A 144,179-nucleotide genomic window follows, 5' to 3' on the forward strand; every position below is an offset into this window, starting at 1 on the left:
TGCAGTGTGTCCAGATGGTTGATGAAGGTGATGAAATGCAGCATATTGAGCAGCAGCCTTTACGAGGACCCCCCCCCCCTCCGCACCAAAGGGAAGTGGGGGGGGTGAAGAGGGGATTTTGATGATTTGGATCAAATTATGAGGTGCAGGTTTCCAAGGGACGTTCTGGGGGCTGCCTGAAGGATGGCCAGGTCAGACCAGAATCCATTGTATACTTCAGTCATCTTGACATCATGATGTCTCATCTTTTTCAAAAAAAGAATCAATCCAATTGGACATGTTACAATCTATCTCTGAAGTGGGACTTGAAAGCATACATTCTGGTCCAGAGGAAGGGACACTACCACTGTACCACAATAATCTCTGAAGCATGTCCCTTTATAGGGGTGCAAAGACTAGTTTCTAGTCAACCTGTTCCGAGCCATTAGGCACACTTCTGGACCAGGTGGGATTTGAACTGGGGCCTCATCTGGCTTAGAGGCAGGGACACTACCACTGTGTCACAAGAGGCCTATATGTGCTCAAGTGATATACTAATCATCTATAAATACAATTAATATACAATAAATAGACCATCCAAGTGATTTATTGTACTTCTTTCAATCAAATTTATTGTTGCTCAGGATGCATTCTCCTCTAGAATGGGGAGGCCAAATGAAGATTAGGTGACTGCTTTGTGGAATACCTCAGTTCAGTCAGTAAGTACAGCGCTTCAATTTGTTTGAATCCGGTGCCACAGTCTGTCGCTGACTTCTCTGTCCTTGGCCTATTCCAGAGAATCTCAAAATGCAAGCATGAGGAACACCAACTCATCTTTCAGCTCAGGAATGTTCACCCTGAATTCAACATGTCAGACCCCAACATCAGCCTCTGTTTTATTTTGTGCTCTTTCTTACTGGCTTGTTTTTCTTCTTTCGTTTCTTTTACATGGCACTCAGACAGCTACTGTCCAATCAGCCATTCACACGTCATCTAGCGGCCATTTTTCTTTCCTTCTTCACCTATCGCCCTGCCCTCTTACCCACATGCCTACCCACTCAGTACCTCTTCAAAACAACATCAGAAATTACTGAAGCAGCTGAGCAGGTTTGGCAGCATCTGTGGAGAGTAATCAGAGTTAACATTTTGGGGTGAGTGACCCTTCCTCAGAACCCTTTTCTTAAAATAATTTGTTCAAAATCATTAATTTACTCAGTTCTGACCAACAGGATGCAAGCCTGAAATTTTACAGTTACCCTCGGCAGAAGCTGCCTGACCTGCTGAGTATTTCCAGCATTTTCTACCCTCATGAAGCCCAGAGAGATGTTGCTCTAAGACCAGGAAAGGCTTGGAAATTATCTTAAGGATGGCAAGAAAATAAAATTGGCAAAAAATAGTTGCCAGAATGAGCTGTAAATCGGAGATCAATTTATCAGAAAAGCTGTGGTATTGAAACTGGACCAGATGAATATATTCCCAATGTATTGGATTCTAATTTGGTGAAAAGACATCAAGTTTTAATGTTATTGCTGGAACTGCCAACATAAACTGCTAACCAGGCAAGTCAGTGATTTTTGGTGTCTGTAAATTTGATGGTGCTCTCTATTTTCAGAAAGCTAATCAGCAAATCTGATAAAAAGGGACGACAATAGTGTTAGTGCTTACAAAGCAATTTTATAATACATTAAATTGACAATTATATGATAAGCTATTTTTAAAAAATCTATTGAATTGATCTATTGAGATTAGAAAAACTATAAAATGGAGTTTTATGTAATAACTCAATAAAACATATCAACTTGATTGAATATGTTGAGTAGTTTCACACAATAAATCTTACTACTGGAACCATTGGTACTCAAGTGACCACAAGTTTAAAAAAAAACATTTTTATTAACTCAATACTAAATCATCCCCACTTTCACCATTGTAATCTTTCACGGTGGAAATAAATCTGTAAAATTAAAACAAGTTTAAAGAAAGTGTATAAATCATCTGTGCTATAGAGAGAAAGCACAATACAATATATAAAAAAAAAAATCAAAAAGCTAAATTTCTGTACTTTGCTCAAGATTAATATAATAAGTGTCGAGTTAATTTATAGGAAACACCCATAGCTTCTGAAACAATTTCCTAGTAAGTTTCACAGGTATTGCATTTTGTGATTATTCCACTTTGCGAATGTTCTGTCCTTGATATTTAATGTAGACTATGAGCATTATTATTCCTGTGACAATAGACACACTGCCACACACAAGATAGGCGATCCCCAGGAATGGGTTCCTACCACCCATCCAGGATATGGTGCTGAAAGTCACTCGTTTCTGTCCGTTGAAACTTAAAACTGGATAATCTGAACGTAAAATTAAGGAGTAATAGAATAAATGGCTTCTAGCAGTTAAGAGTGAGACATTACTATTAAAAATGTATTCATTCATCATCATTCATGTTAGTCATCCATTTAATAAATAAGGAGTCAGACAGTCAGATACATTGTCAGTTTCCTTGTTCCATACACCTCTAGAGTCATAGAGATGTACAGCATGGAAAAAGACCCTTCGGTCCAATCATTTCATGCCGACCAGATATCCCAACCCAATCTAGTCCCACCTGCCAGCACCCGGCCTATATCCTTCCAAACCCTTCCTATTCATATATCCATCCAAATGCCTCTTAAATGTTGCAATTGTACCAGCCTCCACCACTTCCTCTGGCAGCTCATTCCATACATGTTCAACACTGTGAAAAAGTTGCCCCTTAGGTCTCTTTTATATATATCTTTCCCCTCTCACCCTAAACCTATGCCCTCTAGTTCTGGACTTCCCAACCCCAGGGAAAGGACTTTGCCTATTTATCCTATCCATGCCCCTCAATTTTGACAACCTCTATAAGGTCACCCCTCAGCCTCCAATGCTCCAGGGAAAACAGCCCCAGCCTGTTCAGCCTCTGCCTATAGCTCAAATCCTCCAACCCTGGCAACATCCTTGTAAATCTTTTCTGAACCCTTTCAGGTTTCACATCTTTCCAATAGGAAGACCAGAATTGCAGGCAATATTCCAACAATGGCTTAACCAATGTCCTGTACAGCTGCAACATGACCTCCAAACTCCTGTACTCAATACTCTGACCAATAAAGGAAAGCATACCAAATGCTGCCTTCACTATCCTATCTACCAGCGACTCCACTTTCAAAGAGCTATGAACCTGCACTCCAAGGTCTCTTTGTTCACCAACACTCCCTAGAACTTTACCATGAAGTGTATACGTCCTGCTAAGATTTGCTTTCCCAAAATGCATCACCTTGCATTTATCTGAATTAAACTCCATCTGCCACTTCTCAGCCCATTGGCCCATCTGGTCTAGATGAGGTGGCATGGTGGCTCAGTGGTTAGCACTGCTGCCTCACAGCACCAGAGACCTGGGTTCAATTCCCGCCTTGGGCAACTGTCTGTCTGGAGTTTGCACATTCGCCCAGTCACTGCATGGGTTTGCTCTGGTTTCCTCCCACAGTCCAAAAATGTGCAGGTTAGGTGAATGGGCCATGTTAAATTGCCCATAGTGCTATGTGGATTAGTCAGCAGTCAGTCAATGTAGGGGGGTGGGTTGCTCTTCGGAGGGTCGGTGTGGACTTTTTGGGCTGAAGGGCCTGTTTCCACACTGTAGGGAATCTAATCATTATGTTGTAATCAGAGGTAACCTTCTTCGCTGTCCACTACACCTCCAATTTTGGTGTCATCTGCAAACTTACTAACTATACCTGTTACGTTCACATCCAAATCATTTACATGAATGACAATAAGTAGAGGACCCAGCATTGATCCTAGTCTGGTATCTCTCCTTCCTAACCAACTATGCTTACTTCGTCAAACTAGCCTTTTTTAATCCAAACCCACCACCAAATCACCCAATTAAACAACTGAATAACATTTAACAAGCACTGCCCACCAGAGACACAACAGCAATAACAAAAAGGAGGGTGGGCAAAGAGGGATGGGTTAAATCAAAATGGTGTTAGAAGGGGTGAGAATGCACAAAAAGACTTTAATACATGCTCCAATGAGCATCAACTACACTCTAAAATCTCTGAAGTATGTCTTAGTGTATTCTTAAAGGAACCATCCTTTACAACACTGTCAATGGGAAGTGAGTATCACTGGTCCCTCCCCAAATGCCCTTTATATGATAGTGATTGAAGAAGGGGTGACTTACAGACTATAACCTGTAAAGGAGTGATACAACCACTGCTGTCAAATGGGTGGTGCCAGAAGTTTGACCCACAAAATGATGAAAGAATGTCAAGTCCATGTTAGAATGATATGGGGGCTCTCAGGGGAACTCAGAAGACAGGAAGCAAGCCTATTGTAGTCAACTAATTTAATTTATTGGTGCTCAAAGTGCTGGCAGGTCTGCATCTGTTATCCATCTCCAGTTTCCCAAATGGCTAAGTTTCTTTCAAGAGTATGAATTAAGAGTCAGTCACTCATATCATATCAGACTTAAGTCACAAGTAAGCTAGCTTCGAGGCTCTCATGGTGCAATGATAACCTTTGAGCCAAGAGACCCAGGGTCGAGAGTGTGTTGCTGGAAAAGCACAGCAGGTCAGGCAGCACCCGAGGAGCAAGAAAATCGATGTTTCAGGCCGGAGCCCTTGTCACTCCTGATGAAGGGCTCCGGCACAAAACGTCGACTCTCCTGCTCCTCAGATGCTGCCTGACCGGCTGTGCTTTTCCAGCACCACACTCTCGACTCTGATCTCCAGCATCTGCAGACCTCACTTTCTCCCACGAGACCCAGGTTCAAGTTCTGGCTGCTCTATGAAGTGTGGAATAACGTCTGTACTCGTTGATTAGGAAAATATCTATGAAGATGGATTATACAGAGATAACAGATTCCCATTGTTTCAAACCTTTTTTTTAAAAAAATACACAATAAAAAAAAGTCAACAGTTTAAATTAGTTACATTTCATAGTATAATTCCACAAATTAAAATCAGTTTTAGTTTGTCACAATGGATTGGAATCCCAGGATTTTGGTGATCTCAACCACTGCTTCCCAAGGAAATTGGCTTGGGTGGAAATCTGGTACAATAAAGTAAGAGTACTGAAAGGCTCTCTTGGGGAAAATGACAAACCTCAAATGGTTATTTCAGAAAAATACATTTCTCCTCAGCATTGTAAAGCAGGAAGGCATGAAACCCTAATCCCACATCTTCACAATGCTGCTCTATTCTTATCAATGCATTTGTAGCCTTGTAACACACACCATGCATCAGCGATTGCATTCTCAACACCATTCCCTCCAGTCTCTTGTTGAAAATGTCTTCCATCGGTTCACTGGTTCAGTGTGAGAAACTTGCACTGCCCTGTGGTACTTTCAAATCTAAAGTGTGTGTTTCTGGCTTTTTATTCCTCACTGAATAACTTTCACAGATCAAAGCATGGAACCAGAGAACAGAACAGAAAGTAAAATGTCAGCTGCTGCAGAGCCTAGTCTCGAGAGTCGACAGATTATGGGTGGGGGGGGGGGAAATGATGAAACTTACTGAAATAAAGATGCTGGAAATCTGAAATAAATAACAAGAGCTGGAAAAACTCAGCAAATCTGGCAGCATCCATAGAGAGAGACAGACAGAGATAACATTTCAAATCCAGTATGCCTCTTCTTCAGAACAGAGATATATTGAAATACTGGAAGAGATTGCGTTGAATAGGAGTTAGAATTTGATTTTAATAGGTTAAGGACAAGAGACAAAGAAGGGATTGAGGAATATACAGGGAAGAAAGGGCAGCAGCACTAACTGTTCTTTCCTACAAGAGTGAATTAGAATTAGAATCCCTACAGTGTCGAAATAGGCCCTTTGGCCCAACATGTCCACACCGACCCTCTGAAGAGTAACCCACACTACGGGCAATTTAGCATGGCCAATTCACCTAACCTGCACAATTTTGGATTGTGGGAGGAAACCGGAGCACCTGGAGGAAACCCACGTAGACACTGGGAGAATGTGCAAACTCCACACAGACAGGCACCCAAGGCTGAAATCAAACCCTGGTCCCTGGCAGTGTGAGGCAACAGTGTTAACCACTTAGCTACCGTGCCGCCCTGGATTCCACAGGGATTGCTTCATTTTGGAGTTTGGAAGGAAAATGTTAGAATGACCGAAAGATTTTAAACCAAGGAGAATCCTTTTTAGAATTAGACAGCTGAATAATTACATAGAACTTGCAGCAGCCATTCAGCCCAACTAATCAATACTGGGATATATGCTCTACATTAGCCTCCTCCCAACATTCCTTATCAAAAGTTCATCTTTCAATACCCTTATATGCATAATGAGATTCCTCCTAAAGCCATGGTGTCCAACTCAGACTGCGAATACTGGTTGATGGCAGAGCCTCTGACAGTCAATCTCACGGAGTGTTATTTCCAAAACCACTTGTATGTTGATCGTCACGTTACTGCATGACCTCTTCTGGAAGCCACATGGCTAGAGAGAAAATGAGTGTCTTTAACAGGCTTTGCCAGCTTGTTGTATTGTGCTTCAGTTTGGTCTAGATGGACTTGCATTGCAGGTTTTACGCTGACAGTGCAAACAAACAAATAAGGAATATACTAGGAATCAATGCCTGAAGCCCACATATTCCTTGCATTGCAGGTTTTACGCTGACAGTGCAAACAAACAAATAAGGAATATACTAGGAATCAATGCCTGAAGCCCACATATTCCAGTACTATAAACAAAGGAGATTATTAGCCCATCACATCCATGTGGTATCTCTGCAATAGCAGCTCAGCTAGTTCCATGACTGCTGTTCCAACACCACTTAAGAAGCTTGACACCAACCAGAACAGAGCAGTCTGCTTGATTTGCGCCAAACCCACAAACATTAACTCTCTCCACTGCTACTCGGTAGCAACAGTGTGTACTAGCTTCAAAATCCACTGCAGAAATTCACCAAGATTTGTAATCTCTCAGTCACTACATCTCGAAGGATAAGGGCAGCAGTTGACTTGGAAATATAACACTGTTCCTTCAGCATCACTGGGTCAAAATCTTAGAACTCCCTCCCCAACAGCATTGAGAGTATACCTACAGCAAGTGGATTGCAGCAGTTCAAGGTGGCCAGTCACTACCACCTTCAAGACCAACTAGGGGCGGGCAAAAATGCTGGCCCAGCCAATAATGCCAACATCCCCAGAAGTGAATAAAAGAAAAGTTGATTTTTAGGTTTATGTAAGATTTATCCACTGAAAATAAACTTTGTATTCTTTAGTTTCTTCAGGGTAGATTCTCAGTTGGAAACTACAGTCTTAAAGACATTGGATACCATTCAACCCAATTAATGCTTGATGTAATGAATTCCACATCCTGACCACTCTCGGAATAAATAAATTTTCTCTTTAATTCCTAACTGCATTTGCAAGGGAATGATCATAGTTCTGATCAGTGGTTCTCAAGTCCCCCAGGCCTGGAAATATTGAAGTAATTTGTCTCCAGGTATCATTAGAGAGAGTGAAAAGTTTAATAGGAGGTGTACCTGGTGTGGAAAATGATACATTTCCAGTTTAAAGGAAAACAAAATCAAAAAGCACCAACCCAATCAACTGAAACTGAGTACTATTTTCCTCAGGATGGACTTTAAAAACATTAGAAGTAGTTTAAAAAGTCAGGAAAATGTACAGTGCTGACAATGTCAGCAGCTGGGGAAAATTTGACTATTACAACTTTCTCCAATTCAATTTCACACAGTCAAATGGTTGCTTCCTCATTTGAGTGATATGAGCAGACAGCCACAATGGTTGTGAAAGCAGAGCCCCAATGCATGTGGTGCAGTGCAACCACAGAACTAAACAACTTAACTTGAATATGACCCAGTTCATTTACTTATTTTCTTTTGGTCATATTGCCTCATGAAAAAATGCAAGGATACTGTAACTTATCTCTACCAAATACTTTCCTGGCTGCAGCCCACCATCAATACGACGATAGAGTTTGCGAAATGTGGGCAAGGCTGCCGTCCTCATCCAAACAATAAAGTCTTCATTGATGAAGCCATTGTTTTCTGGGTTTGTGTCCAGCTCATAGGCTGGCCTGGGCCAGTTGTGAGGTTTTACAGTTCCTGTAATGAAGTGAATTGGGCTCAATGAGGAAAAGGAGAAAGAAAGTCCCTTATTTAAAAAGACAGATGAAATAAATATTACCCAACATTGGTCCCAAAGTGACATTGGTCCTTAGCAATTAAGTGATTTCCTCATCTGACCAATTTAGCACGATCACTGACAATGCAGTGACGCAACTGTTATAATCAGGACTTTAATCAAATAGAATTTTCATTAGAGTGCAAAAAACAGAGGTTAAGTGCCATGTTGGAAAGATATATAGAACTTGAGGGCCACCTGACATCCCAAATTGTGCTACAGCAGGTGAACTGTCGTCAACTTTGTAATGGAGGAAACAACAGGCCAGCTGGCTACGTGGGAACTGTGGTACCATCCAGGGGGAACAATCAATTGGCAACTGACATTTCCTCCAGAGGTATTGACACTTCCCTGACCTACACGGACAAGCTTTTGCCTGGATTATACATGGAACAATAGTCAAACTATAAACACCTTTTCAGTTGGACAGCTTGATCACCTTCCCTTTCTTTGTTTAAATTAGGTTCTGAGGATGTAATTTAGGAAGATTGGGATATCAAAGTCCTTCCCATTCCAACCCAATCCCAGCCCCTATGTGCCCCCTCTGCCCATCTTCTTGTAAGCTGAATCGGTGAGTGCCAGGGTGAGGATTTGAGGCGATGTTGGGACTGCTTTCCTATTACTGGCAGGCAGCCAAGTGAACAATGTGAAGGCCCATTAAGACCTTTCTATTGAGGCCAAATGGCACCGTGCACCCCCAGCCCCTGGTGGTGTTCTGTTGGGTGTCAGGTTCTCCACCTGAGGCAGCCTCCTGGTGGCAGACCAGGGAGTCAGTGCTCTAACCAGACCCAGGGGGCCTCCCTGCCTGGTTGGGGTCCAGTTCCTTTGCACCAGGCCATCCTGTGGAGGAGCTGTCCACTTCCACAATGACAGTCTGGCTGCTACGGCCAGTTATTATTTTAAAACATGAAAATGTTGGAAAGGGCACCTCCATTCTGAAGCTACATGATCCTCACTTCCCTGTATCCTGCTGTTCAGTACCCAGGCCTCCTCTGAGCCCTCCATCTTTAATAATTTGAAGGTTAGCCTACCCTTTCTCATTGATTTGACAATTTGTAAGGGGGTGGGGGGGGGGTGTTGGGGAAATCATGAGGGACAGCTTTGCTCATCTTCTGACTCCCTTTTCCCTTTCAGCTAAATGGGAGGGTCAGGGACCCACGGGGAAAGTCCAAATTGTGGTGGCCCCTTTGAATGTCCGAAAACTTTTCTGACATCACCATTAATCCGTCAAATGACTTGGTCAGAACAAGATTTGATCAAGACCAGTCGGTCAGCAGAAACACTTAGTGAAAGCAATCAATTCACCTTCAAATGCCTGCTTTAGATCAGTTCCGTTGTCTAACTTGGGGTTATTGAATTTGACATTGTAGTCAGTCCACCAAGAAATTCCTTTGCTGTTCAGAGGCACCTTGGAGATCTCACTGTTGTTTACCTTATACAGCACAAAGGAATCTGTGAGAAAGAAATACATTGACAAATATATTTTCCACTTAGCAAAGAACAGTTGACAGTAGTTACTTAAATAATGGGGGGGGGGGGTATAGTATATGTGCTTTTTTTAATAAAGTCATTCATAGCATGAGGGCTTCACTGGCTAGGCCAGCATTTATTGCCCATCGCTAATTGCCCTGAGGATGGTTAACAGTCAATCACATTACTGTGGGTCTTTTTTTAATTGAATTGAAGTTCCATCTGCCATGGCAGGATTCCTACCTGGGTACCCAGATCATTACCTGGATTAACAGTTCAGCCATAACGCCACTAGGCCATTGCCTCCCCTATTAGATTAAATGAGAAGCAATGTCATGAGAGTTTTGTTTAATATATTGAATAGATGCTGGTCTTTAATGATGTTGCCTTCAGGTTCGCTTGAATACTGATCTAGTCTGCTCTATGCCCTGTCTTCCCTCTGTTCCATTAGTCTTTTCTTCATTCAACCACAGGATGTGGATATTGCTGGCTAGGCCAGTATTTATTGCCCATCCTTAAGTGCCAAGAGGGCAATTAAGAGTCAGCCATATTGCTGTGGGTCTGGAGTCACACCAGACCAGGTAAAGGCAATAGTTTCCTTCCCTCAAGGACATTAGTGAACCAAATTAGTGAACCGTTTTTCTGACAGTTTCACAGTCATCATCAGATTCTTAATTCCAGATCTTTACTGAGTTCAAATTCCACCATCTGCCGCGGCAGGATTTGAACTCAGGTACCTTGAATGTTAGCTGTCTCTGGATTAATACTGTAGCAATAATACCATAAGGGCACTGCCTCACCCTGAGCAGGCATGACTGATGATCACAACATGCAGACTCATGGATTTTCTTCTGAGACAGCTTCCCATCGCTATCCATCTCTCTTTCGACCCTCAAAAACCTCCTCGGAGAGTCTGCTGTTGAAACAGTGCTCTCAATCTCCCCTCCTCCTCCCACCCTAACCCAGAAACACTGTCATATAGATTGCTGCTTCTAACAAAGCAGCCTTCGTGAAAAATAATAAATTAACTATTTTTCCAATCTGAAATACCTCTGACAAGTTCTGGTCAAACTTCCATAATTAACCATGCCCACTATCACAAGATATTAATTCATAAAAAAGAGAAATTTAGAGAATTTGCTTTTAAAACAAAGACAAAGACAGAGTGGAAGATCAGAATATTTTGCCAGAATTACTGGTTGAAGCAGAATCCATAATAACTTTATAAAAGGATCTAATGTTTGATAATTACAAACCAAAAGCAATAAAATTGTTTTCATGGGAGCAACTGGTTGAATGGCCTGTGCTACAAAATCCTGTGATTTTAAACAAAAACAAGCATTTAAAAATTAAGGCTTTACAGAAGTACGTAGACACCGAATGATCTGCAGTCTCCTAAATGATATACGTGTATAAACCGATGGGGTTGAAAATTTCAACTGCATAAAAAGCAACAATCACAATATATTGTGTTAATCTCAATTGAATTGTACAGTGAGTGAATATGTGCATATGTGAACTGACCATTAAACATGCTGTTTGCGATGGCTCCACATGGAGCAATAGGCCTGTTCTGTTCATCCCGACGAAATGGAAAACAGTATTCAGAAGGTTCCTGCAGAAAGATTGAGCAGGGAACAAAAAAAAAAGCATTGACAGTCAGTTTTGCAGATTTGCATTGTTCTGGTGAGAGATTTATTAATAAGTGTTTGTTTTCATTTGTTTTTAATGCACCTGTGAGATACTGAGCTCTTCGAAAAGGGCATGCACAGGGCTTTTGACTTCTGCTTTTAGTTTTCTTGAACTGTTGGGTTGGGAACACAATTGAAAGTTCGGTATTTCTATAACAGTGTAGTGACAAAGGTAATATTCCGATGGCATAGAAGGGAGTTGGAGTCAGAAGTTATATCAACTGTTTTCCCTATCTTGGGTGAAGGTACAAAACTCACTAACAAGAAGAGACTAGAAGGCACCATCTTCCGACCCATCACTACTTTCTTCAGATTGTTCTTGATCGTCAGGAAACTAGAAAAGTGAGAGCTATCGTAGTCTCAGAGAACCATAGACTGCTCTTATTAGACAAAGGCAATAGGTGAAGAGTTTAGTCTGAAGGTCACCACATCTCAGGCAAGGTCTTTATAGTGACTTCAGCTGGTACAGAAACTGAACCTATACAGTTAGCATCACTCTGCATCACAAACCAAGTGAGAACGAACTGACTCCCATCATAGAAATCCAGAAATAAACAATGGCAATAGGATGGGAAACACCAGCTTTAGTAAAAGTGAATGCCATTCTGCCAGGAGAAAGTGAGGTCTGCAGATGCTGGAGATCAAAGTTGAAACTTTATTGCTGGAACAGAACAGCAGGTCAGGCAGCATCCAGGGAACAGGAGATTCGACGTTTCGGGCACAGGCCCTTCTTCAGGAATGAGCAGAGAGTGTTCAGCAGGAGAAGATAAAAGGCACCAAGCTTGCGCTTTGATTTATTATTGTCACGTACCAAGATACAATAACAAGTATTGAAAATCATATCTTAAGTACATCAAGGGTAATACAACAGAATGCAGAATATAGTATTACAACCATATAAAGAGGGTGCAGTAAAAGATCAACTCTGGGAAAAAGCTGTTCTTGAATCTGTTGGTATGTGTTTTCAAACATTTGTATCTTCTGCCTGACGGAAGAGAGGGGGAGAGATTATAACAGGGCAAGGAGGGGTCTTTGATTACATTGGCTGCTTTCCCAAGGTAGCAGGATGTGTAGCTGGAGTCAATGGATGGAAGGCTGGTTTTGTGATGGACTGGGCTGCGTTCACAACTCTAATTTCTTGCTGGTCTTGGGCAGAGTAGTTGCCATACCAAGCTGCTATGCATCCAGATATAGCTGCACCATAGAAAGCATCCTAAAAATTGGTTAGTGTCATTGTGGACATGTCGAATTTCCTTAACCTCCTGAGGGAGTAGAGGTGATGGTGCGCTTTCTTGACTGAAGTGAATGGACCAGTTGGTGATATTTACTCTGGAGGAACTTGAAGTTCTCGACCACCTCTACCTCATCACCAGTGATTCAGACAGGGGTATGTCCTCCATTCTGCTCCTTGACCAGTGCCTTCATTTTGCTGACATTGAGGGAGTGATGGTTGTCTTTACACATCATGACACTAAGCTCTCTTTCCAATACTCTGTCGCATTGTTGTTTGAGATTCGACCCACTACAGTAGTGTCTTCAGCAAATTTGTCAATGGATTTTGAGCTGAATTTAGCCACACAGTCATGAGTGTATAAGTAGTAAGGGGCTGAGTACGTAGCCTTGCAGGGCACAGTGTTGAGTTTACTGTGAAGGAAGTGTTGTTGCCCATCCTTACTGATTGTGGTCACCACATCAGGAAGTTGAGGATCCAGTTGCAGAGGGTGGAGCAGAGCCCTAGGTCTCGGAGTTTGGAGACTGGTTTGGTTAGAAGTATGGTGTTGAAGGTGGAGCTAAAGCCAATAAATAGGAGTCTAATGTAGGTGTCCTTGTTATCCAGATGTTTCAGGGATGAGTAGAGGGCCAGGAAGATGGCATCTGCCATCAACCAAAGAGTTATCCAGTTAATCCCACTCCCTTTCCTCATTGCCTTTTGTAAGTTATAATTGAATTAGTTTCCTCCATCCTTTTAGGGAGTATATTTGAAATCATAACTCAATGTGTTAAAAAGAACCTCATCTTTCTCAGAAAGGTAAGAGTTTGGCCCTTTGGCCCAAACTAGTGCATGCCAACCAAAATGTCCATGCTAACCCCATTTCCCTGCACTTGGCCCATATCCTTCTAATCCTTTCCTATCCATGAATTTATCCAAATGCCTTTTATATGTTGTTAATGCACCCACCTCGACAACTTCCACTGGCAGCTAATTCCATATGCATGCCACCCTCTGTATAAAAAAAACAAGCTCTTCTTTCTTTTGTGTTTTTCCCAGATTATGAAGGTGAACTTCTGGAACTCTGCATTTGACATAGCTATATTTTCTTAATTTTCCAATACCTTATTCATTTTGACATATTACTTGTAATGTTCTGAGTAAGACTAAAGTTTCGGACAATAATGTCATACAGCACAGAAACAGACCCTTCGGTCCAACTCGTCCATGCTGACCAAGTTTCCCAAACTAAACTAGTCCCATTTGCCTGCATATAGCCCATATTCCTTTGAACTTTTGCTATTCATGTATCTGTTCAAATGTCTTAAATGTCATATCTGTACCTGCATTTACCACTTTCTCTGGTAATTAATTCCACAAACATATCAGCCTCTGTATGAAAATGTTGCTCCTCAGGTTTCTTAAATTTCTCCCCTCTCACCTTAGACCTTTGCCCTCTAGTTTTAAACTCCCCTATCCAAGAGGAAACACTTTTGCTATTCACCTTATCTATGCCCCTTATCATTTTATAAACCTCTTATAAAGTCACGCCTCAATCACCTATGCAGCAGGGAAAAGTATCCCAGCCTATCCAGACTCTTCCTCTAACTCAAACTCCCCAGTCCCGGCAATATCCTTGTAAATCTTTTCTGAATCCTCTCCAATTTAATAGTATTCTTCCCACAGCAAGTTAAGGATCAGTGCTCAAAATACCCAGTGTTGGTGGGTAGGTTCACCCCAGAAAGCCATCAAAACATTGCGGGAAAATTCAGTTGTTGGGGTGACCAATGGGAGAAATGTTGCTACCCTCCTTCACAAATAGAATGGACAGAATCTCCCATAAGCTGCACCTCCAATCACACACTGCTTCTCTCCCATATTAGCTAATTGGCTCCATAATGAACGTGGGTGAGAACCAGCACGCGATTGGGGGAGCAGCAACCAATTAGAAAAGTAAATGGTGTCAGTGAGACAATCTCAGGGGAGCCCAAGTTGCCTTTTGTTATGGGTTATGGCTTTTGCTGGGAGCCGTCTTCCATGTATGTTAATGTGATGATGTGGTGGGGGGGACAAAAGGAACACCCTCTGGTTTGGGAATGAGGTGGCTGTGGGAGGGAAAAATGGGAGGGAAAAATGGATGAAAAAAAAGGATGAAAAAAGATGGAGGTGGGCTCCTATAAGAGGAGGGAAGATGGAGGCTTCGAGGCAATATCTGTGGGGGAGAGAGAATGAGAGCGAGAGAAAATGAACAACTCTAAACCTGTCAACAAAAGTAATACTCAGCAAACTCAGCTTGGAAAATTTGAAATCATGAAGGTCATTAATTCATTGCAAGTGAATCTCTAGTTTAAGGCTGCATAAATTAAGGAGCTATTTTTATACATGAAAATACTAGGTGAATTGCTACTTTGAGATCTGAGATGTAGTAATACAAAAGGGCTGTAGGTGCCTGGTTAAAATGTTCCATCTTTGAGAAAATGCATGAGATGTCATCAGCCCACAGACAATTTTAGGGTAATGGTCTTTGTAGACAGTAATGTGTCTCAATTATTTTGGAAAAAAACTTTTGTTGTCAACTTTTGCTGGTTGTCTTGACCCGATTTAGATTCTATGCCATCGAGGAAATTAATGTTTGTTGTCTATAATGGAGCATTGAGGATATTGATTTTTTTTTTCTAATTCTATTTCTATGTGATTCTAAATATACCAACACATATACAGATGACATTGTTACTATGTGGACTGGATCACCTCAAAGGAATTAATGATTGGAAATGCAGCACTCAAGTTATCTTGCAACTCATTCAAGAATATCTGGGGATTTTAAAAAATGTTCTGAAATTAGACAATAAATCACTCCGGATCTGTTCAGAGAAAGGTCAGGTAAAGAAAAATCATCAGTCCTAATGAAAGCCACTTGAAATAATATAATCATTATAAAAAGAACAGCTTCTTCCCCACTGTTATTAGACTTCTGAATGGACCTCTCAAATTTTAAATATAATGTTGATCTTGTTTCTTGTGCACCTTCTTTGCAGCGGTAACTTTGTATTCCTCGCTCTGTTCAATCACCCTATGATCTGCCTGTTCTGCACGCAAAACATAACTTTTCACTGTACTTAGGTACGTGACAATAATAAATCAAATCACTTCTTTAATCGATGATGACTAGTCATGTACTTCCTGCATATTTTCTTCTTGTTAAGTTATATTTTCACACAACTTACGTTTGGCTTCAAGTTCAAAGGGCTGTGCTTACCTTTCTGTGTAGAATGCAAGTAGAATATTGAAAATATTTAGAATTATTTCAATTGTCAATCCATCCGGTTTTGACTTTTACCTTTAAATATTCCAAATCCCCATTCAGCTGATCATCATCTCGGGAGACTCCATATTTCCGATGATTCTGATAGAAGTTCACCAATTCATAATACATGAAAACAGGTCCCTGAAGAGAAAAACAACATGTGCCACTTGTATCTACTCTTGTACAAACCTTTCATATTAGGATGACATTGTGATGTTAATGGAAGTTACATTCTCAGCAATTAGGAGTAATGTCATCAATTACAGGTAGAACATTGCCATGCTTGAATTGTTCTGCCAGTTTGTAGTGTACCCAGGTACCCTGTCTTCAGACAAGTTTGATCCTGGCCAGATGCTCTATCTATATAACATAGACTTTTACAGTGGGGTTGCTGGAGTTGGTCAGTCTATGAGGACCGCCCAGGTCATCAGCAAAATCCATCACAGACTGAACATATTATCCATTGTAAACAGTGCAAAGAATTCTCTATGTAAAGTAAATACTACGTTTACATCATTTCCACTAGGTATATTTATCGAATGACATTTTTCTTTGCCTGACTGATACTCCTTTTGGGAAGTTCAGACTGGGGGTCCTCATTAGGATATCAGTACTTCCAGGAATGTGGAATACAGAAACCATGAAAAACTATTGCTCCAAATTTTAAATCACAGCAGCTTCTCGGAACTTGAAGTGCCCTTTTCTGACCGCTTGCCTGTACAGGTCTCCTAATGCAGGCTGCTAAACAACAAACCTTTATTTGATGAGCTCTTTCCCCAACAGAAGATGCATTCCAAACTCCCCTCACTTCAGAAATATCATACCCAGCAGGAGAGGAGACCTTCTCCATTGATGTGAAATGCAGGCTTCCTGAGGGTGTTCGGGTATCTACTTGTCACAAATAGCGAAGTATTAATGATTTCTAATAATTTCGGTTCTTTAAAAATGTTTACTCTCATTTAGTAGATCATTGAAGAAGAAAGATGGATATAAAATTCCATCATTAATGTGGATTGGCCATGGCAAAAATAGCTGAAAATGTGTTGCTGGAAAAGCGCAGCAGGTCAGGCAGCATCCAAACGTCAATTCTCCTGTTCCTTGGACCTGCTACGCTTTTCCAGCAACACATTTTCAGCTCTGATCTCCAGCATCTGCAGTCCTCACTTTCTCCCCATGGTAAAAATAGCCAAATACTCTCTGGGGTTGCGCAGATTAGGTGGGTTAGCCATGGTAAAAATCTCATGTAGAGTTACAGTGTTGGGTGGGGGTGGGGTTGGAGTGCAGAAGGAGGATTTAGGTGGGATGCTCTTTGGAGGGTAGGTGCACACTTGATGGGCCATATGGCCTCTTTCTGCACTATAGGAATTCTATGATTCTACAGGCTTTGAGGCAGGCGAACTATGAAGAGCAAGTTATGCTGTTTGTTAAAAAAATGGTAATTAGATCATTTGCCCTTGTATCAGCTCATTTTTCTCATCTGGGCAATGCCTTACATTAGGCTATAGTCCCAAAGGCTTCATCAAATCCTGATATATCACCAAAGACATTGTTCTTCAACAGTGAAATTCAGTATGTATTGTGGAGAGGGCGGGGGGTGGGGGGGGGGGGGGGGGGGGGGGGGGGGGGAGAAAGGTGGGGATAGAACAGTATAGCAGAGAGGGAGGTCATTCAGCCCAGCACCAGTTCTTTTCATGCAGCAATCCAGGTAATTGCTCTCATCTGGTACCACTAATTTTTTTTTTACAGCAAATCTTCCTTTTTTTATTCATTCAGGGGTTGTGAATATCATTAGCTTGGCCAGCATTTATTGCCCATCCCTCAACCAGAGTGCTGGAGTCACATGTAGGCAAGGCTAGGTAAGGATAATAGTTTTTCTTTCGATGTCAGTGTTGCTATTAATATGCTTTGCTTGTAAATATTCAAATTAGCCAGAAGGGTGTTTTCCTGGTGGTGCAAATGTTTCCTTCTCTCAAGGACATTAGTGAACCAGATGGGTTTTGCTGACAAATCACAACGTTTTCATTATCATCATTACACTCTTAATTCTGGATTTTTAAAAATTGAATTCAAATTCCACCATCTGCCATTTACCACAAGAAACGGGAACAGGGGTAGGCCAGTCGCCTTCCAATAGATTCATGGCTGATCTGACATTCCTCATGTCCACTTTCCCGCCTTTTCCCCATAACGCTTGATGCCCCGACTGATCAAGCATCCATCAATCATTGTCTTAAATATACACTAGGACTCTGTCCCACAGCTCTCTGTCGCAAGGTGTTCCAAAGACTCAACCTTCAGAGAAGAAATTTCTCCTCATCTCAGTCATAAATTGGTGCCCCCTTTTTCTTAGACAATGCCCTCTGATCCTAGATTCTCCCAAGAGGCGAAACATCCTCTCAGTATTTAAGCTGTCAAGCCCCTTAATCTATTTCAAGAAGATCTCCTCTCATTCTGCTAAACTCCAATGAGTAAAGTCCCAACCTGTTTAACCTTTGTTCATAAGCCAATCCCTCCATAACCTTCTCTGAACTGCCTCCAATGAAATGTTATCTTTCCTTAAATAAGGGGACCAAAACTGCTCACAGTCTCCAGAAATGGTCTCACCAGCACCTTGCACATTTAAATAATTTGTGAAGAAGATCTTTTAACTGTTTGAATGGTGGTTGATAAATTAAAAGCTTATAATAGAGCCACACCTTGTGCTTGCATATGCAGCTTCTAGCGTCAGATCCTGGCTACATTTTCTAAAGCACAGAATACAACTGTAACACCTCTCATGCCAAGATTAGAGTGATGCTGGTAAAGCATAGCAGGTTAGGCAGCATCCGAGGAGCAGGAGAAGAATCGATATTTCGGGCATAAGCCATTCATCAGGAATCATCAGCTCTCACGCCACCCAGTTTTAATCAGCTAGCTCAGGATCAAAGTGTTAACTGCATAAATTAAAGGCATAGAATTGTGAGCACACACTTCTTGACAAGAGGGTAGTGAATGGGGTAAGGAGCTAACCTCAAATAAATCAAAACTGAGGAAAGAACGATTTCCAGTCTCACTCTCCAAATGGCTGTTTGAAGTATCCATCTTGAAAATCATCTTGGTTTGTATGATTTGCAGTGGCTTCCAAATAGTTTGTATTCCAATTACTGCATTATGATGGTGTAGTGGCAGTGTCCTTATCTCTGAGATGGAAATTCTGGATTCAAGTCCCACCTGATGGCCATGGAAGGCACATTATAACGTGACCAAACAGGTTAATTATCAAGATGTATATCCTACCAATACATCTATGGTGGTTGAAGTGGGAGAGTATCCTGGTCAGCCAGACTGTGTGGGAACTGCAGCTTAACAACTGTCCCATAGTAAACAACCCAATTGTAGGTTTTTGCTATGAGCAAGCATCAACTACATTCTGAGGGACTGTGGCACATCTGTTCTAATTACAAAGTCACTTCTCTGCACATCTGTACTTAAGCATTCCTAGCTTCAATGATGGTTTGATTTTGTTAATGAACATCTATTTCATACACAACTCCTTTCAATTACTTCTTTTGTAAATACTATAAATTCAGAGAAATCTCTGAAACAAAATAAGGGTAAAATTGTTACATCTGAACCAAATACTGAACTGTCAATTAGGCATGAACTACTTGATAGGCAGCACTAATAATATTCTTACCGGCAAAATCTCGTCCACCTTGAATTCAATGTTGCACTTGCAATCCTTGGTATCATTCTTGGTACAATGGTGGCATGAACTATTTGGGCTTCTGCCTGTATATTCAAGCTGGTAAAAAAGAATCTGATGTAAAACAAATACTCAGAGCACATGCAAACAATCCATCCAAACTGTGGCTAGCTATTTGATTATGCAGAATGAAGGATTTGTGTCAAAAACATCTACTTGGTTTTCTACAGAAAGAGTCCAGCTTTAGTTTTCTCGCCCATTGTAGATGTGAAAGAAAGTTTCTATAATCCCTGTATCGTCTTCATGTGAGTTATCGCATTTGCAGTCTCTCTAACCCAACAGCTTTGAGAGAAATCATCATCTGGACCGGTTTGTGCTCCTCCAGCCAGCAAAGATTTTATGAAATGGTAACTCAAATATTGTTCCATTTTCAGCACCAAGTACTTGTATTGAGATCCCAATCTATGTGCAACAACCTATATTTGCATAGTGACTTAATGTAAAATACCATTGTGTTGATCATCAAACACAGAATGTAAAAGGAACTTGTCTCGCGAGTCTCCTAGTTATTGACTTCTCAATTGAAGGGAACAGATGCCTCCTACCAACTTTATCCTGGCCCCTCAATTTTGCACTCATTTAATTAAATCTTCTCTCAGCCTTTTCTATTCCAAAGACAACACCAGTCTCTTCAATCTTCCTTCATGAATAAAATTCTTCATTCCTGCCAACACCCTTAATTTTCTCTGCAACGTCTTTAATGTGAAAACATTCTGCAATATAGTAATAACTGTACGTACACCAGCCATGGCCTAATTAATGTTTAATACAGCTCCAGCAGAAACACCCAACTCTTAGATTCTCTGCTTCAGCTGATACAGCAATGTACATGTATGCCTTTTACCACTATACTGTACTGTGATGCTACTTTCTCTGGTGTGCACTCCAAGACCCTATATTCTCAATATCCAAGTATTTATTATGTATTCCCTTGCCTCACTGACTTTCTCAAAATGTATTGCTCACACTTTATAGAACAGAATTTCATTTGTCATTTTCTTGTCCAACCAATCAATCCAGATTGAGCTAGTTCTTCCTGCAGACTACAGTTTTCTTCCTCTATCAAACACACAACTTTTCAAAATCATCTTTAAAAAGGTATTTATCATTTCCTCTACGGTCAACTCGAAAATTGTTGATAAAATACCAAGAAAAGCAATATAGGCCCCAGGTCTCTTTGGGCCTCCACTAGATTATCACCATTTCAAATGTAACCTGTCTAGCCTTATAGTTCCAAAGTGGATGAACAACACATGTTGAAATCAAATTTGCCAGAGTTTTACAAACTCACTTAAATCAGTATCTTTAATTTTATGCTTTCAACAATTGTTTACAACATTGACTATATTCACTTAAATTGATAAATTTGCAAAGTAGCTTTTTATCCCAGCACTTCAGTCACTAATCAATTAGTGACTTGTAGAATCCCTAAAATGGATTTTAATGAGAGTTCACTAGTTACATTTCATCAATCATAGCGCACATTATCCCTGCTTTCTTCTCCTGCTCTTTGCTAAAATTAACCATAACTTCAGAGGCCTTAACTTTAGCTTAAAGTCTTTTATTGAGTGCCTCCATGAAGTCTGACTAAACAACAACCAATGGCATTCTCAATCACCTTTACAAAATTTAAATCAGGTCAGTCAGGAATAGCATATCTTCTAAAAACTGTCATTGATTAACTGAAAAGTTTTAAAACACTCACATACCCGCTCCATTAAACATTCACTCCATCCCCCCATCACAGTTGTGCACTGGCAGCAGTGTACATGATCCACGGCAGGACTTCCCAAACTGGGTCACAACCCTAGTGGGTTGCCAGCTGTCTTGGGGTTGCAAGTTCTGTGACAGCAATGGCACCAACCAAATGCTTACAGCTATGTGCCCTCTTTAAATCCGTACATGTTTTTAATAGTGGGTGTGGTCTAATCTGCTGATCCTGTGAAAAAGTAGGTGCTTTCTATTGAAAATCTTCATTAATTCCACTGTCACAGGTCCCTCACCAAGCACCCCACCCCTTTCAACCGCTACAAGTCTGGAGTACAGCAATTTTCAACACAGAAAGGGTGTCACAACGAGGAAAGAAGTTTGGGAAGTGTGTGATCCACAAAATGCACTGCAGCAATTCACCCAGGCTCCTTTGATATGATCTTCCAAGTTGGTGACTTCTACCATCTGGAAGAGCAAGGGTAGCAGGCGCTTGAGATCACCAACATCTGCAGGTTCCTCTCCAAGCTACACATTATCCTAACTTGTGAGCTATATTGTTGTTCGTTCACTGTTCGTAGCACAAAATCCAGATCTACCTTCCTAATAGCACTCTCAATGTCTCTCTATGACAAGGATTGCAGCAGTTCAAGGCAGCACCTCATCACCACTTTATCAAATATAGTTTACGATTACATTAACACAGAATCTAGTAAATTTCTGAAAACAAAATATTAAATTAACTGGTTTATAATTCTCATCACTCTTAAAATGGAATAGTCACATACACTATTATTCAATCCCAAATTAAATTCTGAACCAACCTCCAAAGACTTTGCAGATGCTTTAACTAAAATCTTTCAATGTTGTCATTTACAATCCTGGGGTGGAGTCTGCTCCATCTCGTGTGATTATTATCTTTTGGCTATTGCCATATGCAGAGTACTAATCATACTGAACCAACATGTAATTGTAAAGCTCAGAACGTAGATGTGACATGTGATTCCATGTTTGGACAGCACTTGTCAGACAATCCCAAGTGTACTGTAAATTATACTAACAACTGATTTAAGCTCAGTCAGGTGCGCAGTGTGTCTCAGTTACACTGAATAGAAAAGTTATATATTTATAGACCAGTTCTTAGCAGATAAAAGCAACATGCACAGGCATTGTGCTTTTTTTGAACTAAACAAAAATCTGGGGGTAAAATTCTCTATGGAAATGTCTTAAGCGATCAGAGTTGACTTGCCAACAAATCCCATTAAGTATAAACTTTTCCCACTAAAGTACAAACTTATTCCTCCTTTCACATTTTGGCATTCTTGTGTCTGGTCTGGGGAGTGCGAAATAAAAAGCTTTGAGAGCAGTCTTCTGTTTTAAAACAATAATCAAGTTCTACACCACCAACAAATCGCAGATCATGAATTTCATGACTTCGGTTAATTTTAGTGAGCTCCTCTCCCTAATTTGATTTTCATTTCTTGAGATTTCCAGCATGTTCACTTCTTCCTGTACTATAAATACTGGCACAAAAATAATTCTTTAGGCACATCCACTGACAATACCATTTACCAGTTCCATGAAGGCCCACATTGCTTCAGACAATTCTTTTTATCCAAATTTGATGTTGATTTTGATACTGCATACAAGTTTCATTTCATGTGCATTTTGTAGCTCTTGCCAGCTATTTTGTTACCCTCAAAGGGTTCTTTGAATGCTCTGTGTTTGCCAGGTTTGCACTGCTTTTACAGTTGTTTTATTTTATTGTTGTATTACCTCTTTAGTAGTCTATGGAATTCTTGTCAAGTTAAATTTTTGCCTGCAGGGTATAGAGATTGTTTGTAATATGACATTAAATTTTTTTGACCATTACCAACTGATCTTCTTGGATACTGGATTGGCTGAATGGCAGGAAGCAGAGGGTGATGTGACTGGAAGCCTGTGTCTAGTAGGGTTACGCAAGGAGCAGTCTTGGGGCTCTTGTTGTTTGTTGTGTTACAACACGGTGTAAACCCCTCTGCTAATTTAAAACCAGCAACACAAAAGATTTATCCTGTGCAGTAAGCTGAAAAAATTCGATAGGCCAAGAACTAGTTAAAGTACAAATTAACAACTTTATTTCTTGAAGTATAACAGAGAATAATTAACTAACAACTATTTACAATTCCTTCCTCTAACCTATCTTTTACTTTCCCGTCTACAATATTAGTCCAATGAAACCCCCCAATTAAGATTTACAAAACAAAACTTCTTATCTCAAAACCAGCCAGCTTTCAGTTTTCTCTGAATTCCTGTCTTCTTCTTGTGGATTTTGCTTCAGAGGTTACTGATCAACAAAGGGACCTTTTCAGCGAACTATTTCTCAGGCAGTCTTTTTACATGCTAGTGGCTTGACAGATCTCCTCTCAACTGCTCAATTTTCTCTGGTCTTATACCCCCAAAGCATCAGATTGTGTTCATTGGTTTTTAAGATTGTGAATATACTAAATTCAAACTTGATTGGAGTTTGGTATTTTTTGGGGTATGACTTAAACTGATTGGCCTAATTCAAATCGGTTTTGTTGTTTTCAGGCAACCAGCTAATCAAGTTGTTCGACAAAATGTTACACTTTTTTTTTCCAGAGTACTTGGTTCTGTCAGGTAGTTCTGCTGTTTTTAACTCTTAAAGGTATAGTACACCCACATCTCCATAATACCTCCCCCCTTAAGAAAAGAAATGAACCATTATAGTGAAAAGATAGCTTCATTTTTTCTGTACTTTTTAAACACATTATCCTAACATACAGATAACTTTAATACAAGTTCACCTTAACTTGTTCTCATATATTTGCATATATAACATTAAATAAAGACAAATCTCACCTAAACTCTCAGTTAAATCCGCAGTAATGCATCTGCAATTACATTCTTCCGACCCACAACATATTAGACTTTTAATTTAAAAATCATATAAGACTCCAATGAAATAGTCTTGTGTTCTTATCTTTAAAGCGTTCTAAGAAAGTAAGTGAATTGGTGATCAGCGTACACAACCATCTACGACACGTTCCTGACATACATATTAAAATGTAGTAAGGCCAATACCAGATTCAATAGTTCTTTTTTGATTGTGGAGTATTTCCCCTGGTGAACTTTGATCTTCTTCGAAAAGTAACCAACTGGCAGTTTAATCCCATTCTCATCTTCCTGTAGGAGTAAAGCTCCAACTCCTATGTCACTAGCATCGATGGTGACTTCAAAAGGTTTTGAAAAGTTTGGTGGTTAATATGGCTTTCAAATGGTCGAGTGCCTCTTGGCATGGTTCTGTCCACCGAAGCATTCTTCTTCAGCAAATCGGTAAATGGTACCACTACACTGCTGAAGTTTGGAACAAATTTCTGATAGAATCCACAGAGTCATAAGGATCAAAGCACCTCTTTGTTCGAGGTTGGTCGTGGAAATTCCACGATGGTCTTCGTCTTTGTGTTCCGTGGGGTCAACCTTCCATGACCGATGTTATGTCCCAAGAATGTCAGCTCAGCTTTCGCAAGTTCTGTTTTATTAAGTTTATCATCAGTTTTGTTTCTCGTAGTAGGTTCAAAGAGCTCTGCCAACTGTACAATGTGATCTTTCAAAGACTTACTAAAGATCACTACATCGTCCAAAGAGACTGCACAGTTGGTGAACCCAGCCACAACTCTGGTCATGAGTCTTTGGAATGTGGTGGGTGCATTCTTCGTTTCAAAGGACATCACTTTAAATTGATATAGCCCATTTGGGGTTACAAACGCAGAAATTTCTTTCACCGTCTCTGAATAAAGGTGCCTGCCAAAAACCACGCATTAAGTCCAACTTGGTGGTGTAACTGGCTTGTCTGACTTTCTTGATATAATCCTCCAATCTAGGAAATGGATAGTAGTCCGATTTCGTAATGGCATTGACCTTCTGATAATCCACGTCGAATTCTTGAGTCCCGTCCATTTTGGGAACGAAGACGATCAGCGAACACCACTCGTTCTGGCTTGGTTTGACGATGTCCCCATTGAGCATGGCCTCCACCTCCATCTGGACCGGTCTGGCTTTGAAAGGATTAAGCCAATAGGAGTGTTGTTTTATCGGAGCAATATTCCCTACGTCTACTTCATATACAATAGCATTAGTCCTCCCCATCTGATTCTTACAGATGTTCTCATAGTGCAGTAACAAGTCTTTCAACTGTGTTCTGTGCTCCTGAGACTCTAGCTTACTAATCTATCCAGAGGTGACTTCCTACAGATAGGTCACGTGTTACCCGTAACACTTCCCGTCTGTACACTATCAGCAACACAATCTGGTGTACTTTGGCCCATTTCTCATCTGCACTAACCTGCCGAGGTCTCTATTTTCTTCTTAGGATTCCAGCTTTCAGATAATAACCCTCCGGAATATTCTCTGCCTCCTTTTCAGAGTACGCATCCACATATATATCTTTTATTGTCTTGTCTTGTTGTTGCAAGTCCATTAGCCTTTCAGGACTAAACACTTCTGTCTGACCCTTTGCCTGTTCAGGTTTTTCCTGCACCATTACATCAAACAGGGTGTCCACTAACTGAACGTCAACTCCTTCATCTTTACTTTTCTCTTTGTGTTGTGACTTATGATAGTGGGATCTGGTTACCACACAGTCTGGGAAAATACCAGGATATTTCTGTTTTAACTCCTCAGTTTCTTGGTCTTCCTTGGGCTTCTCCACAACAAGGGGTGTCACTCCCACCTTGGATCCTGCCAAATCATTCCCAAGAATAAACGGAATTCCTGAAACTGACACTCTGTCAATCAATCCCACTGTAACTTCCCCAGTCTTAAGTTGGCACTTCAACCTGATCTTACATAGAGGAACGCTAAATTTCTGTCTACCTATCCCACAAATTGCCACACTCCCAGGTAACAAGTCAGAAAGAGTGCATATTTGCTCATCCCTTACTATCAGTGACTGGTTAGATCCTGTCTCTCTGAAAATTATAACTTCTTGTCCTTCTCCCCCTGTTCTTTCTGAGTAAAGTTTACCCACAGAGGTGAATTCTTTGTAGAGATCAGGTATTAACTCCATACCCAGCCCCTGCCTAGGCTGTGCACTCTGCTGTAGTTCCTTGGCGCTTCTTTACTACCTTCACTAATGCCATTGGGTTAGCTTCTTTTACCACATCTTTTCCCACTGTGCCTTTCTTTAATGACCAGCACTGTGACTTTATGTGCTCCACTTTAACACAGTGGAAACACCTGAGGCCTTTCACCTCCTTTCCACCCTCTTGGACTTCTTTTTTATCCTTCGGTAAATTCTTACCAGTGCTCTCTACTTTTGGTTTTATAGTGTAGGATCTCCCCCTCTCCCAACTTCTATCTCTCACAGGATCAAATTCTGACCGGAAGCTTGTCTTATGCACCAACATGCACTCATTTGGTAATTCTGCTGCCCTTCTCACTTCCTGAACTTTCTGTTCCTCAATGTGCATTCTTCCCATTTCTGGAAGTAAGCTTTTAAACTCCTCCAGCAGAATAATTTCTCTTAGAGCCTCAAAAGGTCTTATCTATTTTCAAAGCATGCATCCATCAATCAAAATGACTATGTTTACTTCTTTCAAACTCAATGTAAGTCTTACCTGGTTCCTTCTTGGTGTTTCTGAACTGCTGTCTATATGCTTCTGGTACCAATTAATAAGCATTAAAAATAGCCTGTTTAACCTCTACATAATCTCTTGACACATCAACTGACAGTACGGCAAATACCTCACCAGCTCTGCCTACTAGTTTAGTCTGAACTAGCATTACCCATAAATCTTCGGACCACTCCATCTGCCTAGCCAATTTTTCCAAGTGAAATAAAGAAGGCTTCAACATCTTTCTCATCAAAATGTGGCAGGGTTTTTGCATAATTGTACATATCACTACCTTCTCTTTTAATCTCCATTCTGTTACCTTGACTTTGCTGACTAAGTTGCAACTTCTCAAATTCAAATTCTCTCTCTTTTTGCTCAGCTAAGAACTCCCCCCCCCTTCTCTATTTTCTAACTCCATTCTCCTGAATTGTAATTTTCTATCTCTACTGCACTTGTCTATTTCTCAGACACATCTAAGTGTTTGAGTAATTCCCTGACAATTTCATCTTTTCTTTTGTCCTTGGTTAAACCCAAATCTAACTTACTTGCTAATTCTAAAAGTATGGCCTTTTCCTTTCCTTCTAGACTTTCTTGGCACATTTGAGAAAGATCTTCAAATCCCAGAATCTCTTCAGCAATTTTAAAGAGCCATTTCTCTCACTTTCAATTTAATTAACCACAAGTCACCGAAATTAAATAAACTGTCTCACCTACGTTTTATTTAAAGTGTTCAAATGTGCTGGGATTTTTCATACCCCCAAATCTATTCAAATCTGTCTAAACCAGTTCAAATCTCAACCATGATCCCCTAGTCTGTTATGACGCAGGGTAAACCCCTCTGCTAATTTAAAACCAGCAACACAGAAAAGATTTATCCTGTGCAGTAATTTATGAAAATTCACGAACTAGTTAAAATACAAATTAACAACTTTATTTCTTAAAGTATAACAGAGAATAATTAACTAACAACTATTTACCAATTCTTTCCTCTAACCTATCTTTTACTTTACCTTCTACAACACTAGTCTGATAAATCCCACCCCCCCAACCGATTAAGATTTACAAAACAAAACTTCTTATCTCAAAACCATCCACCTTTCAGTTTTCTCTGAATTCCTGTCTACTTTTCTTCTTCTTGCGGGTTCTGCTTCAGAGGTTACTGATCGATAAAGGTACCTTTTGAGAGAGCTATTTTCTGGGCAGTCTTTTCACATGCTGGTTGCTTGACAGTTCTCCTCTCAACTGTTCAATTTTCCCCAGTCTTATACCGCCAAAGCATTGGATTGTGTCATTGGCATTTCAGATTGTGAATATACTAAATTCAAACTGGATTGAAGTTTGGTATTTTTCGGGGTATGACTTACACTGATTGGCCTAATTCGAATCTGTTTTGGCATTTCCAGGCAACCAGCTAATCAAGTTGTTCAATGAAATGTTACATGATATTTCTTTTCAGAATACTTGGTTCTGTTGCTTTTAACTCTCTTAAGATACAGTACATCCACATCTTCATAACAGTTGTACATGTGAATGACTTAGACTTGAATGCAGGAATTAGATCAGAAAGTCAGTGAAAATTGGTGAAGTGGTAAATAGTGAGCAGAACAGCCTTAGATTACAGGAGGATATAGATGGGCTGGTCAAATGGACTGATTAGTGCCAAATGGAATTTAATCTGGAGAAGCGCAAGATGATGCACTTAAACAGGACAGGGAATACATGATGAACAGTCGCACCCTGGGAGGCACCAAGGATCAGAGGGCCTTGGAGTACAAGTGACAGGACAGGTTAAGTAGTTCTGAAGGCAAATGGGATATTTGCATTTATTTGTTGAGTCATAGAGTTTGAGAGGGGGCAGGTTATGTTGGAAGTGTAAAAAACGCTAGTTAGGTCACAGCAAAAGTATTGAATGTAATTCTGGATTCACATTATAGGTAGGATGTGATTACACTGATACAGAGGTGATTTACCAGGATATTGCCTGGGCTGGAGAGTTTTAGTTGTAAAGAGTAATTGGATAGACTGGATTGTTTTCCTTACAGCAGAGGAGACTGCAGGAGTGGGGGCGCAGGGGTGGGGTATGACTGCAATGTACAAAATTATGATGGGTACAGACTGGCTAGACAGGAAGCAACTTTTCCCCTTTGTGGACCATGACACAGTTTTAACATAAAGAGCAGGAGATTTATAGCGGATGAGAAGATAATTTTATTGGGAATCTGGAACTCAATGCACGTAAAAGAGTGTTAGAGGTACAAAGCCTCATAAGATGCAAATTTTTAGATGTAAATGAGCCAAGTGCAGGAAAATGGGATTAGAATAGTTCGATGGCTATTTCTGACTGGTGCAGGGTCAATGGGCCAAAGGGCCTTGTTCTGTGCTGCAGGCCTCTGTGACCCTGTCAACTTACACATTAAAATATTTTCCCAATTTACAATGGGTAGTCCTTTACTCTTTGTATTGAAGTTATCCTTGCCTATATATAGAACATATGGCACTGTTTTGCATTCCTCCCATCTAGCCACATCAACAGAAACAACTTGCTTTAGTTTATCATCCTGAAAAGTAGCACAGGTTAAAACTGACAACAGACCAAAGATGATTTGAATGGGAATAAAGAAGGCATGCTTAGTAAGATTACAGATGACACCAAAGATAGGTGGTGTAGTGGACAGTGAAGAAGGTTGAAAAATGTCTTGCTGGAAAAGCGCAGCAGGTCAGCCAGCATCCAAGGAGCAGGAGAATCGACGTTTCGGGCATAAGCCCTTCTTCAGGAATGAGGAGGGTGTGCCAAGCAGGCTAAGATAAAAGCGGAATGTTTCAGAGAACACCTCTGGGACACCTGCACCAACCAACCCAACCGCCCCGTGGCTGAACACTTTAACTCCCCCTCCCACTCCGCCAAGGACATGAGGTCCTTGGCCTCCTCCATCGCCAGACCATAGCAACACGACGCCTGGAGGAAGAGCGCCTCATCTTCCGCTTAGGAACCCTCCAACCACAAGGGATGAATGCAGATTTCTCCAGCTTCCTCATTTCCCCTCCCCCCACCTTTTCTCAGTCCCAACCCTCGGACTCAGCACCGCCTTCTTGACCTGCAATCTTCTTCCCGACCTCTCCGCCCCCAACCCCTCTCCGGCCTACCACCCTCACCTTAACCTCCTTCCACCTATCGCATTCCCAACGCCCCTCCACCAAGTCCCTCCTCCCTACCTTTTATCTTAGCCTGCTTGGCACACCCTCCTCATTCCTGAAGAAGGGCTTATGCCCGAAACGTCAATTCTCCTGCTCCTTGGATGCTGCCTGACCTGCTGCGCTTTTCCAGCAACACATTTTTCAGCTCTGATCTCCAGGATCCGCAGTCCTCACTTTCTCCTAGTGAAGAAGGTTGTCCAAGATTACAAAGAGATCTTGATCAATGGGTTAATGGGCTGTGGAGTGGCAAACGGGGTTTAGTTTTGATAAATGTGAGGTATTACATATTGGTAAAATAAACAAGGGCAGGGCTTATACAATTAATAATAGGGCCCTAGGTAGTGCTGTAGAACAGAGAGACCTAGGGGTTCAGGTATGTAATTATTTGAAGTTTGCATCACAGATAGACAGGATGGTTGAGAAGGCATTTAGCATGCTTGCCTTTATTGCTCAGACCTTTGAGTATAGGAGTTGTGACTCCACAACCAGTTACAAGTGGAGTTCCACAGGGATCAGTTCTGGGTCCTCTGCTGTTTGTAATTTTTATTAATGACTTGGAAGAGGGAGTCGAAGGGTGAGTGGTAAATTTGCAGATGATACGAAGATTGGTGGAGTTGTGAGGAGGGCTGTTGTCGGCTGCAAAGAGACTTAGATATGATGCAGAGCTGGGCTGAGGAGTGGCAGATGGAGTTCAACTATGTCAAGTGTGAGGTTGTCCATTTTGGAAGGACAAATAAGAATGCGGAATACAGGGTTAACGGTAGGGTTCTTAGTAAGGTGGAGGAGCAGAGGGATCTTGGGGTCTATGTTCATAGCTCTTTGAAGGTTGCCACTTAGGTGCATAGAGCTTGTAAGAAGGCCTATGATGTATTAGCGTTCATTAGCCGAGGGATTGAATTCAAGAGTCGTGAAATGATGTTGCAGCTGTACAGGACCTTGGTTAGACCACATTTGGAGTACTGTGTGCAGTTCTGGTCGCCTCACTTTAGGAAAGATATGGAAGCTTTGGAGAGGGTGCAGAGGAGATTTACCAGGATGTTGCCTGGAATGGAGAATAGGTCGTACGAGGATAGGTTGAGAGTGCTAGGCCTTTTCTCATTGGAACGGCGAAGGATGAGGGGTGACTTGATAGAGGTTTATAAAATGATCAGAGGAATAGATAGAGTAGACAGTCAGAAACTTTTTCCCCGGGTACAGAGTGTTACAAGGGGACATAAATTTAAGGTGAAGGGTGGAAGGTATAGGGGGGATGTCAGGGGTAGGTTCTTTACCCAGAGAGTGGTGGGGGCATGGAATGCGCTGCCTGTGGGAGTGGCAGAGTCAGAATCATTGGCGACCTTTAAGCGGCAATTGGATAGGTACATGGATGGGTGCGTAAGCTAGGATAAATGTTCGGCACAACATCCTGGGCCAAAGGGCCTGTTCTGTGCTGTATTATTTTATGTTCTATGTTCTATATCATGTTGAGTTTGTACAGGATATTGGTGAGACTTCTTCTAGAGTGCTGGGTGTAGTTTTGTTCGCCTTGCTATAGGAAGGATTTTATTAAACTGAAGAGGGTTCAGAAAAGATTTACCAGGATGTTGCTAAGAATAGAGGGTTTGAGGTATAAAAGTAGACTGATAAGACTGGGACATTTTTCACTAGAGCATAGGAAGTTGAGGCGTGACCTTCTAGAGGTTTATAAGATCATGAAGGGCATAGATAAGTTGCATACCAAGGGCCTTTTCCCTAAGATTGGGGAGTTCAAAAGTAGGGGCATATTTTCAAAGTGAGAGAAGAAAGATTTAAAAAGGACATAAGGGGCAACTCTTTTGTTTTACACAGAGAGTAATTCATGTGTGGAATGAACTGCCAGAGAAAGTGATGGGATACAATTACAGTCACAAACTTTAAGAAACATTTGGATAAGTTAATGAATAGGAACTGTTTGGAGGGATATGGGCCAAGCTCAGGCTGTGGGACTAGTTTCGTTTGGGAACATGATTGGCATGGACTGGTTGGACCAAAGGGCCTGTTTCCATGCTGTATGACTCTATGAAGATATTAGACAAGTGATGAAAACTTTGTCAAAGAGGTATATATTTAAGGAGTCTGTTAAAAGGTAGAAAAAGAGATGGAGGGAAATGGAGAGGATCAAGTAAAGAATTCTGAAGCTTTGAACCCAGAAGCTGAAAATACAGACACCAATAGTGAGGTGAAGGACAATGTACAAGACACTGGAATTGAAGGAACATTGTTCCAGGAGGGTGGTGGACTGGAGTTGGGAATAAAGAAGCTGTGCATGAACCTGAACCCAAGGATGATCTTTTAAAAAAAGAATCTAAGGACATGGTAAGCCAGGAGCCAATGTGGTCAGTAAGAACAGCAGAATAGGAGAACAGGACATCGTGAAAATCTGAGTAGTAGAGCTTTTAGCATAGTAGCCAATAATTTTTGACAGCTACAATGCATTCCATTAATCAAGTGCCTGAGTTCAATATTTCCTTCATTCACATTTTCCAAAAGACACTGGATAACAATCTGTAGTGGGAAGAGTAACTGATTTCTTTGTCAGAGTTGAGTGTGTGTTGCTGGAAAAGCACAGCAGGTCATGCAGCATCCGAGGAAACTTCCTGATGAAGGGCTCCAGCCCGAAATGTTGATTTTCCTGCTTCTCAGATGCTGCCTGACCTGCTGTGCTTTTCCAGCAACATACTCTCAACTCTGATCTCCAGCATCTGCAGACCTCACTCCCTCCTGATTTCTTTGTCACCCTCTACACCCAGTATAGAGAGATATGAGACACCTACAATGCACCAGCTGCTGCCTTGGCTAAGACTTATCGACTTAATACAGACCAATGGTCAAATTGAAGAGGCATTTCTGCTCTGAGAGATTTACAGCAGCTTGACACAGAACTTACCCAAAATGCCACAGGGAAAATCAGCTGAAGTTTTGTTTTGTAATAGATGAGAGTCAAGTGAATCTTAAAATATCAGGTGAAGACAAACAAGTGAGGAGATACAAAATCTGTACAGACGGTCAGGACACACTGACTCACCAGCACTCCTTAAAAAAAAGAATGACAATTTCTGTTGACACTACACAAACCTGTCATGTTATAAAGCCCCCAGTCTAGAATGGAGCCAAATCAGTATATCATGCACGTTTTAGAATAAAAGTTTGTTTTTACTGCACAAATAGCACATGAATAATTAAACCTATGGTCTAGTTATAATTGAATATACATCAATGTACTTGTACTAGCTGCTCCCCAGTAAGCAATGTCACAGAAAGTTACGATTATTGCAACAAATTGTTCCATCCCTCCCATTGCTTATTCTCAGGGAGCACCTAAACAATCTAAACTACTCTTGAGGTCAAGTATTGACCAATTCTTTGCATTGTTGGAAATTGTCTCCAAACTGTTGAGGATGTATACTTGCGATACTTTTGAACACTGTTTGCAATAACTGCCATCTCATATAACGTGCTACATTTAGCCCCACAATACTGTTCTGTATTTGTGAAACCTTATTTACTGTCCTGTTTTGACACCATCACATTCTTAAATTGTTATGATCGCTCTACCTTACTTAGTTTGTACAGTTTTGGATTACTTGTTAGGGGAGAAAGTGAGGACTGCAGATGTTGGAGATCAGAGCTGAAAATGTGTTGCTGGAAAAGCACAGCAGGTCAGGCAGCATCCAAGGAGCAGGAGAATCGATGTTTCGGGGTTCTGAAGAAGAGTTCATGCCCGAAATGTCGATTCTCCTGCTCCTTGGATGCTGCCTGACCTGATGTGCTTTTCCAGCAACACATTTTCAGATCTGGATTACTTGTTACTTTGGTTAGACCCTCGGCATGCGACTCTCATGCCTATCATGTTAATCCAGTGATTTGGTTTGTTTCCAACATCATATTTTTAAATTTTTTGTGATTATCTCTCAGCCTCAATTAATAAGATTATAGGTCATCCTTCACTTGCTATTCTGTTTTTGACACTTTACTCACACTGTCTGACACTTTTGATCACCTGCAGAGACTTATTATACTGCCCATCAACACCTCACTCACACCATTTGAACGATCTATCTCTGTCTGTCTATTAATTCTGTGCCTGTGGGCTTTTCTTCACTTCACCTGACAATGCAGCAGTGCTCTGAAAGCTTGTGATTTCAAATAAACCTGTTGGACTATAACCTGGTGTTGTGTAACTTCTGACCTTGTCCACCCCTGTCTAACACAAGCACCTCCATATCCCATCCCATATAAAGATAGACATCTGGAGTGCAAAGGTGCTCAAAATCTTTTAGGTAATGGGAATTTATTTGCAAAACTCACTCATCATCTGCTGGGAACAGCAAAATGATTTGTGGGTATCAGGGATTAAGAATTTAAAGGCAGCTTCATGGAAATATGCACCTCAATAAAACAATTTGTACTCTTGATTGCTTTTATTCATTCAAGGGATGTGGGTGTCACTGGCTAGGGCAACATTTATTGCCCATCTCTAGTTGCCCTTGAGAAGGTGATAGTGAGCTTGTTTTTGTTTGAAACATGAAAGTAATTCTTTCAGTTAGGTACTCAAGTTTCTCTTTAGAACATAATTGGTCTGTACAGAGACTGTAACCAAATCCAAAAGGCAACGTTAAGTCTATATTAAATGTGTAGAAATGACGAGTTATTGGAAAAGCCTGTCCAGAATTGGGGTCCATCCTGGAGAATGGATTTGCAGACTCCCTACCCTGTCATCTCACAATGAATAAGCTTGGGGACTAAGGAAGCAAACAGAGTTCAGTGTGGGGTCACATGCTCAGTACATGTACACCGGTTGATGTAGCAACTACTTAGAAGTTGGACAATAAGTTGGAGAGGATACATCAGGCCGTCTACACATTCCCAAAGGGGCTTTGAAGAAGGAAGGTACAGGATTGTAGGAGGAAGAGCTGGGCGCTTTAACCACCAATTTCGCTCACCTCAATCTCGATGACATTGTTGGAGGTGAAGTAGAGCCCGAGGCCGATTGCAATGAATACCAAGCCCAGCAGGAAGAATGTGGGGAGGACATAGCCAGCCGATAGGAAGGGCTGCCAGGCCGGCAGTCTTTGCTGCGTGAAGGCGGTGTTGTCAGGTTTGTTCTTCAACACTGCCTCGTCTCTCTGGCGGGACATCTCCAAAACTGTTTTCTAGGAACAAAAATAAAGCAAAAGTTAAACTTGAACATTGCCCTATTTGATTCTTTTTGTTTTGAAAATAAAATCCATTGGATAAGGGAACTTCCTGGTAACCCACCGAGCTGACAGACAGGAAACACATTCTCCTTCCGATTGTTCTTTGATCCCGTGTCTTCACCTATATCAGGCAGGGACAGAGCACTCCACCCAATTCCCTGGGCTGTCACTTATCCAACCTGTTCTACAGCCCGGCTCGAAGATAATCATTGGCAGAGATTTGCTTTCACATTCACGATTATCATTTGTTGTTTTTAAAAGCGGCAAATTAATCTTTAAAATGCCAGGATACTACCGCTGTTTGTAACTAATCTGCCTGCAATAAACGGCAATTAATTTTAGGTGTTGGGATTTTCTTACATCAACTATAAACCAGTTAATTTCAAATCAGTTTTCCGCCCTATGACCAGGGAAAGCTTTAAAGCTTTTTATGTGAAATATCCACTGTTTTACCGAATATGTCGAAAGCCAACATATCAAAAACAGAAAGAACTGCGGATATTGGAAATCTGAAACAAACAGAAGTGCTGAGGAAGGGCTACTGGACCCGAAATGTTCACTCTGATTTCTCCCCACAGACCTGCTGAAATTTACCAACAATTTCTGGTTTTGTTTTTAGTATTAATGATATATTTTGTCCTTTGAACATTCAATGAAGCCAAACCAAAATATGTCATGAAAATGGGAAATCCCAATCCTGGTGAACAGGATGAGCACTTCACCGATTAACAATGGTTGTGTTTATCAGTCTGACATCAGGGATAAAATATTTCTTCTGAGGCTGTTCTTGCTTTTTTTTTTGAGGGCTACTTTTGCTTTTCAGGGTTTACTTTTCTCCCATTCTCGTTAACTCCTTCATTAGGTGATGCAGTCACCCAGCAACAACATTTGTTGTGTTGACATGGACTCACATAGAAGCAGAATTAGAAGAATTTGTTAGTTATTAATAACTCTCCATTTAACCTAAAACACAACACTCAAGAAAAACATTAATCTCATGAATGCTACAGCTTTTTTAAATTAATTGTCATAGAGTCATAGAGATGAACAGCAAGGAAACAGACCCTTTGGTCCAACCCGTCCATGCCGACCAGATATCCCAACCCAATCTAGTCCCACCTGCCAGCACCCGGCCCATATCCCACCAAACCCCTCCTATTCATATACCCATCCATATGCCTTTTTAAATGTAGCAATTTTACCAGCCTCCACCATTTCTTCTGGCAGCTCATTCCACACACTTACCACCTTTTGCGTGAAAACATTGCCCCTTAGGTCTCTTCCATATCTTTCCCCTCTTACCCTAAACCTATGTCCTCTAGTTCTGGACTCCCCTACCCCAGGGAAAAGACTTTGCCTATTTATCTTATCCATGCCCCTCATGATTTTATAAACCTCTATAAGGTCACCCCTCAGCCTCCGATGCTCCAGGGAAAACAGCCCCAGCCTGTTCAGCTCTCCCAATAGCTCAACTCCTCCAACCCTGGCAACATCCTTGTAAATCTTTTCTGAACCCTTTCAAATTTCATAACATCCTTCTGACGGGAAGGAGACCAGAATTGCACGCAATATTCCAACAGTGGCCTAACCAGTGTCCTGCACAGATGCAACATGACCTCCCAACTCCTGTACCCAATGCTCTGACCAATAAAAGAAAGCATACCAAATGCCTTCTTCACTATCCTATCTACCTGTGACTCCACCTTCAAGGAGCTATGAACCTGCACTCCAAGGTCTTTTTGTTCAGCAACACTCTCTAGGACCTTACCATTAAGTGTATAAGTCCTGCTAAGATTTGCTTTCCCAAAATGCAGCACCTCGCATTTATCTGAATTAAACTCCATCTGCCACTTCTCAGCCCATTGGGACATCTGATCAAGGTCCCGTTGTAATCTGAGGTAGCCTTCTTCGCTGTCCACTACACCTCCAATTTAGTTGTCATCTGCAAATTTACTAACTATACCTCTTATGCTTACATTGAAATCATTGATATAAATGACGAAAAGTAGTGGACCCAGCACTGATCCTTGTGGCACTCCACTGGTCACAGGCCTCCAGTCTGAAAAACAACCCTCCACCACCACCCTTTGCCTTCTACTTTGAGCCAGTTCTGTATCCAAATGGCTAGTTCTCCCTGTATTCCGTGAGATCTAACCTTGCTAACCAATGTCCCATGGGAAACCTTGTTGAACGCCTTACTGAAGTCCATGTAGATCACATCTACCGCTCTGCCCTCATCAATCCTCTTTGTTAAAAAAACTCAGTCAAGTTTGCGAGACATGATTTTCCATGCACAAAGCTATTTGACTATCCCTAATCAGTCCTTGCCTTTCCATATACATACATCCTGTCTCTCAGGATTCCCTCCAGCAACTTGCCCACTACCGACGTCAGGCTCACTAGTCTATAGTTCCCTGGCTTGTCCTTACCACCTTTCTTAAACAGTGGCACCATATTAGCCAACCTCCAGTCTTCTGGCACTTCACCTGTGACTATCAATAATACAAATACCTTAGAACTGAGGGCCCCGCAATCACTTCCCTAGCCTCCCATAGAGTTCTAGGGTACACCTGATCAGGTCCTGGGAATTTGTGCAAGATTACAGACATATGTTAGCAACAATCTTTTTCCAAGATAACACGAACACATGACTGCACACAAGAAACAATCACTCTCAACAGATTTCCTGCAGACTGGTGAAGTCACAGCTAATGCATTTTCACCACATATAAAACAAATCTTAAAAAATTACTGCATTTTTAACTGTATCTCAAATTTCAATTGTAGAGTTAAATTTAATAATTGGCCCAGTGTTCACGATAATAACATCCAATACATTTCCCACTGTATAATAACTTTGTTTTTTTTGCAACCTTAAACTAGAAACAACACATTTATTGGCAAGGAATTAATTATCTCACTGATTTCAAAATTTCCCAACTCCCACGAAGCTAATGTTTCTCCATTTGGTTTTAAAACTGTTTTCTCCCCAAATGCTCTTGTGGTCTCTTTATGTTTCCCCCTCCTTTATTCCTCCATCTCCTTCTCTGTTCCTCTCTACTGCAGACTGCTTCTTACCTCTTTCCCTTTGAAACCTCCTTCTCTTCCCTACTGGAAAATAATCCTCCTGCTTCCACCCTCTCAGCAGATGGCAATCCCAGCTCCATTTACTTATCAGCAGCAAGGTTGAACGAGAACGTGCCTGTGAGCTCCTCACTAACCTTATCCATTCTACCGCAACGGGAGTGGGGTGGGGTGACTTTTCTCTGATTAGTTTCACAGTGATGGTTTTATCTTAGATGTTTTGGGGGCTTTCAGGGTAAATTTGGGGCTGCCACATGTAATTTGAATGCAGATATATATAAACGTTTTGATTAAGTTATAATATTTCCATTATGGATGAAACTAGAACTAGGAACCCTAAATATAATTATGTTAGGGGATTCATAAGAAAAACCTTTACCTAGAGAGTGGCTGGTATGAAGATCTCACCACCACAATGAGTAGTCAAGACAAATATCATAAATGCATTTAAGGGGATGCTGGAAAAGCACATGAGTGTTGAAAATATTAACAATTTAAATGTATACATAATCTTAAACATGATAAAGTATCCCAAAGTATTTCACAGGTGCAATATTTGGCATTGAGACACATTTGGCAATATGAGGACAAATGGTCAAAAACCTGATCAAATGTTTTAAAGAGAATCTTAAAGGAAGAGAAGGTTTTGCTCAATCTGACTCCAAGCATGAAATATAAACGTACACTGTAAATGGTTAAGTTGTTATGTTTCCGCTTGTAGATGAAATTAGAACTGAGGGCCATAAATGGATAGTCTCCAATCAATCCAATAGCAAATTTATAAGCAATTTCTTTACCCAGAATGATTGGACTGTGGACTTCACCCCATAGCGATAGCTAACACAGATGGATTTAAAGGGAAGCTGAAAACCATAAAACATAAACCATAGAAGAAGCTCATTTGGCTCATGCCATCTAAAAAAAGAGCTCTGCAACCTTTGCCTCTCTTGGTCTGGGTCCTGTAGGTCACCTCAAATGCAAAATTTCCAAGTGCTTCATAAATGTTTCTGCCTTGACCACATACTTGCAGACAGTGTTTGAGATACCTGACACCTACTGAGCAAAAAAAAACTCAATTTCCAATATTCTTTTCACCAACTACTTTGAAGTTATGCTCCTTAGTTATTGACCTCGCTGCTAATGGAAGTAGGTCCTTCTGCACTCTTTTGGTTTTTCTCACAGTACGTGAGATGGACACAATGCTGTTTGATCATCCACAGTAACCATCATTTTTTGAATTTGGTGTCTTGTCCAGGTTGGGGCTGGCACAGATTCACATGGGTTTGTGTGCAATAAAGATATGGTTTCTGGAAATAGGTCTTACATGAGTTCATTTGCAACCACTGCATAATCAATCAGATTACGTGAATCAATAAGCGTTTTTGCTGATGTGATAGGTGATGAAACAGGGTGCATGGGAGGAAGTTGCTTTAGTACTAAACTAAAAAATATGTTGCTGGAAAAGCGTAGCAGGTCAGGCAGCATCCAAGGAGCAGGAGAATCGACGTTTCGGGCATAAGCCCTTCTTCAGGAAAGGGCTTATACCCGAAACGTCGATTCTCCTGCTCCTTGGATGCTGCCTGACCTGCTGCGCTTTTCCAGCAACACATTTTTCAGCTCTGATCTCCAGCATCTGCAGTCCCCACTTTCTCTTAGTACTGAACTAGGCTAAATTAGAACTTGTGGATGTACAAATGAATCTAAGTGTTTTTGTAAACCAGTCAGTGAAAGTAGGCAGGCAAGTGTAGCAAGCAATTAGGAAGGCAAATGGAATATTGGCCTTTTATTACAAGAGGATTTGAGTTCAGAACTAGGGATATCGTACTGCAGTTATATGGAGAGTTTTTGAGCTCTCACCTAGAGCAGTTTGGTCTCCCTCCCTAAGAAAGGATATGCTCGCCATAGCAGGAATGCAGCAGAGGCTCACTTGGCTGATACCAGGGATTGAAACGTGTGGTGCTGGAAAAGCACAGCAGGTCAGGCAGCATCTGAGGAGCAGGAGAATCAACTTTTCGGGCATAAGCTATTCATCAGGAATGTAGAGAGGGGAAAGGAGGCTGAGAGATAAATAGGAAGGGGGGTGGGACTGGGTGGATGGTAGCTGGGAAGGTAATAGATGCAGGTGGGGGGTAATGGTGATAGGTCGGATCGGAGGGTGGAGCGGCTGGGTGGGTAGGTGGGGTGGTGGGTTTGTTTGGTGCGTGTGTCCCAGAGATGTTCTCTGAAATGTTCCATGAGTTGGTGTCCTGTGTCCCCAATGTAAAGGAGACCACATTGACCCCACTGCCCCTTGGCCAACCACTTCAACTCCCCCTCCCACTCCGTCAAGGACATGCAACCCCTGGGCCTCCTCCACTGTCAAATCCTAGTCACCTGATGCCTGGAGGAAGAATGCCTCATCTTATGCCTTGGAACCATCCAACAATATGGCATCAACGTCAATTTCACTAGTTTCCTCATCTCCTCTCCCCCCACTTCATCCCAGATCTAACTCTCCAACTCGGCACCATCCTCTTGAACTGTCCTACCTGTCCATCTTCATTCCCACCTATCTGCACCACCCTCCACTCTGATCTATCACCTTCCCAGCTACCTTCCCCCCACATTCCTGATGAAGGGCTTATGGTTGAATTGTTGACTCTCCTGCTCTAAGGATGCTGCCTGACTTGCTGTGCTTTTCCAGCACCACACTTTTTGACTCTGATCTCCAGCATCTACAGTCCCCACTTTCTCCTGATACCAAGGATGGCAGGACTGTCTTATGAGAAGAGATTGGTTTGACTGGGCATGAATCCACAAGAATTTAGAAAGGTGAACAGGATCTGATTGAAACATATAAAATTCTAACAGGGCTAAATAGATTAGATGCAGGAAGGATGTTTTCCCTGATTGAGGATTCTAGAACCAGGGGACAGTATCAGTTTAAAAATATGCCCCTTAGTTTTGAACTCACCCACCCGAGGGAAAAGGCACTTGCTAGTCAACTTATCTATGTCCCTAATCTCCAGCATCTGCAGTCCCCACTTTCTCCTTATCTATGTCCCTCATGATTTTATAAGTCTCTATAAGATCAACCTTCATCCTTCTATGCTCCAGTGAAAAATGTCCCAGCCCTATTTTTATATCTCAAACATTCAATTACTGGCACATCCTGGTAATTTTTTTCTGAACCCTCTCCAATTTAATATATTTCCTATAGCAGGGCGACCAGAACATAGTATACCAGAAGAGGCCTTACCAATGTACTGTACAACATCAGCATGGCTTCTCAACTCCGATACTCAAAGGTCTGAGCAATGAAGGCAAGTGTACTAACATCTTCTTAACCACCCTGTCTACCTGTGACACAAATTTCAAAGAACTACGTATCTGAACCCCTCAGTCTGTCTATAACACTACTACTTAATTGTGTAAGTCCTACCCTGTTTGTTTTACCAAAAGGCAATACCTCACATGTATCCAAATTAAGATCCATCTGCAACTCTTAAGCCTATTGACCCAATTGATCAAGATCTTTTTGTGATCTTAGGTAAAATTCTTCACAATCAACTGTACCTGCAATTGTGGTGTCATCTGCGAATTACTAATTAGTCTACCATGTGGAACCTTGTCAAAAGCTTTATTAAATGAGGCAGCACGGTGGCTCAGTGGTTAGCACTGCAGCCTCACAGCGCCAGGGACCTGGGTTCAATTCCTGCCTCGGGCAACTGTCTGTGTGGAGTTTGCAGATTCTCTCTGTGTCTGCGTGGGTTTCCTCGAGGTGCTCTGGTTTCCTCCCACAGTCCAAAGATGTGCAGGTCAGGTGAACTGGCCATGCTAAATTGCCCGTAGTGTTAGGTGCTTTAGTCAAGGGGGAATGGGTCTGGACGGGTTGCTCTTTGGAGGGTCGGTGTGGACTTGTTGGGCTGAAGGGCCTGTTTCTACACTGAAGGGAATCTAATCTAAACTCCATGTGTACATTGTCTACCACTCTACCATCAATCTTTTTGGTTACTTCCTGAAAAAGTTTGTGAGTCATGATTTCCCTCGCACAAAACCATGTTGATTATCTCTAATCAGTCCTTGCCTCTTCAAATGCACATAAATCCTATCTTTCAGAATCACCTCCAACAACATACTGATATCAGGTTCACAGGTCTATACTTCCCAGCTTCTCCTTACCACCTTTCTTAAATAAGGGCACAACATTAGCCACCCTCCAGCTCTCTGGCATCTTACTCATGGTTAGGGATGAGACAAATATTTCTGTGAGGGGCCCCACAATTTCTTCTGTAACTTCCCACAACGTCCTGGGATGCACTTGATCAGGACCCAGAGATTTATCCATCTTTATATTTTCTCCTGAGATTGTGACCCATGTTCTGGACCTCCCAGTCATTGGAAACATTTTTATGATGTTTACTCTGTCTTGTTCTGTTAGAAGTTTCTAGGTTCCTATGAGAGTCCTCCCTCATTTTTCTGAATGGCAATGAAAATAAATCTAACCATCCCAGTCTCTGTTCATACATCAGTCCTGCCACCTCTGGAATCATGTCACAAACCTTTGTTGCACACCCTCCACAGCCGGATCATCCTTCTTTAGATAAGGAGACCAAGTGTCACCAAGTCCCTTTATGATTGCAGCAAAATATTCCTGCTCCTTTCCTCAAATCCTCTCAGTGTAAAGGTCAACATACCATTTGTCTTCTCTACCACCTGCTGCACCTGCATGCTTAGACCATGAGATATTGAAGCAGAATTTGGCCACCTAGCCCAATGAGTCTGTTCCACGATTCAACCATGGCTGATATATTTCTCAATCCCACACTCTGCATTCATCTAGTAACTCTTGATCACATTACTAATCAAGAGTCTATCTCTGTTTTAATGATATTCAATGATTTGGCTTCAACAGACTCCCAGGCAGTGAGTTTCAGAAATTTCCCACCTCTGGGAGAAGAAATTCCTCTTCATCAGTTCTAAAGGGTTGTCCTTTCAACTAAAAGCTGTGCCGTCAGATCATTGTCTTTCCTACTAGTGGACACATCTTTTCCACATTCACTCTATCCCAGCCTCTCAGTATTCTGTAAGTTTCAATGAGATTCCCTCTCATCCTCTAAACTCCATCAAGTACAGACCCAGAGTTCTCAACTGCCCCTTTTATGACAAGCCCTTCATTCCTGGTATAGTGATTAAATGAGGTCAGCTAGGTGGATCTCATAGAATTGTGAGTTCCCTGATTGGGGAATTTAATCTTGTCCAATCAGGGAGTCCTGGCTGATGGATATAAACAGGAGAGTCAGGGATTCTGTTCTCTATAGGAGCTGGCTCTGAACTAGCTGGGTCAGCGTCATGTACTATGAGTGTGTAAATAAAGGGTGACTTGTTAACAGGATACCAGCCTTTGTGGAGTTACTTCACCCGGGATCATTCCTGTGAACCTCGTCTGGACCATTCCAAGGTCGAAGGATTCCTTTGATGCAGGGTTCAAAACTACTCACAATATTTCAATATTTTCAATGACAGGAAACCCTAGTCTCGTTGCACCTCCCCATTCCTAAATTATCGCCATTCAGATAATAATCTGCCTTCCTGTTTTTGCTACAAAAATAGGTATCTTCACTTTTATTCACAGTATATGAGATACACAATTTAGGATTGAGATGAAGAAAAAAATATTTATTCCAAGGTTGACAAACCTATGGAATTTTCAGCTACAGAAGGCAGTGAGGCCAAGTTGCTGAATACATTCAAGAAAGACAAGTTTTTTTTATTTAAAGGGATTAAAGGGGCCTGGGGAATATGGTTTGAGATAGAGAATTAGCCATGATCATGTTGAATGGTGGAGCAAGTTTGAAGGACTGAATGGCCTACTCCTGCTCCCAATTTCTTTGGAGTTGGGCCAGATAGAGTCATAGAGTCATACAGCATGGAACCAGATCCTTTGGTCCAACCAGTCCATGCCAATCATAATCCCAAACTAAACTAATCCCACCTATCTGCTCTTTGCCCATATCCCTCCAACAAATTTGTTATAAATTTGTTCTAATTGTGCTCACATCAACCACTGCCTCAGGAAGTTCATTCCACACATGAACCACCCTCTGTGTAAACAAATTGCCCCCCATGTCTTTTTAAAATCTTTCTCCCCTCACTTTAAAATGTGGCCCCTAGTCTTTAAATCCTTCATCCCAGGGAAAAGACAACTGCCATTAATTCTATCTTTAACTCTCACTACTTTAAAACGTCTACAAGGTCATCTCTCAATCTCTCCAATCTAATGACAAATTCCCAACCTATTCAGCCTTTCTTTATAACTCAAATCTTCCATACTAGCAACATCCTGGTAAATCGCTTCTGAACATCTCCAGCTTAATAATACCCTTCCTATAACTGAGCAATCAGAACTGAACAAGTATTGAGTGTTTGTGCTGGTGATTTCTTTTTTGTAAATTCAATTCACTACCACAGAAAGCAGTCAAGGTCAAAACATAGTACAATTTCAAGAAGGAATTGGATATAGCACTTAGGGCTAACGGGTTCAAATACTTATACACTTAATAGTAAGGTCCTGGGGAATGTTGCTGAACAAAGAGACCTTGGAGTGCAGTTTCATAGTTTCTTGAAAGTAGAGTTGCAGGTAGATGGGATAGTGAAGAAGGTATTTATTATGCTTTCCTTTATTGGTCAGAGCATTGAGTACAGGAGTTGGGGGGTCATATTACGGCTGCACAAGACATTGGTTGGTCACTTTTGGAATATTGTGTACAATTCTGGTCTCCCTCCTATAGGAAGGATGCTGTGAAACTTGAAAGGGTTCAGAAAAGATTCACAAGGATGTGGGCATGGTTGGAGAGTTTGAGCTATAAGGACAGGTTGAATAGGCTAGGCTGTTTTCCCTTCAGCATCGGAGGCTCAGGGGTGACCTTACAGAGGTTTATAAAATAATGAAGGGTATGAATAGGATAAATAAACAAAGTCTTTTCCCTGGAGTGGGGGAGTCCAGAACTAGAGGTCATAGGTTTAAGGTGAGAGGGGAAAGATTTAAAAGGGACACAAAGGGCAACTTTTTCATGCAGAGGGTGGTGCGTGTATGGAATTAGCTGTCAGAGGAAGTGGTAGAGGTTGGAACAATTACAACATTTAAAAGGCATCTGGATGGGTATATGAATAGGAAGGGTTTAGAGAGATATGGGCCAAATGCTGGCAAGTGGGACTAGATTAATTTAGGATATCTCATTGGCATGGATGAGTTGGACCAAAGGGTCTGTTTCCATGCTGCATATCTCAATGACTCTATGATATGGGGAAAAGTAGGAACAGCATGTTGGATTGGATGATCCACCTATGATTATACTTAATGGTACATCAGCTTGAAGGACTGAATAGGTTGCTGCACTTGTCTATGGAGATGGCCCATATGCTGTGAATTTTTCTTTTCAATTCAATTTTCCAGGGAATTAAAGAAACAATTGAAATTGAATGCACATCAGAGAACCTGATCTGCAAGCAGTTGAGTGACCTTGGCTGGGCCTGCATTTATTGCCCGTCCCTAGTTGTCCTTAAGAAGGTGGTAGTGAGCTGCCTTCTTGAAATGCTGCAGTCCACGTGCTGTAATTTACTCACAATGCCCTCAGAATGTTGACCCAGTGACAGTGAAGGAGTGCTGATATATTTCCAAGTCAGGATGGTGAGTGGTTTGGAGGAGAGCTTGCAGATGATAGTGTTCTCATGCATCAGCAGCCCTTGTCCTTATAGATGAAAGTAGTCCTGGATGTGGAAGGTGCTAAGGATCTTTGTTGAATTTTTCCAGTGCATCTTGCAGATTGTACATAAAGTCCTTCCATTAAGTGTTGGTTCTGGAGGCAGGGAATGTTTATGACTGTGAAGCCAATCAATTAGTTTACTACTGGATGGTGTCAAACTCCATGAGTGTTATGCACTCATCCAGGCAAGTGGGGAGAATTCCATCAGACTCCTGACTTATGCCTTTGTATGGAGTTGAGGTCAGCTATGATTGTGTAAATTGGCAGAGCAGGCTAGAGAAACTGAATTGCCCACTCCTGTTCCTACTTCTTATGTTCTTGTACATGGAGGAAAGGCTATGGGAAGTCAGAATATGAGTTACATACTGCAGGATTCCTAGCCTCTGATTTGTTCTTGTGGCCACTGTATTTATATGGCAAGTCCAGTTGTGTCAATGGTAAACCCCGGGATATTGATGATTCAGTGATGGTAATGCCATTAAATGCCAAGGGGTGGTGTTAGATTGTCTCTTAGTGGAGATGGCCATTGCCTGGCATTTATTTGATACAGATGTTATTTTCCACTTGTCAGCCCAAACCTTGATATTATCCAGATTCTGGATCAGTGGTGCTGGAAGAGCACAGCAATTCAGGCAGCATCCGAAAAGCTTCGAAATCGACGTTTCGGGCAAAAGCCCTTCATCAGGAATAAAGGCAGAGAGCCTGAAGCGTGGAGAGATAAGCTAGAGGAGAGTGGGGGTGGGGATAGAGTAGCATAGAGTACAATTGGTCAGTGGGGGAGGAGATGAAGGTGATAGGTCAGGGAGGAGAGGGTGGAGTGGATAGGTGGAAAAGGAGCTGGGCAGGTCGGACAAGTCCGGACAAGTCAAGGGGATCGTGTTGCTGGAGGTTAGAAACTAGGATGAGGTGGGGGAAGGGGAAATGAGGAAGCTGTTGAAATCCATATTGATGCCGTGGGGTTGAAGTGTTCCCAGGCGGAAGATGAGGTGTTCTTCTTCCATGCGTCTGGTGGTGAGGGAGCGGTGGTGGAGGAGGCCCAGCACCTCCATATCCTCGGCAGAGTGGGAGGGGGAGTTGAAATGTTGAGCCACGGGGTGGTTTGGTTGATTGGTGCGGGTGTCTCGGAGATGTTCCCTAAAGCGCTCTGCTAGGAGGCGCCCAGTCTCCCCAATGTAGAGGAGACCGCATCGGGAGCAACGGATACAATAAATGATATGAGTGGATGTGCAGGTAAAACTTTGATGGATAAGACCTTCTTGCATTTGGACGTGGACTGCTTCAGTGTCGGAGGAGCAATGAATGTATTGCGCAAACATCCCCACTTCTGATCTTCTGAGGGAGGGAAGGTGAAGCAGCTGAAGACGGTTTGGCCTAGGACAGGTAGTACAATGAAAGGTACCCCTTTTGTGGTGCAGTGGTAGTGTCCCTAACCTTGGACTGGGAGGTCTAGGTTCAATTACCATCTGCTCCAGAGCTGTGTAATTACATCTCTAAACAGATTGATTAGAAAAATATGTTAAATAAAAAGAAGCATTAAGTTGGGGCCCTCTTGTGGCACAGTGGTAATGTTCCTACTTCTTTAACTGGGAGGCCTAGGTTCAAGTACTCCTACTCCAGATGAATGTAGTAACATCTCTGAACAGGTTGATTAGAAAGTATCTTAGTGCAGTAAGGGAAAGTTCTAGCTTGGTGTTGTGCCACTTTCCTGGTCACTGGGTCTCCATTTGCACAGACAGCTGGTTCATTTAGAACAAAGCCATGATGTACCACCGTATGTAATGACGTAACCCTTGCGTGACGACCTGAGTCCTCTCAACTGAACTTGCTGGTTCCCCCACCCCCCCACGGGAGAGGGATCTGTCAATCAAAATGATGGACGTCGTGAGGCACCAGTCACCGACGGAAACCGGGAGCACTTGCCCAATCGGGATAGGTGAAGGGCGGAGGCTTCCGCAAACCAAGATAGGTTGGTTCGGCGTTAGGCGATCAATCGATTGTATTGGGGTTTGTGTTTAATTTATATTTTTTAAAATAATTTCCCCCCCTCAGAGCCTTACTGTTTTTTTCCCCGGCAAACAATTGCGGTTGACTGTGGATCGGGGTTTTTAAATTTTATTTTGGGAGGGGGTTAGTGGCGGTGAGGCGGGGGGGGGAGGGGAGAGGAGAGGAGGGGGTTGGTGTTGATTCGGTTGTCGGGGCTGGAGGAGGTGGGGGTGGGGAGGGTGGGGGGGGGTAAGGTTGTTGTTGTGGCGGTGAGTGCGGCGGGCGCCCCCGGGGGAGGCAGCGCCGGCACCTGCGGTGATGATGATGCTGTCGGCGGCAGCGGCAGCAGCAGCAGCGGCGGCGAAGAAGAATAACAATGAGGAGAGGCCGAGCTCCGGCCCCGAGGGTCTGGAGGCGCCCGCGGAGGGAGGTGGAGGTGGAGGTGGAGGAGGCCTGGCCTTGGCAGCAGCGGCGGCCGCCGCCGAGCGGACCCCGAAGAAGAAAGAGCGAGCGTCTCCCCACAGCAGCAGCAGCAACGAGGGCACCATGGAGGGAGGCACGGCAGAGACCCCGGACGGCCGGAGGACCAGCAAACGCAAGCGAGCTAAAGTAAGGCTCCAGGGAGGGAGAGTTAGAGAGAGAGAGAGAGACCCCCAACTTTAAAAAAATACACATGCTGTGGGGCATGAGGACGTCTCCTCATTGTCATTCTGTGGGTGCAGGGGTTAGGGTGTTACCCGCCCTAAGGTTGGGATCCATTCCTTTGTGTTTGTTGTAAACGTGTATTATTATTATTATTATTTATTATTTATTATTCAATTATTATTATTATTCAATTATTTTCCATGCAGTGTGTCTCCTTTTTGCTCTTGGAAGGAATGCTTGGGGGTTTACGAACAGCAGTTGTGCTGGGGACTTGCCCTTCTCTTTGTTTGAGCTTCCACATCTGAAACTGGCATTTCAAGGGTGTCTCTCTCTGGTTCACGCTTTGTCCTGTCGGTCTGATGCATATGTTAAACAATAAAAAGAGGTTAATTTGAAGGAATATTGTCAGAAGAAGAACTTTAGGGAATCCCTTTTTGTGCATAGGAAAAACAGACAACATTGACATATTACCCTTTTTAAATCAGTTTTCACACTAGGATTGACAGTGTTTGTTTCCCTACAAATCTGGTTGGATTTTTTTCCCATTATAGTTTCAACAGATGTTCAAATAAGTTTTTTTTTGGCATGGATGACAGACTACATCTTTGATTTGTTCCTATTTATGTTCTTCAGGTAAATTGTGGGATGATAGCTACCCAGTGTTTTATGTTAGGAGTTGAGTATTCAATGTCTTTGTTCTGTGCTCCGGATTGATGGTATTGCAATTTGCAGAGCAGGGACAATTACTTAATGCTAATATTTGCTTCTATATTCCTGTTATCACATTTACTTTTCAGTAGATGCTAAGATTAGTTCAAATAAGCTTGCCAAATCCTAGCATAGAAGAATCAGGTTTTGGAATGCCAGACCACTATAAAAATTCATTACATAGCATTTTGTGTATCTCTCCTCTGGGCTAATACATGGTTCCAGGTTTTACATATTGTGCAAATATTTACATGTGGATTCTTTTAGAATTTTTTGTGACCTAGTTTTGCATTAATTAAGATGTTCTGTCTGAAATGTATCTCAATACTGTGAAATGCTAATGGAATCCTTGGGTTTACCTGCACATGTGAATCTTGATGAGTTCTAAATTTTTGTCAGTTAATGAGTCAATGGAAATTGTGAAGTCTGTTTGATAAAATCAGTGTTGTGGCATTTTTTATCTCCCATTGTATGAAATGATTATGGAGCCTCTTGCTGAGTTAGTTGTCGATAGTCACAGGTGAAGTGCCGGAAGACTGGAAGTTGGCAAACGTGGTGCCACAGTTTAAGAAGGGTGGTAAGGACAAGCCAGGGAACTATAGACCAGTGAGCCTGACCTCGGTGGTGGGCAAGTTGTTGGAGGAAATCCTGAGGGACAGGATGTACATGTATTTGGAAAGGCAAGGACTGATTCGGGATAGTCAACATGGCTTTTGTGCGTGGGAAGGAACAAAGCAGATTGATGAGGGCAGAGCAATAGATGTGATCTATATGGACTTCAGTAAGGCGTTCGACAAGGTTCCCCATGGGAGACTGATTAGCAAGGTTAGATCTCATGGGATACAGGGAGAACTAGCCATTTGGATACAGAACTGGCTCAAAGGTAGAAGAAGAGGCTGGTGTTGGAGGGTTGTTTTTCAGGCTGGAGGCCTGTGACCAGTTCAGTGCCACAAGGATCGGTGCTTGGTCTATTACTTTTTCTCATTTACATAAATGATTTGGATACGAGTATAAGAGGTACAGTTAGTAAGTTTGCAGATGACACCAAAATTGGAGGTGTAGTGGACAGCGAAGAAGGTTACCTCAGATTACAACAGAACCTGGACCAGATGGGCCAATCGGCTGAGAAGTGGCAGATGGAGTTTAGTGTGCTGCATATTGGGAAAGCAAATCTTAGCATGACTTCTACACTTAATGGTAAGATCCTAGGGAGTGTTGCTGAACAAAGGGACCTTGGAGTGCTGGTTCATAGCTCCTTGAAAGTGGAGTCGCAGGTAAATAGGATAGTGAAGAATGCGTTTGGTATGCTTTCCTTTATTGGTCAGAGTATTGAGTACAGGAGTTGGGAGATCATGTTGCGGCTGTACAGGACATTGGTTAGGCCACTGTTGGAATATTGCGTACAATTCTGGTCTCTTTCTATCAGAAAGATATTGTGAAACGTGAAAGGGTTCAGAAAAGATTTACAAAGATGTTGCCAGGGTTGAAGGATCTGAGCTACAGGAAGAGACTGAACAGGCTGGGGCTGTTTTCCCTGGAGCATCGGAAGCTGAGGGGTGACCTTATAGAGGTTTACAAAATTATGAGGGGCATGGATAGGATAAATAGGCAAAGTCTTTTCCCTGGGGTTGGGGAGTCCAGAACTAGAGGGCATAGGTTTAGGGTGAGAGGGGAAAGATATAAAAGAGATCTAAGGAACAACTTTTTCACGCAGGGGGTGGTACGTGTATGGAATGAGTTGTCAGAGGAAGTGGTGGAGACTGGTACAATTGCAACATTTAAGAAGCATTTGGATGAGTATATGAATAGGAAGGGTTTGAAGGGATATGGGCCGGGTGCTGGCAGGTGGGACTAGATTGGGTTGGGATATCTGGTTGGCATGGACGGGTTGGATCGAAGGGTCTGTTTCCATGCTGTACATCTCTATGACCAAGGGTTTGATTCCATGTATGTTTGTGTTTCTCAGTGTGCTGTCTACCTAAAAATTTGTTTAAAAAGATTTTCTGTTACTCAGAAATTGGTGATCGACCTAGATATAATAACCTATTCCACAATTTGTAAGATGTAGAATGCTGAAAAACGTTTTCACATTGTTGTAGGATTCTTGCTATGTATGCTGCATGATTCATGCTCTTGACATGGATCCCATTCCAACTCCTCACCCTCTGTTAGATAGAACTGGACAAACCCCAGAAGCTAGATTCTCATATTGAAATGAAAGCATAATTTAAAAGAAATCTTTTTGTCTAGATTTCCTATAGATAAAGTTGCAGATGACCCATCAATATAACAGGGTGTCTGTACCAGCATAATTTTGAGCCAGTGCAAAGTTGCATGCTAAATTGTCTTGAGCCATGTTTCCAAAATGGTAACACTGTTGAATGTTGATCCAGTCATCCTGTATATACAGAAAACCTCGGTTATCCAAATTTTGGATTAGCTGGACAAGATCTCAAGGTCCCTTTAAAACGTTATCCGAGCGAAATATTCCTTGCCTGTCTTTCAGATAATCAAGCTTGTTCTGTATATGCTTTATACTTTTCAACTGATGTGTTATAGAATTTTAGTTGCATCAGAAAACTAATTTCCCTTCACAATAATATTGCACCATCTTTTAAAAATCAAAAGAAGAGGGTTGCTTTGTCATGGTGCCTAGTAATGGCAAGTGGAACAGAATTACTGTCACAGTTCTTCACATGTGTGGTTTGAAAAATTAGAATATGATTTGTGTTTACACTTTCACACCTGTTAATTTACATGAAAGCAAAATACTGTGGATGCTGGAATTTTGAAATAAATTCAGGAAGTGCTGGAAAATCTCAACTGATTTAGCAGCATCTGTGGAGAGAAAAACAGTTGTTTCGAAGCAGTCATATCAGACTTGAAATGTCAACTGTTTCTTTCTTCACAGATGTTATCAGACCTGAATTGCTTCAGCACTTTCTGCTTGTAATAAAAGCAAATACTGCATATGCTGGAAATTTGAGACTAACACAGAAAATGTCTGAGAAAATCAGTTATCAAGTCATAGAGATGTACAGCATGGAAACAGACCTTTCAGTCCATCTCGTCCATGCAGATCAGATATCCTAACCTAATCTAGTCTCACCAGCAGTTGGCCTATATCCTTCTAAACCCTTTCTATTCATATACCCATCCAGATGCTTCTTAAATATTGTATTTGTACCAGCCTCCATCACTTCCTCTGGCAGCTTATTTCATAAATGCACCACTCTCTGCTTGAAAAAGTTGCCCCTTAGGTGTCTCTCAAATTTGTCCCCCCTCACTCTAAACCTATGCTCTAAACCTAGTTGTAGACTATCACCACCCCAGGGAAAAGACCATCTGGCAGCATCTGTTGAAACAGAAACTTGATGTGGAGATGCCAGTGTTGGGGTAGTCAAAGTTAAGAATCACACAACACCAGGTTATAGTCCAACAGGTTTATTTGGAAGCGCTAGCTTTCGGAGTGCTGCTCTTTCACTAGCTACCTGACGAAGGAACAGCGCTCTGAAAGCTAGTACTTCCAAATAAAGGTGTTGAACTATAACCTGGTGTTGTGTGATTCTGTTTCTGTCTCTGTTCATTCAAATTATTTATGTCAGAACCAAACACTTACTTTTCTGAGCTTAGATTTCTCTGAAGAAACATTTGGAACTATTTCAAACAAGGGTGCCGTAATAGCAGATAGGGGACGAAACCTCGCATGGGTGGAACATCTTGCTGTACATGTCAGACTTTTTGTTGTATTCTTCAACTCCATTTGTTATAATGCAGTAGCTTATTGGCAGTGCAGTGCTAGATTGGTGTGCTGAGGGCAGTGGAGTATCTGAGCTCTGAATGATGGAATCAACAAGTAATTAGGAATTGAATGTAGAATGCAGGATCAGTATACATTGACAAATTGGACAAAAATTAGTGGAATGGTAAATAATGAAGAGGATGGCCTTAGATTATAGCAGGATATAGATGGGTTGATCAGTGTCAAATGGAGTTCAATCCAGATAAGCATGAGGTGATAGGTTTGGATAGGGCAAGCAAGGCAAGGGAATACATGAACAGACGGACTCTGGGAGACATTGAGGATCAGAGTGACCTTGTTGTGCATATCCACCAGTCCCTGAAGGTAGCTGGATGGATAGATGAAGGTATGTGGGTTACTTGTCTTTATTAGCCAAGGCATAGAGTTTAAGAACAAGGAGGTTATGCTGGAATTGTTTAAACCATTGATTAGGCCACAGCTAAAGTATTGTCAGTAGTTCAGGAATCCATATTAAAGAAGGTGTATAAGATTATGACTGCATATACAGAAAGAAATGCTCCACCTTGGTGGAGGAATCAGTGATGAGGGGAATGGATTTAAAGTGAGGGGGCAGGAAGTTTAGAGGGAATGTGAGGAAAGGCTTTTCACCCCCTGAGGGTGATGAGAATTGGGAATACTGGGGGAATTTCATAGACAAATAGACAATGAGTTTCTAAAGGTAGCAGATAGCATTGTGGGAGACAAGTGACAGTAGCATAAATTGACAGCAAGCTCTTGAGACAGAAGCTATTGGTTTAACATTGTGGAAGCAAATATGTTGTTGTCATAAATACTTAACATATCAATCTTTTTGCCAACATTTCAAGTGAGTGAGTTCTGATTTAGTCTGAAAAGATTATAGAAATGGGTTAAAGTGTAGCTTCCAAAAATAATTGAATCAACCTTTGCTGACCTTTCGGGAAGAAGCAGAGGCGTGGAATTATTTAAATACTCTTTCAAAGTGCTGACATTAGCATAAAAGCCAAGTGGTCTCCCTCTACATTATATAATTTGGTGATCTGTGCTGATAGTGCAAAATCGTAGATTCACTTTCAAAATTAAAATATTATGTGGAGTATTTTTGTGATGGCAGCTTCCCAATCCTTTGTGTCATAGAACACTGGTACAGGAATTAAAAATACATGGTTTATATATTTTTTTAACATGATCACTGCCAAAGTGTGAGAGATTTGACCTGCTGCTAAGGACATTTTTTTTCTCTTGCAATGTTCATTTTATAGGTTGAGTACAGAGAGATGGATGAAAGCCTGGCAAACCTATCAGAAGATGAATATTATTCAGAAGAGGAACGCAATGCAAAAGCTGAAAAAGAAAAGAAGCAGGTGCCACCACCGCAGCCACCTCCACCTGAGGAGGAAATTGAAAGTGATCCAGAAGAACCATCTGGTAAGTGACATTTACTCAGATTGCTGTCTATCTTGTTGGATGGGGAGAGATAATGGAACCCCCAGGAAGCTGAAAGGTGTTCAATAAGCACTGAATGTAAAATTCTCCATTATTTGAAGCTATGCAAAATAACAAAACCCAGATTTTACTTTTAGAATCTGTTAAAATTCCACGTATAAAAGCTAATTTCTACTATCTTAATTGCTCTGCTCTAGAATGCAGTGCGAGTCAGAATTGCAAATTAAAATGTGTATTAGACCACAGTGAATTTGGTGTCACTCAATTGATAGTTGGAGTTATTAGAAACGCACATATCTGCCTCCAGCTGTCTTATCTGTTCACTGTCAAGATGTGTGAGACAGCTTCCATCTTGCTCCTTGCAAAGTTTAATGATGTATCCTCTGCACACAATCTGGGTTGTATAAGTGTGCAGTTCTTTCGGGAAACTACCCCCAATTTCCCCCAAAGGTTAGACTTGAATCTTCGAAGACACATAACTATATTTGTTTGGCCTTTTAAATTTTTTTTGAATATCTTAAAACATCTAGCCAGCAACCAATCTTATTGAATTGTAGACCTGGCAGGAGGCGCTGAATGACCCACTCTAACCCTAAATAATATGTTCATACGATCTTTCCTTTCGACACTGTCTTCCTTAATTGTCTCTGTCTGTTTGCAATTGGCATGTGACAGAACTCCTTCTCAGTATATAGGAAGGAAAGCTTGTAGAAGTTTGAGCTGTTGTTCTCCAGAAAATTCCTTTTGACTTTGTAGGGATGGTTATTTGATGTCTATGACAGTATCTGCCTCTTTGAATCTGATACTTAATCTTTGTGTTGAGTCCTCAATTCAGTCATGGACAGACTACTTGGTAATTAACTCTTGATTAAAAGTTCCCTGTCCTGGAACTTGGCCCACAGATTTCTGCTGAGCTAAGAGATCTGTTATTTTCTAATAATTCCCCTTTTGCAACCTTCAGTTGATTTGTGTATCTATTTCCTCCCCTTTGCTTGGTTTTTGTCAACAGTAACTTTACTGGCAGGTTACCTTCTGAATTTTCTGTCACTAAAAATTAATGTCCACAGTGAAGGCTTGTAAAATCTATAACCTATAAAAGTGAGAAAATAAGTGCCTGGTTATGATTTCATTTTGTAATTCAGTTTTAAGGTTAAAATATCCATGCTAATCTTGCTCTACCTTTGTTGACTGTCATAATATCCTGATATAATTAGTGTTTTACATTTGAGTGTCCTATGTTATGTATACCATGTAAACTGTTGATGGGAGGGAGGATTGAATGTGCCTGAAAAGTAAACAATTTTGAGGTGCTGAGAAAGTTAGAGCAGAGCATGGTCAGTGAGACTTGATTTCAATAAGAAGTATGGGGTGTAGAAAGATTACGTAGCACAACACATTTCGTTACTTGTAAATGGAAGAAGCTGGATTAGAAGAGTATGATTATGGATATACATAGACACAATAAAAGTTGAGAGCTAAAAGCAAGTGCATGACTGCAGATCTAATGACAGGTGACTTCTGGTATCCTGTTTAAGATTGTGATCATTTTACTGGAGATGCTTTCCCAGATGTGGGGTAGTATTCAAGTAAACTATAGTTGGGAAAGTAAGTTTGTGAGAGGAAACGGTGATAAAAGGGAGAATGGCATGAAAAAAAATAAAGCAGGCTTCTTTTAGGCAGGATAGAAATTGAGATGTGGGAATTCCATTTGAGAATAGAGGAAAGTGTAGGTAAGTGCTGATTTTAAACCTTGACATTGGCAGGAAATTTGTTGCTGCTAATGATGGAAAAAGAATACTCACACAGTGTACAACTTTCTAATGAGAATTTTCAAAAAAAGTATGTGTATTTTAGAAACCATATAAAATGTTGAGGAGTTCATCCAGCTGTAGTATGGTAACTCATCAATACAGTGAAAGCATGAGTCAAACTTCAGAAGTATGCATTAATATTAAGTGATGAAGATTTGATGCACTTGAGGCCCATGTTTGCACCTTATTTTGTTGACATAAGGTTTCAGTTTCCCTCTATCCATTTCTTTGCTTACTCCTTGTGTTGCTGGGGTGCAATTTAACAGGCACTGACAACCGCACATAACAGGCTGCAGTGGTTCAAGAAGGCAGCTCACTACCACCTTCTCAAGGGCAACTAGGGACTGGCTGTAAATGCTGGTTAGTCAGCGACACCCACATCCCACAAAATGAATAAATAAAAAAAACTTGGTTTAAAAGGCATTCTTCATTTGTAAGCCTATTTTGCAAACGTCAGCAGGCTGCTTAAGTGTCGAGGGTACGATTACATTGCCTCATCTTGACAATACCTAATGATTGCATGTGGCTACATTTCATTGGGAATGTCATAGGATAATAGCTAGCAGTGAAAGCGATGGTTGAATTTTCCTGTCTCCCTTTCCTCAGTTCTGAACCCGGAGGAATGTTGAGGCCAATTCTAGTGCTGCTACTGTTACTTCAGTTGATACCAACCAAGTTAGAAGGACAGACCAGACCAGATATTAATATTTTGGTGCTTCCTGATTTGTATTGTTTCAGGTCCACACTCCAGTGTGGAGTAATGACATCCATTTTGTTTATTGTGATAATTAAATATCTATTAATATCTTTATTTAAATATCTATAGAATGTATATTCTAATTTAGTTTATATAGGTCCAATAAATTTAGAATTATGTACATTTGGTATAGAAAGTTTTTTAAGAAACCAATTCATTTTATTCTGCAACCCGTTTCTCTAAATCTTGTGCCTAATTATCCAATTAAGTTTTAATTTTAAATTATACAGCTCTTCTTTAAATACTATATTAGAGGACTTTTGATGCAACAGTCAGTAAAGAAATTCAGACAGAGTAATTATACAGTTAACCCAAGTTGGATTGGATTGGGTATGATCATTTACCAGCTTCCAATAATATGGTATTTAAATCACCTATTTTGGGAGGAGTGGAAGGTACTGTTTGTAGAAAAGGGGACGTAACATAATTAGTGTTTTGGAAGGCTTACAAGGGATATTGTCATGGAAAATTTCCTGATGCAGGGAGACGCAGCTGATAATAGCCAAACTTATAGTGGCTTGAGGTAACTGCCCTGGCAACCCTTTCAGTGCTTTTATTGTTGTATTTGTCTGCCAGGGACTAAATATCTATAAGCAAATATATTCATGTTAAATTTTAAAATATTGTTTTAATACGAGACCGCGGAAATTAGGGAAACTAGTAGTGTGCGCATGCGTGTGAATGTTTTTACGTTCGTTCCCGCAGTGCATTGGAGCAACATCAATCTGGCAGGGTCGATCGCAGGTATGTATTTTTTAAATTACTTTTCAAATTTCTTTTCTGTGCGCTGGTTTAATTTTAATTTTGTGATTAATTTTTTATGTTGCAGGTAGTGTTTGTGAGGAAGGAAGGTGTTGACTGACTTTGGGTTGTGGGATCTGAAACTTCTCCAGCTAAAGTTTGAATCTGTGGGTGGGAACCTGGTGATCAGGGTCTAATCTTTGGTGGTTGTTTAGGAAAGTTTCCAGGAGCAGAGGTGCAGATCAACACATGGAAGGGATTCTTGGATGTGTTGTTAGGGTGAGAAGTCAAGTCCATGGGAGGAACTGACAACTCTGATGTGATGTTACGATGACAGGTGACAGTTTGGTTTTAATTGGAAGCTCTCAAGATTTATCTCGTGTTTCTTCATGGCCCTAGGTTAAAAGTTTTATTGCACTAATTTTGTGAGTTCATTCTTATCAGGTGTAGAGGGTGCTGCTTTCCAGAGTCGCCTACCTCACGATCGCATGACCTCACAGGAAGCAGCCTGTTTCCCAGACATTATCAGTGGTCCTGCACAGACCCAGAAGGTGTTTCTATACATCAGAAACCGCACAGTAAGTTTCTGTATTAAAAACATAATTCCTTAAATCATTGCTGCATATTCTTTTTGTGGAGGAAGGGAAAGAGGAACCTGTGTGTTTTTGTCTTTTTAAAATGACAGCAATGTATTTCACATTAAAAGTCTTAACAGTTACTGGGAGGATACTTCTGACAGTTTGTCTACTTTAGATTCCGTACAGTGTGGATATAGGCCTTTCGGCCCAACAATCCGCACTGACCCTCCGAAGAGCAACCCACCCAGACCCATTCCCCTACATTTACCCCTGACTAATGCAATTTAACATGACCAATTCACCTAACTTGCACATCTTTGGATTGTGGGAGAATGTGCAAACTCCACACAAGACAGGGTGGGAATTGAACCCAGGCCCCTGGTGCTGTGAGGCAGCAGTGCTAACCACTGAGCCACAGTGCTGTTTTGCCTTTAGTTGCTGCAGTAAGGTTCTGGGTTCCTGGATTGGAAACAAAAGCAAAACACATGCACTAGATAACCAAAGTTAGAAACTTTGAAGCTATCGTCTTACTAACTGTTTAAATAAATGCAGCATGGGAGGCAGAGCACTGATTTATTTGCTTTTTTACATTTTCCATGTATTTCTTACATGTCTCCCTCCTTTATCAATTGCAGCAAGTATACTTTTCATCCATCTAGAAATGAGCAGAGTGTACTCTGACATTTTGTGGACTTACTCCATTAATAGCTGCTAATTATTAAGTAGATAGATCTGTTAGAAGACATTTCCATCCATTTTTGACATTTTCTACTCAGTTCTGGTATTAATGCTTCAAAGAATTTGTACTTGGTGAGTTTTGAGAAGATTTGTAGCTCTGTTTGAGGTTCAAGATGTAGGTTTGCTCGCTGAGCTGGGAGGTTTAGTTTCCAACATTTCGTTACCATACGAGGTGACACCATCAGTGAGCCTCTGGATGGAGCACTGGTGGTATGGCCCGCTTTTTATTTGTGTGCTTAGGCTACCTTGGGTTGGAGATGTCATTTCCTGTGGTGATACCATTTCCTGTTTCTCGGGGAGGTGGTAAATAGGATCCAAGTCAATGTATTTGTTGATAGAATTGACTTGGGTCCCATTTACCATCACCTGAGAAAAACTGGAAATGACATCACCAACCCAAGGAAGCCTAAACACATAATAAAAAGCAGGCCATACCACCAGTGCTTCATCTGGAGGCTCACTGTTGATGTTACCTAGTATGGTGATGAAATGTCTGAAACCGAACCTTCCAGCTCAGCCAGCAAACCTACATCCAGAATTAGTACTTCTGAAATGATAACGTGGTCAAGTTTGCAACTGACTGATGAGTGGGTGACTCTTTCATAATCCCTTGGGGAAAGTATTCCCATCAGTGAGTAAAGATAAAGTCACTGTGGTCTCATTAGAGAGAGATGATTGGTGGTAGTTTAACCTCAGGATCATCATGCCTCAGGCAAGGGGAGAGGTTGAGAAGGAGAATTATTTGTGGTAACTCAGCCGGTGTGGAAATTGAACCCTTGCTGTTGGCATCAGTCTGCATTGCTAAGCAGTTGTCCAGCTATCTGAGAGAATAAATGTCAATGGATTTGAAGCAGAGGGTGTCCTTCTAAAGAAGAACTCAAAATAATTCTGGGGCATACCTGAGTATTGTAAAACAGTATAAAGATATATCAGTATGAAAACAGGAAGTGCTGGAGAAACTCCGGTCTTTAGAGTCCACAATACTTTGCTTTTACTATAGTATATCAATTTAATCAAGTTTGTAATGTATATCTTGTGTAGCATGAATGAGTGTTGACAGATGAGAAATGTTCTGCATGTAAGTCTTCAGCATATTTTAGTTACGTTACTTAAGAATCAAGAATTTAGTTAAGTTTAGGTAATGTTTGCAGTATCAGTTTAAGGTACTTTCATATCAATAAATCTAATTTTGGCTTTGCCTGTAAGTTCTGGTCTTGCAAGTATATTGGTCAGGAAAAATATTATGGGCATCTTGTAGCACATCTGTTGTGTAGCCTGTGGTTAGAAAATGTGGTTGTTTATCTAATGGCACATGTAACCTTGAGGAGTGAATAGGTTAAAGCTTCAGCTTACTGGAAGTGCAAGTATAGCTCTTGATTTGGGCTGATGCTGTGAGTACTGGTAAATTGTTGCAGGAAAAGCTGAATTTTGATCAATTACAAAGCATTGTTAGTTAATTAATTGTACTCTTGATGTCATACTATAAAATACTGTATGTTATAAAATGTCATGCAGTTTTCTTCAGTTGTATTTAATGTTACAGCAAACAAATCCCAAAACTAGCCTGTTTCTTCAGTTTATTACAAAGTACTTACAACAAAGAAGCACAATTGACTCTGTCACCAGAGCTGGTTGCAACAGCAATTTGGCCTACGCTTGTTCCTGTTTCTTTATGTTCTTAAATAAACAGATTAGTTGAGATTTTTTTGTTCACCTTCAAAAGAAAGTGACATCCAAATGGATTGAGGTCTGAATCCAGTGGTACAAGACCTGTTTGAAAAACTGAAACCAAGTTTGGCATTTCTGTGGATGACTGTATCAGCATTCTGTTTCTGTGAGTATCTCAACCTCCTGCGATGGCAAATTGAATTTCTCAGCTCATTACTGTGCTGATGAAGTTTAGTCCTTCATCTGTTACTTGTGAATTTTCAAGCAACAATAAAATCTACTTGAATTGTCTTTTGCCCCGGTTAATTTCCTCACAACTTAGGTGTACCCTTTGTCTGCTATAACTTGGGCATGGCATATGTCTGTAAGAGAAGCTGCATTGAATGACGTTAGCAAATCGCTCAGTTGCAGTCAGAACTATTTCTTGCACAGTCTGTACAGCTCTGGAAATGTCAATAGGGAATGTCAGATTCTGATGCATGGTAAGTAGGAATCATAACCTTTGTCATTGTTTGCCTTTTAAAGAGCTAATAGTACTGGTGTCATCTTTGCAGTTCCCAAGGTTCTGCCATATAGTTTACAAGAATGCAAAATCTCCAAACCTGATGTCACAATGGAAAAAAAAGTCAAATAGCTGTTTTAGATTGAAAGGTTTTTCAACGGGTTGTGCACCTTAATATTCAACGTTAAGAAAAATCTTTTGTGGCATGGTGAACTCTGCAGTACATATTTGTTGTTGGATTAGTCTAACCTTATCTCAAGATAATGATTGATAGGTAGAGGGAATTAAACCATGTTGAAAGTGAAAGCTGGATATTTAAGATATATTTGCACAAGACTCCTTTATTACAAAAACAAAGATTAAGCTTTCTGTTGCCTTTATCTCAACTTCTTTCTACCTTTCTGTCTGCTTTTAATCAATTCTCTGAATGGGTCAGGTGGAGAAGGAAGGAAGGAAGGTAGGCAGCTAAGCAGCATTGTTCTCTTGGGCACCTTGCCATGGTATTGGATACCTGGCCAGAAAACGCTGTCATCCAGTTGTTGTTGTTATGTAGCGCATATTGCATTAGTGAAGATCTTCAGCCAACTAAAGAAAGCTATGACCATCGGCTATAGTTATTGGAAACCGTGGAATTGTTTTGTATAAGAATGTATGAACTGCTGATGCGTAAAGACCAGGACTGATCTGGTTTGCAATGCTGGCAGTTGCATGATTCAGCAATAATTGTGCTGACTAATCAAAGCAATCAGTCTCTACCAATTAGCTGCTATAGAACAGAAATTTCATTTGAATTTCATGCAGTGGATGGAAGTCTAGATAGAGTGTAAGAAGTTTAAAATTCTGTAAGAGTAATTTGCTACTTGCTGGCTCATGACATCATTCTTGTTTCTGGGAGTCCAAGGTTGAGTGTCATATTGGGACAATAAACAGTCATTAACAGGGTCTTTATAACATGATTTCAAACCCTAAATGGCTATGTCAAGATTCATTTATGTTATGGAAGTAAATTTAGCAAGTTTTAGATTTTCATTGTACTTCAGTTGGGGGTACTCAGGGCAGGGTTGCAGTTTTGCTTTTTTTTTGTTTTGGTTAATGGTGGAGAGGCACAAGTTGACCAGCAGTGTTTGGAGAATTAGATACTGCGCTGTTGATCCATCACAACAAATTGTTGAATTTTGTTCAAACCAGTAATAGCCATCAGTGTTCATTCTGGGCTCTGGGCATCAACACTACAATTTTATGTAAGTGATTCGGAGATGGATAGGAAAGTGAGTTGTGAAGAGCACATAAGGATCCTACAAAGGGATATAAATAGGATCAGTGAGTGGGCAAAGATCTGGCAAATGGAGTGTAATGTGGGAAAGAGTGAAATTTTCCTTTTACAATAAGAATGAAAAAAAATCTAAATATTAAGAGATTGCAGAATGCTGAGATGCAGAGAGATCTGAGTGCCCTAAACCATGAATCACGGAAGGTTTAGTATGCCATTACAGCAGATGGTCAGGAAGGCTAATCAAATGTTATGTTGTATTGTGAGGAAAATTGAATGCTGGAGTAGGGAGGTTATGCTTCAGTTATAAATGACATTGGTAAGACTGCTTCTAGAGTATTGTCTGTAATACTGGTCACCATACTTAGAGAAGGATGTTAACGTGTTGGAAGCAGTTCAGAAGTTCAGTGGACTAATACTTTGAACAGGTAGATTGCATTTTGAGGCAAGGCTAGGCAGGCTAGTTCTGCATCCCTTGTGATTAGAAGAGCAGAAGTGACTTAGTTGAAATAAATGAGATCTTGAGGTGACTTGACCAAGTGGGTGTGGAAAATATGTTTCCTCTTGTGGGTGAATTTAGAACTAGGGGTCATAGTTTAAAAATTAAGGGATTTCTGATAAAGGGGAAAAGAAATTCATCTGAAGTTTGAATGTCTTTGGAAATGCCTTCTTTATAAGGCAGAATATTTAAATATTTTTAAGGCAGAGACACAGTTTTATTTTTAACCAAGGTAATAAAAGATTATTGGTGCATGCAGGAATGTAGAGTTAGTGTTAAGGTCATTGAATGGTGGAAGGGCTGAGTGGCCTACTCTTCTTCCTTGTTCGTATGTTTTTATTAATTCTCTGTAATTGCAATCATATAATTGGTGCATAAAATGTTAATTTATTTGCTCCTTCAACCTGGAAAGCATTGCTTGAGGGGTTTGAATTCCTGTTCTGGAATGTTGCTAACAGCTCCCACCACCATTACCAACCAACTAACTCCTTTCAAAAATCTGAATGCTTTGGAAATCTCTCCCCATTAATAGTTTGTGGTGGGAAAATGGCTGAATGCATTAATGACCCGATTTTTGTGTGAGAAATATTGGTGAGGACAACAATATTCACCATTATTATGCACATTATTAAACACCAAGTCCTGGAATATGGACAGGCATAGTTAATTGGAGGAATCTGGATTTTTCTCGGAGTTACTCTGCTCCTTTACTATAATCAGTACCTCATGAATAAATTTGATTTGATCTGTTGTCTCATGTACAGTTAAAAGCTTTGTTTGCGAGCAGTAAAGGAAGACCGTAGTAAGCAAGGATATATGGATCATATGGTGAAAAATAGAATATGTGCTAGGTAAGATCAACATAACAGGATCAGCATTATTTAAAGTTAGAAAGTCCATTCATCAGTCTAATAATGGCAGGAAAAAATCTGTTCTTAAACCTGTTGGTGCATGTGTTCAAGCTCCTGTATCTTCTGCCTAATGGAAGAAGTTGTCGGAGAGCATTACCGGGGTGGAATGGGTCTCTGATGATGGGAACCTTTCCACGGCAACAAGCCTTGTAAGTGGAGTCTGTGGATGGGAGGTTGGCTTACGTGGTAGTCTGGGGTGTGCACACAACCTTCTGCATTTTCATACGGTCCTGGGCAGAGCAGTTGCCATATCAAGCTATTATGTACTCGGACAGCATGCTGTCTGTGGTGCATCTATGAAAGATAGTGAAGCTACTTATGGACATTCCAAATTTCCTGAGCTGCCTGATGAAGAAGAGGGGTTGTTGTACCTTCTTGACGGTCAAATCTGCATGGGAAATCAGGACAGGTTGTTGGTTATCGTCACTCCTAAGAGCTTAACGCTCTCAGCCACCACTCCATTGATGTAGATAGGGTATGTGTTCTTCCCCTTTCTTTCTGAAGTCGATGATCAATTCTTTTGTTTTGCTGACATTGAGAGAGAAGTTGTTATCGCTGCATCACGCCACTAAGCCCTCTATCCCCCTTCTGTATTCTGACTTATATTTGTTTGATATCTGTCCTATCACAATAGTGTCATCAGCAAACATGTAGATGGTGTTTGTTTGGAATTTGACAACGCAGTTGAGTGTACAGGAATGCAGTAGGGGGCTGAGAACGCATTCTTGGGTGGGGACTGCAGTGTTGTGTGTTAGTATGCAAAAGGTGCAGAATAAACTCAACTTTGAAATCAACATGAAGTTGTGGTTAATTCACTGTTAAGTACAATGAAACAAGTTGTGTGTGGTCAGTCGTTATTGCTGCCAAACAGCCCCTGTGTCCTTGCAAGCTTAACTTTGTAAGTGAAGAGTTTCAGTCCTTCAAAAATTTAGTAAGCATACAAAGTTTTGTTTTACTTTCACTGTCCCTTTTTCTTCTCAACCCTATCCTTCATTCCTTCTTTTTAATTACATTTAGGTAATGTATTAAAGTGAAATAATATTCCCAAAATAACTTCTTATAGATACACGATGTCCTTTCCAGGGTATCAGAATCTGAATTAAATAAACCTCTGGATGAAAGCCTGCAAAAATTCTTTGAGTAGCTGTTGGCATTATCCTCTTAACAAATGAGCACACATTTTTAAAGTTAATTTGAAATGCAATTATTCATTGCTTTTCTTTCCATTGTAAACAGTTGCAGCTCTGGCTGGATAACCCTAAAGTGCAGTTAACCTTTGAGGTAACTCATCAGCAGCTGGAGTCTCCATATAACAGTAAGTGAGGTTACTATAAGTGAGCTTGCGGGAACTTTTTCCTGAATTTGGAGTAATGTCCAAATAGGTATTAATCTTTGACTAAAGAAAATGCATTTTTAGAATGTGAAATGGTTTGAGAAATACTTCTTAACAAACTGTAAATATAGAAGAAAAATACTTATTTTCAGTTGTGTGTTAGATTGTCTAGGGTGCAATTTGAGCTGAAAATTTCCAGAAAAATAATCATGTTTGAAATCAATGTATAATGCTTTCCAGGATTATTTTTAAATCAAGCATATAGTTTATCTGCTTGATTGTACTGTTTGTCTTGCTGCACATTGTTAATTTCTCTTTGTCTCAGGTGATGCTGTACTGGTTCACAGGATACACAGCTACTTGGAACGCCATGGGTTAATTAACTTTGGTATCTACAAACGGGTGAAACCACTTCCAAGTGAGTACTATTGCTTGGATTTTAATATAGTGCAATAGTGTCAATAACAATTAGAATTAAATGATACTGATGCGCACTTTCAAGGAGATATAGTTAGTCTCGTTAATAAACTTGCATTTGTATGGTACCTTTTTTAATATAATAAAACTTCACAGGAAAAGACCTTTTGCCAAATAGTTTGACATCATGCCAAAGGAAGAGATGTTAGAACAAGTGGTCACAGAGGTAGATTTTGAAGGATGTCTTCGGGGGGAGAGGAGAGTGAGAAGTGAAGAGATTTGTGTAGGGAATTCTACAGACCAGAAGGCATGGCTCCTGTTGGCTATTCAGAGTTGCAAAAGATGTCAGAGTTGGAAGAACACCAACCTCTCTAACTGTTGTAGAGTTGATAGAGGTTATAGGTGTGGGGGAAAAGACCTGGATAAACATTGAGTCATGGAGATGTACAGCACGGAAACTGACCCTTCGGTCCAACTCGTCCATGCCAAGCAGATATCCTAAATTAATCTAGTCCCATTTGCCAGTACTTGGCCCATGTCCCTCTAAACACTTCCTATCCATATACCCATCCAGATGCCTTTTAAATATTGTAATTGTCCCAGCCTCCATCATTTCCTCTGGCAGCTCATTCCATGCACGTGCCACCCTCTGCATGAAAACATTGCCCCTCAGGTCCCTTTATAAATCGTTCCCGTCTCATCTTAAACCTATGCCCTCTAGTTCTGGACTCCCCCACCCCATGGAAAAGACATTGTCTATTTACCCTATTCATGCCCCTCATGATTTTATAAACCTCTGTCACCTCTCAGCCTCCAACGCTCCACGGAAAGCACCCCCAGTCTATTCAGCCTCTCCCTCTAGTAGAAACCCTCCAACGCTGGCAACATCTTTGTAAATCTTTTCTGAACGTAAATGGAAGAATTCTAACTAGCAAGACCCAATGTAGATCTGTAAGCAGAAGAGTGGGGTAAATAGGACTTGTTATGAGTTAGGTGAGTTTTGGGTGAGTTCAGTTTAATGGAGGGGGAATATTGGAATAGTAGAGTTTGGGGTGTCAAATACATAGAATTTCAGCAGTGCATGCATTGAAATAGGGTCAAGTAAAATTTCAGAGGTGGAAGTACGTCATCTTTGTAATGGTGGAATTATGGGGTCCACAGCACAATTCTGGATCAAATTCTGGAACCAGACTAATCAGAGGGGGCCATGGAATTGGTTGCAAGGAAAAGAGTTCTTGGCCATCTAAAAAGAAAACTACCAGAAATACTCCAAATGTATTAGAATACCTAATTAAGTGTGGGCAGTTTCGTAATTTAAATAATCTTGGGCTGTGCTGTTGATCTGTGTTTCCTTTGTTTAGTAATTGGAAAAACCTTATGATTCATAGCAAAGAAGACGGGGAAGGTGATAATTATTGGTGCTGGAGTGTCGGGTCTGGCAGCAGCTCGCCAACTGCAAAGCTTTGGAATGGATGTCACTGTACTGGAGGCGCGAGTAAGTTGGTTTTTGTTTTGTTCACAAATGCCAAAGATCTAGCAAGAGAAGTTTGTAAAATGTAAGTCTCCCATTTGGCAATGTGCAAAACAGGAAATAGGTTGGTATTTCATTCATAAAAATCAAACTCTCAATTGACTATCTGACTTTCATTGCAAAGTCAAATTTCAGGACACAAATGAATTCTAAAAATAGTGCATGTTTGTATTTTTAATAAGAAACAAATCATCCTGGTGCCATTGAACATGACACCATTCTTTTGAAGTAGTTAATATTTGGGTGAAGTGGGCAAGTATTTTGTAGGTCAGGTGTTTCCATTTCTTGAAATCAAATGGAAGAAAAGCTTTACTTTAGCAGGTAGCTTTATTGACAGAGATGCACTGCTGATGTAATTCCTGTCCATTGGGGGAGAGAGTTTTTGTTTTTGTCTGCAGGATAATATTTGAAACAAGGAAAGAATGTATTCTTAACATATTTTCTGGATTTTTGGCGGTAAGTACCTAAGCTGTTGAAGACCTGAGTTCATCAGAAGTGTAAACAATACTTAGTACAATAGGACAACACCAAAGTACTATGATTTTGGAAATGTCAAATTCAAGCAAGCTGCTACAAATATTGAGGTCAGGTAGCAAGTGTGGAAAGGGATAACTACAACTAATGGATGGAATTAATGACTTAACATCCATTCCCCCTCACACATTCCTCACACACACGCACCCACCACACACCCCACATACATGTGGTTCCATGCAGTAGGGGAGGCACTGGCTGGGTGGTATTACCACTAGACTATTAATCCAGAAACATAAGGAATATTTGGTTTGGGGGTGGGGGGGGGTTCGACACCTGCCAAGTCAGATGGTGGAATTTGGATGTAATCTGAAATTACGATTCTACTGATGACCATGAAACCCTTGTCCATTTGTTTGACTAATCTGATTTACTGATGTCTGTAAGGGCAGGAAATCTGCCATCTTCACCTGGGCTAGTGAACAGGTGTCTCCAGATCCACAATGTGGACAACTGCCCTCTGAAATGGCCTGGTAAGCCACTCAGTTCAAAGGCAACTAGGGACAGGCAATAAATGCTGGCCAGCAGCAATGACCACATCCCACGAGTAAATAAAAAAAGTAGTGGAATTTAATGAAGTGATACGTTGAATGGTGAGGACCCTGCCAGATTAAAAATATCTGCTTTCTGCCCTCACCTGAATAGGTTTGGTGGGGGGGCAGGGTGCTCATGGATAGCATTCCTGCCCAAGTACTAATTGAGGCCCATGAAATATGCAGTAATACTCACTTAGGGGTCACATCCCAGCACTGCTGTTATTCACCCACCAGCAGGGTTCAGTCACCACGTGAGATGCCTGATAAACAGACGCTGCTGAACTTCCTTGCAGACTGCGTGGGTGTTTAATGGTACCAAATCTCTTGTCTGCTTAAAAACCAACCTTGACCCTTGTCTCTAAAAACTCCCCACTAACACTTGCCTGTGAGCTGTAGTCTCTTGTTGCGCCTAGGCCTCCGATAGCTGCATAGCTGGCACATGTTACTGATAGACCTTCCTCAGTAGAGGTGATGCAAAACTCCCATGAGCAAGGCTCACATTGCAAATATTGAATTCTGTCCAATATTTCCGATGTACCATGTGCTTTTGGCAATAGAAAATCAGTAACATCTGTGCCTTTTATTAGTAATGCTGTATGGTTATAGAGATTGAGACAGAGCTTATGGAACTTCAATCGTGAAAATCTGCTGGTGTGATTCTCACTTGGGCCACTCAGCTCCTGACCTCACTGCAGCCTTGCTCCTAAACTGGTGGAGATCTGAACTTCAGAGATGAAGTGAATGTGACTGTCCTTGACCTCAAGACAGCATTTGGCTAGATGAGGCATCTGGGAACCTTAGCTAAACTGGTGTCAGAGGAAATCTTTGGTTGGAGTCATACCTAGCATAAAAGAAGATGGTTATTATTGGATACCAAACACTTGGTGCATCAGTGCAGGTGATCTTCATTGTGTTCTTGGCATATAACATCTTCAACTGATTCATCAGTGATCTTTACATCCATCATAAGGTCAAAAGTGGTAGGGTTGATTGCGCCATGTTCAGCATCATTTGCAATTCCTCAGTTACTGTAACAGTTTATGTTCATATGCAGTAAGACCTGGGCAGCAACCAGGTTTGGATAAGTACCAAATAGCACAGATTCCACACAAGTGCCAGTCGATGACCATCTCTCCATGATATTCAGTGGCACTGTGATCGCTGAATTTCCACCATTCTATGGGTTAATATTTTTCATCAACTAAAGTGGACCATCCATATTAATATTGTGGCTTCCAAGAACAGGCCAAAAGCTGAGAGTTTTGCAATGAGCAACTCACTTCATGTGTCCCCACTGCATGTTTGCTATCCACAAGACAGAAGTCAGGAATGTGATGCAATGCTGTCCACTTGCCTGGATGTGTGCAGCTCCAACAACACTACTTGATTTGTAATCCTTCCAGCACTTTCAACAATTACTCCCTTTACCACTGATATATAGTGGCCATATGACAAACTATAGCATCCACATGACAAACTATAGCAAATAACCAAGGTTCCTTCCATAGCAAGTTTCAACCTTGTGATCTCTATTTCCTAGAAGGATAAAACATCACTATCTCCAAGTTCCCCTAAAAGCTACACACCATCTAGACTCTGAACTACAGGGGATCCCCAAATTAAGAGCATTTTTACTTATGAACACAATCCCATACAGGATGTAATTTTGGAGATCTGCCATATGAACACTTCCTGTATTTAAGAACAGCTATTTTATGTTGTGTTCCAACTTGTGTACAAATCAACTTGCGAACAGAACCCATTTGCAGCCCAGGGATTGCCTGTATGTTTCCGTTTCTTCACTGTCGGTGGGTTAAAAACCTAGAATTTCCTTCCTAAAGAAGTTTGTGTCCCCCATACGCCAGGGTTTGCAATGGTTCAAGGAAGCACTACTTGTCAAAGTAATTAGGGATGGGTAATAAATGCCATTCTATCCAGCACAGCTCACGTCCCATGATGGAATTTTAAAAAAAGTGTGAACCATATTAGTGATTTTATTGTGTTGTGTACAAATGAGCGCACTTACCACTTCATAATCACTTAAATTGCAGGATCGTGTTGGAGGTCGAGTAGCCACATTTAGAAAGGGAAACTATGTTGCTGATTTGGGCGCCATGGTTGTAACAGGACTTGGTAAGTTTTGTATAATCTCCAAAAATAATTTTCTTGTATGTTTGGGAGGAGGCTGGCTTGATGAAGCTTTACGAAAGTAATAAGAATGGTGTAGTTCTTTCTGATCCTTGAACATGTACCATCAGGTGACGAATATATACCTTAGTCTGTTTATAGTCCTCATCCCTTCAGGCCCTCGCTTAGCAAATCTCTATCAATTTGGCAGAGTATTCCAGATTCCCATAATGTTTTCTGCTGGGAAGAAACTGTTGTGTGATCTTATTTTGTAATCTCTTAGCTGTAATTTTGTTAGCTATTCTGGTATTGCCTGCTATTGGAAATAATTACTCTGTATTGAATTATTTTCTTCTTGTTAAATATTGCAACCTGAGGTCATTTGTGAGGTTGAGAAGATGGGACCTTCATAGTAACTTCAGCTGGTGCGGAAATTGAACCCGTGCTGTTGGTGTTGCTGTGCATTGCAAACCAACTGTCCGGCCAACTGAGCTGACTGATGAGGTGTAAGGCATTTATATTTCAGTCTGTTTATCTGTGTATTTCTACCAAATGCCATCTATCCCTTTATTTTGCAGGTGGAAACCCAATGGCAGTGGTTAGCAAGCAAGTGAACATGGAGCTGGCCAAAATAAAACAAAAGTGCCCCCTTTACGAGGCAAATGGGCAGGCTGTAAGTCTAAAATAATTGATTACAAATTCTTCACAAACAGTATAATAGTTAGACTTGCTTTACTCCTGTAGATATGGTAAATTCATCCTAGATTAAAGGTCTTACTGCACTGTGGATTTATAAGATATTTGCTATGCTACTGTGGAAGAATTTGAATGAATGGCAAGGATGCATCTATTTGGATTGGCAAAGTTGGCATTCCTGCATTTCCTAGTGACTGGGTGCAGAGTTGAATTCATTAGCTAGAAACTGAAAGTGAAAGTGAAGGGGTTTTGGATGTAAAAATAAGGAGGTGTGACCCTATGTAAAGGTATTATCTTAGTCTACAAATCGCTCTAAAGTTGTCTTGCACCCTAAAGACCATACAGGTTTTGTTTGAACCAGGAATCCTTTTAATTTTCTGTAAGACTTTAATATAATGAGTATTCAGTCTCCACCACTTACAACAGGTGTGGATGTGGTTTGCCCTGTGTGAAGTAGAGGATGATATGGGTTGTGCTTACCAAACTTCTTCCTGACATTCATAAAGTCCTCAAATCACCAGTTAAAGAAGCCAAACAATCTTTGTGCGGATTCAGGAACTTTATTTAATCTTCACTTGTGTAACAGTTCCTTAGTGTTCTCTTCGGATATGTGTTCTCAAACATAAAGTAAAACCTACCTTTTTCTGAATGAAGCCTTGTAACTTATCATATTTTGCCTTTAGCAAGGCGCAAATTATTTAGTCACTTATGCATGAGCCGAATTTATAAATTAATTTATTTTCCTTCAGATCTTTTATTTTAATGTTTTTAATATAAGGCTGACCTGATCAAGTTTGATGTGAATGTCAATTTTTACATTTTGACTAGTTGATAAAATATTTTATTACCAAAAACAAATGTTTAAAAATTGTCAACTTTCTGATAGGAATTGAATATCAGAAAGCTGACTGGTAAATTAAACACTTCAGTTCTTGTAAAGGAAAAGGTTAGTGTAAACCTAAACAGAAAACACCTATGTAAGTTTATCATTATTTATTTAATCTTCCCTTCCTCCATTCTGTTTGTTTTAATTATACTTTTAGGAGTGAATGTGAGTAAGATTAAAGTTTAATTTTTTTTAAAGTTGTTTGTTGTTGGAGGTCGGGTTAGTAGTATTGCAGTGGTGTTGCTCCTGACAACTGGCTAATTCTATTGTTGTACTACTGTTTCATTGTTGTGCCGAATTGGGTGTCTCTGGGAGAATGCATTTGTGTAGACTTGCCAGCATCTAGGGATATTATTGATTATGGCTGGGAAACATTGTGCTACTTTTTATATCTACAGTTGGGTGGTTTCTGGTTAGCTGATGTGAAAACCAGAAGTTGTATTGAGGTTGTCAAGATAAAAAACCAAAAATCAAGACATTTGTGTGTGCTAAATTAAGAGCTTTGGACTATTAAAGTTTTTTTTAAAAATGCATTTAATAATGATATAGTTGAATAATTATGCAGTTGTTTGTTAGTTGTCATCAGGATTCTTGATCAACTACTTCAGGAATTTCTACATTCAGTTTGAATTTCAGGGAGGAATTCAGGGCTCTCAAGATATAGTAGTGAACAAAGACATTCAGGATTTACTCAAGTCAATGCTACTGAAATTCTAAACGATTGACTATTATACCTGATGTATTTATTATATGATACAGTCCTTCTAATTGATTTGCTGCTGGACTATTTGCTCAGAAAGGAAACAGGGATTGAGTTTTTTGGCAAGTAAAGTTGCCCTGTTGATGGTATGGTAGTGCTCTGTTGATGGTGCAGTTGAAGTGATTATGGCAAGTTCTGGGTTTCTTGACTTGAGGAAAGTTGATACCACTGGATGTGAAGTAGGAGATGTTAATCTTGTACTGAATGTTTTCTCCTGGCATGCCGAGCATAATGCATTCTTCTTGGAAGAATGCAAACTCTGCATTATAAATGAACTCTGAATTTGCCTCGTTTAGTACCACTTTTGCCTGTGAATCAGAAGGTTTGTAGACTTAAATCTAATTCCAGATAATGCAAGGAAGCCTTGTAGACTGATACTTCAGAGCAGTAATGAGAGAACATTACTTTGTTGAAGGTGCCATATTATGTTAGCATTAATAATCCCTTTGGATGATTTGAGGAAGAGCAGGAATCTCTTCTGTTATGCCACTGAACATTCATCCCTCAATCAAGGCTACCAAAAATAGACTAACTACTCATTCACTTCCTTTACTCTTTTTAAGCAAAATGGCTACTGCATTACCATAAAAATGGCAGTGGTTACAATTTTGAAATATTTGAGCTGTCCTGGCAACCATAATAAGGCATTATATAAATAATAGTTTGTTCCTTTTAAAGGTTGAGCACTTCAAAATGGTGGTCACTAGGTCAAGACACTAATAACTTTTTCTCCCGTTTTTCTTTCTATGTCAATTCCCGATGTTTGGAATCTGATGCTAATGCAGGGAGAAAGATGCACAAACGTATGTATTTTTACTTTTGATGGGCATATATTATGATACCTCACAAAGAGCAGGAAGTCATTGTGGTGGGTGGAGGGAGGGGTGAAAGATCTGTTTAATTATTTGAAATATTTTAGCATTTTGGATTATTGGAAATAAGTGTAGATGTGGTTTGCAGTATACCAGTCCTTAGATTGTATAAAACTCATTTGATTGACTGGAGTTAACAATATAATTATCGAATCTCCCATGGTGTAGTACATGAAGGGTGAAAACCAAGTATAGATATTTTAATCAATCTGTTCAGACATGTTAATACACACCTGAACAGGTGAGGTTTCAAATTGGGCCTTCAGGCTCAGAGGTAGGGCCACTACCACTATGCCACAACAATCCTGTGAAAGCTAATTGTAATCTAGAATTAAAATGGGCCACAATGTGATTAGGTTAATGCAGTCCTCATTTGAAGTCATACATGCGTTATTATTTTAATTTACTTCATTTTTACATTTAATTAAATAGCAAGCATTTCAGTTTCCTCACTGTCAAGAATAGAATGGTTTGGAGCATAAGTGTTTCTTCATAGTGCTGCTAAGAAGCGAGGAAAGGCACAGCTGTGGTATTATGCTATCACGACTGTGGGAGGACGTAATTGGAGTCTGACAAGGTTATAAAAGCAGATACCATACAATAAAGAGCTTTGTAATAGTATGAGTGCAACCATAACATAGGCGGGCGTGCTCCTTATACAAAATGATTTGTTGATTTGAATTCACATCATTGAAATGTAGCAGCTGCATTAAATTGGTGAATTTTTTTTATTCATGGCCTTTTTATCCCATTAAAAACACTGGAGTTTTTATTTTAAAGGCATATTTGATAATTTAATTAGATAAATTAATAGTGCTAAAATTCTTAATGTTAGCTTGAATGATGAAAGGAACATGAACCTCAACTTGAGACCTGGTTTGCTTATGGTAGCCAGTTTTGTCCTTATCTAAATTGGTTTTGGTTTTATATCCAAGGTTTAATGTTTTATGTACACCTGATGGCAAACTGATGTGTGTTGTGGAGGCAAAAACTCTAGATACTTTGTGCATTAAGATTTGAGCTAACCATTTGCCATAAGTGTCAAATCTGAAGTAAAACCTAAACACCTAAAGATTCATTTCTGTACCCCAGTAAAGGATAAAATGACAATGTTTATGACTAACCAAATATTCACAGTTGAGGATTTGACATCCTCACGTGGTTAACAATTCAGCTTTCCAGTTGTGACAAATTCACGTTGAAACTCACTGCTGACATGAATTTCACTGAAATGTCACATACAGCATCCAGCATGGATAGCGACACCAATGGGTCATGGGACGAATGTTCCCCATAAACTCTGTAGCAGTGCAACAACACAGAAATCTCTGTGCCAGCTGCACACTGGATGGTCCTTTTTGAAGTCGCAACACATGCGTGGCTGTACTAAACAAAAAGTTGAAAGGGACTTGGCATCCCCTAAAAAAGACAGGTTTGTTGGTAAGGGTTATGTTTGATCTACAACATATTTTGGTCACTACCCACTTAGCCCTGTAAGGATTTTATTTTCAAACATGAAGGGATTTAAAATAGAGTCAGTTCTTTGCTTTGTGAAGTTTTGGTTTTGAAAACTTGAATCTCTCCTAATAGGCATTACATTTGTAATTCTTTCTTTGCTGTGTGCAGCCACCTAACTCTTCTAATAGAGATGTACAGCACAGAATTGGACCCTTCGGCTCAACTCGTCCTAAATTACATAAATGATTTGGATGCGAGCATAAGAAGTACAGTTAGTAAGTTTGCAGGTGACACCAAAATTGGATGTGCAATGGACAGCAAAGAGGGTTACCTCAGATTACAACAGGATCTTGACCAGATGGGCCAATGGGCTGAGAAGTGGCAGATGGAGTTTAATTCAGATAAATGCGAGGTGCTGCATTTTTGGGAAAGCAAATCTTAGCAGGACTTGTACACTTAATGGTAAGGTCCTAGGGAGTGTTGATGAACAAAGAGACCTTGGAGTGCAGGTTCATAGCTCTTTGAAAGTGGAGTCGCTGGTAGATAGGATAGTGAAGAAGGTGTTTGGTATGCTTTCCTTTATTGGTCAGAGTATTGGGTACAGGAGTTGGGAGGTCATGTTGCGGCTGTACAGGACATTGGTTAGGCCACTGTTGGAATATTGCGTGCAATTCTGGTCTCTTTCTATCGGAAAGATGTTGTGAAACTTGAAAGGGTTCAAAAAAGATTTACAAGGATGTTGCCAGGGTTGGAGGATTTGAGCGATAGGGAGAGGCTGAACAGGCTGGGGCTGTTTTCCCTGGAGCGTCGGAGGCTGAGGGGTGACCTTATAGAGGTTTACAAAATCATGAGGGGTATGGATAGGCTAAATAGACAAAGTCTTTTCCCTGGGGTTGGGGAGTCCAGAACTAGAGGGCATAGGTTTAGGGTGAGAGGGAAAAGATAGAAAAGAGACCTATGGGGAAACTTTTTCACGCAGAGAGTGGTACGTGTATGGAATGAGCTGCCAGAGGATGTGGTGGAGGCTGGTACAATTGCAACATTTAAGAGGCATTTGGATGGGTATATGAATAGGAAGGGTTTGAAGGGATATGGGCCAGGTGCTGGCAGATGGGACTAGATTGGGTTGGGATATCTGGTCGACATGGACGGGTTGGACCGCAGGGTCTGTTTCCATGCTGTACGTCTGTATGACTCTAAATTAATCTCATCCTATTTGCTGGCATTTAGCCCATATCCCTATAAACCCTTCTTATTCGTATACCCACCCAGATGCCTTTTAAATATTGTAATTGTAATCTCTACCCCTTCCTCTGGCAGTTCATTCTATACACACACCACCCCCTGATGAAAAGGTTGCCCTTTAGATCCCTTTTAAATCTTTCCTCTTTCATCGTAAACCTATGCCCTCTAGTTTTGGGCTCCCCTACCCTTGGAAAAGTACCTTGGTTATTCACCCTATCCATGCCTCTCATGATTATATAAACCTTCTATAAGTTCACACCTCAGCCTCCAACGCTGCAGGAAAAATAGCCCCAGCATATTCAGCCTCTCCATATAGCTCACACTCTCCAAACCTAGCAAAATTCTTGTAAATCTTTTCTGAACCCTTTCAAATTTTACATGATCTTTCCTGCAGCAGGGAGACCAGAATTGAAAGCAGTATTCCACAAGTGGCCTAATCAATGTCCTGTATAGCAACAACATGCCCTTCCAACTCCTATACACAATGCACCGACCTATACCGACTTTGATGTAGCTTTTGTTCTTTCTCACATAAATTTATCATCCTGTCTCTGTTGATTTAGCAATAGTATTTTTTCCCTGTTTTTCAGGTTCCCAAAGAAAAAGATGAGATGGTAGAGCAGGAATTCAATCGCTTGCTTGAGGCTACATCTTACCTCAGTCATCAGCTGGACTTCAATTATTTGAATAATAAACCTGTATCATTAGGACAGGCATTAGAAGTTGTCATCCAGTGAGTATTTAGTCTCTTATTAGATAGATTTCACATGCTTGCATGCATAAAGTCTTCCAGTCAGTCCAAATAATAAGTATTCATGAATTGTCTCTTGTAAATACTTGAAAATGCAATTGACCAATTATTAGTTTCTTCAGCAAGCACTGTTTCTCGTTCATAATGTGTAATTTATTTTGTTGGCGTACTTTTGATTCAAGGAAGAGAAGTTTAAAAATTTCTAATCTTTTCAACCAGTTTTTCTGGTTCTCTTCAATAATTTTATGTGGCAGGTCAGCGTAATAGCCATTGAAATAAGTTTAAAGTATGTCATTGCAATTATTAATAAAATACAAATATAATAAGATTGTAAAGGCAATAAACCCCAAAACATCAGTTGCACTAAAACAGTAATTTGAAATCTTGATAGACTGCAAGAAAAGCACGTGAAGGATGAACAGATTGAGCACTGGAAGAAAATAGTGAAAACGCAAGAGGATCTGAAAGAATTGCTAAATAAGGTAATTTGAACTTGCTTTAAGTTTTACCTAGAAACTAGGAAATAAGGAAAATAAATTGTCTTTATTTGATGTTTGACCATTAAATCTTTCCTTTTAAGGAAGTTTCCAGTACATGTTAAAGCATGTGACTGTATCCCTGACCTATGTTTTGATTTGTCTGAAATTCAAAGATCATTAAGCCTGCTCTAGATTAAGATGATACACCACCTCAAACACTTCCTCACTATACACCCATATACTTTATATCTTTCAGCAGAAGGGGAATTGACTTTTCAATCAATCTGTTTCAAACAGCCTTACATGGTGGATAATGTAAAAAGATTGTTTGACTAATTAGGAAACCTTCAAATGACCAGAATCTGTTCAGGTTCTGTTGAAAGGATATGTTTGTAATTACCTTTCAGCTGTATAGATACCTTTTTGATCTCCTTTTGTGATGTGAAAAGTCCATTTAAGTAGTGGATTGAGAACAAAGTTAAGGAATTTTTATCACCTTACTGTGGGCATGCTTACGGTTATGTGGAAGCTGAATGAAGTTTGTATGTCCAGCAATTTAATTTTAATTGCTAGTCTCGTGAACTTCAGGCTCTCTGCCTTTATTCCTGATGAAGGGATTTTGCCCGAAACGTCGATTTTGCCTGTCCTCGGATGCTGCCTGAATTGCTGTGCTCTTCCAGCACCACTGATCCAGCATCAGAGTTATAGTATTTCTCCAAATGTGCATCTTCACTCCTGAAGTACTCTATGCTAAGAGGGAAATATTCTTAAAAACGCTATCACATTTATAAAGAAATCAGTCATGGTTTTTGCATATTCCTTGATTTTGTGATTATTAAATTTTATGTTGGGATGCACTACCATCTTCTACCCTGTGATGCTGCTGCTGCTGCTGATGATGAGTATTGCAGATCTGATTATCTGTTTCTAACTCACTGCAGTGTGTAAATGCTTGGTCCTTTAGTTGAAGCAACTGTACATTTTAAAGACTGGACAAGGTTTTATTTATAAATGATAATCCGTTATGGAGCGAGAATTGAAGTTATGTAGTTTACAAAATCCTTTGCATGTCATGTAGGTTCAGAAAAGATTTACAAGGATGTTGCCAGGGTTAGGATTTGAGCTAGAGGGAGAGGATGTATAGACTAGAGCTGTTTTCCCTGGAGCGTCAGAGGTTGAGGGGTTACCTTACAGAGGTTTATAAAATCATGAGGGGCATGGATAGGATAAATAGACAAAGTCTTTTCCCTGGGGTGGGGGGAGTCCAGAACTAGAAGGCATAGGTTTAGGGTGAGAGGAGAAAAGATATAAAAGAGACCTAAGGGGCAACTCTTTGACGCAGAGGGTGGTGCATGTATGGAATGAGCTACCAGAGGAAGTGGTGAAGGCTAGTACAATTACAACATTTAAAAGGCATCTGGATGGGTATATGAATAGGAAGGGTTTGGAGGGATATGGGCCGGGGGTGCTGGCACATGGGACTACATTGGGTTGGGATATCTGGTCGGAATGGACAAGTTGGACCGAAGAGTCTGTTTCCGTGCTATGACTCTGTGTAATGCTAGAGATTTTTTTTTTATTTGGTTTTCAACTTCATTTGACAGTAACACCTTGCCCACCATTTACTAGCTGTCATTGCAACACTTGAAGAATAATATAATAAAGCAATGAGCTTTGATTCCAGGAGATCTAAAACAAAGTAGAAATGGCTGGTGAAACTCAGCAGGTCAGGCTGTAGCCGTAGGGGGAAAAGTAGCTGTGGTTCTGTTCGCCGAGCTGGAAGTTTTTGTTGCAAACGTTTCGTCCCCTGTCTAGGTGGTATCCTCAGTGCTTGGGAGCCTCCTGTGAAGCACTTCTGTGGTGTTTATAGTGGCCTGTCCCTGCCGCTTCCGGTTGTCAGTTTCAGCTGTCCGCTGTAGTGGCCAGTATATTGGGTCCAGGTCGATGTGTTTGTTGATGGAGTTTGTGGATGAGTGCCATACTTCTAGGAATTCCCTGACTGTTCTTTGTTTGGCTTGCCCTATAATGGTAGTGTTGTCCCAGTCGAATTCATGTTGCTTGTCGTCTGCGTGTGTGGCTACTAGGGATAGTTGGTCATGTCGTTTTGTGGCTAGTTGGTGTTCATGGATGCGGAAAAGTAGCATTAGCATTTAGAATCCACTGACTCTTCATGAAATCTGTTTGAAGAACAATTGGTCATTAAATTGATTTTTCTATTACTATCCTTTTTAAAACCTTTTTTTCAAGGATATATGATATACTGTGATAAAGATTAATGATATATTATGATCATTTGGGAATTTGGCATCTAAAGTAGAAATAAAATAAATCTGCTCAATTTCTATGGAGGTAAATAATTCATTAGGAGAGCAGAAAGTCATTTGGAACATTGAAATAAATTATCTCCAAGAAAGTATTTGACTGAAGGTACATGCCTAGTAAAGTACTTGTGGAGTTAATTGACATGTTTGCAGTGAGTTTTATAGCACACAGCACTAGTAAGGTTAGAATCAAATTTCCGTTTATAAGAACAGTTTCATCCTAGTGGAAATGTATTCTTTTTGTGTGTACAATCTTCAAGTTGCACCAAGTTGTGGAAGTCTCCAAGGTGTCAGAGCTTATGAGGAATCCAGGTCCTTAGAACTCATAAAGAGCCTCTTGGCCATTAGAAATGAAAAGAATCAGTTGTGTAAGAAATCTTCAAGATGAGGTAGGAGTGATGCTTCACTGGGATTAAGTTTCTGTAAAAGAAGCTGCTGTGGAAAAGGTTGAATCTTTCCTTTGATGCTTAAGAGTTTTATAAATTGTCCTTTTAATTTTTGTTTCTTTTGTGTAATAAATTTGTGTTCTGTTACGTCTTATGTGAATATGTTTGGTGAGTAATCACCATGGTGACCAAATTGCAAAAACGAATTTTCTGATCCATCATGTAACATGCCACTATGGGATCTGACTTTTCTGGAATTATAACAAAATCAATAAAAGTATGGAAAATCCACAGTAGCTTCCATTAGCATCTGTAAAGAGAACAGGTTAGCCCTTGGAATGCAGTCCCTTTTTCAGCATATGCGTTATCCTGTATAAGGGTCCACATCAGATATTTTAACTTGCCTTTTTTTTGAGGTGCTTACATTTCCTGTTTCTATTTCAGACTTGTGAAATTTGTAAGTCCCTAGACTTGTGATCTCCTGAGTAAACCTACTCTGCTTTAAAACCTTTAACCCAATTGCTCTTCAAAAAGCAATTTAAGTATATTTTTGTTTTAACGGCATCATAAAATGCATAATTCTTTACTGAAATAAGAGCACAGTATTGCGGATGCTGGAAACCTGAAATAAAGAACAGGAAATCTTTAAAAAAGATCAGAAGAAACTCAGCAGGTCTGTAGCATCTGTAGAGAGAGAGAGAAAAAGTGAGAGAGAAGCTGAGTTAACACTTCAAGCCAAATTTTGAATCCCATATGACTCTTATGTTAGATGGGATTCAAAACATTAACTCTGTTTCTCTCTCCATTGCTGCTGGACATATTGAGTTTCACCAGCACTTTCTGTTTATAATTTGCAGTTGTCTGTGGATATTAAAGGGTACAGAAAGGCATTTTAATTTCCATGATCATTGATCTGATATCTTAACTCTGTTATTGTCTACAAATGCTGTTTGATCTGCTGAAAATTTCCAGTATATCTTCAGTTTTTAATGACAGACTAAATGTTGTGTAGGACAATGACATTCAAAAGAATTTTACATGGGGTCATCCCATGTTCACCAGTATCTTTTGTCTCGCTTTACTTTTTTTAAAAAACTGTGTCAGATGGTATCACTGAAGGAAAAGATAAAAGAGCTACATCAACAGTACAAAGAAGCCTCTGAAGTAAAGCCCCCACGTGACATCACAGCAGAATTTCTGGTGAAAAGTAAATTGAGAGATCTAACTGCATTATGCAAGGCAAGTCTTGTTTTATGTTTGTCTTGATTGTGTAGGGATTTGTGTGGAAATTTCTTTTATTTTGTCATTTTTCTTTTTGCTGGGTGGGGGAGGAGATTTGTCAACTTATTTTTCACCCTTCTCTTGAAAGCAGCAAAGCCTGGATTTTGGTGTGGATGTGGAGAAGAGATGTAATAGTCTTATGTGAATGTCTTGTCATTTTTAAAATTACTTGCATCACTGCCTGCTGTTAGAACCAAAGGCTAATGATGGCAAAGGTGTGGTGCTGTACTGTGTTGTACTTTAAAAAACGTTTTCCTCCTGACAATTTGAAGATCTGTGCTTGCTTGCACCTACAGAAGCATGGTCACCAATTAGAGTTATATTCATATATCAAAATTTGTAATGCAGTTCCAATTGCTAATAATCACGATTTTACCACCTTAAACACTTGTAATGTATTTGATTCACATTGGCTATGCTCTTAAAGAAGTAGGCTTCGCGCTATGGGTTAATGAAAGCAATATAAGACAAAAAGTTTGCAGGATGTTAAAGTGAGCACTTTAGGTTTATATAGCAGTAGAAAAAGGTAATGAAGTTCTACGATTTATCACAAACAGTAAAAGTCTAGGGATAAAGATGATCTCTGAAACTTCTAATGGTTACTTGCTGCAGTATGGGGTGCGACATTGTTGCAACGATATGGCGGCATAAGTATGGAAAGAACAATTTTGTTTGGATGCTGTCAGAGTTTGAGGAAGTGGTGAAAGCTAAATGTCAACATGGATATTTGGGCTGAATGACTGTTTCCCTGCTGCAATTTCACTATTGTTAATAAAATTACTAAGAACTCTCCTTTTCACCTGAATCCAAACAGGGAGTATTGCTTAGCAAAATGAAATTATTTGGGGTAATCTAAATCCAGTCCAAAAGCACTTAAATATGGAACAAATAACTCCTAAATCTGTTTTCACTGGAACAAATCACAGCATTGTTAGCATCGAAAATGAAATTAATGTTGGTGAATTAAAGTTTGATTTTAATGTTTTGGTTAAGAGCAGCTTTTGCAAGGAGCTTGACGCTAATATAGCTAGTTCATAGTACAGTTTGGGCTGAGTCGTAACACAGTATCATAGGTAAAGGGAAGCAAACTTTTGCTCTAACATTCAGCAGCATTTGTTTTATGCGATGATATGACAAATTCATTTTACTTAATTTGTAATAGGAATATGATGAGCTTGCAGAAGCCCAAGTGAAACTAGAGGAGAAGCTCCAGGAATTAGAAGCGAATCCACCCAGGTATTTCCATTCATGCATACACTTTGCATGTTTTGAAATAATTTTGACTAGTGTTTAGGGTGTTTCACAATGTAATTGCCAGGTTTTTATCACTATGCTGTAGTTGGGATGATGGATTATGTGCAGAGCTATGAGCAGTGTTTGACTTGCCTTACTAGAGGATGTGCCTCAAATCACAAGTTTTTCTAAACATTGAAATGTATGAGTGGACTGATGCAGCGGTTCTCGAATGTTTTCGTCTGCTGACCATTTGGATGGGGGGGTGGACAGGGTTAAAAAACATCTTGCAAACCACCTAATGGTCCTACCTCACCATATTCAAGTAAGAAATTGATGAGCATACATTTGTTCACGATTATTTAATTATTAATTCACTGTAGAAACAAAAGTATAGATGCTTTCATATTATGAATGCTAATACTACAAGAGAACGTTTTCATTTAAACTATCCTTGTAAAATCATATTTTTTTCTGAGAAATGAATGCTTGCTTCCATATTAACAGCACAAACATTGCTTACGAAGTTACATTGTCACACATGTGAACTTGCGTTGAGTTCACAGGAGTTGTCTGTTATCTAAGTGGGTGATGGGGATGAGGGTTCTGGCATGTTTTCTTGATACACTCATCTGTGGGATTGTACTTCAGTGATTTGTATTTTAGACCATCCAAGGGACCACTTGGAGAACCCTTATGGACCAAACCTTGAGAACCACTGGCCTGTAAACTGTAACTTGTAATATCTTGGTAAATGAGAAGACAAGATGTTGAATTGTTTTTGAATTATGCTTTTACATGTTTTAGTGATGTTTACCTGTCGTCAAGGGACCGACAGATCTTGGATTGGCATTTTGCCAACTTGGAATTTGCTAATGCAACACCTCTCTCCACACTTTCATTGAAGCATTGGGACCAGGTGAGTGAATATTTAACCATGTCTAATGCAGCACAGACTGGTGTAGTTGATATATGGATTTTCTTTTTTAATTATTGGTTTGGCAAATATGGGTATCATTGGCTTGACCAGCATTTATTGCCCGTCTCTAATTTCTCTTGATTTGTTAGTTTCCCTGTGTTAGTTTCATTGTATGATGTGTGATCTGTAATCTGCATCCTCTACAATAACTGCATATTGAAACATTTGTTTTTTCCCAGAATCAGGTGACTCCTTTTTTGTAATACGTGGCGATTCTGGAAAATAGGTGGTTGCGCAGTCTCTGTGCACAGTGTCACAAAGCTAGTCCCCCTTTTTCTAAAGGCTGTTCCTGGGCTCAAGAAGATTCTGTCCTTGATTTTTTTCAGAGGGGTAATAAACCGGGTAGGGCTTTAATCAGTCTGGTTTGGTATAGGGATGAAAAGGATTTTGAGGCATTTTGTTTATATGTATACAGATGAGACTTCAGGCCAAAGTGATCTGTTTTAGAAGTGATCTGTATAATGAAAGGGGAGTGGTCAGCTCTCTAACTGAGTCGAGCAGGTTTTAGTTCAGTCTTGAACCGGTTAGGAGTTCAACAGGGAGCTGTGTGAAAGCTCTCGCTCTTTCTTTTCTGCCCTTCAACTTCAACCTGTAAGCATGTGTTCCATTTATACTGGTTTTTAAAGGGAGTTTGCTTATTGGGTCTGTTGTGTATATTTGGAACAGCATAAATTAAGTCTACCTTGATAGGTTGAGTTCAGTAGTGGTTCTTTATTCTGTTTTGTGTTTCATTGTGTAATTTTGTGAATAATTTTTTGTCTGTTTTAAAATCTAGTAGTCAACTTAGCTAACTTAATCTGGGTAATTTTCACTGTACACTTACTAAACAAATTGCAAAGTTATGGTCTGAGCTGCCTGCTTAAGAATGTTTTGAGTGGTCTGGCTTAGTCTATAACAACAGTTTATAATTTCAGGGAAGAACATCATCCAGTCAATCTATATTAATGTTTATTCTCCATGTGAGCAGTAGCCCTAATTACCTAGTCTACAATTCGACCCTTTTTCGTCCATCTATAAAGGTGACCAAGAAATGATAGAGACAAAAATAAACTTTGCGAATAAAGTAGCAGGCAATATTAAAAGTGGACAGTAAGAGCTTCTTCAACTGTATAAAGAGGAAGCGATTAGCAATGGTGAACTTAGGCCTTTTAGAGAGTGAAGCAGGTGAAATAGTAATGGGGAACCAGAAAATGACAGAGGGATCACTAAATACTTTACATCGGTCTTCACAATAGAGGTACCAAAATTACTAAATTAAGTGACAAAAGGTGGAGGAAAACATAATACAATAGCTATTTCTAGACGAAGAAGTACTAGGGAAATTAATTGGTCTGGAAGCCAACAAGTCCCCTGGACCTGATAGGTAGCATTCTAGATTATTAAAGGAATTACTATTGTGGATGCTCTACAAGTAATCTTCCAGAATCCTTAAGATTTGTAGATTGGAAAACCCCAGAGAATTGCAAAAATGCTAATGTAACGCCCTTACTAAAAAAGGGAAAGAGACAATAAACTGGTAACTATTAGTTTAACTTTCGTTATTGGGAAAGTGTTAGATTCTATTATAAAGGAAGTAATAGAGCTTTAGAAGTACTTGATATGATCAAGCAGAGTCAGAGTAGCTTCATGAAGGGGAAATCATGCTTGACAAATTTATTCGAATTCCTTTTGAGGAGGCAACAAATAGTGGATAAGGGAGAGCCAGCATGATGTAATACATTTGGGTTTCAAAAGGTATTTGATAAGGTACCACACAGAAGGATAGTTAATAAGACAAGAACCCATGGTGTTTGGAGTGTTATGCTAGCATGGATTGAAATTTGATAAACTCAGAGCTGGAGTAGGCATTTTCAGGATGGAAACCTGTAACCAATAGAATGCCACAGGGATCAGTGCTTGGGGCCACAGTTACTTACAGTATTTATTAATGACTTGGATTTGAGAAGGAATGTACTATTGCCATGTTTGTGGATGACAAAAAAATAGGTGGGAAGATAAGTAGTGAGGATGGCTGAGTCTACAGAATGGGCAAAAACTAGGCAGATGAAATACAATGTGGGGAACATTTGAAGTTATGCACTTTGGCACGAGGAATAGAGTTGAATATGACTTAATTAGAAGGACTGCAGAAGGCTGCAACGCAGGAGGATTTGGGGTCTTTGTTTATAAATCACAAAAGACTAAGTACATGTTCAGCATGTAATAGGGGTAGCAAATGGAATGTTGACCTTTATACACCACTCTCTAGGAAATCAATATTGGGAAATTGTGCTAAAACTGTACAAAACGCTGTTCAGGCCAAGCCTAGCATACTGTGAACATGTTAATCCCCTTATCTGAGAAAAAATATATTTGCATTGGAGGCAATCCAGAGAATGTTCACTAAGTTGATCCCAGCATTGGATTTAGAAGAATGAGAGGAGACTTTACAGAAACAAATAAGATTCTCCGAGGCCTTATCAGAATAGGTGCAGAGAGGTTTCTCAGAGCGCATAATCTCAGTCTAAGGAGTGGCATATTTAAGATAGTGATGAGGAGAAGTTTCTTCTCTGAGAGGGGCAACGGATTTGTAGCATTGTATAATGCAGAGAGTTGAAAAGGTGGGAATGTTAAGTGTATTCAAGGCTGAGATAGACTCATTTGCAGTCAGTGAAAGAATTTAAATTTATGGGAATAAGGCAAGAAAGTGGAGTTGAGGATTATCTGATCATTCATAATCTCATTGAACGGTGAAGCAAACCTAGGTCGAATAGCCGTCTTTAGCTCGAATGAGTACAAGACGAAAAAGCTTTGTCTTGTCTCCTTTTAACAATATTTGAGTTATGCATTACCAAACAACTACTTTTTTAAAGTTCTCTTTCACTTTGTCTTCAAACCTTTTCCAATTAATGGCATCATGGTGCTCTTTTTCTCAAACTCTTATACACTAAGAACTGTATGTACTCTATATGGCCCCTTCAGAGTTTTGAGTACCGCTATAAATGACCTTGTAATCTCTTTTGTAAGAAGTCTCAAATTTTCATATCTATCTTTGCAATCATTGATCTACCCTGAATGCTGATTTCTCTTCCCACATTATATTAGCAGGTTCGCTCTTATTCTGTCCCTTCTCTATAAATTGTATCACTGGCAGCTTTTGCCTGATTTTTATTTTGTGGAGTGTCTTCGGATGTTTTCTATATTTAAGTCATTTGTTGAAGTGCAAGTTGTTGTTTTTTGTTTAGGATGTGTATTTCTGAGTTGTTTGTTACACTGTACAATTGTACATGCAGATTTTGATTGAATAGGAACAAATGTGGGCTAGCTAGTTTAATTTGATGTGACTTGAATCAAAGTAAATAAAACGATATTACACATTATTTTCAGTGGTGTCATTTCCTGTTTTTTCTATTCAGGACGATGACTTTGAATTCACAGGAAGTCACTTAACAGTACGAAATGGTTATTCTTGTGTCCCCGTTGCACTTGCAGAAGGTCTTGACATTAAATTAAATACAGCTGTTCGACAAGTCCGTTATACTGCCTCAGGTTGGTTGATGCTAATCTTGTGTGAATTAATTTGTGATAGAAATTCTAATGTTAAAAACCAATGATGTCCTGCATTTTGTTTTTGAATTTCTAAGTTTTAAAAAATCTCAATGATACAAACTACTTAATGATTTTTTTTATTCATTCATGGGATGTGGACATTGCTGGTTTTGCCACCTTTTATTGCCCACTCCTAGTTACCCTTGAGAAAGTGGTGGTGAACTGCCTGTTGAATCACTGCAGTCCATATTAACCCTCATTTACCAGTTCCCCTGTCTTTCTAGATGGAGTTGATTGTGGATTTGGGAGGTATTGTCTAGGGTTCTTTGGCAAATTTCAGAAGTGCATCTTGTGTTTGGTTTCTGTGAATAGACAGTACACAATGTAAGGTGCACAATATTTAGATCCTAGATTGCAAGAATGAGATGAAGTAAGGTGTAAAGGGCACATATTCACACAGATCTTTTGGATCAAAATGTCTGTTTTTAATTTAGAATACTGAGTAATCCTCATGGAAAACTTAGTTTGTCTCTTAGTACTTCCAAACGACCCCTACGGATTCTAAAGCTCTTTATGCTGATTGTGTTTTTTTAAAAAAACACATACTATAGTGTTCCTTTTTAATTGTTCCTGATCATTTGGGAGATGGGAGATTTAAAAAATGTAAATGTAGTTTATAACAGAAGTGCTTTTGTTTAATGCTTTGCAGAATTGGCGATGATACACACTAGAAGTAATACTACTTAACCATTATAAACACCAACCTGTGAGATTGAAAGGTAGATATAAGCTAATAGGCTTTATACTTCAGATTTTGAATTCAGGGTCATGTTTATTAAATTAACAGGGACAAGACCAGAAACAGCATGTTTGTAAAAGATTATGTAACTATTTAACAGTGAAGGTTTGGAATCCTTAGTAGTTGTCTACAGTATTCTTAATTATCTTGTATCAACTTGATAAAACACTTTCATTAGAAAGCTCAATTCGTGTATTTTCTGCACCTTTTCAGCAGAAAACCGTAATAGGAATTATGAAGAATGTATGTCACAGGATTCAGTTACATTCTTCTCCTCTTCTTGTAATTTTACAAATATACTTGAAGAAAGGAGAGTTATAAAGGAAATCTTCCAAAGTTATAATGAAGGTTCCGAAGTGGAGAAAAATAATGTGTTCCAAAAGGATCCATGATCTACCTGTCAGGTCTTTCTGTGATAGCATTTATATTTGTTAAACTATTAGTAACACCTGGTTGTTCATTATGACTAACAAGTAACTTGATCTATCTCTTTGAAGCAGCATTAAATGAAAGAATGTCTAGATGGCAGACTTGATGTCTGCTATCTCAGTTTAAGAAGACAAGTCATTAAGACTGAAATTGAGATCCTTGTCTTTTAATTGAAAGCCTTAATCCTCAAACATTGCTACCTTTGTTTCTTGTTTGCAAAGGACATTGAAAAATAGTTAAGCATCCTATTTTGTTTGTACATCTGTAATTTACTTTCCTATAACTTGACTGTTGGACTAGGGATGCAAAGTAAATTATTCATTGAAATCTACTGGAAGCTCTGCTGTAGATTGAAGTAAAATAAACGTGTGAGACAAGAACAGGAAGCATTGCACCTTTGTTCCTCGATCATGTGGTGGGATGTTTTGCAGTTGACTGTGTGCTGAAAGAAAATTATAATATTGATTTTGGCAGACTTATTCCACTTACAATGTTGATCAGCAGTAACTTATTTATTAATCTTTCTGGTTCTGTGTTCTTTATAGTCATTTAATGCTAGGATTGCATTAATATTTTTCAGGATGTGAAGTCATTGCTCAGAATACTCGTTCAAACAGCCAGACATTCATTTACAAGTGTGATGCAGTTTTATGCACTCTCCCACTGGGTGTCTTGAAGCAACAACCTCCAGCGGTTCAATTTGTACCTCCTCTTCCTGAGTGGAAAACTTCTGCCATTCAGCGTATGGGCTTTGGAAATCTGAACAAGGTACACCATCAGTGCTCTGAAATTGTGAGACCAGTCATAATCCTTGTGGGTAGACCTTCACTACCCACTGTGAGGAGAAATTCCACAGCTGGGTCTGAAATGTACGACCTCTTAGTCTGAGATTCTACTTTCTGATCCTAGTGAGAACCAACCTTTTCACATCTACTCTGGCAAGTCCCCTAACCATCCTTTGTGTCTCAACAAGGTGAGCTTTGATAAAGGGTCAGTTAGACTCGAAATGTCAGCTCTTTTCTCTCCTTACAGATGCTGCCAGACCTGCTGAGATTTTCCAGCATTTTCTCTTTTGGAAGGTCATCTGTCATTCTTCTAAATTCCGGCAAGTGCAGGCTCAACCTTCAGAGACAGTCCCTCCATGCCTGGTACCAACTAAGTGAATCTTCTCTGGAATGCCTCCAATGGCAATATACCTTTCTTCAGATCAGGCTCCCAGAACTGTTTGCTGCTGTGGTCTGACCAATATCTTGTACAGTTTTAGCAAAACCTCCCTATCTTTATACTGCTTTGAAATAAGGCCAGCATTCCATTTGCCTTCCCTATTACCCACTGAACGTGTATGCTAGTTTTTGGTTGATGGACTAAATTCCTCTGTTCTGTAGCTTTCTACAACCAGTCTACATTTAAATAATAATAATCTCTTCTATTCTTTCTACCAAAGTGCATAATCTCATATTTTCTCACATTATATTCCACTTGCCAAAGTTTTGCCCACTTGCTTAAATTGTCTATATCCCTCGGCATCATTTGTGTCATCCTCATTACTTACCTTCCCATTTTTTTTGTGTCACCTGTAATCTTGGCTATAGTACATTCACTTTCCTCATCAAAGTCATGAATATATATTGTAAATAATTGTGGCCCATCACTGATCCCGATGACGTTCCACCAGTTACAGGTGCTGCCCCAAAAATGATAGCTTTTCCCAACTCTCTCTTAGCTAGCCAATCGCTGGTACCTGTAACACAATGGGTGCTTATCATAGCAAGTAGCCTAATGTCTGGTACCTTATCAAATGCTGCCTTAAAATCAAAATATGTCACGTCCACTGCTTTTCCTTTGTCTGTCCTTCATGTTATCTCCCTTAGATAGTCTAGTAAATATGCCATGCATCACTTCCCCTTTGTGATTCTGGTGGATCAGACTGTTTTTCTAAATGCTCTGTTATTACATTCTTTTTATTTATTCTAACATTTTCCCAATAAAATATATTACATTATCTGGCCTATTTCTGTCCTATTATGACCTTTTTTTTGTCTCTTTCCCTTTTTAAATGATTTGTTTTGATTCACTGGTAGATTTCCATTATTAGTTGTACTGACTCCCACTACTCACTAAGTGTTAGTAGCTGGGTAGTTGTTGATGTACCATTACTGATCGAATTATGTTGATGATAAATAATTTACCATCTGTTAATGCTCTCTTTATGTTACTTACAGGTTGTATTATGTTTTGATCGTGTATTCTGGGACCCCAGTGTAAATCTCTTTGGTCATGTTGGAAGCACTACTGCCAGTAGGGGAGAGTTGTTCCTTTTTTGGAATCTTTATAAAGGTACTTGCATACCAGAAATGGCTTATTGCATACTAAGGAAATCACTTTCTTTGACAAAAAAAATGATATAACTTTAGCAGAGCGAATTTACTTTCTGATGATGTTATATCTTAACAAGCAGGCAACATTTGTGTTCTGCTCAATCAAATCATTAGAATTATTTTTCACTAGAACAATTGTAATCTCTCTAATCTCATTTTCATATTTAACTATGTAGGCTTTAAACTGAAGCCAAATGTCCATATTTATGGAACTGCCCAAAAATATAATTTGGTACTTTGGATGATAAATGTTGGATTCTGCACATTGTGTATTAACCTAATTTTGTGTAGAGAGTTGGAATAGAACTTTGCCACTTAGGTCCTGATCTCAGTATGACCTTAGTTCAAGTGTGGATAAAACAGCTGAATTCCAAATATGATGTGAGCATGACAGCCCAAGACCGCATTCAACCAATTGTGGCATCAAGGTGCCCTAGCAAAACTGGAATTAATGGGTAATGGGGGCAAACTCTCTGCTGACTGCAGTCATTTTTAACATATAGGAAAATAGTTGTAGTTGTTTCGAGGCCACTCATCTCTCATCCTCAGATCATCTGTATGTCTCTATTAAGTCACCTCTTAACTACCTCCTCTCTAATGAAAATAGCCTCAATTCCCTCAGCTTTTCCCTCCATACTAGGCAACATCTGGGTAAATCTCCTCTGCACGCTTTCTGTTGCTTCCACATCCTTCCTATAATGTGGTGACCAGAACTGTCCACAGTATTCCAAGTGTGGCCACACCAGAGTTTTGTACAGCTGCAACATGACCTCATGGCTCCGAAACTCAATCCCTCTGCCAATAAAAGCTCTCAGACTGTATGCTTTCTTAATGATCCTATCAACCTGGGTGACAACTTTGAGGGATCTGTGCACAAAGACACTGAGATGTCTCTGCTCCTCCACATTATCAAGAATCATACCATTAACTCAGTACTCTGTACTCCTGTTACTCCTTCCAAAGTGAATCACCTCTCACTTTTCAGCATTAGACTCCATTTGCCACCCCTCAGCCCAGCTGTGTAGCTCACCTATGTCTCTCTATAACCTGCAACATCCTTCTGCATTGTCCACAACTCTACTGGAACACCTCCTTGCGGTATACCACTACTAACTGAACTCGAGGATGAACATTTCCCATCAACCACCACCCTCTGTCTTCTGACAAGTAGCCAATTTTGCTTGATCTGAGCTTTAATTTACACTGCAGCAATTCTTAAGTAGCTGAGCCCTGGAGATTGTACTTTGATCCAATCCAACGATCATTCCAATCATTATTTTGTATAATGCTGTTTAAATAATATATGATTCACTATTTGAGTGCTCTGAATTTTCAACTAAGTATTATTTAATGGCGGAACAAGCTTGAGGGGCTTATGGTCTCCTTTTCTTATTTAGTATGTTTGTATTTTGTTGATGCTTTTGAGATTCATATTGTGCCTGTCGTATTGTGGTTCAAAGCTTCAGTTAATGAAAGAGTGCTTGAAAATTTTAAATAGCTGCAGCTACAGTTCAACAGCAACAATAACTTTTCCCCCAGCATGACTCCCTGTCCAAGCTTCTTACATTCTAAATCAACACTATTTGGAATAAGGCATACTTTTCATAATATCCTACATTTTTTGAAATGTTTGGATCCATTTGATGTATTCTGGTTCTAATAAGCCCCCTTTTTGATTCCCTCTTCCTAGGGATGAATATGATTCATAACACTCAGGTTTATAATTATTTGGGCACCTTTTAAACCCATGAATGTTGCAGTTGCTCTGTAGTTGCACAAAATGTGGAACCTGCTGTCAGTAATCATGAGTACGTGGTTACATTTCTTTTGATTAGTTATTTTGTTCATTGCCAGCTCCAATCCTACTGGCTCTAGTGGCTGGAGAGGCAGCTGGAATCATGGAGAACATTAGCGATGATGTCATTGTTGGTCGTTGTCTAGCCATCCTTAAAGGAATATTTGGCAGCAGTGCCGTCCCACAGGTATGAGTGAGGCTGATTACATTTCTTTATGTGGGTTTTTTCCCAGATCTGTGTCTGTCTTGGTAAGATAGTGATGGGGTGAAACAAAATGGAAAGGAGAGAGTGTTTTCTAACTTTTAAGTAAAATTAATTTGCTATTTTTTTCAAACATTGTTTGAGGCCTTATATTTAAGTTGTACTCTCATCTTTTAACGTTTTGTGAATTCTGGTGGCAGTCGTAGAGGAGCTTTTGTTTTTACTTGTTCACTGGGTAAAGGGATTGCTGGCTAAGCCAGCATGAATTGTTGACCCCTAGTTGCCCAGAGGGCAGTTATGAGCCAACCACATTGCTGTGGGTCTGTAGTCATGTGTAGACCAGACCAGGTAAGAATGGCAGTTTCCTTTCCTAAAGGACATTAGTGAAGCATATGGGTTTTTTCAGCAATTGATAATGGATTCACAGTCACCATTAGATTCTTAATTCCAGATTTTTGTTGGATCTAAATTCATCTGCTGTGGTAGAATTTGAACCCAGGTCCCTAGAACATTACCTGCGTCTCAGGATTAATAGTCCAGTCATGATACCACTAGGCAATCAATCACCCTTACATAAGATGCATGAAAGCTAACTTGTGTAGAAAGATTAGGTATAATTGTTAAAACTTGTTTTGCTATAGCTTTTTGCTGAGTGATGCTAGCATGCATGGTACACTCTGATATCTGATTAGAGGTTGATTGCTGCACTTAAATCTTAATCAGTCCCAGCAAGGCATTTTGCATACTGTATTGCATGATAACAAATGCAAAGTCCTAAGGTTCTGTACTAACACCACCAAGAACAATTCAGAAGAAAATCATTATGCATGTTACTTCCCATCTAAACTGTTTAATTGTGTCAACCATTTAGCCAGGCATTACATTTCCTAGTTGACAATGCGTATATCACAACCAGGAGGAAGGATAAATGCATTGATAATAAAGTGTCGAAGCTTTATCAAACCACATGAAGTTATAGGGCAGGCCAAGAAAAAGCAAGATGCTCCACGTAAAAGCATTTCATTTTGGCGTGATTTGATTCAAGATGAATTGATTGTGATTGGAAGAACAGAACAGAAAATATTCTTTAAGTTCAAGCATCTATCCCAGTGCACAGCTCACTAGTGAGGTATATATGAATTTATAAATAATTCTATATACAATGGTCTACAATTACATTTGCCTTTCTAAATCTTTTAAAGTGCAATCTGTATCCTTTTGTCACTTTTTGCCACCAGTTCAGTTGCTGTGTTCCATTTTAATCCATGCAGCGTGGGAGTTATTATTTCAGGCAAGACTGAAAATATATCAAATGGCAAAGAATTCACGTGAAATTTTCTGCTGATGGGAAACTGTCTAGAAACAAGATTTCAGAGTATGCTGAAAGGTGCCCTGTTGTTGGAACTGGTGTCTCTGCAGAGACTCCTCAAACACTTAGCAACGCTATTCTTCACTGTAGGAATTTTCATGCTGAAAATGTATTGTGTATTGTGTAGCTGCCTGTAGACTTGCACCCTTTCCCGCTTCACTCAAGTCTTCCTGAACTCTGCTCGCCGTTTTTCTTAAATTTGGCAAGAAGTGTCGAGTGACTTGAGAGCCTCCTTTCCTATTCAAGTACAGGTTTTGCTCTGATTAGCATTGCTTTTCTTTTACATAGTAGACACTGCACTGAAGCACATTGGACTCTATTTGAATGTGATGTACACAAAAAATGAAATTCCCTAGATTAAGGGATAATTGATGTGCATTTATGGTGCCATAGAGTAGCATATTTTGTCTTACTTTTTCAATCCTAGGAAAAGAAATGTATTCTTGCTGTGCAGTGTTGCCTACATCTACTCTGCAAAATTTGAAATAATGTTGCTGTGGTTCTGTTCGCCGAGCTGGAAGTTTTTGTTGCAAACGTTTCGTCCCCTGGCTAGGCGACATCATCAGTACTTGGGAGCCTCCTGCAAAGCGCTTCTTTGATGTTTCCTCCGGTGTTTATAGTGGTCTGTCCCTGCCGCTTCCGGTTGTCAGTTTCAGCTGTCCGCTGTAGTGGTTGGTATATTGGGTCCAGGTCGATGTGTTTGTTGATGGAGTTTGTGGATGAATGCCATGCCTCTAGGAATTCCCTGGCTGTTCTCTGTCTGACTTGCCCTATGATAGTAGTGTTGTCCCAGTCGAATTCATGTTGCTTGTTGTCTGCGTGTGTGGCTACTAAGGATAGCTGGTCGTGTCGTTTCGTGGCTAGTTGATGTTCATGTATGCGGATAGTTAGCTGTCTTCCTGTTTGTCCTATATAGTGTTTTGTGCAGTCCTTGCATGGTATTTTGTACACTACATTAGTTTTGCTCATGTTGGGTATCGGGTCCTTCGTTCTGGTGAGTTGTTGTCTGAGTGTGGCTGTTGGTTTGTGTGCTGTTATGAGTCCTAGGGGTCGCAGTAGTCTGGCTGTCAGTTCCGAGATGCTCCTGATGTATGGTAGTGTGGCTAGTCCTTTTGGTTGTGGTATGTCCTCGTTCCGTGGTCTTTCTCTTAGGCATCTGTTGATGAAGTTGCGCGGGTATCCGTTTTTGGCGAATACCTTGTATAGGTGTTCCTCTTCTTTTTGCAGTTCTGGTGTACTGCAGTGTGTTGTGGCCCTTTTGAATAGTGTCCTGTTGCAACTTCGTTTGTGTGTGTTGGGGTGGTTACTTTCATAGTTTAGGACTTGGTCTGTGTGTGTGGCTTTCCTGTATACCCTTGTAGTGAATTCTCCGTTCGGTGTTCTCTGTACCATCACGTCTAGGAATGGGAGTTGGTTGTCCTTTTCTTCTTCTCTCATGAATCGGATTCCTGTGAGTGTGGCGTTGATGATCCGGTGTGTTTTTTCTATTTCCGTGTTTTTAATGATTACGAACGTGTCATCGACGTATCTGACCCAGAGTTTGGGTTGAATTTGTGGTAGGACTGTTTGTTCTAACCTTTGCATAACTGCCTCTGCTATGAGTCCCGAGATTGGTGATCCCATGGGTGTTCCGTTGATTTGTTCTTTTCTTTTCTAATGTTCTTTTCTTAATTGAGTTCTAATTTTGCCTGCTCACTGTATGGGATGGAACTGCTGACACTGCTTTCAAGTTTGATTTAGCTGCTTTTTTCTCTGCAACCCAACAACATCTCTGCTTAGTGGGCGGCACGGTGGCACAGTGGTTAGCACTGCTGCCTCGCAGCGCCAGAGACCCGGGTTCAATTCCCGACTCAGGCGACTGACTGTGTGGAGTTTGCACGTTCTCCCCGTGTCTGCGTGGGTTTCCTCCGGGGGCTCCGGTTTCCTCCCACAGTCCAAAGATGTGCAAGTCAGGCGAATTGGCCATGCTAAATTGCCCGTAGTGTTAGGTAAAGGGGTAAATGTAGGGGTATGGGTGGGTCACGATTCGGCGGGTCGGTGTGGACTTGTTGGGCCGAAGGGCCTGTTTCCACACTGTAAGTAATCTAATCTAAAAAAAAATCTAATCTAATCTAATCTAAAAAAAAAACATTTAATTTAGTGTCTGATCTCAGTTGCAAAATGTGTGATCATATTCAATGAAAATATTATATACGTTACGCATGTGCAACATTCCTTTGGCCATACCTTGGAGTACACTTGTATTGTAACTTGAGGTCATCCTTTACAAATCATCTTTTGGGTTTCCACACAGAATTCAAGGAACATTGTGTCAAACTACTTTACCTTTTAGAATAACACACTGCTTTTAATATGATGGTGGGAGTGTAACATACATTTGAAAGATCAGTCCCCTGAAATGATGTAGCATTGCTCTCCATAAAGCAGCAGTGGTTGTTTCCATTGCTGTAGTGTTTTTGCACAGGAAGACAAATTGATTGTCACTGCTCAAAGTTCAGGCTTTGACAGGAAGTTTGGTATATCAACCATATCACTGTTTAAAATCAATCCATACACTAGTACATGGCTTAGCAGCACAATTAAGCCAATTATGTTCAAACTTTACTGCCATGTGAGAAGAATTTGGTCCATCATTATCATTGAATGTCAACACTTTTGAGCCAAGCTATTCATTATCTCTTTGGTATAGTTTGTTATGGTTACTGTCATCTCTATTGTGCACTAGAATGCATGCGCAGTTTCTGAAAATATATCATACATTACTTATGGCTGTTAAGATTTAAATCAACTAATACATTATTAGAATGCAGAACATAGAACATTACTGCGCAGTACAGGCCCTTCGGCCCTGATGTTGCACCGCCCTGTGAAACCAATTTGAAGCCCATCTAACCTGCACTATTCCATTCTCATCCACGTGCCTACCATTTAAGTGCCCTTAAAGTTGGCGAGTCTACAATTGTTGTAGGCAGTGCGTTCCATGCCCCTGCTACTCTGAGTAAAGAAACTACCTCTGACCTCTGTCCTATATCTATCACCCCTTAATCTAAAGCTATGCCCCTTTGTGGTAGCCATCCCCATCCGAGGAATAAGGCTCTCCCTGTCCACCCTATCTAACCCTCTGATTATCTTGTATGTCTCAATTAAGTTACCTCTCAACCTTCTGTCTAATGAAAACAGCCTCAAGTCCCTCAACCTTTCCTCGTAAACCCTTCGCTCCATACCAGGTAACATCCTGGTTAATCTCCTCTGAACCCTTTCCAAAGCTTCCGAATCCTTTCTATAGTGAGGTGACCAGATCTGCACGCAGTACTCCAGGCGCGGCTGCACCAGAGGTTTATACAGCTGCAGCATGACCTTGTGGTTCTGAAACTCTATGCCTCTACCAAGAAAAGCTAACACACTGTATGCCTTCTTGACAGCCCTGTCAACCTGGATGGCAACTTTGAGGGTCTATGTATATGGACACCAAAGATCTCTCTGCTCATTTATACTGCCAAGAATCGTACCATTCATCCAGAACTCTGCATTCCTGTTACTCCTTCCAAAGTGAATCACCTCACACTCTTCTGCATTAAACTCCATTTGCCACCTCTCAGCCCAGCTCTGCAGTTTATCTATGTCCTTCTGTAACCTCGAACATCCTTCAGCACTCTCCACAACTGTATCAACATTAGTGTCATCTGCAAATTTACTAAACTATCCTTCTCTACCCTCATCCAGGTCATTTATAAAAATGACAAACTGCAGTGGCCCCAAAACAGATCCTTACGGCACACCACTAGTAACTAAACTCCAGGATAAACCTTTTCCATCAGCCACCACCCTCTGTCTTCTTTCAGCTAGCCAATTACTGATCCAAACCTCTAAATCACCCTCAATTCCATGCCTCAGTATTTTCTGCAATAGCCTACCATGGGGATCCTTATCAAACGCCTTACTGAAATCCATATACACCACATCAACCGTTTTATCCTCATCCACCTGTTTGGTCACCTTCTCAAAGAACTCAGTAGGGTTTGAGAGGCATGATCTACCCTTCGCAAAACTGTGTTGACTATCCTTAATCGACTTATTCCTATTGAGATTATTATAATTCCTATCTCTTATAATGTTTTCCAACACGTTACCTTCAACCAAAGTAACACTCACTGATCTTTAATTACCAGGGTTGTCTCTACTCCCCTCCTTGAACAAGAGAACAACATTTGCTATCCTCCAGTGTTCTGGTACTATTCCTGTAGACAGTGACAACATAAAGATCAAAGCCAAAGGCTCGGCAATCTCCTCGCTGGCTTCCAGGAGAATCCTAGGATAAATCCCATCCGGCCCAGGGGATTTATCTGTTTTCACAATTTCCAGATTTTCTAACACCACCACATTGTGAATCTCAATCCTATCTAGTCCAGTAGCCTGTTTCTCAGTATTCTCCTCGACAACATTATCTTTTTCCAGTGTGAATACTGAAGAAAAATATTAATTTAGCGCTTCCCCTATCTCCTCTGACTCCATGCACAACTTCCCACTACTGTCCTTAATTGGCCCTAATCTTACGCTAGTCATTCTTTTATCCCTTGTATACCTATGTACAGCTATCCGCCAACAACCTCTTGTGACCCCTCATCACTCGTTTTAGCTCTCTCCTTTGGTCTTTCCTGACTACCTTGTAACTCTAAATCGCCTTAGCTGAGCCTTCACATCTCATCCTAACATAAGTCTTCCTCTTACTCTTGATAAGAGATTCAACTTCCTTAGTAAACCACACCTCCTGTGCTTGACAACTTCCCCCCTGTCTGACAAGTACATAATTATCAAGGAGACACAGTTCCTTGAATAAGCTCCACAATTCTATTGTGCCCATCCCTGCAGTTTGCTTCCCCATCCAATGCATCCTAAATCTTGTCTAATCACATCATAATTGCCTTTCCCTCAGCTGTAGCTCTTGCCCTCTGGTGTATACCTATCCCTTTCCATCGCTAAAGTAAACATAACTGAACTGTGGTCACAATCACTAAAGTCCTCCCCTATCTCCAAATCTAACACCTGGCCGGGTTCATTACTTAGTACCAAATCTGGGTGCATTTTTTCTGAGGGGTATGATATCGGATATTTACATGTCAGGTCAAATTTTCTCATTATTGCATGTAAGGAGGCTGCTTTTTTTAAAGAGTGTACTTTTTTCTTCAGAGTAACAGATTTGTGTTTCATACAAATGCACTATGTAGTATGGAGAACAGTTATTAGGTCTTCACAACTTCATGAAATTTAAGTGACGTAAAACATTATGCATTCCGTGTGGTGGTGCCGCCATGTACATGATGTGAAATTAGATTGAAAGTTAACTTGTCAACGCAAAGCAGTATGTATAGCACCCAAAAACACACACGTCATCACACTACATTGGACAAACAAGCAGAAAACTATCCACCAGAATACATGAACACCAACTAGCCACAAAACGACATGACTCTCTCTCACTAGTATCCTTGCATCCAGATAAGGAAGGACACCACTTCGACTGGGACAACACATCCATCTTAGGACAAGCCAAACAGAAACACGCACGAGAATTCCTTGAAGTATGGCATTCCAACCAGAACTGTTATCAACAAACACATCGAGTTAGACCCCATCTACCACCCCCTGAGAAAAAGAACAGGAAATGACATCACCACAGGAAATAACATCACCAACCCAAAGAAACCCAAACATATAAATAGAAAGCAAGAATCATGTACACTGCTTCGCCTGAGGATGTTACTTGTAGGGTGATGAAATGTCTGGAAATGAACTTCTAGCTCAGCAAGCAAACCTACATCCAGAGCCTCAACCTGATCTACAAATCTTCTCAAAACTCGCTGTATTGAAAATGTTGTATACCAGTAACTTGTTGCAAGCTTTTCATTGACTACCTTTTCCTTTTTCTCTTCTGGCACTATTCATGTTTTATTCCCTCAATAGGGCAACATTAATCATCAGCATGGATTTTCTGTCCAAGTCTATGGATGAAGTTTGAATCTGCAGCCTCCTAACTTTGAGGTCTGAATGCTGCAAACTGAAACATGGCTGACATTTTGTTAACTTTGGTATCAACACATGTTCTCAATGAAATAATGTTGTAACACTTGTGGACCTTCCAGCATCTTTGGTTAACGGCTAGCTTCCCCAATGATTTCATACTACAGCATCTCCCTGCCCTCCTTTCCTGCTGTCAAAAAAGTTATCGTTACAGATTCCAGGAATTGCCTGATCAATTAACTTTCCCTGTTCCACTCCCAGTGCAAGTACAACCCTGATTTTTTCGTCACAATACTTTTGTTCCCTAGAATAATGTGAGTAGAGCAATTTGCTTCTCACCCTGCATGTTAATGCAGTACATGGGAATCTCTGTGCATTTTGATGTGTATGTATGCACAGCACTTCACCAAGACCATATCAGTCTTTAGCTATTATTTGTAAAGGCTGCATGCTTTTATTGCCTTTATTGCCTTTATTTTTGGTTTGTGGGCTTAAAATGGAAATTGGTACCTTAAAGCAAGGAGACTGCGTAAAGATGTCCATCCAGTTTTAAAAATCACGTTTACTGGAGTACATTGTATCCAGTTCCCAAAACTGTATTTCCTTGGAACAGAGAGCAAAATCAGACTGGCTGGCTTCTGAGTAAGAGACAACTATTTGTCTGGGTCCCTGATCAGGTGGCCATGTCTAGTGGGTTCCATGCAGCAGAGAATCATCTAATCTGGAAAGAGAAAGCATCAAATAATCCTGAAAGTCTCCAATAATAACTGCTTTTTGCCTTACAATTCCCCAATATTGATTGAGTTTTTTGAAGAAGTAACAAAGAAGATTGATGAGGGCAGAGCAGTAGATGTGATCTATATAGACTTCAGTAAGGCGACAAGGTTCCCCATGGGAGACTGATTAGCAAGGTTAGATCTCATGGAATACAGGGAGAACTAGCCATTTGGATACAGAACTGGCTCTAAGGTAGAAGACAGAGGGTGGAGGGGGAGGGTTGTTTTTCAGACTGGAGGCCTGTGACCAGTGGAGTGCCACAAGGATCGGTGCTGGGCCCTCTACTTTTTGTCATTTACGTAAATGATTTGGATGCGAGCATAAGAGGTACAGTTAGTAAGTTTGCAGATGACACCAAAATTGGAGGTGTAGTGGACAGCAAAGAGGGTTACCTCAGATTGTAACAGGATCTGGACCAGATGGGCCAATGGGCTGAGAAGTGGCAGATGGAGTTTAATTCAGATAAATGCGCGGTGCTGCATTTTGGGAAAGCAAATCTTAGCAGGACTTATACACTTAATGGTAAGGTCCTAGGGAGTGTTGCTGAACAAAGAGACCTTGGAGTGCAGGTTCATGGCTCCTTGAAAGTGGAGTTGCAGGTAGATAGGATGATGAAGAAGGTGTTTGGTATGCTTTCCTTTATTGATCAGAGTATTGGGTACAGGAGTTGGGAGGTCATGTTGCGGCTGTACAGGACATTGGTTAGGCCACTGTTGGAATATTGCGTGCAATTCTGGTCTCCTTCCTATCAGAAAGATGTTGTGAAACTTGAAAGGGTTCAGAAAAGATTTACAAGGATGTTGACAGGGTTGAAGGATCTGAGCTACAGGGGAGAGGCTGAACAGGCTGGGACTGTTTTCCCTGGAGCGTTGGAGGCTGAGGGGCGACCTTATAGAGGTTTATAAAATTGAGGTGCATGGATAGGATAAATAGGCAAAGTCTTTTCCCTGGGGTTGGGGAGTCCAGAACTAGAGGGCATAGGTTTAGGGTGAGAGGGGAAAGATATAAAAGAGATCTAAGGAGCAACTTTTTCACGCAGAGGGTGGTACGTGTATGGAATGAACTGCCAGAGGAAGTGGTGGAGGCTGGTACAATTGCAACATTTAAGAGACATTTGGATGGGTATATAAATAGGAAGGGTTTGAAGGGATATGGGCCGTGTGCTGGCAGGTGGGACTAGATTGGGTTGGGATATCTGGTCGGCATGGACGGGTTGGACCGCAGGGTCTGTTTCCATGCTGTACATCTCTTTGACTCTACGACTCTATTTGTGGCTAAATATTGAAACCTGGTGAGTGTTTTAACCTGAGCTCGTCCATTATGTAAACAGGTGATTTTGGATTGTTTGGTTAAATCCTTTCACAATTGTGATGATTCCAGGAATAGTGGATCGTGATTTCTAATGTCCTACCTCAATGAATTGTGACGTAGGTTTAAAATGTTTAAATAACATTTAAACTAATTCAGAACTTTGGCATAATTGGATCATTTATTGATAATATTTGTTTGTGCTTAAAGTTCTTAATTAAGCTTAATTAATGGCTTTTTTTTCTCTTTTTTTTGACTGTCTCTGCAAAATGTAAAGGTGGGAGGTGATGTAGCAATACTGCCACTGGACTGGTAATCTAAAACCCCAGGCCAGTGATTGGGGACATGGTTCAAATCCCAGCATATCAGAGGGTGAAATTTGAATTAAATAAATCCGGCGTCAGCTGGTTTGATGGTGACCATGTAACTTTTGCCAATTGTCATAAAAACCCACCTGGTTCACTGATCTGCAGAGAAGGAAATCTGAATAGCCTTAATTCTGAGGAAAGTAATGTCTGTCACTTTGGTTGTGTACTTTATCCTACTGTTTTTCTTGCAGCCAAAGGAGACTGTTGTTACTCGCTGGCGTGCTGATCCGTGGGCACGTGGTTCCTATTCTTATGTGGCTGCTGGCTCTTCTGGTAATGACTATGATCTAATGGCGCAACCAGTGACCCCAGGTCCCAGCATCCCTGGGGCTCCTCAGGTAAAAATCTGATATTTAGACTTTGGTAGTTTGTTTACTGAGATATTCAGTTTTTGATCATAGTGTTGTAGACCAATTTATCTGCAAAATATCAGAGGTATTTTACATTGCAACCTATCTGTTGATAGAACGTCATTAAAGAATGTTTGAAGATGGGGTTGTGAATTGTCTTCCCCTTTCCATTGGAGAACTAACAGTGATCCATTCATAAATTTTCTGCTGCGATTGTCATGACTGGGGAAGTACCAAGTTTGTCACTGTTGCTGAAATACCATTTTGGAGTTATGAATTAAGTCAGTTGAATAGGGAGTGTATGCTTGACAGTAAAGTGCAATTTTTTTATTCATTAGTTCGAAGCACAAGATATGTTACACAAGGTTTATCTTTGACTTATAGATGATAATATGGCGAGTGGGATTTAGTGGTTTAACTCAAAAAATCTGCTTCTTTAAAAACTCTTCCATGAAACATAGCATGTAACTTGAAAGCAGCAAACTCAATTTGTTTCAATAAATGGAAAGTCGATTTCAGTTGAGCAGTCAGTTGTAATACTATGTGACTTTAATCAGCTATCATTGACTAAAACAAAAACTATCATGGGATATGGATGTCACTGGCCAGGCCAATATGTATTGCCCAGAGGGCAGTTGAAAGTCAGCTGTATTGCTGTTGGTCTGGAGTCACATACAAGCCATGCAAGATAGGGAGGACAGATTTCCTTCCCAAAGGGGCATTAGTGAACTAAATGGACTTTTCCCAACAGTTGGCAACGGTTTTACAGAAATGATATTGTTTATTGTCAGGTGTATGCAAGCTAGAACAGACAGTGCAGTGAAAAGTATATAATGTCGCCAACACATGGCACTATCTAAGGTACAAAAAGTGGAGAAAATAAAGAAATGTTATAGTACATTACAGTATAAGTCTGGAAAACAAGAAATAAAGTTAAATAGATAGACATTACAGTCTATCTATAAGGGCTTCCATGTGGTCTGACTGGGCTCCACCAGTTCCCAACTAATAGCCATCTTCGCACCTGGCCTGGTGGCTGTGGTCCCCGCACTGGGTTGTTGACATACCCTGCTTGGCTCCAGACCATCCCTGCTCTCCTGGGTCACTGACAGCCCTGCTTGGCTCCAGACCGTCCCTGCTCTCCTGGGTCACTGACAGACCCTGTTTGGCTCCAGATCGTCCCTGCTCTCCTGGGTCACTGACAGCCCCTGTTTGGCTCCAGACCGACCCTGCTCTCCTGGGTCACTGACAGCCTCTGCTTTGCTCCAGACTGTCCCTGCTCTCCTGGGTCACTGACGGCCCCTGCTTGGCTCCAGATTGTCCCTGCTCTCCTGGGTCACTGACAGCCTCTGCTTGGCTCCAGACCGACCCTGCTCTCCTGGGTCACTGACAGCCCCTGCTTGGCTCCAGACCGACCCTGCTCTCCTGGGTCACTGACAGCCTCTGCTTGGCTCCAGACCGACCCTGCTCTCCTGGGTCACTGACAGCCTCTGCTTTGCTCCAGACCGTCGCTGCTCTCCTGGGTCACTGATAGCCCCTGCTTGGCTCCAGACCGTCCCTGCTCTCCTGGGTCACTGACAGCCCCTGCTTGGCTCCAGACCGTCCCTGCTCTCCTGGGTCACTGACAGCCCCTGCTTTGCTCCAGACCGTCCCTGCTTTGCACGGGGCCCACTGGCCGCCATCCCTAGTCCGGGGTGCAGACCTGCCCCCAGGCCATCCCCAATCTGCTCTGAGCCACTGACAGAAGAAGAAGAAAATATCGAGAAAGAAGAGAACAGGAAAGAAAGGAACGGATGGAGCAGACAAGCACCGGCTGGAGCATCCTGTTCCACTGTCATCCTGGATTTATAATAACAAGGGTCATCATTAGACTCTGAATCCCAGGGTTTTATTGAATTGAAATTCCACCATCTGCCATGGTGAGACTTTAACCCGGCTCCGCAGGGCATTACCTGGGTCTCTCGTTTAACAGTCTGTTGATGGACATTGCTGGCCAGTTTATGATGAGTTCCAACTTCTATTCAGCAGCTCCATCATGCTGTATGGAAAGCATGAAGGCCTGTTTGTCTAATGGAAGTGTGAGCACTGTTTGTAATAGAAACTGTGACTTATTTGCCCTTACAAATAAGTGAATAGCATGGAACTGAATGGTTATGAAAGGGCTGAGGCATATTGACCATTACCAAGAGATGGAAATGTTTTGTCAAGAATTTGAACTGAGTTGGCACCTATATTGTACAAGGTCTCCAAACTAGTAGAAAGCACTGATCTTTGGTTCTGTAGTTATTTTGTCAGGAATGTTCAGTTAGCAGGAAAGGCTTGAAGAATATGTTGGGCGTACTTAATCTAACTCATGGAATTTTGCAGCGTAGAAGTGGAGTATTTGATCCATCATCTTTTTGGAAAGAATACTCAGTAATCCCATTCCCTTGTTGTTAGCCAGCAATCCTACAGCTATTTCCTTTTCAAGTATTTATTTCCTTTTGAAAATTGCTAATGAATTTGCTTTCATCACCCTTTCAAGTGGTACACATCAGATTATTAATAGCATGTTGAATAAAAACAAGAGTTTCAAACTTCCTTGTTTTATGTACACATCTGTTTTTACAACAATAGTTCATAAGTGCTTTTTTAATATAGGTTTATCAACTTGTCCTGTCATGTTCACAGACTTGTCTATAAAACCCAAAGTGTCTTTAAAATTATGCCAGCCCATAATTGCATCATTAAGTATATATTGCTTCCCCTCCTTATTCTTTTCAAGTTCCATTACCTTGCACTTCTGTGTTAAATTTCATCTGCCACATCTGCTTAATTTGTTGGTGTGTCCCTGTGCTCCTTTAAATAGTCTGCCGTTAACATCTTCATTGTTTAACACGTTTCACTTTTGCACCATCAGCAAAGTTTGAGATTGAGATTTCACCAAAAAGAATTTTGTTACTAATGTTGATCCCAGGCGACTCCATTGATTACTTCTCTCCAGTCTGGCAAAATAACCATTCACCACTGCTTTGTGTGTCTCGATCAATTTTGTCTTCACAGCCTTTTCTCTTTAATTCCTTTGGGCTTCTGGCGAATAGAGATTAAAATCAAATGGAGAAAAGGGTTTATGACCCGCAGCAAATCCAGAATCCAGTTGAAGTTGAGCCAAATACGACTGAGGTAGATGTTTAGTTGGCTAGTTTTTCAGTACCAGGTTTTATGTTTCTATGCTCAATCCTGCAATTCCTTGGCATAATTCCAGTATCTAAAGAGGGCAGACATTGTCACCATTTGGCCTCAGCAATTTCTGCCATTATGTAGTCCAAGACTACATCCTATTTGAGATGGACAACTTTTCTACTCAAAACTCTCAACCTTTTACATAGCTCCTCTACCTATCCTATCTAAATGGTCTCCTGTTTACTCCTTTGCTTCGCTTCACACAAATGCTAGACAGTGATCAACTCCAACAAGACAGCATTTAACCATCGGAAGATCGTATGAGGAAAGGCTGAGGCACTTGGGGCTGTTTTCATTGGAGAAAAGAAGGTTTAGGGGTGACTTGATAGAGGTGTACAAGATGATTAGGGGTTTAGATAGGGTTGACCATGAGAACCTTTTTCCACGTATGGAGTCAGCTATTACGAGGGGGCATAACTTTAAATTAAGGGGGGGGTAGGTATAGGACAGATGTTAGGGGTAGATTCTTTACTCAGCGAGTCGTGAGTTCATGGAATGCCCTGCCAGTAGCAGTGGTGGACTCTCCCTCTTTATGGGCATTTAAACGGGCATTGGATAGGCATATGGAGGATAGTGGGCTAGTGTAGGTTAGGTGGGCTTGGATCGGCGCAACATCGAGGGCCAAAGGGCCTGTACTGCGCTGTATTTTTCTATGTTCTATCTCTTCTTGATGTTCAATGGCATTTACCTCCGCTGAATTCTTCACTACCCCCAACTTGGGGCTTATCATTGGCCAGAAACTGACCTGGACTAGCCATCGAGACACTGTTACTATGAGAGCAGGTCAGAGACTGCTGAGAATTGTGCAGTGATGAATTCACCTTCTGACTCCTGAAGTGTCTCCATCATGAGTTCTTGTGGGAGGCAACCACATGTCAGGGTGTGAAGGAGCAACTATAGATGTAATATGTAAGATGAAGATGTTTGCACTCAGTGAAAGAAAAGCAACTGGACTTGACAATACAACTTCCTGAACCACCTCTAAAATTCAGCAACATTAACTCTTGGTCTCCGCTCTACTTTCTTGCCTGTAACCTATCAACTTTAGGAACATAGGAACACGAGGAGGACATTCAGCCCCTTGATGTTTGCTTTCATTGCTCAGACCATTGAGTATATTGTAGGAGTTGGGCCATCATGTTGTGGTTGTACAGGACGTTGGTAAGCCCACGTTTGGATTACTGTATGCAGTTCTGGACAACCTATTATAGGAAGGACATGATTCAATTGGAGAGGGTGCAGAAAAGATTGGTAAGGATGTTCCCAAGACTGGAGGGTTTGAGTTATGAAAGGAGGCTGATTGGCTGTACCTTTCTCACTGGGGTGAAGGGAGTTGTGAGATGACCGTAGAGATTTATAAAATCGTGAGAGGCATGATAAGGTGAATGCTAAAGTCTTTTCCCAAGGGTAGTAGAGTTCAAACCTAGCTGAGGGGAGAAAGATTTAAAAGGGACCTAAGGGCAATTTTTTTATACAGTGTCACAAGTGGAATGAACTGCCAGTGGAAGTGGTAGATGCAAGTACAGTTACAGCATTAAAGACATTTGGATAGCTATATGAATAGGAAAAGTTGAGAGGGATATGGGCCCAGTGCAGACAAATGTGGCTAGATTAGTTTGGGAAACTTGATCAGCATGAGTACATTGGACCGAAGGGTCTGTTTCTGTGCTGTATGACTATAACTTACCAGACACAGGTTCAAGGTAAGGGGCAGGAGGTTTAGGGGGAAGTGAGGAAAAACGTTTTTGCCCAGAGGACAGTGACAGTCTGGAATGTGCTGTCTGGGAGGGTAGTAGCTGTGACTTGCCTCACGTACTTTTAAAAAGTACCTGGATGAGCACTTGGCATATCATAACATTCAAGGCTATGGGCCAAGTGCTGGTAAATGGGATTAGGTTAAAAGCCAGGTGTTTCTCATGTGTGGGTGCAGACACAATAGGCTGAAGGATCTGTTCTGCACTGTGAGATTCTAGTTAAATTGTCCCTTTTATGATACCCAGTCATGTCTTCTCAATTTCTACCCCCCCATCCCACAACTGTTTATTTCCTTTTTCAGTTCTCCTCTGCACTTGCTGTATCCAGTTTAATTCCCTCTGTTGTGAGGAGTCTACCATTTATCATGAGTTTTTTTCTTCTTAATCTAAATATAGATTTTTTTTTACAAAAGTAACACTTAATGAAGGTGTGAAATAAATGAAGTTTCTGTGCAAATATCCTAAATGAAAAACTGTAAACCTTATTATGTGTCAGAATTTTTTTTTTTGTCAAAATCCAGTCTTTGAATTATTTGTATTGGAGAGTTGTTGGCCCAGTTACAGTCGTGTTCTGATTGTTCAGCTGGATTGAGCAGCACCAGAATGCTAGTTTGATTCAGCAGACTTCTATAATGATTTTTCAATATCTAGATAGATGGATGCTCTGAAAAATGTTAGAGTTTCTGGTCCTATCCACAGAAGTTACAGACAAATTGTGGCAGTTCTCCAGAATTTGTGATAAATCCAAAGAAGTATGATTTTCCAAAAACAACATGGATGTTTGTAGAACTTGCATTGTAGTTGTCACCTTTCTGCCTGAATGTGCGTGTATTTACTTGTTCACGTGCTCTTGTGCCTTCCTGTATGCTTTCTCCCCTGCTGCCATTTCATTACTTACATAAGTACAAATTATTTTTCTTCCTCTGTGTCTCGTCTACTTACTTTGACTTGCTTTTATTCCCTACCTCTTTAAAACTCCTGCTTTTATTCCATTTCCTGTTTCTCGCTCTAAGACATTTTCTCCTTTTGCCTGTTGCAATTTCTCAGCCGTGAATTGAAAAGAATTGGATTGCACAAGCTTAAATTTCATACTAGTTCTTATCCTGGGGTTTGCTCACATTTCTGTTTGAAAACTTTGCTCTGAACAGAATTTGTTGTCAAGCACAGGCAAGCAATAGGGCTCCCAATCTAACTGGTAACTTTGTTGCACTTAAAGTTAACCAAAGATCAAAATTTCAGATGATAATGTGGTAGAGATACTTCTCAATATGGCTGGCTGTAGTTGTTTCTCCAGTGGCCTCTGCCAACATCACAAAAACAAATTATCTGGTCACAGTCTCATGGTGTTTGTGGGATCTTGCTGTGTGCATTTGGCTGCTATGTTTTCTCCATTACAGCAGGGATTCCACTTCAAAAGTACTTCAATAGCTGTAAAGTGCTTTAAGATATCTTGTAGTTATGAAAAATGCTTTAGAAATGGAAGTCTCTATTTGTTTGGCTGGAAATAGCAGATAGCCAAGCTGAATTTGTTGAGGCAACAAGCAGTTTCCACAGGTTCACCACCAGTGCCCAGGGCTGAGGAGGGAAGACAAGAAGGACTATGAAAGAACCATTGACAGCATTAATTAGAGAGCCATTGGACAATGCATGTGTCAGATAGATTGGAGAATAATCAAACATGCAGTTACTTTCAAAATGGTTTGCAAATAATACTGTTCCATCCTGTATCTCATCTGTGGAAAGAAAGCTAACAGATTGTCAACTTGGTTGTTATTATGTCATTATTGTACACATAATCAATGAATATGGATTCCTGTCTGACCAAGCTCCTTGACTTTAAGAAAGAAATGCCGAAATGGGTTGTGACAAACTTTGCAGCATGTTGAGATTTCCAGAAAGTATTTGAAAACTTTCTGTCTGAAAATCTATTGAGCTAAAAGATGACTTTCATGCCAAGAGGTAAAGCATATAAAATATGAGATATGAAGAGTATGCAGTGAAATTAAGGTTTATTTTATTTTACAAACATGGTTTGTTTGAAAGCCTTTTAAGATTAAAATGCAAAACATGAATGGCAATAGTTTAATTATCTGTGAAACTGATTCTGTTTTCTTTCTGTTGTTGTAGCCAGTCCCTCGTCTCTTCTTTGCTGGAGAGCACACTATTCGCAACTACCCTGCAACAGTTCATGGTGCTTTATTGAGTGGATTAAGGGAAGCTGGTCGAATTGCTGATCAATTTCTGGGTGCAATGTACACTCTTGCACGACAAGCGACGCCTAGTATCCCTACCCAACAACCCAGTAGCATGTAATTTATAAAAAGGCAAGAGTGCTATGATGGAAATCATTCTATTGAATTTCATTGGGGGTTTAACAACAAAAGCTACCGTAGCCCTACAGCAGACTCGCTGTCGACTTGATGCACTGGTCTCAAACCTCCTTTGCTTCGTCCCCATTACTGCCGAGTCTTTGGGGCATCATGACCACGCAACTGAGCCAAGTGGGACAGCTTACTTCGGCTGTGGGAGTGGGAGGGACACTTCTCACTAAATTACATAGTAACCCATTCTAATGCCTTGGGTATACTGTAGCATTAACTCCTGTGTAAATGCATCAGGCATTTTGTTAGTGAGAGCAAGAGCGTGAGTGATTGTGTTATTAAGGTGTTTTTTTTTCCCCAGCCATACTAGTATGTGCTTTAGGATATTTTGAGTATGAATTTGCAGAAATAAAACGTTTTGATGTAAGGGTCAACAATTCCATAAGAATGGCATTTGATTTAATGTGTCGTTACTGTAAACACTAGGGCTGTTAATGGAACAAGGTAGCTTCATGTTGAGGTTTGTTCAGATTGTATTGTTTTTTTGTTACAATGCTTACACTGCATCATCTAGGTTTGTGAGGAATTTCTTTTGGACCAATCTTACTTGCTGTAATGAATTTCACTGTAACCACGTACCCTAATTAACTCTGGTTACTTTGCACTCTAAAGTATTTAAAATACTCAGATGGTCTTTACATATGTTACAACTACCATTCTTGTTTTCGAAAATGCTACCTAAAAATGTGGTATAAACTGGAATAACTGATGTTTGGAGTATATTGAAAGTGCCCAGTGCATCTAACTGATGTTTAATGGTCCAAATTCACTCCTCTTTTGGTCCCAGATGCTATTTTTAAACCTCTTGTAAGGGCCAACAATCTCTACCAATGTCAGAGACCTGAGCACTGCAACATATGCAAAAGGGTAAAATTGTGTGTTTCCCTGATGTCACAAGGAATGTTCCGACTGGCTGGCTGGACAAAAGGTTATGTTTAAAGCTCCTTGTTTTTTGCACCTTAAAGTCGTCTCCAGGGGAAATTTTTTCAGTTCTTCAATTTTGCATCGCAGTAGAATCCCTGCGTCCGATTTTATACCAACAAACAATTTCACACACTAACTAGTGAAATCCACTTGTAGTGACCTTGTGCATGCAATTATCAAATAGAAGTTGTCAAATCCACTTTTATGAACTTGCAGGGTGTTGTTGAATAAATGAATAGTATTAGTTATGATGCTTTACACAGCTTGTGACCTTGGCACTCTTAAAGTTGCCCCACTTTTACATTCCATCTGTTTTCTGCCCAAGACCAGCACTCTATTCAATTGGCTGTGTTTTTGGATTTGGAATGTGAATGACACCAGCAAAACCATATTTACTCATCAAAGGGTGATGGTGCGTCTATTATTGATCTTTTTGCAATCAAGTTATTAGTCCATGTCAGAGACCAATTTAAATCAGCTGCATTTCAATAATTCTGGCTAGGCAGGGCCAAAGGGCATTAGTTAGATACTTGCAATAGTCCAGCTAATTTTATAGTTTTAAGCTATCAGATTTATTACTTTAATGTGCACATTATGCTGGAAATCTGAAGTAAAAACACAGCATGCTGACAATATTTGTATGTCAGATGCTGCCTGTCTTGTATATTCCTGTATTCTTCAATTTAGCACTCAAGTAGGATTTGAACTCAGCTTCTGGGTTGCCAGTACAGCACACAAAGGCTCTTAAATAGCTGACAAATGCAGGTAGTTAATAATGCAGATAAGTATTGAATTAAGTGCCTTTGGCCTGAAAATGTATTGATTAATTGGTGGCATTATTTATTTATTATAATTAATTAAATTATAATTAATTAATGCCACCAATTAATCAATACATTTTCAAAATGTATTATCATACATAATTATAATTAATGGCATGAGCAATCCAGGGGCCCAGATTAATGCTCTAGCATGGGGACATGGATTCATATCTTGTCACAGCAACTGATGGAATTTAAGTTAATTCACTGAGTAATTGAATTTAATTTTAAAATTGAAAGCTACTCTCTAATGATGACCATGAAATTATGTTTGCTTTAAAACAAAATGTATCTTGTTCACTGTTCTTTATCTTGAGGTGGAAATCTGCTACTCTGATCTGGCCAACATATGACTCCAGATCTGTAGTAATGTGATTCTTCACTGCTGTCAAAGACAGTCAGAGACTGGGAACAAATGCTGACCCTGCAAGTAATGCCAACATCTCATGAGTGCATATTAAAAATTTTTAAAAATTAAAAGGTGTTAGAATCCCGAGCAGTGCACTAGGAGGGGTGATGAAGCAGCTATTTAAAGCATCAGTCAGTGGTACTGCAGACATTAAGGATCACCTATACTGATCAGTCAAGGTTTAAGATTGGAGAGCTGGCAGAACAATTAGTGAGTTTGTTATCAATGGGTTTTTAAGTGTATTTATCAAATTCCCTACACCCCTATTCTCTTGAATCTATGAAGACTGTATTGTGATGTTATTAATAATGTGTTCAATGACTGCACTTCAGAACTGCTTTATTCACTATAAAATGGTTTGGGACATCCTTAGATTGTGAAAAGAATTATATAATTGCCAGTTTTTAAAAAGAATTCCTGAGCTGGCAGTGGTACATTGTGTCACACTTGATAATCTGGTTGAAGATTATGTCACAGCAGTACCTATAGTTTTCAATTGAATCACTCTTCTGGTAGTTTATTTTACCATATATCTTTAGTGTGCCAAGATGTAACAAGGTTTTTACTGTGAATTATTGACATTTTTGTCAACCCTAGTGTCTACAGTCAAAGCAAATTATGTTATGCTTTTTAATTGGTTTACAGATGATGTAGATTGAATTGCAAGGGCAGTTTCTGAAGTACATTGAAATGGCTTTCCATTAGAATTAACAGCTGGTCCACAAATATGCATGAAATGCCAATGGGACTTTTCATTTTTTTACACATTTTAAACAGTGGAAAAACAGTGTATAATTTTTATTGGCTTGTCAGATTTGTATTTTGGCAAAGAGGGGTGTAACAAAAAAAAGCGCCTTGTTTGCTAAATTTTAGAAGATTTTGCACTTTTTGTCATCGGTGTGCTAAGACTATACCTTGTGTAAGGCCATAAATATATTTTAAATAAAAAGTGAAATGTATGGATTTTTGTGTGGTTGTGATGTTTTTTGAAAAACAATCATTATTTTGTTCCTAAATAGATTAGTGGAAGGTATGCTTACTTATTTAAAGGTCACCTTGTTCCAACTGACTTGTTAGAGTTAGTACACTGCTTGATGTCCTGAGATACTCAGGCTAATAAACATCTTGTTAGGTCTTTCATTTACATTGTTTGCTGATTGCAGTAGGGGCCACACAATTGACCTCAGAGCACCCGGGCCAGGAGTGAATGGCAAGAATAGGTTTGTGTTCCAGATGATAATCCCACTGCACAGTGACAGATGCTGGGAAAAGTGTGGGACGTTGTGGGATGGTGAAAGGACTATGCACATTTCAGATGAATAACTTGTCCATAGACTCTGGAGAACCTGGTAAGATGCTATGCAGAGATAACGTAAGAAATTTGCAACAAAAAAGGGAAAGTGTGCTAAACCGGCAGACAGATAACTGATTAAATTATGAGTTGTACTACACAAAAACAATCAGAAAATGGACGGAAATATGCATCACTAAATACATTTCCAAAATTTTATCTTGATGTCATGTTCACTGAATCGGAGCATCTGTTTCAGATGTAGTTGGATTTTTTTTTACATTGTTAGCAAGATTAGCTCTTTCTATGCACGCTGGTCTAGACCTATCATAATTAGAAATGGCTGGCTGAATGATTTGTAGCAAAGTATGTATGAGTAGTTGGAGGATTTCAAGCGTTGTTAAATTGGTGTCTATTTAATTTCCCCTGTATGCTGAGTTTTCTGTGTTGGATTAAAGATAAACTTAGTTACCATTTGACAATATAAGTTAACAGTAGGAAGGAAAAATGGACTTAAGAGCCAGTAAATAACTTGTAGTTTGTTATTTCATTGTCTTTTAGATTAGATTTTTAGATTACATTACAGTGTGGAAACAGGCCCTTCGGCCCAACAAGTCCACACCGACCCGTCGAAGCGCGACCCACCCATACCCCTACATTTACCCATATACCTAACACTACGGGCAATTTAGCATGGCCAATTCACCTGACCTGCACATCTTTGGACTGTGGGAGGAAACCAGAGCACCCGGAGGAAATCGGAGCACCCGGAGGAAACCCACGCAGATACGGGGAGAACGTGCAAACTCCACACAGTCAGTCGCCTGAGGCAGGAATTGAACCCGGGTCTCTGGCGCTGTGAGGCAACAGTGCTAACCACTGTGCCACCGTGCCGCCCAACATCCTAGTAATATCATGTAAGGCACATATTAGTTGCATTTTAAAATCGTCCTAATACATCTGGAGTAGTTTAAGTGCAAACAGTTCAGTCTGCACTGACTACTTTGCTGTAAGTTCCTCCCTTTTGTTTGATCCTGTGTTTAAAATAATAAACTCAACTTTGCAAATCAAAATTGCTACATGCTTGCCCATGCATGTGGAGCTTGGGCAATTAATTGCTGGTAAGTCGTTCTGTTCAGCATGTGTTCAACTGCTCTACTTTCTCTCTCTGCCCTTTCTGAGCTCATCTCACCCATTCATCCACTCTCCACAGTTATTATGCCCATCCCTGGTGAATTTCTGACTATCCAATATCCTTTTTGGGACTCGAGCAAACAAACGGTGTAAATGGTTCTGATCTTGGAAGCTGTTACCTTCCCCTTCAAAACTTAGCACCATCCCCTCCTCAAAACACAGCTCTCAACTACTCCTGTAACTGCAGATATCTATTTCCAATTTCCCCTTCAACTGCTGCATGTCATTTGCCACCTCAAAATCCACAATCCTTTTTTCTGTAACTCCAAGTACATGTTTCCAGTCTTAATTCTGGTCCTGTTTAATCAGTCGTGAATGGAAATATTTGCCGGCCAACACATTGCAAAACCTTTCATTGTCCTTCTCTTTGGTAATTTTACAACACTCGCCTTCACTTGATTTCTCTTGCCTATCTGATCATATTAATAGCATCTCTAACAATGGTCCTGTACTGCCTTTAGGTAACATTATCGAATGACAAGGGATCAGCTTCCACATGTATGGTGAAATGGCATGCTGCATTTTTCTACATTACACACACTACATAAATGCAAGTTGTTGCATTTAAACAAACAAGTCCATGTCTTACTGCCAGACTAATCATTGACTAATCACTATTAAAAATACCTGAACAATCTTTCTCCTTCTCATTCAAGGCCAGAAATATATTTTCAAGATTCAAACCTTCCCTATTCATCAAACATCTGTTGGTGAAGTGCTATAATTTGAATTTAATAGGGAGTATGTCCAGGTGTGTCACACTTTACAACATTCCTTGGGTTATTAGAGCAACTGACACCCAACTTATATCTAACTAATGCTAGATATTTTGTAACAGTATCCAGTTCAGTGTACTTGTATAAGTAAACCTCATTTTAAAGCAACTAACTGGAGGAAGAAAATATAACTTTTATTTCATTATTTGCATTATAGTCTGACCATTGTAATTCTTAGTAAGTTAACTTCTAAAGCCGATATTTCTATATTATTCTGGCAAAGATCTCGCGCCTTTGAATTCTTCTGATACATGGGAGTGTTTTGTGGTAATGGTGTTTGTTACTCTGGATAACAAAACAGGTCTTTAAGCTGCTTTCTTCCTACACCTATTGGCTTCATGTGATGAGTTTAATTAGTTGCATGATAGCCTTTTGGAAGCACTGAGGTTGACTTTGGATGTTGTATGTTTCACCTCCTGTTGAACGAACACTTGAGCAGCATTCACAACCTTGACAGCATAGCCCTCCCTGAGGAACAAAGATTAGACAAAGGTGAAAAAACAAAGCAAGAAAAAGGGAAGTGTAAAGCATGAAAGCCTTTCCTTTAACTGCACTTATTCTTTTGTGTAATTTATTTTTAAAATTGTTAAACTTGAATTCACTCAGCGCAAGATATTAATCTTAAACTGTAATGAGAAATAAAACAAATTGCTTTTTTATTTCAGCACTTATAATTATATTAACCCATGAAAACAAATGACTTCATTTATAAATGTCATTTATGGACTGACTTTTCAAAAATATAAATGGAACCAAAGCAGATGAATGGAATTAAAATATAGATCAGCCAAATGATCTGGTTGAACAGGTCTGAGGTCTCTAACATCTGAACAGATTGATTAGGAAGTAAATAGAGCATGGTTGAAAGGCCATTTCCTTTGTTCCTTATCCAATTTATTCTAGTGACGAGAACAGCTTCAAGGGGTAGTTCTGTGGAAGAGGGCAATGAAGCTTAAAGTTTAAGTTCATTTGAAAAAAAATCTCCACAAAAGTGAAAGTGTTTGTAAATACATTGTATTCTTTTAGTAATAGAAATGACTCCCTTACGCAGAAAATATCTCACATTTACTTCAATATTCTTCTCAAAATATATCAATCGTGAACAAGGAAAGCATTCGTCAGATTGGGAAGGCGCCATGATAATTAGCCTCTGTTTTGTAGATGGAGATTTTTAAAAAAACCTCATCAAGTATCATTTTGTGACATGGTGTGGCCTATGAGGCTAACAACAGTAACACTGCTACCAACAGCAAGTGATAGGAGGGAGGAGCTTTGGGGGTATAATTTGCCAAAATACTCTAGGTTAATTTTGTGATTCAAAGTGTTAAATACTTCATTTTCTTTTCTAAGAATGTTCAGAAGGTCTTTATGGATGATGATCATTTGGTAAATTTACTTCATTAAGAAATAAATCTCGCTGTCCTCCATTTTACCCCCATATTCTATCTGGAAAACTAGTTCATTGATGGGAAGAATTGAGCTTTTGATCCTGTTCTCCAAGTCGCTCGGTCAGAGAAGGCTCTGATGTGACAACGTGCTTTAAAAAAATCACATTTTAAATTGGGATCGCTGGAAGAATTTACATGTTTTCTTACTGGTCAAAGTGAGGCGTGTGCATTTGCCTATCCTCCGAGTGCTTGCCCCAGCTAAATAATTTCAGCTGTAAGATTTTTGAGTTTTAAAATAAAGATTATTTATTACTCTCACTTGTCCATAGATTTTAAAATGAAGCATCACACTCTCATGTCTCACATGTAGCATTGACACACACATTTGCTGCAGCTGAAGCAAAGAATGTAGTTAGAATTTGGGATTATTTGTCTCTTTTACAGGCATGTAGTCTTTTTGATAATTTAATGTTTTAGCTTGAGAGAAGGTTTTTCAAAAGCAGACGACTCTCAGTAAGATGTGAGGCTGCTTGTAGTTGAGTTCACAGGACATTTATCCCCAGGTCAAGTCTTACCCCATATTAGCTATTTAATTCATCGTTGAATCTGGGAGCATTTGGTGTCTTATGTTTTTGACAATTGCAACTGAAGCTTTCTCCACAGTCTTGTATAGTAGATTCCAGATCCCAGACACTCACAAGGAAAGGTTTTACTAATTTCTCTGATGTTTCTTTTGCCAATCATATATTGGTTGACTGTGTTCTTTGAAAATCCCATCCATGGGAACTATTTTCCCCTGTTTACTCTTGGCAGACCCCTCATGATTTTAATACCTAGATCAAATCTCCATTAAACTATCTCCATTAAACTTTCTCCAAGGAGATCAGCCACAGCTTCTTCAATCTATCTATGTAACTGAAGCTGCTCATTCCTGAAACTATTCTTGTGTCACTTTCCTGCACCCTAACTGAACTCTTCACATCCTACCTTACATTTGGTATCCAGAACTGGATGCTGTATTCCAATTGAGGCAGGATGGGTGAAGAGCAGTTGTTTTATGGGGAGGCTCGAGTTATCAGCTAAATTTAGCAAGGTGACAAGTGTCAGGCAGGGTCTTGGATAGCCATTATTTATAGGAAAATTAAGGGTGTGCTTTGACTGATCTTCTGCCTACAAGAGTCTGATCTTCTGTTATTGTAGATGACAGAACAGTCAACAGTTGCCGTGATTATTATACTGAAACTGAAGGTGACAACTGCAGTCTGGTCATGTGCACAATAATTCAGAAATCCAGAAGTTGCTGCCAGTGTTTCAATGTTCCTCCAGAGGGGGTCTCATTGAGGCACCACCAGAGTGCAATCAGAGAATTAATTAATTGTGAGACATTTCTACTCTTGCTCTCTATCCTGTTATAAAAATGATCAGCTTGGTTGGCTAGATGGCTGGTTTGTGATGCAGAGTGATACCAACAGTAAAAGTTCAATTCCTGCATCGGCTGAGGTTACCATGAAGGACCCTGCTTCCCAACCTTTCACATCACCTGAGATATGGTGACCCTCTGGTTAAACCATCTCCAGTCATCTCTGTAATGAGAGAGGAGCCCTATGGTCTGAAAGCAACTCTACCTCTTATTAAAAAAAAATAGGAATATCTTGTTAAATGAGGTGTAACTGAGATTTTAACATTCCAATAATGTATTTACCTTCATTTGTGGAAAGCCAAGTTTCTTAATAATAAATACCATGTTTAAAGCTTTTTCCAAAAATTTATTAATTTTAGTTTCTATCATAATCAAGTCGTTATTTTATTTTGCTATCTGAAAATTTAATTTAAGATGAGGGATATTCCATACTTTTGGCTTCTCAGTTTGCTGTCTGTGAGAATATTTCGATGTGATTGACTGCTTTCCTACTGCTGGAAACACTGCTGCTGTGTGCTAGAGATCCTCTTGAGTTAATGTCAGAATGAAATTGTAAAAGGGCAATACCATGCCTCAGAGATCTCTAGATCTTCTGTGTCTGTTTTCTTTGAGGTCACTGACCATCAAAGCCAGCCCAGTAATATTGGTCATCATACAGTTGCAGTCTTAATACAAACTTAGACTTAATTGCAACAATTCAGAAGCAGGCCAGTAGATGTCACTCTATTGGAAGTAAAGGATTACATTTTGGAAGAGCAAAACATGGTATTGCCCCACTCAAACAATGTGTTTTATGATCAACCTGTGCCTCTGGCACTGTGGAAATATCTGTCTTACCACTTAGTTAAAGAAAAATACGGTGGTTTTATTGTGAAAACATGGGAATGCTCTTTTTTTCACCACAATTCATGAACTGCAATAAAGTTGTGTAGAATTTCTGCATTGTAAGGTCCAATTTGCATTGAGTGTTTTCACCTTTCTATGAGCTTTACATGATGTAAGATTACCACCTAAATATGGAAATAATTACTTGAGTTATCCATTGTTCGACATATTATTTGGTAATTTCTTATTTTCTGAAGGACTGGTCGACAGCATTTCTTCCAGGAATGGGAGGTTGCAGCATATTATTTTTCTCCATGCTCAAAGCCAGAGTCTACAAGGTTGCAGGATATTAAATCATTATGGATTGCAGTAGGCTGCATAAAGGATAAATTATGTCTCCTCTGTTACACTTCATTAATCTGCCACTAGAAAATATTCTGTGGTCACTTTGAGTTTAAGGCTTCAACTCTGACATGCTGACGATCTTTACTCTTAAAATAAAAAAAGTTAATGGGTTGAACAGGTCTGGTGGGACACTGTAAAGTAGCCAGCAAATGGTTAATGGAAACTTATTAAACCAAAATCACATACTCTGGTCTGGCGATGTACTCCAGCCCCTGCGGTACCCACTCATCTCTAAAACCCTTTACTGTACCAGTGAACACCACTTGCCACTTTTCAATGAACACCTGAGTGCAAACATAATTGGGCAAAAGGGCTGGCAATTGGATACAACAACCATCTCCACTGTCTGCTGCCTGGTTTGTATCGTGGGATTCAAACCAAGGTCCTTAAAACATCAATCAGGAATTTCAAGTCTAGTATCAGCACCACTAAACCACTGTCTCCAGGCACTGACGATCTTTTATATTTTTTGTGCCCTGTTTAGTACCTTTAACACTTTTTTTTTAATAAAGTGGATTTCTGGCAAGGTTGAACAATTTTTTGTCTTCATGGAAGTTATCATCTTGTGATCAGGTTCATAATTGTTGACAACAGCTTGTCAAAGGGGGACTTGGGGCTTATACTGCCCAACATATGACATATGGGATGATCACTAAGGAATGATTTAGATGTTTGAGTGGTTCTGGGGCAGTAAGAACATTAAAATTGATGTTGTGATTGTGTTAATATGACCAATATCTTCAAAACAACAAATAAAGCACCACATTTCTAAACGTCTTAATGTGTAATCACCGACTTTTGCAAAGCTTACAAATATTATCTCAGAGTAAATACCACCAGATTACACCAAATCTTGCATTATGTAAAAAAAGAACCATTTACTGACTGAATTGAAGGTCCAATAAAATAATCCCTGAGATACATATTGTTTGCTTTTACTCAAAGCTATTGGCTTCAGAACTGGCAAGAATCAGCTATTAATCTATTTCTAAAAGCAAAGGCTGCCTCAACCCTGGTAGATATTAAGAGCCTTTTGGAGTGTTGTCATCCATCTTTTGGGCAATTCCTATTCCATTTAACAAGTGGTTGCTTTTTAACGTGTGACTTACTTGATTTGCATGTTCAGTGAGGTTTGGGTTTTGCGAAGTTCACTCCCTTTGTGGAATAATGTTTGAGAAGCATTTTCAGCTGATGCATTGGTATGAAATGCTCACTACATTAGTATCATTCCAGTGAATATATGCTACTAGTGGAGATTTTTTTTAACATGAAGAAAGATCTAGGTGCTTATACTGTGTGAAAAAGACTTGCTGATTAGCAAGTTCCCTTTGAAGATAAACATGCTGAAGCCAGGTTATAGTCCAACAGGTTTATTTGAAATCTCAAGCTTTCAGAGTGCAGCTCCTTTGTCAGGTGAAGTCCTTTGCTTCAAAAGCTTGTGATTTCAAATAAACCTGTTGGACTATAAACCTGATGTCATGTGACTTCTGACCTTGTTCAACCCAGCACCTCCACATCAACACTGAAACCCAGTTGCACAATAATGAATTTTGTCACATTTTTAAGGTAATAATTGTTGGCCACAATGAGTTGCTTATTGGTGTGAGAGTATTGATTCTCACCAAGTCAATTTTGTCGTGCAGTTAAACTTGCACCAATTGCCCGGCTATTTTTTTATTGAGCAAATATCATAGAAAGAATTGGGGATTCTGTACTTCTAAGAGGACTTACCAGCCTGTTTTTCAGTGTAGTTTTGTGAAGCAAAAAAAAACTTTTGCTTTTATAAAGTCTTTGACCATTCCTCAGTATTTATTTGTTATTGACTGTTTGCGTAAGGGGAGCAGCTGTTTTCTATTCACCCTGTCCACATAGAGTATTTTAACTTGTACAATGTGTCTCGAATATGTGTGCAGAACATAAAACTCTTTTTCTCTAGTATACATGAGATATTGATGCCGTTTGCAGTCTAAGGATAAAGGGTAGGCTATTTGGGATTGAGACGAGGTGAAATGTTTTTCCAAGAGTGGGGAACCTGTGGAATTCTCTGTCGCAGAAAGCCAGTTGAGGCCAAAACATTGAATGTTTTCAAAAAGGAGTTGGATGTAGTTCTTAGGGATTAAAGAGTCAAAGGGTTTGAGGTGAAAGTCGAAACAGGGGACTGAGTTGGATGATCAGCCATGACCATATTGAATGGCAGAGCAGGCTCAGAGGGCCAAATGGCCTACTCCTTCTCCTATATTCTATGTTTCATCTTTCCATTCTTTCATCCTTCCCTTTTTCTTTCTGAATTCTACAAGCCCTACAATTCTCTGGGAAATCTGCACTTTCCTGATCTGGCCTCTTACGTGCCCCCCTCATTATTGGGTGGCCTGGTCTTCAACTGCCTAGATCCTTGAGCTACTCCCCTCCCTGGGCATCTCTGTTCCTTTCCACCTTCCTTCAGGGCATCTTGAAGACAGATCTGCTTGAGATGCAAGATCAAAAGCTGAGTCAGTTGTACGTGAATAGAAATTAATATGGTAATGATGTAAATGATGATCTAACCCTGCCAGAAACCGTCACTTACTATGGAGTCTGTAGGAAGGGAGGAATGGGAAAACCTTGCATGAATTATAAGACAAATGTCACAAGGAAGCAGCATAGGCTGAGAACATCCAGAATTCCTGATGCTGCTGAGTCTGAGGGAATTCAAACAATCAATAGACAATTCCCTTGTGTCTGATAAGCCATGAGAATTCTGAAACACCTGAGCTTAACCGTTACACAGAAAAGTTAGAGAATTAAAAACCTGCTCTAAATCCTGTGTAGTTATTAAATTCAACCCCAACTTATCATTGATTTACCCTTCACCCCCTTAACCTTCCCAGCTACATCCCGCTGACCTTTGACAACTCCTGAACATGCCACTCCCATCCTTGCTGGATCTGTTACTCACCCACTTACCAGCAACCTCCCCAATTGATAACCAGTCTAATGGTAGCCATGTATTCATTGTTGCTTCTCAAAAAAACTCATCTGATTCACTAATGTCCTTTAAGGAAGGAAATCTGCTGTCCTTACCTAGTCTGGTCTGAATGTGACTCCAGACTCATGGCATCGTGGTTGATTGTTAAACTGGCTTCTGGACAATTAAGCATGGGTAATAAATGTTGATCTATGCTCACCTTCATGAATGAACATAAAAAAGAGAGTTTGTTTGAACACCAGAGAGTCAGACAGTAGTGACGCTTGGGTACACTGGAGACAGAGGTGCAGAGTGCAGGATCAGACTAGGACAGACCTTCAGACGTAAGAAAGCAGCCTCTAGAGTACAGGGCAGGAGCCAAATGCTTAGACCTCATGGTAGGCAGAATCCATGAGGACTCACCATCGTAGAGTTATCTCCATGGTGTCAGTACAATTCATGGAGGCAGCTCACAGCATCACTATCCTCTTGTTGGCAGCACATATGCTAACATTGGAACATGGATTAGCATGATTCCCACGCAAGGATGACACACAAATGCATGAAGTGTTTTCTATTGTGTAAGGGTTCTTGTGGTGGAGTGGTAGAATCACAGCCTCTTAGCCAGGAGGCCATGGTTCAAACCCTACTTACTCCAGATGTGTGTAATAACATCTCTGGATTGGATGCTTTGAAAATATAACTATAGTGCTGTAAACTACCTTGGGATGCTTCACTTTCTTAAATGCAGAGTGGTTATGGTCATGATTATAGATGTACTTTTACTCCAGTGAGATTCCAGTGTCCTATTATACAAATTTTGCTCCAGGACCTTATACTATGGCAGAGTATAGTCGCTTGTGAAATTTCCGGTGTTCAGAAATTGCCGCATGGTCATGGTCTTGCTATTCGTGGCACTGTAGATGCCAATCTCTCTAAGGCTTTGAGCAACAAACCCTCTGCGAGTACCAGAACCGAGTGTTTCTCTGTGTCACAGATCAATCTCGCTTGAATGTATATCACTACTCCTCCAGCATTGTTAGGTCAATCTCCTGTAACTTGCTGTCTCTCAGGGCTGTCATCACAAAGTGGTTCAAGGAGAAGGTTTGCCACTTTCTAAAACCATAAAACTACAAGATGTCAGACAGAAGGAGGCCATTCACTCCAGCAAGTCTGCACTGCCATCCAATGAGATCACAGCTGATTTGATAATCCTCAACTCTACTTTCCTACCTTTTCCCCATAGCCCTTCACTCCCTTACTGACTAAAACTCTGTCTATTTCAGCATGGAACATATAACAACCCAGCCTCTACAGCCCTCTGTAGTAAATAATTCCACAAACTCATTACCCTCTGAGAGAAGAAAGTCCTCCCTAACTTTGTCTTAAATGTGTGAGCCCTTATTCTGAGATTGAGACGGCTAGGAATGGGCATTAAATATATCTTTAAAATGTCACAACCACGAGATTGGCTGGTGCTTCCAGTGTCTTGCCTGATGTTTGTTTCACAGTTGAGAAACAGATTATCCGGTCACATTGTATCCCGCTGATCGTGGGAACCTGCTGCAAGTTCCCCTTCATTACAGCAATGATTGCAGTTCATTCATGAAGCACTTGCAGACGTCATGAGGCCATTAAAGCACCATAAAATATGCACAACTTTATTATTTATTTCATGGCCTTGACTGCTGCAAACTGCTCTTAATTCATCCAAAAGACAAGCTTGTAAAGGGCTGACTTTGATCCAATTTGTTTAATCTGTACATTTTAATTTTATCAAGAACAGTTGGTGTGAATTCCACCATTATAACCATGGCATTTCATAAATGAAGACACTGCAACTTCAGTAGTGAATGAGACTGAGAGAGAGTCTGCACTCACTACAGCAAAATATAATTTTCAGATGAAACAGGATTAGGTGACAATTGGGACAGGATGTACAAATGTAATTCTGTTCCCATATTAATGCCAAATATTTAATTCTTATTTTATATTTCAAATTTACATTCTTATTCCCATATTTAAGAGGAAACTGCTTGTACAAAAATTAGCCGGAATAATTAGAACCTCTTGTCAGTGATGGCAATGAAGTGTAAGGGTATAATCCCAACTCAGCAAGTTTTCATAGTAAGCATGTGGATTTATAATGAACCCACAGTTGACAGTGTATGAACAGATGTAAAATCGTCAAAACCAAAATGCTGGAGAAACCCAACAGGTCTGGCAATTTCTGTGGAGAGAGAAATAGTTAACGTTTCAAGTCTGATATGACTTCTTCAGAAAAATTAGATTTTTCAAAGTAATTATTTTATTAAAGTTGTACAAACACACTCATAACAGTTTCAAGTTTTTACAGCACAAAAAGTGGTCCTTCAGCCCATCATGTCCATCCCAGTCATCAAACATCCATCTATTCTAATTCTGTCTTTAAAACAATGTTGAAAGTATAAATAAAAACTGAAATCACAGCAAGTGCTGGAAATCAGAGGCATGAACAGAAATTCTGAGGAAAGGTCACTCTGATTAATGTTAACTCTGATCTCTCTCCACAAGTGCTGTCAGACCTGCTGAACTTTTCCTGCAAGTTCTGTTTTTGGTTTTGAAAGTGTTGATGTTAGGGCTTTTGTATGAAACAAGTTTGGAAACTCTCAATCCAGATTTGAGTGGTCCACAGCATCAAACTGTCCCTAAGGGAAATGTTATGGACACTGTGTTTGGGGATTCACTGGACCAGTGATCCAAAGACCCAGCCTAATGCTCTGGAGGAACAGGTTTAAATCCTATCAGGACAGCTGGGAAATTTAGCTTCAAATCATAAAATCTGGAGTTGTTGGTTGTTCAGAACATGGCTGTTGCTGAATAAAATGTGGAAAATTTTCTTCATCATTAAATTGTGCATTCTCCATGGCAACACCTCTACCAATCAGAGGATACGTTTCAACCAGTCAGCACTCTCTCCTCATACAACGTAAATGTTGTTTCTCTCTACACAGTGTATTCTTGTGAAATCCCCTGATGAGTGCATATATCTTTTTTAGCATTGGCATTCAAAATTCGGAATATAGATCTAGTCTCAGTAATTGTGATCCTGATCATCAGTTGTTGTAACAATTCATCTTTTTCACTGATATTCTTTAAGGTTGGATGTAGATCATAGAATCCCTACAGTGCAGGAAGAAGCCATTCAACCCATTGAGTCTCCACTGATACTCTGAAGTTCATCTGACCCATACCCTTGTCCTATCCCTGCAACCCCAACTTCCGCCATTTCCCATGGCTAATCCACACAGCCTGCACATCCTGGACACTACGGGCAACTTAGCATGGCCAATTCATCTAACCTGCACATCTTTGAACCCTGGGAGGAAACCGGAGCACCTTGAGGAAACTCACACAGACCTGAGGAAAACATACAAACTCCACACAGACAATCGCCCGAGGGTAGAGTCAAACCCGAGTCCCTGACGCTGTGAGGCAGCAGTGCCACCCATGGTCAAAGCCTATATGCAACTCCAAAACTGTTTCTGAACTGATCTCTGAAAGCATGCCACTTGATTCAATATGGTCCCACCCAGTGACACCCCCATTCTGTGGGAGAGACAGTTACAAGAATGAAACACTTTGTTCTGTTGCAACACAATGTGAACCTTAGGTTTGCAGGCTGTGCCTGACTGGGATTGATCAATGCTAGAATTCAGACAGCACCTCTCCTTTTCCCTCTGAACTCAAGATGGAACATGTTAATTTTCGCTCTCCTTGGACTGTGCGTAATGCATACAAAACCAAACTAGATCTGGTCATTCTTTAGAACAAACAACTTTAAGCAAGGTGTCAGAATGATTGCTGCCCAGAAGAAGCAAGCTGATTTTGTTTTCAAAGGACTTGTATAATCTGATTCAGAAAGGTCTCTGTGGAATACACAAATATTAGTTTTACAGAAATGATACATACAGGCTGAGCATGTCCTATCAAGCAAATGCACACTGGGTTGCATATCTTAGAGGAGCTATTGTTCTATATTGCCTCAACATGTTGGGCTCAATATATAACACATTGAATTGTCATTCACAAAAATGTCAGCTGTGTCTCAAAAACACTTTGTATTTCTTTATGAAAGAAGTTCTTATGGGCGGCACAGTGGTTAGCACTGCTGCCTCACAGCGCCTGAGACCCGGGGTTCAATTCCCGCCTCAGGCGACTGACTGTGTGGAGTTTGCACGTTCTCCCCGCGTCTGTGTGGGTTTCCTCCCACAGTCCAAAAGATGTGCAGGTCAGGTGAATTGGCCATGCTAAATTGCCCGTAGTGTTAGGTAAGGGGTAAATGTAGGGGTATGGGTGGGTTGCGCTTCGGCGGGTCGGTGTGGACTTGTTGGGCCGAAGGGCCTGTTTCCACGCTGTAATGTAATCTAATCTTCTGACTGCATTCAACAAACTAACCCATCGGGCACTTGTTTTTCACTGTTTGGTCATTAGGTTGTGAGGGACGGTAGAATAAGCCACAGTTTCTCCCTCGTTACCAGCTGGGATATACTGACAATTGGCAAAAAGCTCCTGGAATACTGTCACTGGTGAAGCAGCTGCCTCTCCTGCTCCTCGGATGCTGCCTGACCTGCTGTGCTTTTCCAGCACCCCACTCTCGACTCTGATCTCCAGCCTCTGCAGTCCTCACTTTCTCCTAGGTGAATATAGGAGCTTTGTAAGTGTGCAACTGACACCAAAGTGTTCCTCAGTATATCTCCTGCTTTAAAGGAAGTGAGCAGTAAGAGGTGAACTGAAAGAGAGACGGTCGATTCAGCTGAACACATTTTTCACGGTATGAACTTCAGCCTGTGGCAATTAACTAAAGGAGCAGAACAGATCGCAGGCTTGAAAGATGCACCCAGAAAAATTGAAATGTCTTTGTCAAGTAGTGAACAATGCAGTCACACTGAATGGGACATGGCGGTGTGGTGGTAATCTCTGGGTTAGTAAACAGAAACCCAGGTTAATGTTCTGGGGGCACAAGTTCAAATCGCACTGTGGGATTTGGTTAGATTGGGATCAGACTGTAGGCTGTATTTCCATGGTTATATTTGAATTTCAAAATCCTAGAGTTAAGAGCTAGCCTAATATAGACCATGCAACCATTGTTGCTTGTGGTAAAAACACATCTGTTCACACTGGAAGAAGGAAATCAGCTGTCCTTACCTGGTCTGGTCTATATATGACTCCAGGTCCACAGCAATGTATTTGATTTCTAGCTGCCTTCTGTGCAAGTAGGAATGGGCAATAAATGTTGGCCTTCCCAGTAATGTGGGCTGAGGGTGTGGTGCTGGGAAAGCACAGCAGGTCAGGCAGCATCCGAGGAGCAGGAGAATCACGTTTCGGGCATAAGCCCTTCATCAGGAACACACTTTCAACTGATCTCCAGCATCTGCAGTCCTCACTTTCTCCTCCTGAGTAATGTGCACATTCCGAGGACAAATAAAAAAACCCCACTCCATCAGGGTTTAATAATTGCTGTTAGCTGCAACAATGTTAAAATGTAAAATGTTCCGAGGTGCTTCACAGGACCATTATGAAGCAATGTTGTATCTGACCCATGTAACCTGACTCAGTCAAATGATTTGGAGGTGAATATAGGAGTCAAGAGTGTGGTGCTGGAAAAGCACAGCGGGTCAGACAGCATCAGAGGAGGAGAGTCAACATTTCGGGCATATGAAGGGCTTATGCCCGAAACATCGATTCTCCCGCTCCTCGGACACTGCCTGGCCTGCTGCGCTTTTCCAGCACCCCACTCTCGACTCTGATCTCCAGCATCTGCAGTCCTCACTTTCTCCTAGGTGAATATAGGAGCTTTGCTTCGTAAGTGTGCAGCTGACACCAAAATAAGTGGTCTAGAGGACAGTGAAGGAGATTCTCTCAGAGAACAATGGGACCTAGATCAGATGGACTGATGAGCCAAGGAGAGGCAGATGGAGTTTAATTTAGATAAATGTGAAGTTGCATTTTGGTAAGGCAAACCAGGTCAGGCATTATACACTTAATGGTAGGGTCCTGGGGAATATTGCTGAACAAAGAGATCTAGAGGTGCAGGTACATAGTTTCCTGAAGGTTGAGTTGCAGGCGGATAGTTGTGGTGAAGAAGGCATTTGGCATACTTGGCTTCATTGGTCAGAACATTGAGTTTAGGAGTTGGAATGTCATATTGTGGCTATACAAGATATTGATGAGGCCACTTCTAGAATACTGCATTCAGTTCTGGTCACCCTTCTATAGGAAGGATGTTGTTAAATCTGAGAGCGTTCAGGAAAGTTTTACAAGGACATTGCTGGAATTGGAGGGTTTGAGCTATAGGGAGAGACTGAATAGGCTGGGGCTTTATTCCCTGAAGCATCGGAGGCTGATCTTATCAAAATTTATAAAATCATGGATAGGGTGAATAGCCAAGGTCTTTTCCCTGGGATGGGGGAGTCCAGGACTAGAGGGCATAGATTGAGGGTGAGAGGGGAAAGATATAAAAGGGACCCAAGGGATAACTTTTTTCATGCAGTGGGTGGTGCGTGAAAGGAATGAGCTGTCAGAGTAATTAGTGGAGGCTGGTACAATTACAGCATTTAAAAGGCATCTGATGAGTATATGAATAATGATTTGGAGATGCTGGTGTTGGAAACATTAAAAATCACACAACACCAGGTTATAGTCCAACAGGTTTATTTGGATGCACTAGCTTTTGAAGCGCTGCTCCTTCATCAGGTGGTTGTGGAGTATAAGATCGTAAGACACAGAATTTATAGCAAACGTTTACAGTGTGATGAAAAAGACCTGGATTGTTTGTTAAGTCTCTCATCTTTTAGAATGACCATGTTGGTTTCAGTTCTTTTATATGTAAATTGCAGAACTTTTTTAAAAGTTACATTCCCAAGTGAACTTTAACAATTGGTGTCATGTCGGCCCAGATAATGCATTGAAGGTGTGAGCTGCCCTGTGTGAGGCTGTCTGTGCCCCAATGGTCAGACTGATTCTAATCTAAAAAAACAATTTACAAAATCTTACATGAATTCATGCAGTTTTTGAGCAAAATAAAATATAATTCTGCAAGTACAAATTCACCCCACCAACTTATATGTGCGCGTGTGCATGTGCACGCGTGTGTGTGTTGGTGGGGGAGTTGGGAAGGTTGGGGAAGTTGGGGAAGTGTCTGTGAGAGAGTGTGTGTATGTATGTGAGTGTGAGTGTAAAGGGGTATAAGTCTGTGAGACGTTGCGGGTGTGAGTGTGGGTGTGTATGTATGAGTGGATGAGAGAGGGTCTGCATGAATGTATGGATCTGTAGGATTGTGTGTGTGTGTGTGTGTATGTAGGAGTGTCTGTATGTCTGTGTCTATCTGTGTGTGTGCGTCTGTCTGTGTGTGTGTCTGTGGGTGCGTATAGTGCAATGGTCACACCTGTAGTGTGACATGAACCCAAGGTCTCGGTTGACGCCATCCCCATAGGTATCGAACTTAGCTATCAGGAGGGAACATTCCTGTCTGTTGATTGTTGTGCGGTGCCCATTCATCCATTGCTGTAGACTCTGCTTGACCTCGCCAACGTACCATGCCTCAGGGCATCCTTGCCTGCAATGTATGAGATAGACAACGTTGGCTGAGTCACATGAGTACCTGCCATGCACATGGTGGGAGGTGTCCCCACATGTAATGGTGGTATCTATGTCCACACTCTGACACGTCTTGCAGCATCCACCGTGACAGGGTTGTATGGTGTTGTCCTGAAAGCCGGGCAGTTTGCTGCAAACAATGATCTGTTTGAGGTTTGGTGGTTGTTTAAAGGCGGGAAGTGGAGGTGTGGGGAAGGTCTTGGTGAGGTGCTCATCCTCATTAATAATGTGTTGCAGGCCGCAACGAACATGGAGAAGTTTTCGGCTCCCGGGAAGTACTGCACAATGAAGGGTACCCTCTCGGTTGCAGCACGTGTCTGTCTCCTGACGAGGTCATTACAGTTTCTCGCTGTGGCACATTGGAACTAGTGGTCGATGAGTTGAGCATCGTACCCCGTTCTTATGAGGTCATTCTTGAGTACTTCTAGGTGCCCGTCACGTTCCTCCGCATCTGAACAGACCTCTGTATGCGTAGAGCTTGTCCACAGAGGATGGCTGTTTTAATATGTTTCAGGCAAAAGCTGGAGAAGTGTAGCATTGTGAGGTTATTCGTGGGTTTGCGGTACAGTGTGGTGCTAAGGTGCCCATCCTTGATGGAAATGCATGCGTCCAAGAATGAGACAGATAGTAGAGAGTAGTCCATGGAGATTTTGATGGTGGGATGAAACTTGTTGATATTATTGTGTAGTTTTTTCAGTAACTCGTCATCATGGGTCTAGAGGAAGAAAATGTCGTAAATGTACCTGGTGTATCATGTTGGTTGGAGATCCTGCATAGAGAAGAAGTCTTGTTTGAACCTGTGCATGAAAATGTTGGCATATTGGGGTGCAAATTTGGTCCCCATGGCTGTTCTGTGTGTCTGGATGAAGAACTGGTTGTCAAAGGTGAAAATCTTGTGATCAAGGATAAAGCAGATGAGTTGTAGGATGGTGTTTGGAGATTGGCAGTTGTTGGTGTTTAGTACTGAGGCTGTTGCCACGATGACATCATTGTGGGGGATGCTGGTGTTGGCAGGTGGGGCGAGATTGGGTTGGGATATGTGGTCAGCATGGATGGGTTGGACCGAAGGGTCTGTTTCCGTGCTGTACATCTAAAATGTCCATTCTGATGAGGAGTGTTCCCGGATCGACTGGTCCGTGGGTGCAGCATTTCAGTAAGAAATCTGTAGTGTCACGACAGAACCTGGGGGTACCTGTACAATGGGTTTCAAGATGCCTTTGACCTAGCCAGACATTGGCAAGACCAAGCAGATGCTATGACAACGGATGAATGGACACCGCACAACAATCAGCAGATAGGACTGTTCCCTCCCAGTCATGGAGCCATAGAGTCATAGAGATGTACAGCACGGAAACAGACCCTTCGGTCCAACCCATCCATGCTGACCACATATCCCAACCCAATCTCGCCCCACCTGCCAGCACCTGGCCATATCCCTCCAAACCCTTTCTATTCATATACCCATCCAGATGCCTTTTAAATGTTGTAATTGTACCAGCCTCCATCACTTCCTTTGGCAGCTCATTCCATACACGTACCACCCTCTGAATGAAAATGTTGCCCCTTAGGTCTCTTTTATATCTTTCCCCTCTCACCCTAAACCTATGCCCTCTAGTTCTGGACTCCCCGACCCCAGGGAAAAGACTTTATCTATTTATCTTATTCATGCCCTTCATGATTTTATAAACCTCTATAAGGTCGCCCCTCAGCTTCCGACGCTCCAGGGAAAACAGCCCCAGCCTGTTCAACCTCTCCCAATAGCTCAAATCCTCCAACCTTGGCAACATCCTTGTAAATCTTTTCTGAACCCTTTCAAGTTTCACAACATCTTTCCGATAGGAAGGAGACCAGAATTGCACACAATTTTCCAACAGTGGCCTAATCAATGTCCTGTACAGCCGCAACATGACCTCCGAACTCCTGTACTCAATACTCTGACCAATAAAGGAAAGCATACCAAACATCTTCTTCACTATCCTATCTACCTGCGACTCCACTTTCAAGGAGCTATGAACCTGCACTCCAAGGTCTCTTTGTTCAGCAACGCTCCCTCGGATGTTATCATTAGGTGTATAAGTTCTGCTAAAATTTGCTTTCCCAAAACTCAGCACCTCACATTTATCTAAATTAAACTCATCTGCCACTTCTCAGCCCATTGGCCCAACTGATTAAGATCCTATTGTAATCTGAGGTAACCTTCTTCATTGTCCACTACACCTCCAATTTTGGTGTCATCTGCAAACTTACTAACTATACCTCTTATGCCCACATCCAAATCATTTATATAAATGATGAAAAGTAGTGGACCCAGCACTGATCCTTGTGGCACTCCACTGGTCACAGGCCTCCAGTCTGAAAAACAACCATCCGCCACCACCCTCCGCCTACTACCTTTGAGCCAGTTCTGTATCCAAATGGCTAGTTCTCCCTGTATTCGAGAGACCTAACCTTGCTAATCAGTCTCCCATGGGGAACCTTGTCGAACATCTTACGGAAGTCCATATAGATCACATCGACTGCTCTGCCCTCATCAATCCTCTTTGTTACTTCCTCAAAAAACTCAATCAAGTTTGTGAGACATGATTTCCCACTCACAAAGCCATGTTGACTATCCCTAATCAGTCCTTGCCTTTCCAAATACATGTACATCCTATCCCTCAGGATTCCCTCCAACAACTTGCCCACCACTGACATCAGGCTCACTGGTCTATGGTTCCCTGGCTTGTCCTTACCACCTTTCTTAAACAGTGGCACCACGTTAGCCAACCTCCAGTCTTCCGGCACCTCACTTGTGACTATCAATGGTACAAATATCTCAGTAAGAGGCCCAGCAATCACTTCCCTAGCTTCCCACCAAGTTCTAGGGTACATCTGATCAGGTCCTGGGGATTTATCCGTTTCAAGACATCCAGCACTTCCTCCTCTGTAATCTGGACATTTTTCAAGATGGTACTATCTATTTCCCTACATTCTATATCTTCCATGTTCTTTTCCACAGTAAACACTGACACAAAATACTTGTTTCGTATCTCCCCCATCTCCTGCGGCTCCACACAAAGGCCGGCTTGCTGATCTTTGAGGGGCCCTATTCTCTCCCTCGTTACCCTTTTGTCCTTAATGTATTTGTAAAAACCCTTTTTGCCAAAGCTATCTCATGTCCCCTTTTTGCCCTCCTGATTTGTATCTTAATTATGCTCCTACTGCCTTTATGCTCTTCTAAGGATTCACACGATCTATCCTATCTCTCCCCGACATATGCTTCCTTCTTTTCCTTAACCAAACCCTCAATTTCTTTAGTCATCCAACATTCCAGAGACCTCCCAGCCTTTCCTTTCACCCTAACAGGAATATACTGTCTCTGAACTCTCGTTATCTCATTTCTGAAGGCTTCCCATTTTCCAGCCGTCCCATCTCCTGCGAACATCTGCCTCCAATCAGCTTTTGAAAGTTCTTGCCTAATACCTTCAAAATTGGCCTTTCTCCAATTTAGAACTTCAACTTTTGGATCTGGTCTATCCTTTTCCATCACTATTTTAAAACGAATAGAATTATGGTCGCTGGCCCCAAAGTGCTCCCCCACTGACACCTCAGTCACCTGCCCTGCCTTATTTCCCAAGAGTAGGTCAACCTTTTCACCTTCTCTAGTAGGTATATCCACATACTGAATCAGAAAATTGTCTTGTACGCACTTAAGAAATTCCTCTCCATCTAAACCTTTAACACTATGGCAGTCCCAGTCGATGTTTGGAAAGTTAAAATCCCCTACCATAACCACCCTATTATTCTTACAGATAGCTGAGATCTCCTTACAAGTTTGTTTCTCAATTTCCCTCTGACTATTAGGGGGTCTATAATACAATCCCAATAAGGTGATCAACCCTTTCTTATTTGTCAGTTCCACCCAAATAACTTCCCTGGATGTATTTCCAGGACTATCGTCCCTCAGCACAGATGTAATGCTATCCTTTATCAAAAACGCCACTCCCCCTCCTCTCTTGCCTCCCTTTCTATCCTTCCTGTAGCATTTGTATCCTGGAACATTAAGCTGCCAGTCCTGTCCATCCCTGGGCCATGTTTCTGTAATTGCTATGATATCCCAGTCCCATGTTCCTAACCATGGCCTGCATTCATCTGCCTTCCCAGTTAGGCCTCTTGCATTGAAATAAATGTAGTTTAATTTATCAGTCCGACCTTATTCTCTGCTTTGTCCCTGCCTGCCCTGAGTATTTGACTCTCCTTTGTTCTCAACTGTACCCATCTCAGATTGAAATCTTTCCTCACTATCTCCCTGGTCCCAACCCCCCCACCTTCCTTGTTTAAATCCCCCCCCAGCAGCTCTAGCAAATTTCCCTACCAGTATATTCGTCCCCTTCAATTTAGGTGCAATCTGTCCTTCTTTTACAGGTCACTTCTATCCTAAAAGAGATTCCAATGATCCAAAAATGTGAATCCTGCTCCCATACACCAGCTCCTCAGCCATGCATTCATCTTCTCTATCCTCCTATTCCTGCCCTCACTAGCCCGTAGCACTGGGAGTAATCCAGATATTACTACTCTAGAAGACCTCCTTTTAAATTCCTGCCTAACTCTCTGTAATCTCCCTTCAGAATCTCAACCTTTTCCCTTCCTATATCATTGGTTCCAATGTGGACAATGACCTCCTGCTGGCCCCTCTCCCCCGTGAGAACATTCTGCACCGTCTCTGAGACATCCTTGATCCTGGCACCAGGGAAACAACACACCATTCTGATTTTTCGCTGCTGGCCACAGAAACGTCTGTCTGTGCCTCGGACTACAGAATCCTCTAACACAGGCTGATAGCCGAGTTTAGTACCCATGGGGACGGCCTCAACCGAGACCTTGGGTTCATGTCACACTACAGGTGACCCCACTGAACTACACACACACACACTCCTACAGTCCCATACACTCACACAGACCCTCTCTCATACGCTCACACATATACTTACACACTCACACAGACTTACACCCCTTTACACTCGCACTCACACACATACACAGACCCTCTCACAGATATTCATAAACCCCACCCCCCGACACACCCACATGTACACACGGACATATAAGTTGGTGGGGTGAATCTGTACTTGCAGAATTACATTATTTTGCTTAAAAACTGCATGAATCCATGTAAGATTCTGTAAATCCCTTTTTAAAATGAGAATCAGTCTGACCATTGGGGCACAGACAGCCTCTCACAGGGCACCTCACACCTTCAATGCATTATCTGGACCGACATGACACCAATTGTTAAAGTTCACTTGGGAATGTAACTTTAAGAAACTTCTGCAATTTATATATGAAAGAACTGAAACCAATATGGTCATTCTAAACGATGTGACTTAACAAACAATCCAGGTCTTTTTCAATATATAATTTCAGTTACATCACACTGTAAACATTTGCTATAAATTCTGTATCTTATGATCTTATACTCCACAAGCACCTGATGAAGGAGCAGTGCTCCGAAAGCTAGTGCTTCCAAATAAACCTGTTGGACTATAACCTGTGGTGTGATTTTTAACAGTATGTGAATATTAAGGTTTAAGAGGGATATGGACCTAGTCTACTTCAGACTGGGATGTCTGGTTGGTGAAAATGATTGGACTGAAGAGTTTGTTTCCATTCTGTACATCTATATGGCTATATGAATACCTTGTAGGAGGAAAGAGAAGATTTGCAATTGCTGGAGCTTACTACACAGACCCATTAATTCAACAACACAATAGAAAAGCTCAAGGACAGAGATGTAAGAGGCTTTTATAGCTTATCACTGTGTAGTCAAACACAGGAACTATTCTGCAGTCAATTTTCAAACTGGAACAAGATTAATGAGCTGTTGATTTGCACTTAGATTAGATTCTCTACAGTGTGGAAACAGGTCCTTCAACCCAACAACTCTACACTGCCCCTCTGAAGAGAAACCCACCCAAACCCATTCCCCTCCGACTAACGCACCTAACACTGTGGGCAATTTAGCATGGCCAATTCACCTGACCTGCACATCTTTGGATTGTGGGAGGAAACCCACACAGACACAGGAAGAATGTGCAAACTCCACACAGAGAGGTGGGAATTGAACCCAGGACCCTGGTGCTGTGAGGCAGCAGTGCTAACCACTGAGCAACGGTGCCACCCACAAATTGTTGGTCTTCGGTGCAAAGTTAATGTTTGCCAGGTTATCAGGAGAGCTCTTTGCATAGTGTCCCATTGTGCTACAAAGTCCCTTATATCCCGTCAAATGGACAGGCAGGAGGTCCGTTCAACTGATCTGATTGCCAGGGCTGGATCCATGCTTCAGTGGTGCATCTTGAAGGACTGGTATCCTGACATTTGGAGGTGAGTCTATGAAGCTGAGAGTGACTGATGAGAGCAAATGTTTGTCACATTCCAGAGGACTGGTGGAATATCTGTCACCACTGGTCTCCCCCTTTCTCAACTCCCCACTCAGAGAAATTAGTTTATTGTAATTTTATGTGTCAGGTCAAAGCAAATCTCTCCTGGCGAGGTTAGGAATATTAGAATGAATAAAATTAGGGGTTCAAAGCAACATTCCAGCATTCAATTCCTTTCATTAGGAATTCAACCTCTATTCATCTAGTTAGCCTGTGATACATATTCCACCTGCAACTATCCCAAGTGGCAGCATGGTTTATATTTACAAGACAAATGGTATTGAATATACAACACAGATGACATTTGACCCAACTCCATGGTGATCATGCTGCACAGGAACTTCCTCATCTAAACTTTTTTCTGTTGTGTTTATTGAGCCTCCTCGTAAATGCTACTTGCCTCTTTTTTTCCTTTTACGGTAGCAAGTGCCATATTCTAACCACAGATTAGATAGAGTCATAGAGTCATACAGCTTGGACACAGGCCCTTTGGTCCCCACCAACTATGTTCTCAAACTAACAGTCCCACCGGCTTGCACTTGGCCCATATCCCTCCAAACCTTTCCTATTCATCAATTTATCCAAAGGTTTTTCAAATGTTGTAACTGTACCTGCATCCACCACTTCCTCTGGCAGTTCATTCCACACATGAGCCACGGTCTGTGTAAAAGAAGGTTCTCCTCATGTCCTTTTTAAATCTTTCTCCTCTCACCTTAAAAATATGCCCCCTAGTTTATAACTCCCCCACTTTAGAAAAGACCCTTGTGTTTCACCTTATCCATGCCCCTCATGATTTTATAAACCTCCATAAGGCCATGCCTCAACCTCCTAAGCTCCAGTGAAAAAGTCCTAGAATTTCCAGTCTCGTTTTTAATCTCAAATGTTCCATTCCCAGCAAAATCCTGGTAAATCTTTTCTGAACCCTCTCCAGTTTAATAATATCCTTCCTATGACAGGGCAACCAGAACTGGACACGGTACTCCAGGAGAGGCCTCACCAAAGTCCTGTACAACCTCAACATGACTTCCCAACTCGTATACTCAAAGAGCTGAGCAATGAAGGGAAGTGTGCTAAATGCCTTCTTAACCACCCTATCTACCTGTGACACAAATTTCAAAGCATTATGAATCCCAAGGTCTTTCTCTTCTACAACACTATCCAGGGCCCTACCATTAATTGTATAAGTCCTGAATCTCTTTTCATCCTGATCTCCATGAAAGCCCAGAAATAGGCAGAAGATGAACTTCATTGACTATGTACTGATTTCATTATTCTATAGGGACTAGATGACTTTTTAAAAAATTCATTCAGAAGATGTGGCCATTACTGGCTGGTCAGTATTTATTGCCTGTTTCTAGTTCCCCTTGAGGAGGTGATGGTGAGCTGCCTTCTAGAATCACTGCAGTCCACTTGCTATCGGTGGACACACAATTCCCTAAGGGAAGGAATTCCAGGATTTTGACCCGACAACAGTGAAGGAACAATAATATATTTCCAAGTCAGGATGATGAGTGGGTTGGAGGGGAACTTCATGTGGTATTCCATGTATCTGCTGCCTTTGTCCTTCTAGATGGAAGTGGTTTTGGGTTTGGAGGGTGCTGTCTAAGGATCTTTGGTGAATTTCTGTAGTGCATCTTGGAGATGGTACACACTGCTGCTACTGAGTATCAGTGTTGGAGGGAGTGGATGTTTGTGGATGTAGTGCCAATCAAGTGGGCTGCTTTGTTCAGGATGGTGTCAAGCTTCTTGAGTGTTGCTGGAGTAGTGCTTATCCAGGCAAATGGGGAGTATTACATTATGCTCTTGACTTGAATCTTGTAGTTGGTGGACAGGCTTTGGGCAGTCGGGATGTGAGTTACTTGCTGCAGTACTCCTCACTTCTGACCTGCTCTTGTGGGCATTGTATTTAAACGGATAGTCCACTTCAGTTTCTGGTCAATGGTAACTGCCAGGATGTTGAAAATGGGGGCTTCAATGATGGTAATGCCATTGAATATCAAGGGGTGATAGATTCCCTCTTATCTCTTAATTGTGAGAGAGAATTTTGCTAGCCACATTAATTTCGGGATAATGTGCAAAGATGCAGATGTAGTGGGGTAGCAGAGTTATGATCGGTAGCCATGAGAATGATGGATCATAACACACTATTTCACATAGTCCAGAGCAATAGAAGCAGAGGATATGATGTTATGTTGTGTGGCATTATCATTGTGCTGAATGGGGTAGATTTCAAACACAGCCCACTCAACTGATCTGCCATCCCAATATATTCAGTATTTATCCCTTCCACCACCAGTGAATAATCACTGCGGTCTACAAGATGCACTGATAAAATTTACCGAGGTTGACCCAATCCATGAACTCTATCACCTGAAATGATATAGGCTCCCTGTACATTTCCCTCCAAGTCAGTCATCACCCCAAATTGGAAATATCTTGTCATATCTACACTGTCACTGAGTCAAATACTGGAGTTTCCCCTCCAACATACCGACATCCTGCACTCCTGCTGAGTTCTCATAGCTGCCTCGCTTGCAGTCACACCGTCCAGTTGCTGACCACTGATTATATCAGCAGACGCTATCTTATCAGATGGGTCTGCCTCCTGGTACAAAGAATCCAGGCAAAATTCTCCCCTCCCACTTTGTGCCTATTTTCACCAAGAATTGACAACAGCCCACTCTTCCCAGTCTGCCTCACTGAGATGGTAACTGCAGCCCACTCTTCCCAGACTGCCTCACTGAAATGCTAACAGCAGCTCACCCTTCCCAGCCTGCCTCACTGTGATAGTAACCACAGTGCAGTATTCCCAGTCTGCCTCATGGTGATGCCAACTGCAGCCCACTCTTCCCAGCCAGCCTCACTGGGATGCTAACAGCAGCCCACTCTTCCCAATCTGCCTCACTGCAATGCTAACAGCAGCCAACTCTTCCCAGCCAGCCTCACTGGGATGCTAACTGCAGCCCACTCTTCCCAGTCTACCTCACTGCAATAGTAACTGCAGCCCACTCTTCCCAGTCTGCCTCACTGCGATAGTAACTGCAGCCCACTCTTCCCAGACTGCCTCACTGAAATACTAACAGCAGCTCACCCTTCCCAGCCTGCCTCACTGTGATAGTAAACACAGTGCAGTCTTCCCAGTCTGCCTCACGGTGATGCCAACTGCAGCCCACTCTTCCCAGTCTGCCTCACTGCGATACTAACTGTAGTCCACTCTTCCCAGCCTGCCTCACTGGGATGCTAAGTGCAACCCACTCTTCCCAGCATGCGTCACTGCAGTGCTAATACCAGCCCACTTCTCCCAGTCTGCCTCATTGGGATGCAAACAGCAGCCAACCCTTCCCAGTCTGCCTCATTGGGATGCAAACAGCAGCCAACCCTTCCCAGTCTGCCTCACTGCAATAGTAACTGCAGCCCACCCTTCCCAGCCTGCCTCACTGCAATACGAACTGCAGTTCACTCTTCCCAGCCTGCCTCACTGCAATAGTAACTGCAGCCCACTCTTCCCAGACTGCATCACTGTGATACTAACTGCAGTTCACTCTTCCCAGCCTGCCTCACTGCAGTACTAATTACAGCCCACTCTTCCCAGCATGCGTCACTGCAGTGCTAATAGCAGCCCACTCTTCCCAGCCAGCCTCACTGTGATGCTAACTACAGCCCACTCTTCCCAGTCTGCTTCACTGCGATACTAACAGCAACCCACTCTTCCCAGTCTGCCTCACTGCGATACTAACAGCAGCCCACTCTTCCCAGCCAGCCTCACTGGGACGCTAAATGCAGCCCACTCTTCCCAACCTATCTCACTGCAATAGTAACAGCAGCCAACTCTTCCCAGCGTGCCTCACTGGGATGGTAACTGCAGCCCACTCTACCCAGTCTGCCTCACTGCAATAGTAACTGCAGCCCACTCTTCCCAGTCTGCCTCATTGCGATACTAACTGCAGTCCACTCTTCCCAGCCTTCCTCACTGGGATGCGAAGTGCAACCCAACCTTCCCAGCATGCGTCACTGCAGTGCTAATAGCAGCCCACTCTTCCCAGTCTGCCTCATTGGGATGCAAACAGCAGCCAACCCTTCCCAGTCTGCCTCATTGGGATGCAAACAGCAGCCCACCCTTCCCAGCCTGCCTCACTGCGATAGCAACTGCAGCCCTCCCTTCCCAGCCAGCCTCACTGCAATAGTAATTGCAGTTCACTCTTCCCAGCCTGCCTCAATGCAATAGTAACTGCAGCCCACTCTTCCCAGCCTGCCTCACTGCGATAGCAACTGCAGCCCTCCCTTCCCAGCCTGCCTCACTGCAATAGTAATTGCAGTTCACTCTTCCCAGCCTGCCTCACTGCAATAGCAACTGCAGCCCTCCCTTCCCAGCCTGCCTCACTGCAATAGTAATTGCAGTTCACTCTTCCCAGCCTGCCTCACTGCAATAGTAACTGCAGCCCACTCTTCCCAGCCTGCCTCACTGCGATACTAACTGCAGCCCACTCTTCCCAGTCTGCCTCACTGTGATACTAACTGCAGTCCACTCTTCCCAGTCTGCCTCACTGCGATAGTAACTGCAGCCCACTTTTCCGAGCATGCCTCATTGGGATACTAACAGCAGTCTACACTACCCAGTCTGCCTCACTGCGATAGTACCTGTAGCCCACTCTTGTCAGCCTGCCTCACTGTGATAGTAACTGCAGCCGCGCTTCCCAGCCTGCCTCACTGCGATACTAACTGCAGTTCGCTCTCCCCAGCCTGCCTCACTGCAAAAGTAACTGCAGCCCACTCTTCCCAGCCTGCCTCACTGCGATACTAACTGCAGCCCACTCTTCCCAGCATGCGTCACTGCAGTGCTAATAGCAGCCCACTCTTCCCAGCCTGCCTCACTGTGATGCTAACTACAGCCCACTCTTCCCAGTCTGCTTCACTGCGATATTAACAGCAACCCACTCTTCCCAGTCTGCCTCACTGCGATACTAACAGCAGCCCACTCTTCCCAGTCTGCCTCACTGCAATGCTAACAGCAGCCAACTCATCCCAGCCAGCCTCACTGGGATGGTAACTGCAGCCCACTCTTCCCAGTCTGCCTCACTGCAATAGTAACTGCAGCCCACTCTTCCCAGCGTGCCTGACTGCGATAATAACTGCAGCCCACTCTTCCCAGTCGGCCTCACTGCGATACTAACAGCAGCCCACTCTTCCCAGTCTGCCTCACTGCGATACTAACAGCAGCCCACTCTTCCCAGTCTGCCTCACTGCAATGCTAACAGCAGCCAACTCATCCCAGCCAGCCTCACTGGGATGCTAACTGCAGCCCACTCTTCCCAGTCTGCCTCACTGCAATAGTAACTGCAGCCCACTCTTCCCAGCGTGCCTCACTGCGATAGTAACTGCAGCCCACTCTTCCCAGTCTGCCTCACTGCGATATTAACTGCAGCCCACTCTTCCCAGTCTGCCTCACTGCGATAGTAACTGGAGCCCACTCTTCCCAGCCTGCCTCACTGCGATAGTAACTGCAGCCCACTCTTCCCAGTCTGCCTCACTGCAATGCTAACAGCAGCCAACTCTTCCCAGCCAGCCTCACTGGGATACTAACTGCAGCCCACCGTTCCCAGCCTGTCTCACTGCGATAGTAACTGCAGCCCACTCTTCCCAATCTGCCTCACTGCAATGCTAACTGCAGCCCACTGTTCCCAGTCTGCCTCACTGCAATAGTAACTGCAGCCCACTTTTCCCAGCGTGCCTCACTGCGATAGTAACTGCAGCCAACTCTTCCCTGCCTGCCTCACTGCGATACTAACTGCAGTCCACTCTTCCCAGTCTGCCTCACTGCGATAGTAACTGCAGTCCACTCTTCCCAGTCTGCCTCACTGCGATAGTAACTGCAGTCCACTGTTCCCAGTCTGCCTCACTGCGATAAAACTGCAGTCCACTCTTCCCAGTCTGCTTCACTGCGATACTAACTGCAGTTCACTCTTCCCAGCCTGCTTCACTGCGATACTAACAGCAGCCCACTCTTCCCAGTCTGCCTCACTGCAATGCTAACAGAATCCAACTCTTCCCAGCCAGCCTCACTGGGATACTAACTGCAGCCCACACTTCCCAGCTTGTCTCACTGCGATAGTAACTGCAGCCCACTCTTCCCAGTCTGCCTCACTGTGATACTAACTGCAACTCACTCTTCCCAGCCTGCCTCACTGCGATACTAACTGCAGTCCACTCTTCCCAGTCTGCCTCACTGCGATACTAACTGCAGTCCACTCTTCCCAGACTGCCTCACTGCGATATTAACTGCAGTTCACTCTTCCCAGCCTGCTTCACTGCGATACTAAGAGCAGCCCACTCTTCCCAGTCTGCCTCACTGCGATACTAACAGCAGCCCACTCTTCCCAGTCTGCCTCACTGCAATGCTAACAGCAGCCAACTCATCCCAGCCAGCCTCACTGGGATGCTAACTGCAGCCCACTCTTCTAAGTCTGCCTCACTGCAATAGTAACTGCAGCCCACTCTTCCCAGCGTGCCTCACTGCGATAGTAACTGCAGCCCACTCTTCCCAGTCTGCCTCACTGCGATATTAACTGCAGCCCACTCTTCCCAGTCTGCCTCACTGCGATAGTAACTGGAGCCCACTCTTCCCAGCCTGTCTCACTGCGATAGTAACTGCAGCCCACTCTTCCCAGTCTGCCTCACTGCAATGCTAACAGCAGCCAACTCTTCCCAGCCAGCCTCACTGGGATACTAACTGCAGCCCACTGTTCCCAGCCTGTCTCACTGCGATAGTAACTGCAGCCGCGCTTCCCAGCCTGCCTCACTGCGATACTAACTGCAGTTCGCTCTTCCCAGCCTGCCTCACTGCAAAAGTAACTGCAGCCCACTCTTCCCAGCATGCGTCACTGCGAGACTAACTGCAGCCCACTCTTCCCAGCCTGCTTCACTGCGATACTAACAGCAACCCACTCTTCCCAGTCTGCCTCACTGCGATATTAACAGGAACCCACTCTTCCCAGTCTGCCTCACTGCGATACTAACAGCAGCCCAC

General features: G+C 41.1%; 2 protein-coding genes and 1 pseudogene across 5 annotated transcripts; 2 read left to right on the plus strand and 1 right to left on the minus strand.

Moving 5' to 3' along the window:
* Positions 1-1,633: 1,633 nt before the first annotated feature.
* tmem30b (transmembrane protein 30B) lies at positions 1,634-35,476 on the minus strand. Of its 2 annotated transcripts, XM_087976755.1 has the most exons (9): positions 35,396-35,476; positions 35,080-35,289; positions 19,533-19,640; positions 18,866-19,066; positions 15,890-15,997; positions 11,173-11,263; positions 9,484-9,630; positions 7,911-8,099; positions 1,634-2,332 (listed from the first exon to the last, which is right to left on the minus strand). In XM_087976755.1, the coding sequence occupies exons 1-9, from the start codon at positions 35,417-35,419 to the stop codon at positions 2,145-2,147; spliced, it is 1,266 nt and encodes a 421-aa protein (XP_087832881.1). In that variant the 5' UTR covers positions 35,420-35,476; the 3' UTR covers positions 1,634-2,144. The 2 variants fall into 2 exon arrangements, with proteins under 2 accessions (XP_087832881.1, XP_043573319.2); XM_043717384.2 differs by lacking the exon at positions 18,866-19,066 and having other exon boundaries at positions 35,396-35,466.
* A 12,656-nt stretch (positions 35,477-48,132) lies between these two features.
* kdm1a (lysine (K)-specific demethylase 1a) lies at positions 48,133-113,821 on the plus strand. Of its 3 annotated transcripts, none has more exons than XM_043717387.2 (21): positions 48,133-48,167; positions 54,543-54,708; positions 58,000-58,038; positions 58,480-58,613; positions 65,438-65,516; positions 65,860-65,952; positions 67,340-67,446; positions 70,604-70,685; positions 71,258-71,352; positions 73,807-73,824; positions 77,187-77,329; positions 77,739-77,829; positions 81,638-81,772; positions 82,977-83,050; positions 83,855-83,966; positions 87,422-87,554; positions 89,363-89,550; positions 91,005-91,119; positions 93,015-93,142; positions 103,189-103,335; positions 110,451-113,821. In XM_043717387.2, the coding sequence occupies exons 2-21, from the start codon at positions 54,558-54,560 to the stop codon at positions 110,634-110,636; spliced, it is 2,250 nt and encodes a 749-aa protein (XP_043573322.2). In that variant the 5' UTR covers positions 48,133-48,167; positions 54,543-54,557; the 3' UTR covers positions 110,637-113,821. The 3 variants fall into 3 exon arrangements, with proteins under 3 accessions (XP_043573322.2, XP_043573320.2, XP_043573321.2); XM_043717385.2 differs by lacking the exon at positions 48,133-48,167 and adding an exon at positions 48,443-48,755; XM_043717386.2 differs by lacking the exons at positions 48,133-48,167; positions 58,000-58,038 and adding an exon at positions 48,443-48,755.
* A 9,763-nt stretch (positions 113,822-123,584) lies between these two features.
* On the plus strand, positions 123,585-123,683 carry LOC148142141 (U6 spliceosomal RNA; annotated as a pseudogene).
* Positions 123,684-144,179: the final 20,496 nt, after the last annotated feature.

This window comes from Chiloscyllium plagiosum, unplaced genomic scaffold (genome assembly GCF_037043375.1).
Source record: "Chiloscyllium plagiosum isolate Xiang-an unplaced genomic scaffold, Cpla_swu_hap1 HiC_scaffold_30, whole genome shotgun sequence".
In the NCBI taxonomy this organism is placed as follows: domain Eukaryota; kingdom Metazoa; phylum Chordata; class Chondrichthyes; order Orectolobiformes; family Hemiscylliidae; genus Chiloscyllium; species Chiloscyllium plagiosum.

Coding starts and splice junctions, on each gene's coding strand:
- tmem30b (XM_087976755.1), bottom strand. CDS start 35,419: ATGTGTTTCCTGTCTGTCAGCTCG. Junction 35,290..35,395: donor GTTTCCTGTCTGTCAGCTCG/GTGGGTTACCAG, acceptor TTTTGTTCCTAG/AAAACAGTTTTGGAGATGTC. Junction 9,631..11,172: donor CGCAAACAGCATGTTTAATG/GTCAGTTCACAT, acceptor TCTTTCTCACAG/ATTCCTTTGTGCTGTATAAG.
- kdm1a (XM_043717385.2), top strand. CDS start 48,465: ATGATGATGCTGTCGGCGGCAGCGGCAGCAGCAGCAGCGGCGGCGAAG. Junction 77,830..81,637: donor TGAAAGAATTGCTAAATAAG/GTAATTTGAACT, acceptor AAACTGTGTCAG/ATGGTATCACTGAAGGAAAA. Junction 89,551..91,004: donor GCTTTGGAAATCTGAACAAG/GTACACCATCAG, acceptor TGTTACTTACAG/GTTGTATTATGTTTTGATCG.